The following is a 143,075-nucleotide window of genomic DNA, read 5'->3' as shown; positions in this document are numbered from 1 at the left end:
CTGAGCAGCTTTCCTAAACAACAAACCCACATACTCAGTCCAGGCTGCCTGGAATGATGTCCCCTTTCTACAAGGGACACTGTGAGCAGGAATGATCTCTGAGAGCAGAATTCTCGCAGTCTTTCCACTGAATTCTCTGTCCCTGTTCTTTGCCTGGCTCTCTGTTGCAGATGGAAGCTGCTGCTGCCTTTCTCAGCTTGAAGCCCTCTTTTGATGCAAGCAGGTGCTCCCAGGTGTGTTCAGCAGCTGTTGCTCAGTGTTGATGCAAAGCTTTTGTGTTCCTCATGGAAGCAAGGGGCCATTGTGACGCTGCAGGGGCTCATGGTGTCAAGGAGACAATTGTGACACTACAGAACCTCCTAGAAACAAGGCTCCATGGTGACACCGTGGGGAATCATGGAATCAAGGAGCCCCTTGTGACACAGAGAGGCCGCCTGGAAGCAATGGTCCATTGTTACACTGCGGATTCAAGAAGACCATGGGGACAGCACGGAACCTCATGGAACCATCCCTCCATTGGGACACAGCGGGGCCTCATGGACACAAGGGGAGCATTGTGGCAAAGCAGGGCCTCATGGAAGCATGGAGAGCATTGTGACATTGTGGGCAATCATGGAAGCATGGAGAGCATTGTGCCACTAAGGAAACTGATGGAACCAAGGCGATCACTGGGACACAATGGAAGCACATGGAATCAAGGCTCCATGATGACTTTGGAGGGCCTCATGGAGCACAGGATCCATTGTGACACAGCAAGACCTCGTGGAACCAAGGAGCCTTTGTGATACTCCAGATGTGCATGGAAGCCAGGGTGCACTGAGACACAGCGGGGCCTTGTTGGAACCAAAGACACCTCTGCAAAAAGCAGGGTAGCTCACAGAACCAAGGAGTCCATTGTTACATTGTAGAAAATTATACATTACATTCTAGAAAACCTATGGAACCAAGGGGCTATTGTGACACAGTGGGGCCACATGGAAGCAATTGTCCATTATGACAATGTGGATCAAAGGTGAGCATGGTGACACTGCGGAACCTCATGGAAGCAAGGAGCCATTGTGACACAGTGGGGCCTCATGGAATCAAGGAGACCATGGTGACACAGGTGATGCACATGAAGCCAAGGAGCCATTGTGACCCAGTGGGGCCTCATGGAATCAAGGAGACCATGGTGACACAGGTGATGCACATGAAGCCAAGGAGCCATTGTGACCCAGTGGGGCCTCATGGAATCAAGGAGACCATGGTGACACAGGTGATGCACATGAAGCCAAGGAGCCATTGTGACACAGTGGGGCCTCATGGAATCAAGGAGACCATGGTGACACAGGTGATGCACATGAAGCCAAGGAGCCATTGTGACAAAGTGAGGCCTCATGGAATCAAGGAGACCATGGTGACACAGGTGATGCACATGAAGCCAAGGAGCCATTGTGACACAGCGGGGCTTCTTCCCTTCAGCTCTGCAGCTGGCTGTCCCAGCCCACGGCACCATGTGCCATCTGCTCTCCTCAGGGCTCTGCCTGCACACAGGCCCAGGGAAGTTTTCCTGATGTAAGGAAAGAATGGAAAAGCCTGAGCAGCTTTCCTAAACAACAAACCCACATACTCAGTCCAGGCTGCCTGGAATGATGTCCCCTTTCTACAAGGGACACTGTGAGCAGGAATGATCTCTGAGAGCAGAATTCTCGCAGTCTTTCCACTGAATTCTCTGTCCCTGTCCTTTGCCTGGCTCTCTGTTGCAGATGGAAGCTGCTGCTGCCTTTCTCAGCTTGAAGCCCTCTTTTGATGCAAGCAGATGCTCCCAGGTGTGTTCAGCAGCTGTTGCTCAGTGTTGATGCAAAGCTTTTGTGTTCCTCATGGAAGCAAGGGGCCATTGTGACGCTGCAGGGGCTCATGGTGTCAAGGAGACAATTGTGACACTACAGAACCTCCTAGAAACAAGGCTCCATGGTGACACCGTGGGGAATCATGGAATCAAGGAGCCCCTTGTGACACAGAGAGGCCGCCTGGAAGCAATGGTCCATTGTTACACTGCGGATTCAAGAAGACCATGGGGACAGCACGGAACCTCATGGAACCATCCCTCCATTGGGACACAGCGGGGCCTCATGGACACAAGGGGACCATTGTGGCAAAGCAGGGCCTCATGGAAGCATGGAGAGCATTGTGACATTGTGGGCAATCATGGAAGCATGGAGAGCATTGTGCCACTAAGGAAACTGATGGAACCAAGGCGATCCCTGGGACACAATGGAAGCACATGGAATCAAGGCTCCATGATGACTTTGGAGGGCCTCATGGAGCACAGGATCCATTGTGACACAGCAAGACCTCGTGGAACCAAGGAGCCTTTGTGATACTCCAGATGCGCATGGAAGCCAGGGTGCACTGAGACACAGAGGGGCCTTGTTGGAACCAAGGACACCTCTGCAAAAAGCAGGGTAGCTCACAGAACCAAGGAGTCCATTGTTACATTGTAGAAAATTATACATTACATTCTAGAAAACCTATGGAACCAAGGGGCTATTGTGACACAGTGGGGCCACATGGAAGCAATTGTCCATTATGACAATGTGGATCAAAGGTGAGCATGGTGACACTGCGGAACCTCATGGAAGCCAAGGAGCCATTGTGACCCAGTGGGGCCTCATGGAATCAAGGAGACCATGGTGACACAGGTGATGCACATGAAGCCAAGGAGCCATTGTGACACAGTGGGGCCTCTTGGAATCAAGGAGACCATGGTGACACAGGTGATGCACATGAAGCCAAGGAGCCATTGTGACACAGCGGGGCTTCTTCCCTTCAGCTCTGCAGCTGGCGGTCCCAGCCCACGGCACCATGTGCCAAGTGCTCTCCTCAGGGCTCTGCCTGCACACAGGCCCAGAGAAGTTTTCCTGTTTGTAAGGAAAGAATGGAAAAGCCTGAGCAGCTTTCCTAAACAACAGACCCTACATGCTCATTCCAGGCTGCCTGCAATGATGTCCCCTTTCTACAAGGGACACTGTGAGCAGGAATGATCTCTGAGAGCAGAATTCTCGCAGTCTTTCCACTGAATTCTCTGTCCCTGTCCTTTGCCTGGCTCTCTGTTGCAGATGGAAGCTGCTGCTGCCATTCTCAGCTTGAAGCCCTCTTTTGATGCAAGCAGGTGCTCCCAGGTGTGTTCAGCAGCTGTTGCTCAGTGTTGATGCAAAGCTTTTGTGTTCCTCATGGAAGCAAGGAGCCATTGTGACGCTGCAGGGGCTCATGGCATCAAGGAGACAATTGTGACACTACAGAACCTCCTAGAAACAAGGCTCCATGGTGACACCGTGGGGAATCATGGAATCAAGGAGCCCCTTGTGACACAGAGAGGCCGCCTGGAAGCAATGGTCCATTGTTACACTGCGGATTCAAGAAGACCATGGGGACAGCACGGAACCTCATGGAACCATCCGTCCATTGGGACACAGCAAGGCCTCATGGACACAAGGGGAGCATTGTGGCAAAGCAGGGCCTCATGGAAGCATGGAGAGCATTGTGACATTGTGGGCAATCATGGAAGCATGGAGAGCATTGTGCCACTAAGGAAACTGATGGAACCAAGGCGATCACTGGGACACAATGGAAGCACATGGAATCAAGGCTCCATGATGACTTTGGAGGGCCTCATGGAGCACAGGATCCATTGTGACACAGCAAGACCTCGTGGAACCAAGGAGCCTTTGTGATACTCCAGATGTGCATGGAAGCCAGGGTGCACTGAGACACAGCGGGGCCTTGTTGGAACCAAGGACACCTCTGCAAAAAGCAGGGTAGCTCACAGAACCAAGGAGTCCATTGTTACATTGTAGAAAATTATACATTACATTCTAGAAAACCTATGGAACCAAGGGGCTATTGTGACACAGTGGGGCCACATGGAAGCAATTGTCCATTATGACAATGTGGATCAAAGGTGAGCATGGTGACACTGCGGAACCTCATGGAAGCAAGGAGCCATTGTGACACAGTGGGGCCTCATGGAATCAAGGAGACCATGGTGACACAGGTGATGCACATGAAGCCAAGGAGCCATTGTGACCCAGTGGGGCCTCATGGAATCAAGGAGACCATGGTGACACAGGTGATGCACATGAAGCCAAGGAGCCATTGTGACCCAGTGGGGCCTCATGGAATCAAGGAGACCATGGTGACACAGGTGATGCACATGAAGCCAAGGAGCCATTGTGACACAGTGGGGCCTCATGGAATCAAGGAGACCATGGTGACACAGGTGATGCAGATGAAGCCAAGGAGCCATTGTGACAAAGTGGGGCCTCATGGAATCAAGGAGACCATGGTGACACAGGTGATGCACATGAAGCCAAGGAGCCATTGTGACAAAGTGAGGCCACATGGAATCAAGGAGACCATGGTGACACAGGTGATGCACATGAAGCCAAGGAGCCATTGTGACACAGCGGGGCTTCTTCCCTTCAGCTCTGCAGCTGGCTGTCCCAGCCCACGGCACCGTGTGCCATCTGCTCTCCTCAGGGCTCTGCCTGCACACAGGCCCAGGGAAGTTTTCCTGATGTAAGGAAAGAATGGAAAAGCCTGAGCAGCTTTCCTAAACAACAAACCCACATACTCAGTCCAGGCTGCCTGGAATGATGTCCCCTTTCTACAAGGGACACTGTGAGCAGGAATGATCTCTGAGAGCAGAATTCTCGCAGTCTTTCCACTGAATTCTCTGTCCCTGTTCTTTGCCTGGCTCTCTGTTGCAGATGGAAGCTGCTGCTGCCTTTCTCAGCTTGAAGCCCTCTTTTGATGCAAGCAGATGCTCCCAGGTGTGTTCAGCAGCTGTTGCTCAGTGTTGATGCAAAGCTTTTGTGTTCCTCATGGAAGCAAGGGGCCATTGTGACGCTGCAGGGGCTCATGGTGTCAAGGAGACAATTGTGACACTACAGAACCTCCTAGAAACAAGGCTCCATGGTGACACCGTGGGGAATCATGGAATCAAGGAGCCCCTTGTGACACAGAGAGGCCGCCTGGAAGCAATGGTCCATTGTTACACTGCGGATTCAAGAAGACCATGGGGACAGCACGGAACCTCATGGAACCATCCCTCCATTGGGACACAGCGGGGCCTCATGGACACAAGGGGAGCATTGTGGCAAAGCAGGGCCTCATGGAAGCATGGAGAGCATTGTGACATTGTGGGCAATCATGGAAGCATGGAGAGCATTGTGCCACTAAGGAAACTGATGGAACCAAGGCGATCCCTGGGACACAATGGAAGCACATGGAATCAAGGCTCCATGATGACTTTGGAGGGCCTCATGGAGCACAGGATCCATTGTGACACAGCAAGACCTCGTGGAACCAAGGAGCCTTTGTGATACTCCAGATGCGCATGGAAGCCAGGGTGCACTGAGACACAGAGGGGCCTTGTTGGAACCAAGGACACCTCTGCAAAAAGCAGGGTAGCTCACAGAACCAAGGAGTCCATTGTTACATTGTAGAAAATTATACATTACATTCTAGAAAACCTATGGAACCAAGGGGCTATTGTGACACAGTGGGGCCACATGGAAGCAATTGTCCATTATGACAATGTGGATCAAAGGTGAGCATGGTGACACTGCGGAACCTCATGGAAGCCAAGGAGCCATTGTGACCCAGTGGGGCCTCATGGAATCAAGGAGACCATGGTGACACAGGTGATGCACATGAAGCCAAGGAGCCATTGTGACACAGTGGGGCCTCTTGGAATCAAGGAGACCATGGTGACACAGGTGATGCACATGAAGCCAAGGAGCCATTGTGACACAGCGGGGCTTCTTCCCTTCAGCTCTGCAGCTGGCTGTCCCACACCGAGGCACCATGTGCCAAGTGCTCTCCTCAGGGCTCTGCCTGCACACAGGCCCAGAGAAGTTTTCCTGTTTGTAAGGAAAGAATGAAAAAGCCTGAGCAGCTTTCCTAAACAACAAACCCCACATGCTGAGTCCAGGCTGCCTGCAATGATGTCCCCTTTCTACAAGGGACACTGTGAGCAGGAATGATCTCTGGGAGCAGAATTTTCGCAGTCTTTCCACTGAATTCTCTGTCCCTGTCCTTTGCCTGGCTCTCTGTTGCAGATGGAAGCTGCTGCTGCCATTCTCAGCTTGAAGCCCTCGTTTGATGCAAGCAGATGCTCCCAGGTGTGTTCAGCAGCTGTTGCTCAGTGTTGATGCAAAGCTTTTGTGTTCCTCATGGAAGCAAGGAGCCATTGTGACGCTGCAGGGGCTCATGGCATCAAGGAGACAATTGTGACAGTACAGAACCTCCTAGAAACAAGGCTCCATGGTGACACCATGGCGAATCTTGGAATCAAGGAGCCCCTTGTGACACAGAGAGGCCGCCTGGAAGCAATGGTCCATTGTTACACTGCGGATTCAAGAAGACCATGGGGACAGCACGGAACCTCATGGAACCATCCCTCCATTGGGACACAGCGGGGCCTCATGGACACAAGGGGAGCATTGTGGCAAAGCAGGGCCTCATGGAAGCATGGAGAGCATTGTGACATTGTGGGCAATCATGGAAGCATGGAGAGCATTGTGCCACTAAGGAAACTGATGGAACCAAGGCGATCCCTGGGACACAATGGAAGCACATGGAATCAAGGCTCCATGATGACTTTGGAGGGCCTCATGGAGCACAGGATCCATTGTGACACAGCAAGACCTCGTGGAACCAAGGAGCCTTTGTGATACTCCAGATGCGCATGGAAGCCAGGGTGCACTGAGACACAGCGGGGCCTTGTTGGAACCAAGGACACCTCTGCAAAAAGCAGGGTAGCTCACAGAACCAAGGAGTCCATTGTTACATTGTAGAAAATTATACATTACATTCTAGAAAACCTATGGAACCAAGGGGCTATTGTGACACAGTGGGGCCACATGGAAGCAGTTGTCCATTATGACAATGTGGATCAAAGGTGAGCATGGTGACACTGCGGAACCTCATGGAAGCAAGGAGCCATTGTGACACAGTGGGGCCTCATGGAATCAAGGAGACCATGGTGACACAGGTGATGCACATGAAGCTAAGGAGCCATTGTGACACAGTGGGGCCTCATGGAATCAAGGAGACCATGGTGACACAGGTGATGCACATGAAGCCAAGGAGCCATTGTGACAAAGTGGGGCCTCATGGAATCAAGGAGACCATGGTGACACAGGTGATGCACATGAAGCCAAGGAGCCATTGTGACAAAGTGAGGCCTCATGGAATCAAGGAGACCATGGTGACACAGGTGATGCACATGAAGCCAAGGAGCCATTGTGACACAGCGGGGCTTCTTCCCTTCAGCTCTGCAGCTGGCTGTCCCAGCCCACGGCACCATGTGCCATCTGCTCTCCTCAGGGCTCTGCCTGCACACAGGCCCAGGGAAGTTTTCCTGATGTAAGGAAAGAATGGAAAAGCCTAAGCAGCTTTCCTAAACAACAAACCCACATACTCAGTCCAGGCTGCCTGCAATGATGTCCCCTTTCTACAAGGGACACTGTGAGCAGGAATGATCTCTGAGAGCAGAATTCTCGCAGTCTTTCCACTGAATTCTCTGTCCCTGTCCTTTGCCTGGCTCTCTGTTGCAGATGGAAGCTGCTGCTGCCTTTCTCAGCTTGAAGCCCTCTTTTGATGCAAGCAGATGCTCCCAGGTGTGTTCAGCAGCTGTTGCTCAGTGTTGATGCAAAGCTTTTGTGTTCCTCATGGAAGCAAGGGGCCATTGTGACGCTGCAGGGGCTCATGGTGTCAAGGAGACAATTGTGACACTACAGAACCTCCTAGAAACAAGGCTCCATGGTGACACCGTGGGGAATCATGGAATCAAGGAGCCCCTTGTGACACAGAGAGGCCGCCTGGAAGCAATGGTCCATTGTTACACTGCGGATTCAAGAAGACCATGGGGACAGCACGGAACCTCATGGAACCATCCCTCCATTGGGACACAGCGGGGCCTCATGGACACAAGAGGACCATTGTGGCAAAGCAGGGCCTCATGGAAGCATGGAGAGCATTGTGACATTGTGGGCAATCATGGAAGCATGGAGAGCATTGTGCCACTAAGAAAACTGATGGAACCAAGGCGATCACTGGGACACAATGGAAGCACATGGAATCAAGGCTCCATGATGACTTTGGAGGGCCTCATGGAGCACAGGATCCATTGTGACACAGCAAGACCTCGTGGAACCAAGGAGCCTTTGTGATACTCCAGATGCGCATGGAAGCCAGGGTGCACTGAGACACAGAGGGGCCTTGTTGGAACCAAAGACACCTCTGCAAAAAGCAGGGTAGCTCACAGAACCAAGGAGTCCATTGTCACATTGTAGAAAATTATACATTACATTCTAGAAAACCTATGGAACCAAGGGGCTATTGTGACACAGTGGGGCCACATGGAAGCAATTGTCCATTATGACAATGTGGATCAAAGGTGAGCATGGTGACACTGCGGAACCTCATGGAAGCAAGGAGCCATTGTGACACAGTGGGGCCTCATGGAATCAAGGAGACCATGGTGACACAGGTGATGCACATGAAGCTAAGGAGGCATTGTGACACAGTGGGGCCTCATGGAATCAAGGAGACCATTGTGACACAGCGGGGCTTCTTCCCTTCAGCTCTGCAGCTGGCGGTCCCAGCCCACGGCACCATGTGCCAAGTGCTCTCCTCAGGGCTCTGCCTGCACACAGGCCCAGAGAAGTTTTCCTGTTTGTAAGGAAAGAATGGAAAAGCCTGAGCAGCTTTCCTAAACAACAGACCCTACATGCTCATTCCAGGCTGCCTGCAATGATGTCCCCTTTCTACAAGGGACACTGTGAGCAGGAATGATCTCTGAGAGCAGAATTCTCGCAGTCTTTCCACTGAATTCTCTGTCCCTGTCCTTTGCCTGGCTCTCTGTTGCAGATGGAAGCTGCTGCTGCCATTCTCAGCTTGAAGCCCTCTTTTGATGCAAGCAGGTGCTCCCAGGTGTGTTCAGCAGCTGTTGCTCAGTGTTGATGCAAAGCTTTTGTGTTCCTCATGGAAGCAAGGAGCCATTGTGACACTGCAGGGGCTCATGGCATCAAGGAGACAATTGTGACACTACAGAACCTCCTAGAAACAAGGCTCCATGGTGACACCGTGGGGAATCATGGAATCAAGGAGCCCCTTGTGACACAGAGAGGCCGCCTGGAAGCAATGGTCCATTGTTACACTGCGGATTCAAGAAGACCATGGGGACAGCACGGAACCTCATGGAACCATCCCTCCATTGGGACACAGCGGGGCCTCATGGACACAAGGGGAGCATTGTGGCAAAGCAGGGCCTCATGGAAGCATGGAGAGCATTGTGACATTGTGGGCAATCATGGAAGCATGGAGAGCATTGTGCCACTAAGGAAACTGATGGAACCAAGGCGATCCCTGGGACACAATGGAAGCACATGGAATCAAGGCTCCATGATGACTTTGGAGGGCCTCATGGAGCACAGGATCCATTGTGACACAGCAAGACCTCGTGGAACCAAGGAGCCTTTGTGATACTCCAGATGTGCATGGAAGCCAGGGTGCACTGAGACACAGCGGGGCCTTGTTGGAACCAAGGACACCTCTGCAAAAAGCAGGGTAGCTCACAGAACCAAGGAGTCCATTGTTACATTGTAGAAAATTATACATTACATTCTAGAAAACCTATGGAACCAAGGGGCTATTGTGACACAGTGGGGCCACATGGAAGCAATTGTCCATTATGACAATGTGGATCAAAGGTGAGCATGGTGACACTGCGGAACCTCATGGAAGCAAGGAGCCATTGTGACACAGTGGGGCCTCATGGAATCAAGGAGACCATGGTGACACAGGTGATGCACATGAAGCCAAGGAGCCATTGTGACCCAGTGGGGCCTCATGGAATCAAGGAGACCATGGTGACACAGGTGATGCACATGAAGCCAAGGAGCCATTGTGACCCAGTGGGGCCTCATGGAATCAAGGAGACCATGGTGACACAGGTGATGCACATGAAGCCAAGGAGCCATTGTGACACAGTGGGGCCTCATGGAATCAAGGAGACCATGGTGACACAGGTGATGCAGATGAAGCCAAGGAGCCATTGTGACAAAGTGGGGCCTCATGGAATCAAGGAGACCATGGTGACACAGGTGATGCACATGAAGCCAAGGAGCCATTGTGACAAAGTGAGGCCACATGGAATCAAGGAGACCATGGTGACACAGGTGATGCACATGAAGCCAAGGAGCCATTGTGACACAGCGGGGCTTCTTCCCTTCAGCTCTGCAGCTGGCTGTCCCAGCCCACGGCACCGTGTGCCATCTGCTCTCCTCAGGGCTCTGCCTGCACACAGGCCCAGGGAAGTTTTCCTGATGTAAGGAAAGAATGGAAAAGCCTGAGCAGCTTTCCTAAACAACAAACCCACATACTCAGTCCAGGCTGCCTGGAATGATGTCCCCTTTCTACAAGGGACACTGTGAGCAGGAATGATCTCTGAGAGCAGAATTCTCGCAGTCTTTCCACTGAATTCTCTGTCCCTGTTCTTTGCCTGGCTCTCTGTTGCAGATGGAAGCTGCTGCTGCCTTTCTCAGCTTGAAGCCCTCTTTTGATGCAAGCAGGTGCTCCCAGGTGTGTTCAGCAGCTGTTGCTCAGTGTTGATGCAAAGCTTTTGTGTTCCTCATGGAAGCAAGGGGCCATTGTGACGCTGCAGGGGCTCATGGTGTCAAGGAGACAATTGTGACACTACAGAACCTCCTAGAAACAAGGCTCCATGGTGACACCGTGGGGAATCATGGAATCAAGGAGCCCCTTGTGACACAGAGAGGCCGCCTGGAAGCAATGGTCCATTGTTACACTGCGGATTCAAGAAGACCATGGGGACAGCACGGAACCTCATGGAACCATCCCTCCATTGGGACACAGCGGGGCCTCATGGACACAAGGGGAGCATTGTGGCAAAGCAGGGCCTCATGGAAGCATGGAGAGCATTGTGACATTGTGGGCAATCATGGAAGCATGGAGAGCATTGTGCCACTAAGGAAACTGATGGAACCAAGGCGATCACTGGGACACAATGGAAGCACATGGAATCAAGGCTCCATGATGACTTTGGAGGGCCTCATGGAGCACAGGATCCATTGTGACACAGCAAGACCTCGTGGAACCAAGGAGCCTTTGTGATACTCCAGATGTGCATGGAAGCCAGGGTGCACTGAGACACAGCGGGGCCTTGTTGGAACCAAAGACACCTCTGCAAAAAGCAGGGTAGCTCACAGAACCAAGGAGTCCATTGTTACATTGTAGAAAATTATACATTACATTCTAGAAAACCTATGGAACCAAGGGGCTATTGTGACACAGTGGGGCCACATGGAAGCAATTGTCCATTATGACAATGTGGATCAAAGGTGAGCATGGTGACACTGCGGAACCTCATGGAAGCAAGGAGCCATTGTGACACAGTGGGGCCTCATGGAATCAAGGAGACCATGGTGACACAGGTGATGCACATGAAGCCAAGGAGCCATTGTGACCCAGTGGGGCCTCATGGAATCAAGGAGACCATGGTGACACAGGTGATGCACATGAAGCCAAGGAGCCATTGTGACCCAGTGGGGCCTCATGGAATCAAGGAGACCATGGTGACACAGGTGATGCACATGAAGCCAAGGAGCCATTGTGACACAGTGGGGCCTCATGGAATCAAGGAGACCATGGTGACACAGGTGATGCACATGAAGCCAAGGAGCCATTGTGACAAAGTGAGGCCTCATGGAATCAAGGAGACCATGGTGACACAGGTGATGCACATGAAGCCAAGGAGCCATTGTGACACAGCGGGGCTTCTTCCCTTCAGCTCTGCAGCTGGCTGTCCCAGCCCACGGCACCATGTGCCATCTGCTCTCCTCAGGGCTCTGCCTGCACACAGGCCCAGGGAAGTTTTCCTGATGTAAGGAAAGAATGGAAAAGCCTGAGCAGCTTTCCTAAACAACAAACCCACATACTCAGTCCAGGCTGCCTGGAATGATGTCCCCTTTCTACAAGGGACACTGTGAGCAGGAATGATCTCTGAGAGCAGAATTCTCGCAGTCTTTCCACTGAATTCTCTGTCCCTGTCCTTTGCCTGGCTCTCTGTTGCAGATGGAAGCTGCTGCTGCCTTTCTCAGCTTGAAGCCCTCTTTTGATGCAAGCAGATGCTCCCAGGTGTGTTCAGCAGCTGTTGCTCAGTGTTGATGCAAAGCTTTTGTGTTCCTCATGGAAGCAAGGGGCCATTGTGACGCTGCAGGGGCTCATGGTGTCAAGGAGACAATTGTGACACTACAGAACCTCCTAGAAACAAGGCTCCATGGTGACACCGTGGGGAATCATGGAATCAAGGAGCCCCTTGTGACACAGAGAGGCCGCCTGGAAGCAATGGTCCATTGTTACACTGCGGATTCAAGAAGACCATGGGGACAGCACGGAACCTCATGGAACCATCCCTCCATTGGGACACAGCGGGGCCTCATGGACACAAGGGGACCATTGTGGCAAAGCAGGGCCTCATGGAAGCATGGAGAGCATTGTGACATTGTGGGCAATCATGGAAGCATGGAGAGCATTGTGCCACTAAGGAAACTGATGGAACCAAGGCGATCCCTGGGACACAATGGAAGCACATGGAATCAAGGCTCCATGATGACTTTGGAGGGCCTCATGGAGCACAGGATCCATTGTGACACAGCAAGACCTCGTGGAACCAAGGAGCCTTTGTGATACTCCAGATGCGCATGGAAGCCAGGGTGCACTGAGACACAGAGGGGCCTTGTTGGAACCAAGGACACCTCTGCAAAAAGCAGGGTAGCTCACAGAACCAAGGAGTCCATTGTTACATTGTAGAAAATTATACATTACATTCTAGAAAACCTATGGAACCAAGGGGCTATTGTGACACAGTGGGGCCACATGGAAGCAATTGTCCATTATGACAATGTGGATCAAAGGTGAGCATGGTGACACTGCGGAACCTCATGGAAGCCAAGGAGCCATTGTGACCCAGTGGGGCCTCATGGAATCAAGGAGACCATGGTGACACAGGTGATGCACATGAAGCCAAGGAGCCATTGTGACACAGTGGGGCCTCTTGGAATCAAGGAGACCATGGTGACACAGGTGATGCACATGAAGCCAAGGAGCCATTGTGACACAGCGGGGCTTCTTCCCTTCAGCTCTGCAGCTGGCGGTCCCAGCCCACGGCACCATGTGCCAAGTGCTCTCCTCAGGGCTCTGCCTGCACACAGGCCCAGAGAAGTTTTCCTGTTTGTAAGGAAAGAATGGAAAAGCCTGAGCAGCTTTCCTAAACAACAGACCCTACATGCTCATTCCAGGCTGCCTGCAATGATGTCCCCTTTCTACAAGGGACACTGTGAGCAGGAATGATCTCTGAGAGCAGAATTCTCGCAGTCTTTCCACTGAATTCTCTGTCCCTGTCCTTTGCCTGGCTCTCTGTTGCAGATGGAAGCTGCTGCTGCCATTCTCAGCTTGAAGCCCTCTTTTGATGCAAGCAGGTGCTCCCAGGTGTGTTCAGCAGCTGTTGCTCAGTGTTGATGCAAAGCTTTTGTGTTCCTCATGGAAGCAAGGAGCCATTGTGACGCTGCAGGGGCTCATGGCATCAAGGAGACAATTGTGACACTACAGAACCTCCTAGAAACAAGGCTCCATGGTGACACCGTGGGGAATCATGGAATCAAGGAGCCCCTTGTGACACAGAGAGGCCGCCTGGAAGCAATGGTCCATTGTTACACTGCGGATTCAAGAAGACCATGGGGACAGCACGGAACCTCATGGAACCATCCGTCCATTGGGACACAGCAAGGCCTCATGGACACAAGGGGAGCATTGTGGCAAAGCAGGGCCTCATGGAAGCATGGAGAGCATTGTGACATTGTGGGCAATCATGGAAGCATGGAGAGCATTGTGCCACTAAGGAAACTGATGGAACCAAGGCGATCACTGGGACACAATGGAAGCACATGGAATCAAGGCTCCATGATGACTTTGGAGGGCCTCATGGAGCACAGGATCCATTGTGACACAGCAAGACCTCGTGGAACCAAGGAGCCTTTGTGATACTCCAGATGTGCATGGAAGCCAGGGTGCACTGAGACACAGCGGGGCCTTGTTGGAACCAAGGACACCTCTGCAAAAAGCAGGGTAGCTCACAGAACCAAGGAGTCCATTGTTACATTGTAGAAAATTATACATTACATTCTAGAAAACCTATGGAACCAAGGGGCTATTGTGACACAGTGGGGCCACATGGAAGCAATTGTCCATTATGACAATGTGGATCAAAGGTGAGCATGGTGACACTGCGGAACCTCATGGAAGCAAGGAGCCATTGTGACACAGTGGGGCCTCATGGAATCAAGGAGACCATGGTGACACAGGTGATGCACATGAAGCCAAGGAGCCATTGTGACCCAGTGGGGCCTCATGGAATCAAGGAGACCATGGTGACACAGGTGATGCACATGAAGCCAAGGAGCCATTGTGACCCAGTGGGGCCTCATGGAATCAAGGAGACCATGGTGACACAGGTGATGCACATGAAGCCAAGGAGCCATTGTGACACAGTGGGGCCTCATGGAATCAAGGAGACCATGGTGACACAGGTGATGCAGATGAAGCCAAGGAGCCATTGTGACAAAGTGGGGCCTCATGGAATCAAGGAGACCATGGTGACACAGGTGATGCACATGAAGCCAAGGAGCCATTGTGACAAAGTGAGGCCACATGGAATCAAGGAGACCATGGTGACACAGGTGATGCACATGAAGCCAAGGAGCCATTGTGACACAGCGGGGCTTCTTCCCTTCAGCTCTGCAGCTGGCTGTCCCAGCCCACGGCACCGTGTGCCATCTGCTCTCCTCAGGGCTCTGCCTGCACACAGGCCCAGGGAAGTTTTCCTGATGTAAGGAAAGAATGGAAAAGCCTGAGCAGCTTTCCTAAACAACAAACCCACATACTCAGTCCAGGCTGCCTGGAATGATGTCCCCTTTCTACAAGGGACACTGTGAGCAGGAATGATCTCTGAGAGCAGAATTCTCGCAGTCTTTCCACTGAATTCTCTGTCCCTGTTCTTTGCCTGGCTCTCTGTTGCAGATGGAAGCTGCTGCTGCCTTTCTCAGCTTGAAGCCCTCTTTTGATGCAAGCAGGTGCTCCCAGGTGTGTTCAGCAGCTGTTGCTCAGTGTTGATGCAAAGCTTTTGTGTTCCTCATGGAAGCAAGGGGCCATTGTGACGCTGCAGGGGCTCATGGTGTCAAGGAGACAATTGTGACACTACAGAACCTCCTAGAAACAAGGCTCCATGGTGACACCGTGGGGAATCATGGAATCAAGGAGCCCCTTGTGACACAGAGAGGCCGCCTGGAAGCAATGGTCCATTGTTACACTGCGGATTCAAGAAGACCATGGGGACAGCACGGAACCTCATGGAACCATCCCTCCATTGGGACACAGCGGGGCCTCATGGACACAAGGGGACCATTGTGGCAAAGCAGGGCCTCATGGAAGCATGGAGAGCATTGTGACATTGTGGGCAATCATGGAAGCATGGAGAGCATTGTGCCACTAAGGAAACTGATGGAACCAAGGCGATCACTGGGACACAATGGAAGCACATGGAATCAAGGCTCCATGATGACTTTGGAGGGCCTCATGGAGCACAGCATCCATTGTGACACAGCAAGACCTCGTGGAACCAAGGAGCCTTTGTGATACTCCAGATGCGCATGGAAGCCAGGGTGCACTGAGACACAGCGGGGCCTTGTTGGAACCAAAGACACCTCTGCAAAAAGCAGGGTAGCTCACAGAACCAAGGAGTCCATTGTCACATTGTAGAAAATTATACATTACATTCTAGAAAACCTATGGAACCAAGGGGCTATTGTGACACAGTGGGGCCACATGGAAGCAATTGTCCATTATGACAATGTGGATCAAAGGTGAGCATGGTGACACTGCGGAACCTCATGGAAGCAAGGAGCCATTGTGACAAAGTGGGGCCTCATGGAATCAAGGAGACCATGGTGACACAGGTGATGCACATGAAGCTAAGGAGCCATTGTGACCCAGTGGGGCCTCATGGAATCAAGGAGACCATGGTGACACAGGTGATGCACATGAAGCCAAGGAGCCATTGTGACACAGTGGGGCCTCATAGAATCAAGGAGACCATGGTGACACAGGTGATGCACATGAAGCCAAGGAGCCATTGTGACCCAGTGGGGCCTCATGGAATCAAGGAGACCATGGTGACACAGGTGATGCACATGAAGCCAAGGAGCCATTGTGACACAGCGGGGCTTCTTCCCTTCAGCTCTGCAGCTGGCGGTCCCAGCCCACGGCACCATGTGCCAACTGCTCTCCTTAGGGCTCTGCCTGCACACAGGCCCAGAGAAGTTTTCCTGTTTGTAAGGAAAGAATGGAAAAGCCTGAGCAGCTTTCCTAAACAACAAACCCCACATGCTCAGTCCAGGCTGCCTGCAATGATGTCCCCTTTCTACAAGAGACACTGTGAGCAGGAATGATCTCTGAGAGCAGAATTCTCGCAGTCTTTCCACTGAATTCTCTGTCCCTGTCCTTTGCCTGGCTCTCTGTTGCAGATGGAAGCTGCTGCTGCCATTCTCAGCTTGAAGCCCTCTTTTGATGCAAGCAGGTGCTCCCAGGTGTGTTCAGCAGCTGTTGCTCAGTGTTGATGCAAAGCTTTTGTGTTCCTCATGGAAGCAAGGAGCCATTGTGACACTGCAGGGGCTCATGGCATCAAGGAGACAATTGTGACACTACAGAACCTCCTAGAAACAAGGCTCCATGGTGACACCGTGGGGAATCATGGAATCAAGGAGCCCCTTGTGACACAGAGAGGCCGCCTGGAAGCAATGGTCCATTGTTACACTGCGGATTCAAGAAGACCATGGGGACAGCACGGAACCTCATGGAACCATCCCTCCATTGGGACACAGCGGGGCCTCATGGACACAAGGGGAGCATTGTGGCAAAGCAGGGCCTCATGGAAGCATGGAGAGCATTGTGACATTGTGGGCAATCATGGAAGCATGGAGAGCATTGTGCCACTAAGGAAACTGATGGAACCAAGGCGATCACTGGGACACAATGGAAGCACATGGAATCAAGGCTCCATGATGACTTTGGAGGGCCTCATGGAGCACAGGATCCATTGTGACACAGCAAGACCTCGTGGAACCAAGGAGCCTTTGTGATACTCCAGATGTGCATGGAAGCCAGGGTGCACTGAGACACAGAGGGGCCTTGTTGGAACCAAAGACACCTCTGCAAAAAGCAGGGTAGCTCACAGAACCAAGGAGTCCATTGTTACATTGTAGAAAATTATACATTACATTCTAGAAAACCTATGGAACCAAGGGGCTATTGTGACACAGTGGGGCCACATGGAAGCAATTGTCCATTATGACAATGTGGATCAAAGGTGAGCATGGTGACACTGCGGAACCTCATGGAAGCAAGGAGCCATTGTGACACAGTGGGGCCTCATGGAATCAAGGAGACCATGGTGACACAGGTGATGCACATGAAGCCAAGGAGCCATTGTGACACAGTGGGGCCTCATGGAATCAAGGAGACCATTGTGACACAGGTGATGCACATGAAGCTAAGGAGCCATTGTGACACAGCGGGGCTTCTTCCCTTCAGCTCTGCAGCTGGCTGTCCCACACCGAGGCACCATGTGCCAAGTGCTCTCCTCAGGGCTCTGCCTGCACACAGGCCCAGAGAAGTTTTCCTGTTTGTAAGGAAAGAATGGAAAAGCCTGAGCAGCTTTCCTAAACAACAGACCCTACATGCTCATTCCAGGCTGCCTGCAATGATGTCCCCTTTCTACAAGGGACACTGTGAGCAGGAATGATCTCTGAGAGCAGAATTCTCGCAGTCTTTCCACTGAATTCTCTGTCCCTGTCCTTTGCCTGGCTCTCTGTTGCAGATGGAAGCTGCTGCTGCCTTTCTCAGCTTGAAGCCCTCTTTTGATGCAAGCAGATGCTCCCAGGTGTGTTCAGCAGCTGTTGCTCAGTGTTGATGCAAAGCTTTTGTGTTCCTCATGGAAGCAAGGAGCCATTGTGACACTGCAGGGGCTCATGGCATCAAGGAGACAATTGTGACACTACAGAACCTCCTAGAAACAAGACTCCATGGTGACACCGTGGCGAATCATGGAATCAAGGAGCCTGTTGTGACACAGAGAGGCCACCTGGAAGCAATGGTCCATTGTTACACTGCGGATTCAAGAAGACCATGGGGACAGCACGGAACCTCATGGAACCATCCCTCCATTGGGACACAGCGGGGCCTCATGGACACAAGGGGAGCATTGTGGCAAAGCAGGGCCTCATGGAAGCATGGAGAGCATTGTGACATTGTGGGCAATCATGGAAGCATGGAGAGCATTGTGCCACTAAGGAAACTGATGGAACCAAGGCGATCACTGGGACACAATGGAAGCACATGGAATCAAGGCTCCATGATGACTTTGGAGGGCCTCATGGAGCACAGGATCCATTGTGACACAGCAAGACCTCGTGGAACCAAGGAGCCTTTGTGATACTCCAGATGCGCATGGAAGCCAGGGTGCACTGAGACACAGAGGGGCCTTGTTGGAACCAAAGACACCTCTGCAAAAAGCAGGGTAGCTCACAGAACCAAGGAGTCCATTGTTACATTGTAGAAAATTATACATTACATTCTAGAAAACCTATGGAACCAAGGGGCTATTGTGACACAGTGGGGCCACATGGAAGCAATTGTCCATTATGACAATGTGGATCAAAGGTGAGCATGGTGACACTGCGGAACCTCATGGAAGCAAGGAGCCATTGTGACAAAGTGGGGCCTCATGGAATCAAGGAGACCATGGTGACACAGGTGATGCACATGAAGCCAAGGAGCCATTGTGACCCAGTGGGGCCTCATGGAATCAAGGAGACCATGGTGACACAGGTGATGCACATGAAGCCAAGGAGCCATTGTGACACAGTGGGGCCTCATGGAATCAAGGAGACTATTGTGACACAGGTGATGCCTGTTGGGGAAGAATGAAGTGGCCATGTGTTGGGGAGGATGAAAGTTTGGTAAGAAAGTTTCACAGGTATGTCGGCTTGGCAGAAAGGTCTGTGAATGTAGAAGCTGGGGATGAGGTAGAAATGGAAGCAAGTTTTGATATAGAATAAAAGATGTTTTGCTGAAACAGTGATCGCTGAATAACTGAGAAGGCAAAGGTTGGAGATGAGTTGGAAGGAGATTTTTAGGAGCAGGACAAAGGTATGTGATTACAAACAAAGACATGTTTTTCTCCAAGTAAGTAAGTCTCAAGAAGAGCATAAGTCAATAGAAAACGTGTCTTTACCAAAAAGAAAGATATGGCAGGCAAACAAGAAATGTTGATGTAGCAAGAAGAAGAAAGGTCTAAGAATTCTCCACTGTAAGCTTAAATTGTAACTTACTTACTCTTGTGATTGGATAATAATGACTAGAATATGGTGATGGTAGTAGCTATGATAGGCTATAGGCAAATGTAAAGGTATTGGGTATGGTGCTTATTGGTTGTTATGTGTTAAGATACTCTGCAAAGAAAAGTCTAGAATGCTTTGTAACTTGACCAGAAAGCGGCTTCAGGTATGCCTACAGCTGGAGCTGGCAGCTGTAGGGCTGGCTCTGTATACCCGCTCCCTGAACTGCTGTAACTTCGCCTATGCAAGAAACAGCTTTCAAGAGAGCCACCTGAAGTCCAGACATCCTTCGTGAAACCTTCTCCTATAGCCATGGACTTCCTTCTTTGGCCCTTTGGTCCTAGTATGGACCTCATGTCGGGTGTTGAGCCACCATTTAGGTTCAGCTGGGCTAGCCAACCATAGGCACTCTTCAGATCCTCCTGGCCCTCCACAGAGCCAGCAATTGCTAAGGTTCAAAACTTTTGCTACTTCTTCTCCTAAGGCTGCCCATTGATTCTCCCACTCCTGGCCTAAACTTAGCTGACCATATAAAAGTAGAATTATTAAGGAAAATGTTTTAATAGTGTGATCTAATTAGCTAGTCTAATTTTCCCGTTGTCTTCTGCAGCACCTGTGGCAATTGAAGACACAGAAACTACTTAACGTGAAACAATGGCTGCAAGTATTAGCGCCCCAGTGAGTGGAGATTCTAGAGGAGGGATGCCCATAGAGACTATTTCAGCAGATGGTCTGTGGGTAGGCACGCAGGGCTTCCTCTGATGTCGAAGCACTGGCTACTGCTCCGGCCCACTCCTGCAGAGTGTCAGTCACGGCCTCCCGGCCTTCTCCTCCAGCTGAGATGTGCAAATCTCTGAGGCTTCAGAGACCTTGACCCGAGAGTGACGGGTCCACCTGTGTTCAGCTGTCTTGATGGCTGTTTCTGTCGTCAGTGACACTTGGAATGGGCCACGCCATTTCACCGCCACTGGCACTTCTTTCTACTCCTTAACTAGGACTCAATCTCCTGGTTGGAGGTTACAAGCAGCAAAGTCCAAAGGTGGGGCTTGTGCCAGCTGAGCTTCCTGTTGAAGGGGTTTCACAAGAAGCAGTATCCTGGCCACAGATGGTTTTAAATATACATCACTTACCTCTACTCCCCCACTAGGTTGAGACTTACCCGGGTAATTCATAACAACGACGGAAAGGGGGATAACGGAATCTCTCTTCTGGCTCGGGCTCTCATTCTCGCCAAAGCCAATGTCCAAAGCCCTAGCCATGGCATCTTGGTTTCTATTACCAGCTTCAAAAGGTGTTTCTTTCTCTATTCATTGTTTTCTACCCAAGCCGAGCTCTGGGGGTGCCAGGGCCTATGGAGGTTCCATTGTGTTCCTAAAGAAGCCAAAACCCCTTGAAGGATCTTTCCCGTAAAATGAGTTCCCCTATCTGAGTCTATTGCTTCTACAATGCTGTATCTTGGAATGATTTGTTCCAAAGATGCCTTAATAACTGATCCTGTCGTTGCTGAAGCAGTTGGAAATGCTTCTGGCCACCTTGCTAGCTGACATACCATTAGCAGAAGATATGAAGCCTTCCCACTTGGGGCATCTCAGGAAAATCCACCTGGCATCTTTCGAAGGGACATGCAGCCCAAGGCCTCCCTCCCCTGGCAAGTTACTTTGTAACTTGGCTGTTTGCTTTAGCACAGATCAAGCAACCTTCAACAGCTCGTTTTGCCAGTCTAAAAAGACCCCCAGCAACATACAGCATGAGGAAGGCTTCTGCCAATCCTCAGGAAGTGCAAGGACTCTCTTCACGGAGTTCTTTTAATATTGGTAGGGCCAAAGCTTCTAGTATCTCGTTTGCCATCCCTTGTAAACCAATTCTTGTCTTTTTTCTCTGCCACACGACTTTTAACTGTATCTCGAACTCCTCTGGTAGAAAAGACAGCTTCCCGGGCAGTGATGGAGTTGCTGGGAGCAAAGGGGGCATCTTGGAGAGTTCTGGCAGAAGTGTTGCTTTCTGAATTTCTTCATCCACCAAAAAGGAGACAGAGGAGTCCTGGAACATTCTTCAACTACAGGGAGAGGCCATGGGGCTTTTGCCATGGAGTCTCTCAACTGATTGCAGGACGCAGCCCCCTTTTTATGCTAAGTTCCTGGCAACAGCACCCTCTGAGATACTCGGGAATTACAGACTTCCGGAACTGCCTACTCTATGCTCCCCTCTAATAGGCACCCCCCTCTTGGTATGGAAAAGGAAGAAAACGAAACTATTCCTAATGCTATTAAGTCTTTGTTGCCTTGCTCTAGGTTCAGGAATTTAACACGGCCTTGGCTGAGCAACAGTCTCTGTCGATTAGTAACAGTTTCTAGAACTAACACTTTCTTCTGTTACTCCCCTACCAGTAAATTCCTAGCCTTGTCTAAGGACGGATTCACACGGTCTCTTTGTAAAGACACATCCATGTTACTCCTTTCACTCCCACACCTTCTTGGAGGTGGGACGGCTCCCCCTGGCACAGCACCTGGCACAAAACCCCCCTATGCGCACACGCACACCTGCACTTACCCTGCACTCCGCTGCACACACACACACACACACCTCCCGCACACTAACACCCCCCTCCACATCCCCACCATGCTACTTGCAGTGGCCCCGCCCCTGCCACCCCAGCCGGCTGGCAGCACCCACTCCTCACATGCTTCCCCATGCCTTGCGTTTCCTTGCTGCCCCCTCTGTAGCCTTCCCTCAACCTGCCTTTTCTCCCCTGCCTTGCATTGGCTTGCTCACCCATCCCCCACCTGACTTCCTTTCACATTCGTCTAGGTCTGGCCTCACTTTTCATTTTCCTTCTAGGACCCTCATTGCCCTGCCTCGCCTCGCCAAGCAAGGCCACACAGAGCAGTTGGTCCTGGCCACTTTTGTGTACCAGCAGTCCTTGAATGTACTTCTCACCTGCCTTGCCTATCCTTGCCTTGCCTTGGCAACACAACAGTTTCCTTGCCTTGCCCTGCTAGCTCTCTGGAGCCTTGCATTCCTTTGCACGGCCATGCCCCGCCCTTGACCTGCCTACTGCTTTCCTCCAGGGCCTTGGCTTGCCGAGCCCTTCTTGTTTCTGCCTGGCCTACCCATCAGTGGACTTTCCTTCCTACGGCCAGCCTTGCCTCTAACGTCTGGGCCTTCTCTTGCCTACCACTCCGTTTGCTTTCCCCTCACTGCTCTGGCCTTGCTTACCTCTCCCTTGACTTGCCCACAATTGCCTGCACTTGCTTTGCAGTGCCTTGCCTGCATGGAAGGCAAGGGCAAGAGTGGTAAGCAGGGCAAAGCAAAGCCAGCAAGTTGTAGGTAGTGCGAGGCAAGGCAGACGTAGGCAAAGGAAGCAGAGCAAGGGTAGCTTAAGAAGAACTCGACAAGGTACTGAAGGCAAGGCAAGGCCAAGAGACTCGGAGTGCCAGTGTTGCTGGAGCAGATGTTAAGGTAGCATGGGGAGGAATAGTCCAGCAAGACATTTCTCTTCTGGCCCCTGGGCGTGTAGGGGCAATTGTTGGATCTATTCAATCCTGGAGGTGGATCAGTGGCTGGATGTGTTGTATTTTGGAGGAGGGGATGCCGTTTCTTTGGAGATGGGCTTGTAGTTGCTCTCTTTGGCAAGGAAAGCAGGTTTGGATGTGCACATCAGGTAGGTGCTCTTAGGGATTTTAAGGGCTTTTCCCAAGAGGCAGAGCTCTCTCTGGGTTAGAGCTGTTGAGCTGTCCATGGGAATGCAAAGGCCAAGCTTGTGAGCCTTTTGTCCTGATGCCTTTAGTGTGTGAGCAGTCCGTGGTGCCGTTGTCTTTGGATCCTGACTCTAGGAGAGGGAAGGCTTAGGATGGTACCTAGAGCTGAGAAGGAAAGTGCTGAGAACAGCGTGTGTGCTGCTAGTTTGAGGGGTGCAGTTGAAGTTGCAGGCAGTAAGATCTTCGTCAGCCGGCACTGTTTTGAGCTCTGTTTTTGCCAGATGGTTTCAAGATGGTAGGCAGAATCTGCGAGAGGGAAAAGATTTGTTTGGGCCAAAGGGGTTTGTCTGGCTCTTGGAGTGTGGTGTAAAGAAGAGTCTGCTCTTGGAAGGGGAAGATGAGGGAAATCTTTTTGTCCTGATGTGCTGTTGATTGGAGTGCAGGGACGTTTGCAACTTGCCTCTGCCCTTGGGGTGGTTTCGAGCAGCGCCAGGTGCTTGGCCTTCTTTTGCAAGTCGTCAGCGCCATCGTGTGGTTGTTTCGATGAGCGCTGACAGTGCCGGGGAAAAAGCCAAGCGCTTCGCTGGCGCGGCCGCAGTCGTGTGCGAGCAGTTGGTGGAAGAGCTCCGCTGTGCATCCTGCCTCTTGGAGACACAAAAGAATGTGATCCTGCGCGTCGCGGGGAAGCAAGAGGAATCTTTTCATTGTTGGCTGTGCAGTTTTGAAGCGGCAAAAGTCAAGGCAGTTCCAGCACGGCCTCTTTCTTTCAGAACCTTTTCTGTGCCATCTTGAACATGCTCAACATGGAACTCGCACCCACTGAACTGCATCAAAGGTCCTGGAGAGAGGCACTTTCCTTCAAGCTCTAGCTACCATCCTACCCTCCACCTCTCACGGATCCCAAAGCCCTTCCAATCATCCAGCTGCTGCACGCAGAGAACAAGTGCTAGAACAAGGCGTTGGCCTTCATAGTCCCTCTAAAGTCTGTAAACTAGGCGAAACATTGCAGTGACCAGCACTTTCCTTCGCAACTATCTATAGAGCATCATCACATTCTCTCAGAGTGGCTAAGTCCACCCTTGCAGCGCAGCGTTTCCAGCCACAGTTGGGACTGAGAGATGGGCCAGGTGAGAAAGCATTTGTTGACTATCCCTCGTCTCTGGAAGACTTGATACTCGCAGCGCAATCACGTCCACACACCTTCAGTGTGGCCAAGTTCAAGCAGCTAGAGCTCACAGAGATGGGAGAGTCAGGAGAGAAGCCGTTCCAAAAGTACCGTGTACTTACAGCAGCATTAAAACTGTGCACAGCAGTCTACAGCACTGTAGACCGTGGCTTCTCTGACAGACGTGCCATCCCATTGTTGGCTCTCGCAGCTCGGTTGCTAGCTGCTCTCCTGAAGAAAAGAACTAGAAGGAAAAGCCAATGCTGGGCTGCACCTTCCCCTTGCCTCACGTAAAAGCCACTTCAACTCCCCGCTGCACTCTCTACTTCCCCTCTGCTTGGCATCGACCACTGTGTTTTCAGCATCTCGGAGCCGAAAGGTAAGCGCCAGTGTTCCCAGGGATGGTTGGAAGAAGGATAAGTAGTAGCACAAGTAGCTGTCGTTGAACATCCTCCTTCTCAATGCTAACGTGAATTCGGCAGGCAGGCGAGCACCAGCCACCCTCCTTTCTCAGTTTGTACGCTGCGGACACGAGCCCGGTGCTCGGCGCCTTCGTTCGGCCTCTTTAGTACCCATGTGGCGCTTTCGTTCTGCCGGAGTCGAAGCGTCGTCTACTTCTCGCCCAGAGAGCACGGTGCCGGCAGCGAAATGCTCCAGCCCACTGCTTGTGCCGACACACGCCTGGGCTATGCACTTTGCCTCTCAGCGACATACAGCAGCACATTCGGTCTAAATGTAAAGGGAAAGATTCTCGGCTACGTCTGGCACAGAGAACAGCTTTAGTTCAACGGGCTTACCCAGAGCATGCCCCCGACGCGTGGGAACTTGTATTTGCACCACATTCCAGTGGCAGTCCTCTTTCCTTTACAGGCTGCACAGCGCCATCAGATCGCGGTGCTCTCTGCACGTGCTTTCTCACTTCCAAGTAGCATCGCGCACATTAGAGCCTTGCAGGGAGCAAAGACGCGGATAGTCGTCTCGGCACAGAAGAACGTGGCAGGGCGAAAAGGTGTTCTTCTTTTGTCCTCCTCGTCGCCCAGAGTGTAGTGCTGTGTTGAAAGTCTTGGCCAGCGAAAAGCTAATCCAGCCAGTGTTTCTCTCCTGATGCATTTCGCTGAGCGAGAGCTGAGGAAAATCCTTGCACAGCACACTGTGGCCGCGTGCAGTGTTGGCGCTGAAGAGCGGCAAAGCTCAAAGGCATCGCTGGGCTTCAGTTCTGTCCAGACCGCAGAAGGCGAAGAACGAAGCAGCTGAGCACCGGCTGCATGTACTCAGTGGAGCGAATTTCAAATGTCCAGTCAAAAGCCTCTTCACTAGCAGATTCAGCTGAGAATGCTCTGGCTGCTTCACAAAAGAAGGCGCAGCCGTTGCACTCCTGGACACTACCTGGTCAGAAGCAGGTTCTTACACCTTCAATGCTGCAGAGTCCATGCAGCTGGAGCACAGCCAGAAGGACGCGTCCAGAAAGAAGGCGTTCTTCAAGTACCCCCCTCTTCCAAGTAGCCTTGAAACTGAGCACAACACACTGCGGCTCAGGAGGTTCCTTCTCAGATAGACGTGCCGTCACATTCTTCACTCTCGCAGCTCTGTTGCCCACTTGCAGCAGCTGCTCCCAAAGAAAAAGGCTCCAGAAGTAAAAGTCACTGCTGGACTGCCCTTTCCCCTTGCCTCACGTCAAGCACCAGAAACTGTCCGCTGCACTCTCTATTTCCCTTCTCCGCCGCATGGCGAAGCATAAACGTAATCGCAATTGTTTCCAGGGGAAAGCTGGAAGAGAAATAGGTGGCAGCACAACTAGCTGCAAGTTGGACTTTAAGTTTCCGACTGCTAATGTGAATCCGAAAACAAGCGAGTGGCAGCCACGCTTCCTCTTGCAGCCTGTGCGATGCACACACCAACTCGGTGCTCTGCCTTCATTCTTATGCTCTTCGTAGCAGGTGGCACTTTCGTTTTGCTGGAGACGAACCGTCGTCTACTTGTCGCCCAGAGAGCACGGTGCCGGCAGCCAAATGCTCCAGGCTGCTGCTTCTGCCGAAACACGCCTGGGCTATGCAATTTCTCTCTAGCGCTGAAGTAGCGCCACATTCTGTTTGCTTTGTAGCCAGCATCTTTACGGAAAGCTTCTCGGCTACGTCTGGCACAGAGAACGGCTGTAGTTCAACGGGCTTAGCCGGAGCTTACCCCCGACGCGTGGAACTTGTATTTGCACCACATTCCAGTGGCAGTCCTCTTTCCTTTACAGGCAGCACAGCGCCGTCAGATCGCGGTGCTCTCTGCACGTGCCTTCTCACTTCCAAGTAGCACCGCGCACATTAGAGCCTTGCAGGGAGAGAAGACGCGGATAGTCGTCTCGCAGAGAAGAACGTGCCAGGATGAAAAGATGTTCTTCCTTTCTCCTGTTTCTTGCCCGAATTGTGTTGCAGTGTTGAAAGTCTTGGCCAGCGAAAAGCTAATCCAGCCAGTGTTTCTCTCCTGATGCATTTCGCTGAGCGAGAGCTACGCGGACAGTTTGGACTCTGTGAAGCAGCAAGAAAATGATTGTACGTCGAGCTGAGGAAAATCCGTGCACAGCGCACTGTGGCCGCATGCAGTGTTGGCGCTGAAGAGCGGCAAAGCTCAAAGGCATCGCTGGGCTTCAGTTCTGTCCAGACCGCAGAAGGCGAAGAACGAAGCAGCTGAGCACCGGCTGCATGTACTCAGTGGAGCGAATTTCAAATGTCCAGCCAAGAACTGCTTCACAAGCACATTCAGCTGAGAATGCTCTGGCTGCTTCACAAAAGAAGGCGCAGCCGTGGCACTCCTGGACACTACCTGGTCAGAAGCAGTTTCTTACACCTTCAATGCTGCAGAGTGCATGCAGCTGGAGCACAGCCAGAAGGATGCGTTCAGAAAGAAGGCGTTCTTCAAGTACCCCCTCTTCCAAGTAGCCTTGAAACTGAGCACAACACACTGCGGCTCAGGAGGTTCCTTCTCAGATAGACGTGCCGTCACATTATGCAGCTCGCATACTGTGGGCTCGCAGAGCTCGCAGCTCTGTTGCCCACTTGCAGCAGCTGCTGCCAAAGAAAAAGGCTCCAGAAGTAAAAGCCACTGCTGGACTGCCCTTTCCCCTTGCCTCACGTCAAGCACCAGAAACTGTCCGCTGCACTCTCTATTTCCATTCTCCGTCGCATCTACCACTGTAATCTCTGCATCTCGAAGAATAAACCCCGGCCCAATTCTTTCCGTCGTCATCTTGGCGCACAGAGGGCACGCCGGCAGAGAAACGCTCCAGGTTGCTGATTCTTCCGAAACACACCTGGGCTGTGCATTTTCCTTCGCTGCCCTTGGTAGCACCACATTCTGTTTGCTTTGTAGCCTGAATATCAAGGGAAAGATTCTCGGCTACGTCTGGCACAGAGAACAGCTTTAGTTCAACGGGCTTACCCGGTGCTTACCCCGACGCGTGGGAACTTGTATTTGCACCACATTCCAGGGGTAGTCTTCTTTCCTTTACAGGCTGCACAGCGCCGTCAGATCGCAGTGCTCCTCTGCACGTGCCTTCTCACTTCCAAGTAGCACCGCGCACATTAGAGCCTTGCAGGGAGCAAAGACGTGGATAGATGTGTGGCAGAGAAAATCGTGCAAAGACGAAAAGGTGTTCTTCTTTTGTCCTCCTCGTCGCCCAGATTGTGGTGCTGTGCTGAAAGCGTGGGTATTATTACCCCTTCTCGCAGTGAGACTATGTGCTGCGTTGGAACTGTTGGCCAGTGAAAGGCTAATCCAGCAAGTGCTTCCCTCCTGATGCATTTTGCTGAGCGAGAGCTGAGGAAAATCCGTGCACTGCACACTGTGGATGCGTGCAGTATACACGCAGAAGAGCGGCAAAGCTCATAGTCATCGCACACACCAGCCCAGTGGCCTGGGGCTGCGTTCTTCTCCCTTACCGGCGCTGGACAGAACTGAAGCTTTCAGCTGTGGCTCTCTTCAGTGTGTGTACTGCACGCATCCACAGTGCTCTTTGCACGGATTTTCCTCAGCGCTACGTGACACTACAGCCGTTCTGCTTCGCAGAGCCCAACTGTCCGCACAAGGTCTCGCTCAGAGAAATGTGTCAGGAGAGAAGAAGCACTTGCTGGATTAGCCTTTCACAGGCCAACAGTTCCAACGCAGCACCACAGTCTTATTGCGAGAAGGGGTAATAAAACACATGTATTGTCCCGGAACACTTCTCTGTGCGAGCCGTAGCCGAGAATCTTTCCCTTAAGATAAGGACCACCAGGCAGACAGAAGGTTGTGCTACCTAGCGCTAGAGAGAAATTGCATAGCCCGGGCATGTTTCGGCAGAAGCAGCAGCCTGCAGCATTTCGCTGCCGGCACCGTGCTCTCTGGGCGACAAGTAGACGACGGTTCGTCTCCAGCAAAACGAAAGTGCCACCTGCTACGAAGAGCATAAGAATGAAGGCAGAGCACCGAGCTGGTGTGTGCACCGCACAGGCTGCAAGAGGAAGCGTGGCTGCCACTCGCTTGTTTTCGGATTCACATTAGCAGTCGGAAACTTGCAGCTACTTGTGCTGCTACCTCTCTTCCAGCTTTCCCAGGAAAGAATTGTGCCGGGGTTTATGCTTTGAGATGCAGAGATTACAGTGGTAGATGCGGCGGAGAATGGAAATAGAGTGCAGCGGACAGTTTCTGGTGCTTGACGTGAGGCAAGGGGAAAGGGCAGTCCAGCAGTGACTTTTACTTCTGGAGCCTTTTTCTTTGGGAGCAGCTGCTGCAAGTGGGCAACGGCGCTGCGAGAGTGCATAATGTGACGGCACGTCTATCTGAGAAGGAACCTCCTGAGCCGCAGTGTGTTGTGCTCAGTTTCAAGGCTGCTTGGAAGAGGGGGTACTTGAAGAACGCCTTCTAGCTGGACGCGTCCTTCTGGCTGTGCTCCAGCTGCATGGACTCTGCAGCATTGAAGGTGTAAGAACCTGCTTCTGACCAGGTAGTGTCCAGGAGTGCAACACAGCGCCTTCCTTTGTGAAGCAGCCAGAGCATTCTCAGCTGAATCTGCTAGTGAAGAGGCTTTTGACTGGACATTTGAAATTCGCTCCACTGAGTACATGCAGCCGGTGCTCAGCTGCTTCGTTCTTCGCCTTCTGCGGTCTGGACAGAACTGAAGCCCAGCGATGACTTTTAGCAGTGCCGCTCTTCTGCGTGTGTATTGCACGCATCCACAGTGTGCTGTGCAAGGATTTTCCTCAGCTCTCGCTCAGCGAAATGCATCAGGAGAGAAACACTGGCTGGATTAGCTTTTCGCTGGCCAAGACTTTCAACACTGCAACACAATTCGGGCAAGAAACAGGAGAAAGGAAGAACATCTTTTCATCCTGGCACGTTCTTCTGTGTGAGACGACTATCCGCGTCTTCTCTCCCTGCAAGGCTCTAATGTGCGCGGTGCTACTTGGAAGTGAGAAGGCACGTGCAGAGAGCACCGCGATCTGACGGCGCTGTGCTGCCTGTAAAGGAAAGAGGACTGCCACTGGAATGTGGTGCAAATACAAGTTCCCACGCGTCGGGGGCAAGCTCCGTGTAAGCCGGTTAAAATAAAGCTGTTCTCTGTGCCAGACGTAGCCGAGAAGCTTTTCGTAAAGATGCTGGCTACAAAGCAAACAGAATGTGGCGCTACTTCAGCGCTAGAGAGAAATTGCATAGCCCAGGCGTGTTTCGGCAGAAGCAGCAGCCTGGAGCATTTGGCTGCCGGCACCGTGCTCTCTGGGCGACAAGTAGACGACGGTTCGTCTCCAGCAAAACGAAGGCGCGACCTGCTACGAAGAGCATAAGAACGAAGGCAGAGCACCGAGCTGGTGTGTGCATCGCACAGGCTGCAAGAGGAAGCGTGGCTGCCACTCGCTTGTTTTCGGATTCACATTAGCAGCTCGAAACTTAAAGTCCAACTTGCAGCTACTTGTGCTGCTACCTATTTCTCTTCCAGCTTTCCCCTGGAAACAATTGCGATTACGTTTATGCTTCGCCATGCGGCGGAGAAGGGAAATAGAGAGTGCAGCGGACAGTTTCTGGTGCTTGACATGAGGCAAGGGGAAAGGGCAGTCCAGCAGTGACTTTTACTTCTGGAGCCTTTTTCTTTGGCAGCAGCTGCTGCAAGTGGGCAACAGAGCTGCAAGAGTGAAGAATGTGACGGCACGTCTATCTGAGAAGGAACCTCCTGAGCCGCAGTGTGTTGTGCTCAGTTTCAAGGCTACTTGGAAGAGGGGGGTACTTGAAGAACGCCTTCTTTCTGGACGCGTCCTTCTGGCTGTGCTCCAGCTGCATGGACTCTGCAGCATTGAAGGTGTAAGAACCTGCTTCTGACCAGGTTGTGTCCAGGAGTGCAACACAGCGCCTTCCTTTGTGAAGCAGCCAGAGCATTCTCAGCTGAATCTGCTTGTGAAGAGGCTTTTGACTGGACATTTGAAATTCGCTCCACTGAGTCCATGCAGCCGGTGCTCAGCCGCTTCGTTCTTCGCCTTCTGCGGTCTGGACAGAACTGAAGCCCAGCGATGCCTTTGAGCTTTGCCGCTCTTCAGCGCCAACACTGCACGCGGCCACAGTGCGCTGTGCACGGATTTTCCTCAGCTCGACGTACAATCATTTTCTTGCTGCTTCACAGAGTCCAAACTGTCCGCGTAGCTCTCGCTCAGCGAAATGCATCAGGAGAGAAACGCTGGCTGGATTAACTTTTCGCTGGCCAAGACTTTCAACACAGCACCACACTCTGGGCAACGAGGAGGACAAAAGAAGAACACCTTTTCGCCCTGCCACGTTCTTCTCTGCGAGACGACTATCCGCGTCTTCTCTCCCTGCAAGGCTCTAATGTGCGCGGTGCTACTTGGAAGTGAGAAGGCACGTGCAGAGAGCACCGCGATCTGACGGCGCTGTGCAGCCTGTAAAGGAAAGAGGACTGCCACTGGAATGTGGTGCAAATACAAGTTCCCACGCGTCGGGGCAAGCTCCGGCTAAGCCCGTTGAACTAAAGCTGTTCTCTGGGCCAGACGTAGCCGAGAATCTTTCCCTTTTCATTTAGACCGAATGTGCTGCTGTATGTCGCTGAGAGGCAAAGTGCATAGCCCAGGCGTGTGTCGGCACAAGCAGTGGGCTGGAGCATTTCGCTGCCGGCACCGTGCTCTCTGGGCGAGAAGTAGACGACGCTTCGACTCCGGCAGAACGAAAGCGCCACATGGGTACTAAAGAGGCCGAACGAAGGCGCCGAGCACCGGGCTCGCGTCCGCAGCGTACAAACTGAGAAAGGAGCGTGGCTGGCGCTCGCCTGCCTGCCGACTTCACGTTAGCATTGAGAAGGAGGAAGTTCAACGACAGCTACTTGTGCTACTACTTATCCCTCTTCCAACCATCCCTGGGAACACTGGCGCTTACCTTTCGGCTCCGAGATGCTGAAAACACAGTGGTCGATGCCAAGCAGAGGGGAAGTAGAGAGTGCAGCGGGGAGTTGAAGTGGCTTTTACGTGAGGCAAGGGGAAGGTGCAGCCCAGCATTGGCTTTTCCTTCTAGTTCTTTTCTTCAGGAGAGCAGCTAGCAACCGAGCTGCGAGAGCCAACAATGGGATGGCAAGTCTTGTCAGAGAAGCCACGGTCTACAGTGCTGTAGACTACTGTGCACAGGTTTAATGCTGCTGTAAGTACACGGTACTTTTGGAACGGCTTCTCTCCTGACTCTCCCATCTCTGTGAGCTCTAGCTGCTTGAACTTGGCCACACTGAAGGTGTGTGGACGTGATTGCGCTGCGAGTATCAAGTCTTCCAGAGACGAGGGATAGTCAACAAATGCTTTCTCACCTGGCCCATCTCTCAGTCCCAACTGTGGCTGGAAATGCTGCGCTGCAAGGGTGGACTTAGCCACTCTGAGAGAATGTGATGACGCTCTATAGATAGTTGCGAAGGAAAGTGCTGGTCACTGCAATGTTTCGCCTAGTTTACAGACTTTAGAGGGACTAGGAAGGCCAACGCCTTGTTCTAGCACTTGTTCTCTGCGTGCAGCTGCTGGATGTTGGAAGGGCTTTGGGATCCGCGAGAGGTGGAGGGTAGGATGGTACCTAGAGCTTGAAGGAAAGTGCGTCTCTCCAGGACCTTTGATGCAGTTCAGTGGGTGCGAGTTCCATGTTGAGCATGTTCAAGATGGCACAGAAAAGGTTCTGAAAGAAAGAGGCCGTGCTGGAACTGCCTTGACTTTTGCCGCTTCGAAACTGCACAGCCAACAATGAAAAGATTCCTCTTGCTTCCCCGCGACGCGCAGGATCACATTCTTTTGTGTCTCCAAGAGGCAGGATGCAGAGCGGAGCTCTTCCACCAACTGCTCGCACGCGACTGCGGCCGCGCCAGCGAAGCGCTTGGCTTTTTCCCCGGCACTGTCAGCGCTCATCGAAACAACCACACGATGGCGCTGACGACTTGCAAAAGAAGGCCAAGCACCTGGCGCTGCTCGAAACCGCCCCAAGGCCAGAGGCAAGTTGCAAACGTCCCTGCACTCCAATCAACAGCACATCAGGACAAAAAGATTTCCCTCATCTTCCCCTTCCAAGAGCAGACTCTTCTTTACACCACACTCCAAGAGCCAGACAAACCTCTTTGGCCCAAACAAATCTTTTCCCTCTCGCAGATTCTGCCCACCAACTTGAAACCATCTGGCAAAAACAGAGCTCAAAACAGTGCCAGCTGAGGAAGATCTTGCTGCCTACAACTTCAACTGCACCCCTCAAACTAGCAGCACACACGCTGTTCTCAGCACTTTCTATTCCTCCCCATGCCACCTTAACATCTGCTCCAGCAACACTGGCACTATGTCCTTGCCTTCCCACGGAAAGGCACTCCGAGTCTCTTGGCCTTGCCTTGCCTTCAGTACCTTGTCGAGTTCTTCTTAAGCTACCCTTGCTCTGCTTCCTTTGCTTACGTCTGCCTTGCCTCGCACTACCTACAACTTGCTGGCTTTGCTTTGCCCTGCCTACCACTCTTGGCCTTGCCTTCTATGCAGGCAAGGCGCTGCAAAGCAAGTGCAGGCAATTGTGGGCAAGTCAAGGGAGAGCTAAGCAAGACCAGAGCAGTGAGGGGAAAACAAATGGAGTGGTAGGCAAGAGAAGGCCCAGACGTTAGAGGCAAGGCTGGCCGTAGGAAGGAAAGTCCACTGATGGGAAGGCCAGGCAGAAACAGGAAGTGCTTGGCAAGTCAAGGCCCTGGAGGAAAGCAGTAGGCAGGTCAAGGGCGGGGCATGGCCATGCAAAGGAATGCAAGGCTCCAGCGGGCTCCAGAGGGCTAGCAGGGCAAGACAAGGAAACTGTTGTGTTGCCAAGGCAAGGCCAGGCAAGGCAGGTGAGAAGTACATTCAAGGACTGCTGGTACACAAAAGTGGCCAGGACCAAGTGCTTTGTGTGGCCTTGATCCCGCGTGGGTCATCTCTCCTCTGCAGCTAAAAGACTTGAGCTACCTGCTTTCCTTTGTATGCAAAAGAACTCTCATTCTGGTCCCCGAGCTCAAGGGCAAAATGTGAATTGCCCTTCCAAGATTCAAGACGTGCAAGGATTGCTCCCAGACAAAGGCTGCCCATGGAGATGAGTGTGGCAACATGCGTCCTCCCCTGGTCTTCCTCTCCTGTGATCCTGAAACACCGGAGATGCTTGAGAGCTTTGAGATTCCTAGGAGGAGCAGAAGGGGCAGGGCAAGGCCATGAAATGTCATTGAAAAGGGGTCTTGAATTCCAGGTGGGGGAGGGGTGAGCAAGGTCATGCAAGGCAAGGGAGGGCTTCAAGGCCAGGGCAAGGCAAGTGGTGGCTTTGCGAGGCGAGGCGAGGCAAGGCAATGAGGGTCCTAGAAGGAAAAGGAAAGGTGAGGCCAGACCTAGACGAATGTGAAAGGAAGTCAGGTGGGGGATGGGTGAGCAAGCCAATGCAAGGCAGGGGAGAAAAGGCAGGTTGAGGGAAGGCTACAGAGGGGGCAGCAAGGAAACGCAAGGCATGGGGAAGCATGTGAGGAGTGGGTGCTGCCAGCCGGCCGGGATGGCAGGGGCGGGGCCACTGCAAGTAGCATGGTGGGGATGTGGAGGGGGGTGTTAGTGTGCGGGAGGTGTGTGTGTGTGTGTGCAGCGGAGTGCAGGGTAAGTGCAGGTGTGCGTGTGCGCATAGGGGGGTTTTGTGCCAGGTGCTGTGCCAGGGGGAGCCGTCCCACCTCCAAGAAGGTGTGGGAGTGAAAGGAGTAACATGGATGTGTCTTTACAAAGAGACCGTGTGAATCGGTCCTTAGACAAGGCTAGGAATTTACTGGTAGGGGAGTAACAGAAGAAAGTGTTAGTTCTAGAAACTGTTACTAATCGACAGAGACTGTTGCTCAGCCAAGGCCGTGTTAAATTCCTGAACCTAGAGCAAGGCAACAAAGACTTAATAGCATTAGGAATAGTTTCATTTTCTTCCTTTTCCATACCAAGAGGGGGGTGCCTATTAGAGGGGAGCATAGAGTAGGCAGTTCCGGAAGTCTGTAATTCCCGAGTACCTCAGAGGGTGCTGTTGCCAGGAACTTAGCATAAAAAGGGGGCTGCGTCCCACAATCAGTTGAGAGACTCCATGGCAAAAGCCCCATGGCCTCTCCCTGTAGTTGAAGAATGTTCCAGGACTCCTCTGTCTCCTTTTTGGTGGATGAAGAAATTCAGAAAGCAACACTTCTGCCAGAACTCTCCAAGATGCCTCCTTTGCTCCCAGCGACTCCATCACTGCCCGGGAAGCTGTCTTTTCTACCAGAGGAGTTCGAGATACAGTAAAAAGCCGTGTGGCAGAGAAAAAAGACAAGAATTGGTTTACAAGGGATGGCAAACAAGAGATACCAGAAGCTTTGGCCCTACCAATATTAAAAGAACTCCGTGAAGAGAGTCCTTGCACTTCCTGAGGATTGGCAGAAGCCTTCCTCATGCTGTATGTTGCTGGGGGTCTTTTTAGACTGGCAAAACGAGCTGTTGAAGGTTGCTTGATCTGTGCTAAAGCAAACAGCCAAGTTACAAAGTAACTTGCCAGGGGAGGGAGGCCTTGGGCTGCATGTCCCTTCCAAAGATGCCAGGTGGATTTTCCTGAGATGCCCCAAGTGGGAAGGCTTCATATCTTCTGCTAATGGTATGTCAGCTAGCAAGGTGGCCAGAGGCATTTCCAACTGCTTCAGCAATGACAGGATCAGTTATTAAGGCATCTTTGGAACAAATCATTCCAAGATACAGCATTGTAGAAGCAATAGACTCAGATAGGGGAACTCATTTTACAGGAAAGATCCTTCAAGGGGTTTTGGCTTCTTTAGGAACACAATGGAACCTCCATAGGCCCTGGCACCCCCAGAGCTCAGCTCGGGTAGAAAACAATGAATAGAGAAAGAAACACCTTTTGAAGCTGGTAATAGAAACCAAGATGCCATGGCTAAGGCTTTGGACATTGGCTTTGGCGAGAATGAGAGCCCGAGCCAGAAGAGAGATTCCGTTATCCCCCTTTCCGTCGTTGTTACGAATTACCCGGGTAAGTCTCAACCTAGTGGGGGAGTAGAGGTAAGTGATGTATATTTAAAACCATCTGTGGCCAGGATACTGCTTCTTGTGAAACCCCTTCAACAGGAAGCTCAGCTGGCACAAGCCCCACCTTTGGACTTTGCTGCTTGTAACCTCCAACCAGGAGATTGAGTCCTAGTTAAGGAGTAGAAAGAAGCGCCAGTGGCGGTGAAATGGCGTGGCCCATTCCAAGTGTCACTGATGACAGAAACAGCCATCAAGACAGCTGAACACAGGTGGACCCATCACTCTCGGGTCAAGGTCTCTGAAGCCTCAGAGATTTGCACATCTCAGCTGGAGGAGAAGGCCGGGAGGCCGTGACTGACACTCTGCAGGAGTGGGCCGGAGCAGTAGCCAGTGCTTTGACATCAGAGGAAGCCCTGAGTGCCGACCCACAGACCATCTGCTGAAATAGTCTCTATGGGTATCCCTCCTCTAGAATCTCCACTCACTGGGGCGCTAATACTTGCAGCCATTGTTTCACGTTAAGTAGTTTCTGTGTCGTCAATTGCCACAGGTGGTGCTGAAGACAATGGGAAAATTAGACTAGCTAATTAGATCACACTATTAAAACATTTTCCTTAATAATTCTACTTTTATATGGTCAGCTAAGTTTAGGCCAGGAGTGGGAGAATCAATTTGCAGCCTTAGGAGAAGAAGTAGCAAAAGCTTTTAACCTTAGCAATTGCTGGCTCTGTGGAGGGCCAGGAGGATCTGAAGAGTGGCCATGGTTGGCTAGCCCAGCTGAACCTAAATGGTGGGTCAATGGGACGGCCACAATGGCATGGGATTTGGGGCCAAAGAAGGAAGTCCATGGCCACTTCATTCTTCTCCAACAGGCACTTATTGCCTAAACAGGACAGGGCGGGTCTGTTGGGGTCCCTCCCCCGCCGTGTAGCCCTGGGAGAGGGGCCCTGAGGGCACAGACACGGGGCTTCCCTGTCCCTGCTCAGCCTCGTTCCCATTGGTTGGTTTGTGTTCCCTGCGCGGGCAGAAGGACCCTCGGGTCCCGTGACTGGAACAGTTCCTCAGCAGAGCTCCGGCCATGCGGCTGGAGAAATAAACATCTCTGAAACAGCTAGCAAGAATCTGTCTGTCCATATATATTTCCTTTCCACGGGACTCCTGGTTTGATATATGCGTGTTGCAGGATCCCCACTGCAACAAATGGTGGAGAATTGTGAGCAGAACGATCCCCGATCCCTAAGCGACTGATTTGTGTGAGTAAACCCTGGAAACTTTGGATTCCTCTTCTTGGTTTTGCTTTGCTATTCCGTATCTAAACTATGGAGGAACCGTGGGAAGACTCTTGGCTCTCAGAGCCGCATATGGACATTTATCTTAAACTTAAAATGATTCTTGAACAACGATTTGTAAATTTTAGCTTGATTCAAGCTCAAAAAGAACTGAAACACTTCCTGGCATGGTTGTTTAAGAACTTTTTCTATGTTTCTTGGGATTTAATTCTTACCAAGGGCTTTTGGAAAACCGTTTGGACACAGTTAATACTGGAGTCAAAATATATGCCGATGGAAGAATATTTTCGTGAATATTATTTAGTTACCGAGACTGTTGAGCAATGTCAGCTGTGTCCTGGCGAAGGGAAGCCTGGCACAGGGACCGTGCGGCCCAGGCCACGTGCACCGAGTGCTCTGCGAGCAGCAGCGAGGCAGTTCCCGCGCGCGGGCGGAGCCACGCGAGCCGCAGTGTCGGTGGCGGAGCGAGGCGCGGCGGGAGCGGCGGGACCCGGCAGTGCCCGCCCGGTCCTGTGCAGCGCGTGGTGGAGCGAGCCCCGTGAACGCCCGACCGAGAGGGGCGGCGCGCGGGCGGCGGCTGGCGGCGGTGGCGGTGGAGCGGAGCTGTGCCCAGCCGAGACGCGCGCTGGAGCAGGGCGCGGGGTGGTCATCGCTCGGGGGCCCGGCCGAGATGTGGGTGCAGCGCCCGGCAGCGGCAGCGAAGCTGCGACCAGAGGAGGCGACGCACGGAGAACTGAGCGGCGCGGCCCGGCCCGGCCCGCACAGCCCCGAACGCGACCCCGGGAAGAGCGCGCGGGCACCAGCAGCCCCGACAATTCCAACACGGGAGCGACCAAAGGAGAGAGCAAAGACGCAGCGAGACAGAAAACAGCAGCCACTCGGAAAAATGAAAAGATCATAGTAACTAAGACCTTAGGGATAGTAAAATGGTATAACGTTAAGCAAAATTATGGTTTTATAACAAGGTGTGACAACCAGCAAGACATATTCGTGCATAGAACTGCTATTAAAAAGAATAACCCTGAAAAATGCATCCCAAGCTTGGGAGATGGAGAGGTGGTGGAATTTAATATTGTACTAGGGAGAAAAGGGTTACAAGCATCGCAGGTCACTGGGCCTGATGGTGTTCCTGTAAAAGGCAGTATATATGCAAAAAATCGTAGTCATGTTAGACAGTATCTCCATTGTAAGTCCCCCCTACAGTCTCCCTCTCCTAATCCCACCTTTCCCTTTTACCCTATGTCCTATTACCCCCAGTGTATTCCAAATCCGTTTTTTCACCCATGGTTTCCCTCACAAAACCATGCTTTTGCCAATTGTGTCCCCAAAAATCCCTTTCCAATGCCGAGTGGGGGATGGAAAGGGGGAGGGAAGAAGTTAAACCCTCTCCTGCCTCAGTTTCCCCACAAAGCATGCTCAGAGTTCTGTCTCCCTTCTGTCAGCCCTAAGATGTTCCACAGAATCTGTTTGGACATTTAAAGACTCAGGAGGGTGGCTTGTTTTGTCTTGAAACTGTTCTTGTTATGTTTATCCAGTTGTTTTCATTCTCCTTTTATTAAAATAAAACGGGTGAGGTGTTGGGGTCCCTCCCCCGCCGTGTAGCCCTGGGAGAGGGGCCCTGAGGGCACAGACACGGGGCTTCCCTGTCCCTGCTCAGCCTCGTTCCCATTGGTTGGTTTGTGTTCCCTGCGCGGGCAGAAGGACCCTCGGGTCCCGTGACTGGAACAGTTCCTCAGCAGAGCTCCGGCCATGCGGCTGGAGAAATAAACATCTCTGAAACAGCTAGCAAGAATCTGTCTGTCCATATATATTTCCTTTCCGCGGGACTCCTGGTTTGATATATGCGTGTTGCAGGATCCCCACTGCAACACGGGTCTATGTAGGAAAAGGCGTTTGTCAATTGACTTTCTCTCTGGCTTTAAGCAATTGGGTTTGGCCCTCCAATTGCCCTCCTTACAATTGTTCCAAATATCAAAACAATTGCAATCAAATACCTGTTCAGCTCACTAATGGTAGCTGCGTAAGGTGTTCTTACGAAAAATATTTGGAAGCCTGTAAAGCAATGGGGAGGGACAAGGGGTTTTTTTGACCATCTATTTTTAAGCTGTCCCCACAAAAATTCCACAAGTAGAAGACATGTTGTTTGTGATTATCAGTGGGAATGGCAACACCGGATTGGAACTCAAAGCCTTTTAGTGAGTTCTGCTCCAAATCCAACCAAGCAACTTGCAGATGTAAATGTAGATGGGAACCCTGTGTGGGAGCTTGGAAATGCAAATACTGTGACCCTTATGGTGGGGCAGCTATTGTTGGAGGACCGTTAGGCCCGGGAATCCTGCTGTATTTTGACCCGCCAATTGATGACCAAGGGTAGGAAGGCCCCTTTGCTAATGGAACACGGGCTTTGAAAGGACATTATTGGATTTGTGGCCAACATGCTTAGCTCAGGTTACCTCCAAACTGGTCAGGGATATGGTATATCCCTGGGGTATATTAGACCATTGTTCTTTTTGCTACTACAAATTCAGGGAAATCGCTTAGGAATCAAAATCTGTGAGGATTTAATTAGAGAAAAGCAGTCAGCTGAGGCAGCCTTGGCTGCAGGGAGCACCCCAAAACGGGGAAAAGATGAATGGCCACCAGAACAAGTTACGCAACACGATGGACCAGCCCCTTGGAAACCTAAGGAATTAATCCCAGATGCCTGGGAACCCATTTATCATTTCAATGAGATAATTAGGTTACAAGCTGTCTCAGAAATAATTACCAACCAGCCAGCCACAGCTCTTGACCGTCTTGCTGAGCAACCCACTTCAATGAGGAAAGCGGTATTTTCAACATTGGATGGTATTAGATTATCTGTTAGCAGAAGAAGGAGGAGTTTGTGGGAAATTCAATGACTCGAGCTGCTGTTTGCAAGCAGAGGACAGCGGAAATGTGGTCAAACAAATAACAAAGGAAATAACCTCAGCTCATGGACCTGTCCAAGTGTTGAAAGGATGGTAATGGGACATGTTTTCATGGTTAACTGGCCAGCTATGGGCTAAATGAATACCATTTCTCCTCTTATATGCTATAGCAACTCTAATCTTTTGAGCATGCGTGACACCATGCTGGGTGCAGCTCTTTCAGCAGGTGGTCAAGGGGATGCCGCTAGCAGCCATGCCTACCTGATCCAGAAAGGACTACAAAAGGACAGAAAAGGATGTCACTGCAAATAATAGCAAAAGCCAAGAAGACTCAAGAAGAAAAAATTAAATCAATGGTAATTAAGGTTTGTAAAGACAAATACAGATCAAATAAAAAGAGGAGGGATTAAAAGGAAGGAGCTGGATGAGTCTTTACAAACAGACCGTGTGAATTGGCCTGTAGACAAGGCTACGAACTTATGGGGAGTGAAGTAACAGAAGAAACTATTAGTTCTCTAGAACTGTTACTAATCATCAGAGACTGTTGATTAATCCAGGGCGTGTTAAATTCCTGAACCTAGAGCAAGGCAACAAAGACTTAATAGAATTAGAAATGGGGTTTTTTTCTTCCTTTTCGATGCCAAAAGGGGGGGTGCATATTAGAGGGGGACTTAGAGTAGGCAGTTCTGGAAATCTGTATCTCCCGAATACCTCAGCCAGTGGGGAAAAGGAAGAGGGTGCTGTGGCCAGGAACTTGACAGCAAAAGGGGGCTGCATCCCGCAACCGTTTGACAGACCCCAGGGGAAAAGCCCCATGGACTCTCCCTGTAGTCGAAGAATGTTGCAGGACTCCTCTGTCTCCTTTTCGGACATAAACCTCAGGCATCGTGGATTAATTTTCCCTAACGGCAGCGACCTGCTGCGTGCTCTCCGTGCTCCTCCCCAGCCCCCCGGCAGGTGTAAAATAGTTCCCGGCGGCTCCCACCACGCGTTACAGACGGCTGCATGGTCCCGGGGCTGCCCGCAGTGCTCCCCTGCCCCGCCAGGGCTGCCCGCGGGCTGCGGAGCCTCCTCGCCACCGGCGCGGCCAGGGCCGGGGCCCTTCTCGACAGCAGCCGAGGGGCTGCGGAGCGGGCGGCTGCGGGACGATCAGCCATTTTATGCCGCGCGGTGCTGCCGCCTCCATCTAGTGCTCCATCGCGCCGCCGGCCGACCCCGCCTGGCGCGCTCCCGCTCGGCCGCGCTCGCCGCCCGCCCAGCCTCGCCGGAAGCTCTCCGGCCCGGGCCGTGCCCCGGCTCCGCCTGCGGTTCGGCAGGGCCCGGCCGCACGCGTGCTGCGTGGCTCGGAGCACCCGCGTTGCGCCGCAGGCCACGGGGAAGGCGGGGCGGGGCGGGCCGGCGCCATCGTGGTAGCGCGAGGAGAGGAGCGCCCGGGCGGGGCGGCGAGTGGCGCGGCGGTGAGCGCTTCTGCTTCCTGTCGCTCGGCGGCCGCCCTCGGCAGGTGCCGTGTGACCCCGCGGAGCGGCGGGGCCGGCCGGGCGGTGCGCGGCGAGGCTTTCGGCCAGCGGCGGCCGCAGCGAGAGTCTGCTGGCACTGCCCGTGCCGGTGGAGAGAGCGGGGATCCGAGGCCGGCCTTCCCAGAGCGACGAGGGGTGGCCGCCTTTGCCGCGCTGCCTAAGACGCAGGGCCCCGATCCAAGCAAACACGACGCTTTTTATTTCCACATATTAGGAATATCCAAAATACAAATGCATATTCGTAACATTAACACCTCCCATTCTCCGCTTCATATGGAAATGAGCTTAAATGTCATTAAGCATGCATAGTGTGTGTCCTGAATGGAGTCAGTGGTCTTGAATTGGGTCAGTGGTCCCAAGAAAGATGAAGTAACTCATCTTCCTCATTTTGGCCTTTTTGCCTTTTTGAACTTTAACAATCCGAATTACTTTAGTGACCTCTTAAGTTTCCTCTTGCGTGACTTTTGAACGGGTTCCCACCAAGGGAGGAAATTGGTAATTGTCCTTGTTCCCTACACCAACTTATCAAAGTTTCTATTCCTCCTTCTAAGCACAGCTAAGCAAACATGCAAATGACAGATCATCAGTTATTTGGTAATCACATCTTAAAACCCCTTTCAGGTCCAGCTCTCTTAACTATTTTCATTAACTCTCACTGGGCCCAAATTCCTTCCTACTCTAACTAATCTCAACACAGCTAGCCTATAACTAAAATCTTTATAGTTCTTCTAAATCTATCTTTCACTCTGAAGAGGAAAGGCTGCAAGGAAAAGGCAAGGCAAGGTCAGTGAAAGCTTTCTGTCCTGGCACATTTAGCAGTGTGAAGCGGAACCGCTGTTTGCTTTCCCTAAGGACTCTACGACACTGAGAGCATGTGCTTTTACATGGAGCTGAGAAGTGTGGAGATACAGCTAGAAAGCAGAAGTGAGAGCACTGCTAAACTCATGTCAGAAGTGGACGCGCTAACGCTGCTAGGCCGCAAACCATGGCAGGCAGTACGGCCTACCAGGAAATAGCTAGTATAAGGGAACGGCATGCTTGCTGTTGGTTAATGCTAGCTTGTAGTTTTGCAATGTTATTGAGAAACATAGATATGGTTGTTATAGTGATTGCTGCTTATATAAGAATCTATTTTTAGTTACTGCTGAAAAGGTATACTCAGCTCTGTATCAATAAAATCGTCTTCTTGCATCCGAGCAATCTGCCCCGTCTCTTCCATCGCCGACCACCACAGGACAGAGAAGGAAAGTGAGAATCACCCGTATGTTGGGGTTTTAGTAGTTCTCCTTTTATTTTTTGGGGGTTTTTTTTCTCTTAAGGAGCTTTCCCCCATACGCTAGGAGACAATAACGACTGGACACTTAAGAGAGACAAAAGAAGTTGTCACCGCTCAGGGGAGGGATGCAGCTGGCTACTCCCTTTCGCTGAGGTGTCTTGTGAGGGCAGAGATACAGTGAACTTTGGACTGGCAAAACGGGGTTGCATGCAGCCCCCAGCTCTTGTTCTCTCAAGCATTCGGAGGGGAGAGAGGCTGCGGTGGCTGCGGGGAGAATTGGTCACCACTGCAGGATTCCGTCTCCTGCTGCCTTTCTTCTACCGTGAGTGCAGCTCTGTTCCTAAGAGCGGCCGTTGCATTGGAACCTTCTTAACAGTCTACCTTCACTAAAAGAGGGACTCTTCACCATCTGCTCGGGTGCCTCAGGTGAGAAACCCCGGCATCCCGAGCCTGCCTTTCCCTGCCCCGCTCAGAGCAGGGCCGCTGCTGCCCCACCCCCACCCCCCCCCCCCCTTCTTTGCCACTGCTCCGAGTTTTCTATTCTATAGGAATAAAATCCCATATAAACACATGAATAGATTGAAGAGATTGACTGATAATATGGGTTTATTTACAAGCCTGATTGGCGCATTTAAGGCCTGATTGCCATACTACTCACAAACTACTATTAAATGTAACTCACTTTCAAATTTCTAAGAGTAAAATACGTATTTGCACTGTATTCAAAACTGCATGGCAAATTATTTCAGATATTATGGACAAAACGATGCGATAATCATCACATAATAAGAATTTGAAAAGTCAAGTAGGCAAGAGAAAACTGCTGGGATTTTGTCTGCCCGCATTCTGGACCACGGCTGTGTGAAAATGGTCTGTGAGCCAGGCGCAAAGGTGCACAGCAGGAACAGCACTGTCACCTAATAAACACCCCAGGTTTCTTTATTAATGACTCCCAGGAGTAGAAGAATGTGTCAAGTTTCCTACAGAGATCCATTTGGAGAGGAGAAATGTTTGGAGAGGAGCAAAATCACAGGAGTTCCCACTGTAGGCTATATCCCCGTTTCCTTGTATCCTTTCACTGCAGAAACCCATCTGATCCTGACTACTTGAATTCCAAGGACACACCAAACCACTTGCACGCACATCTGCTCACTGAGCCTGAGAAATGTGTTCTAGAGAAAAGGAAATGAGAAGGACCAGTGTAGATACAAAAATGCTGCTAGCGAGGATTTTCTTGCTATTTTCTAAGTCCGTGAGAGACTTTTCTCTCTCACAGAAGAGGGAGCAGAGTATGGAAACGACCAAGCCACCTGCAACCTTGAAAAGTCTTGTTTATGGTATAGTAGAAAAATATTTTGACAATGGATCTTTTAGGATTTTAGCCAATCACCCCAAGGGGTGGCTGATCCTTTGTCCAAATAGATTATGAAGAAGAAAGTCTGTAAAAGAGTTTGTAAAATAATTAAATGAATAAATCTTGCTGCACAATTCCTGCCTGCTGGATCTTCTCTCCTCCTCCTCCCTATGGCTGCGCGACATGGTGATATAGCCTAGGGCCCAGGCCTGCGGTAATAGACCAGGATTACAAGTGAACTGCAACACGAGCAGCTAACACATTCCTCCTGTGATAAATGAGTGAACGATAAATCTTGTCTTTCCCATATATGATTTTAACATTTAGAAGTGATCATGTACTATGTAGAAACAGGTAAAATATAGTTAAGTAAAAACAAGACTAGAGTAAATTGTAACTTCGAAAGAGTGGTAACATGTTGGGAAACGTGGTAATAAACACGTGATAATAAATGGCCTTTAAGTTGAGAAATGACAGAGGTAGAAACCAAGACATCTTAAAGAAACAAAGAAGATGAACCGCATGCATCCCAGGAAGTCTGTTATCTCATCAAAACTCACACCTCCCAAAGAATCTGTCAACTACAAATTAGGTTGGAGACTGAGGAGGCACCGGAGCGGGGTGCCTGCCTTCAATTCTGGAGCTATCCAGAGGACCGAGGCGGCAGCGTGCTGGCGTGCGCTGGCACAAGGGGGCAGAGACAGGAGGGGGGGGAAAAGTTGAGTGAAGTGTAAATTACTTTCTGGGCTTAAGGACTATGTTTAAAAAGTACTTAAGTTCACAGTAACATGAATGGAGCCACGCCTCTAGCAATATTGCTAAGTGCTCCCGCGCTGTGATATGCCTTTGTTCTACTAACAAATGTTCAATATTATGCTGCTGAAAATTCCGCTTGTGAATTCATCTTTCTCACATCTTCCCTTAAAATCAGTTCTAAGAATTTAGTGTGAAATACATTTAGGCTTGGTCCACAGGAATTTTAGTTCAAATAAACACATCTCAATGTTTTCCATCTTTCCCATTAAAGGATATTGGTTTTGGCTCATTCTTTTGGCATTTTGCCAGCCATATGCTCAATGCTATTTCCTTAGGAATGAAAGCTGCAGCATGATATTACAAAGTGTTTGGTGAAACCTTTACCATGACTCTCAAGTCGCAACATGCCAGATCATCACTGGTTTGCAAAGCTGCTTGAAGATAGAAGGAAAGCATCAAAGGTTTATGCATGAATCAGCATCCCCTTGTCACAACGTCATGCTGTAGTGATCCCTGCAGAGCTCTAAGACTGGATTTAAAAGAGAAAAGCTCAACACTGGCTCTTGAGTCAGCAGGTTGAAACATCCAAGATTGTACATCTATTACTTCTGTGCTAAAACGACTGTATGAAAACGTGTTACCATGATGGCAGTTTTATAGTACTCCATAGGAGACGCCTCTTTAAATGACTCTGATATCCTTTCAGTGCTAAAATTGAGAAGGGGGTTGATCCATAGTTTACTCATGTAAACACGAGGGAACTACTAAGAGACAGCAAATGTTAATCACAAAACCTAAGCAGCAGCACTTGCCTTAATCTTGTCAAGATAAGAGGAACAGGATCTTTTGAAAACCAGCACAGAGATCGCTGAATCATCCAGTGAAGAACTGTGCATGCTCCAGAAAGAAAGGTAAAAAGTGCATTGTGACGGAGACTACTGATCTTTATCAGAAAGACCCCCGAGGAAGAAGAGGAGCCTTCCTCAGTGCGACCACCTGGCTACACAGCGCATGCGTGGCACGTCTGCTAATGATATCAATGACTTCCGAGAAGTAATTTCTAGAACTACTCCTATCCCAAGGAATGGGATGAATATTCAAAAATTTTACACATAATGCTGGACTGTATGGAGTGCTCTGCGTGGGTGTGTTAGGAGGAGCGATCCCCCACGCACCCAGCGCCAAATAAAGCAAATACCCGCTTCTCTGACTCTGTCTCTGAAGCATCTCTAGGCCTGGTTTTGGGCAATTCAAAATAGGTGAATACACATTACAACTACCCCTGAAGTTGCTCTGTAGGCAGATTTAAGAGGAAAGGATTTCATCTTCATCACTCTCCTTCTTTCTTGTTTTGACAGAATTAAGAACTTGTAAAAAATCTGATATCACTGATGCTCACCACTCCTCCAATTAGACTACGCTCACTTACACTGTGCTGAGGACAACAAAGTCCAGAGCTTTGGATATCTCCCGCTTCTGCCCTAGGAATTGCTTCCAGTGCTGTACCTTTGCTCCAGCTGTGAAACCAAACCAGCAGAACCAAGGAAGTTCTCTCTGAATGAACCAAGATTTCTCTAGAAGGCGACAACGGCAGTCATGGCAGTGAACACTGCTCTTCACTGGGCCATTCCTCTGAAAAAAAACATGCACCACCTCTCAACCTAAACCGTTAAGCCTCCTGGTGATGCTGACTGACAAAGTGTCCAAATGCAGTTAGATTCCAACAGCTACTTCCAATGACCTGGCAACAGAGCTTTGCAGACTTGCAACAGTGCAATAAACTAAAGGGGCTATGTTTCATGGCTGTTTTTCAAACATCATTGATTTATGTCCCTATGCTGGGTTAAGTGAAGGTGGCCCGTCCACCTTGATCAAAGTCAGCAGAATTTTGGCCCAATTTGCTGTTATGCAACACATCATGGAACGATCTCTTGGTGTTGATGCAAAATTCCCACTGAAGTGCCAGTCGCTGCATGACTTAAGGCTACCTACTCGCAGAGTGTCCACTCCACTGCCACACCCATTTTCTGGCCACCTTTAAATGACTGAGCACTCTTACTTTTTCAAACATTCCTCAGGGGTATGTGACCACCATCTTCTCCTTTCTGAAGTTCAGGAGCCTAATTTAAAAGTAGTACTAGCAATACCAGTTTATCCAAAATCCATTTGCGCCATCAACAAACTCCGAGCAAGCGCTGAGAATTAGTTTCAAGACTTCTACATATTTTTACAGTGGGCTTTTTGTTTGCTTCTTTGTTTTTAAAGTAGATGGAGTAGTCCGCTGTTTCCCTGAGGCTGCCGGGGGTGCAAGCAAGCAGGCAGAGCCCTGGCGTGGGCGGCACAGGGGACCCCAGGCACTGACGGCTGCCACCGGCGTGCGCCAGGTCGGGACCGGCAGGCAAGGCTGCGCCCCGCGTCTGCCACAACACCTGCAGCTTCTGCAGCCTGAAACACAGCTGGCTCAGGGGTTTAAATCAAGAGCCAAAATATCTTGCTGGTCAATTTGGGGCAGAGAAAGGTCATCACTTCTAGCATGGCATAAGCCTGCCACTACATTTCTGTGAAGGACAATCACCTTGTTGGAGTGAAACTCCTGGGTAAAATACTGAAGCGCTTTCAGATTCATATTAGCCGACATTTCGGTGACCTTCTTTTATACCTGCCTTGCTTCATACTGCTGGTTTTGGGCACAAGTTCTTTGTACACTATCCTGGAAATTAAAAAAATCAGAAACAACACCCACCCCTCCCCCACCACCACCCCTTCCCCAGCCACAACCCTAACAAAACCAACCTCCAGAATGTTCAGGATTTCAAATGAGAACAAGCATAGATGGGACAAAAAAAGAAGGATCCTCCTTAGACATTTGTGCATGCAGTGCCCTGCAAGCAACTAAGTTCTACTTCTCGTACACCAAATACCTGTCTTCGGAACTCCTTGTTCTCCATTCAAACCCTTCTGGGAGGGTAATCGAGGAGATACTCTACATATTTTTAGCACATGTTGCACTAGGCAATTAAATCCAGTGCACAGCATTACTTGACTAACTGAGGCGGTGACAAGGTCAATTAAGACCTGTTCATATCTTAATTTGGAGCTCTTCCAACTGCTTGAAAAGTGAAGCCTTGGACATTGAAGGTTCAGACTAAGGAGAATCCAAAACGTGGACAGCATCTCCCTTCTGCTGGAAGCCTTGAAGTTCACCACTGCACTCTGCAGCCTACACAGATCATCTGAGTACTGTAAAAGTTCTCCAGGGAAGAACAAGAACAAGGCTAATGCTTGCACACAAACGCTGACCAAAAGCACTTGATGCTCTTGGACAAAAAGATGTAACCTTCACTTTTGGAAAGACAAGGTGACTATGGTTGTCTCTACAGTACTCGTAGGAAAAAATCCCTCAAGTTTTGTAAAACCTCTTTTCAGGGCTTTGTTAACTTCATTTTTGTTAAGAATTGGGGAACGCAGAGAGACCTGTCACTTTTTTGCAAAATGCCATAGAAACTGCTACACTCACCTCAACAACAGTCCAAATAACCTTCTCTGCAAATACTGACCATATGCAGTTCTGGTTGATACAAACCCCCATTACCTAAGAAAAGGAACAACTCGGCAAGCTGTTTGCAAAGATGAACAACTTAGCACGATTGCGGCTGATGACATGCCCTGACCTTTTCTGCCTTCAGCTGTGGGTGCCGTACCCTCCTACCCTCACACATGCCACTCAAAGCTCCTTGCGTGGAGCTCTTGCACCACCTATGCCAGCAACTGTGCCAAGCCGCCACCCTTCTTCAGCACCATCGCACCTACTACAAGGTAGCTGAATCAGAGGGAAAAGGACGTCGCCAATGGAGGCAAGTTGCTCCCCCTGACAGCTAAGCTCCAACTTTGGTGTCCCTTGTGTCCTCCCCAGGACGGGCGGGAAAACGCCTCGGCGGAGCGCAGCGCTGGGCGGGAGCGGCCGGCAGAGCACCGAGCGCGCTCCCCACTCCCTCCCGCCCGCGCCGCTGCGGAGACCTCGGGTTCACCGGAATCGGCCACGTGCTGCACGGAGGGCAGCGCGGCAAAGGCGGTCGCCCCTCGTCGCTCTGGGAAGGCCGGCCTCGGATCCCCGCTCTCTCCACCGGCACGGGCAGTGCCAGCAGACTCTCGCTGCGGCCGCCGCTGGCCGAAAGCCTCGCCGCGCACCGCCCGGCCGGCCCCGCCGCTCCGCGGGGTCACACGGCACCTGCCGAGGGCGGCCGCCGAGCGACAGGAAGCAGAAGCGCTCACCGCCGCGCCACGCGCCGCCCCGCCCGGGCGCTCCTCTCCTCGCGCTACCACGATGGCGCCGGCCCGCCCCGCCCCGCCTTCCCCGTGGCCTGCGGCGCAACGCGGGTGCTCCGAGCCACGCAGCACGCGTGCGGCCGGGCCCTGCCGAACCGCAGGCGGAGCCGGGGCACGGCCCGGGCCGGAGAGCTTCCGGCGAGGCTGGGCGGGCGGCGAGCGCGGCCGAGCGTGAACGCGCCAGGCGGGGTCGGCCGGCGGCGCGATGGAGCACTAGATGGAGGCGGCAGCACCGCGCGGCATAAAATGGCTGATCGTCCCGCAGCCGCCCGCTCCGCAGCCCCTCGGCTGCTGTCGAGAAGGGCCCCGGCCCTGGCCGCGCCGGTGGCGAGGTGGCTCCGCAGCCCGCGGGCAGCCCTTGCGGAGCAGGGGAGCACTGCGAGCAGCCCCGGGGCCGCGCAGCCGTCTGTAACGCGCGGTGGGAGCCGCCGGGAACTATTTTACACCTGCCGGGGGGCTGGGGAGGAGCACGGAGAGCACGCAGCAGGTCGCTGCCGTTAGGGAAAATTAATCCACGATGCCTGAGGTTTATGTCCGAAAAGGAGACAGAGGAGTCCTGCAACATTCTTCGACGACAGGGAGAGTCCATGGGGCTTTTCCCCTGGGGTCTGTCAAACGGTTGCGGGATGCAGCCCCTTTTTTATGCCAAGTTCCTGGCCACAAGGCCCTCTTCCTTTTCCCCACTGGCTGAGGTATTCGGCAGATACAGACTTCCGGAACTGCCTACTCGATGCCCTCCTCTAATATGCACCCCCCCTTTTGGCATCGAAAAGGAAGAAAAAGAAACCATTCCTAATTCTATTAAGTCTTTGTTGCCTTGCTCTAGGTTCAGGAATTTAACACGCCCTGGATTAATCAACAGTCTCTGATGATTAGTAACAGTTCTAGAGAACTAATAGTTTCTTCTGTTACTTCACTCCCCATAAGTTCGTAGCCTTGTCTACAGGCCAATTCACACGGTCTGTTTGTAAAGACTCATCCAGCTCCTTCCTTTTAATCCCTCCTCTTTTTATTTGATCTGTATTTGTCTTTACAAACCTTAATTACCATTGATTTAATTTTTTCTTCTTGAGTCTTCTTGGCTTTTGCTATTATTTGCAGTGACATCCTTTTCTGTCCTTTTGTAGTCCTTTCTGGATCAGGTAGGCATGGCTGCTAGCGGCATCCCCTTGACCACCTGCTGAAAGAGCTGCACCCAGCATGGTGTCACGCATGGTCAAAAGATTAGAGTTGCTATAGCATATAAGAGGAGAAACGGTATTCATTTAGTGTTGGGGTCTCCCCCCCTGCCATGGAGCCCTGGGAGATGGGCCCTGGGCGAGAGACACGGGGTTTCCCTGCCCCTGGTCAGCTTCATTCCCCATTGGTTGGTTTGTGTTCCCCGGTGTGGCCAAGGACCCTCGGGTCCCGTGACTGGGGGAGTTCCTGAGCAGAGCCCCGGCCATGCGGCTGGAGAAATAAAGACCTCTGAAACATCTACCACCAATCTGTCCATATATACTTCTTTTCCACGGGATTCCTGGTTTGATATAGGCGTGTTACAGTAATCCTTGCTGTAACAATTTAGCCCATAGCTGGCCAGTTAGCCAGGAAAACATGTCCCATTACCATCCTTTTAACACTTGGACAGGTCCATGAGCTGAGGTTATTTCCTTTGTTATTTGTTTGACCACATTTCCGCTGTCCTGTGCTTGCAAACAGCAGCTCGAGTCATTGAATTTCCCACAAACTCCTCCTTCTTCTGCTAACAGATAATCTAATACCATCCAATGTTGAAAATACCGCTTTCCTCATTGAAGTGGGTTGCTCAGCAAGACGGTCAAGAGCTGTGGCTGGCTGGTTGGTAATTATTTCTGAGACAGCTTGTAACCTAATTATCTCATTGAAATGATAAATGGGTTCCCAGGCATCTGGGATTAATTCCTTAGGTTTCCAAGGGGCTGGTCCATCGTGTTGCGTAACTTGTTCTGGTGGCCATTCATCTTTTCCCCGTTTTGGGGTGCTCCCTGCAGCCAAGGCTGCATCAGCTGACTGCTTTTCTCTAATTAAATCCTCACAGATTTTGATTCCTAAGCGATTTCCCTGAATTTGTAGTAGCAAAAAGAACAATGGTCTAAGATATACACTATATCCCTGACCAGTTTGGAGGTAACCTGAGCTAAGCATGTTGGCCACAAATCCAATAATGTCCTTTCAAAGCCCGTGTTCCATTAGCAAAGGGGCCTTCCTACCCTTGGTCATCAATTGGCGGGTCAAAATACAGCAGGATTCCCGGGCCTAACGGTCCTCCAACAATAGCTGCCCCACCATAAGGGTCACAGTATTTGCATTTCCAAGCTCCCACACAGGGTTCCCATCTACATTTACATCTGCAAGCTGTTTGGTTGGATTTGGAGCAGAACTCACTAAAAGGCTTTGAGTTCCAATCCGGTGTTGCCATTCCCACTGATAATCACAAACAACATGTCTTCTACTTGTGGAATTTTTGTGGGGACAGCTTAAAAATAGGTGGTCAAAAAAACCCCTTGTCCCTCCCCATTGCTTTACAGGCTTCCAAATGTTTTTGGTAAGTGTGGTAAGAACACCTTACGCAGCTACCATTAGTGAGCTGAACAGCTATTTGATTGCATTTGTCTTGATATTTGGAACAATTGTAAGGAGGGCAATTGTGGGTCCAAAGCCAATTGTTTAAAGCCAGAGGGAAAGTCAATTGACAAACGCCTTTTCCTACATAGACCCGCCCTGTCCTGTTTAGGCAATAAGTGCCTGTTGGAGAAGAATGAAGTGGCCATGTGTTGGGGAGGATGAAAGTTTGGTAAGAAAGTTTCACAGGTATGTCGGCTTGGCAGAAAGGTCTGTGAATGTAGAAGCTGGGGATGAGGTAGAAATGGAAGCAAGTTTTGATATAGAATAAAAGATGTTTTGCTGAAACAGTGATCGCTGAGTAACTGAGAAGGCAAAGGTTGGAGATGAGTTGGAAGGAGATTTTTAGGAGCAGGACAAAGGTATGTGATTACAAACAAAGACATGTTTTTCACCAAGTAAGTAAGTCTCAAGAAGAGCATAAGTAAATAGAAAACGTGTCTTTACCAAAAAGAAAGATATGGCAGGCAAACAAGAAATGTTGATGTAGCAAGAAGAAGAAAGGTCTCAGAATTCTCCACTGTAAGCTTAAATTGTAACTTACTTACTCTTGTGATTGGATAATAATGACTAGAATATGGTGATGGTAGTAGCTATGATAGGCTATAGGCAAATGTAAAGGTATTGGGTATGGTGCTTATTGGTTGTTATGTGTTAAGATACTCTGCAAAGAAAAGTCTAGAATGCTTTGTAACTTGAACAGAAAGCGGCTTTAGGTATGCCTACAGCTGGAGCTGGCAGCTGTAGGGCTGGCTCTGGATACCCGCTCCCTGAACTGCTGTAACTTCGCCTATGCAAGAAACAGCTTTCAAGAGAGCCACCTGAAGTCCAGACATCCTTCGTGAAACCTTCTCCTATAGCCATGGACTTCCTTCTTTGGCCCTTTGGTCCTAGTATGGACCTCATGTCGGGTGTTGAGCCACCACTTAGGTTCAGCTGGGCTAGCCAACTATAGGCACTCTTCAGATCCTCCTGGCCCTCCACAGAGCCAGCAATTGCTAAGGTTAAAAACTTTTGCTACTTCTTCTCCTAAGGCTGCAAATTGATTCTCCCACTCCTGGCCTAAACTTAGCTGACCATATAAAAGTAGAATTATTAAGGAAAATGTTTTAATAGTGTGATCTAATTAGCTAGTCTAATTTTCCCGTTGTCTTCTGCAGCACCTGTGGCAATTGAAGACACAGAAACCACTAAACATAAAATAATCCAGCAAGTATTAGCGCCCCAGTGAGTGGAGATTCTAGAGGAGGGATGCCCATAGAGACTATTTCAGCAGATGGTCTGTGGGTAGGCACGCAGGGCTTCCTCTGATGTCGAAGCACTGGCTACTGCTCCAGCCCACTCCTGCAGAGTGTCAGTCACGGCCTCCCGGCCTTCTCCTCCAGCTGAGATGTGCAAATCTCTGAGGCTTCAGAGACCTTGACCCGAGAGTGACGGGTCCACCTGTGTTCAGCTGTCTTGATGGCTATTTCTGTCGTCAGTGACACTTGGAATGGGCCACGCCATTTCACCGCCACTGGCGCTTCTTTCTACTCCTTAACTAGGACTCAATCTCCTGGTTGGATGTTACAAGCAGCAAAGTCCAAAGGTGGGGCTTGTGCCAGCTGAGCTTCCTGTTGAAGGGGTTTCACAAGAAGCAGTATCCTGGCCACAGATGGTTTTAAATATACATCACTTACCTCTACTCCCCCACTAGGTTGAGACTTACCCGGGTAATTCATAACAACGACGGAAAGGGGGATAACGGAATCTCTCTTCTGGGTCGGGCTCTCATTCTCGCCAAAGCCAATGTCCAAAGCCCTAGCCATGGCATCTTGGTTTCTATTAGCAGCTTCAAACGGTGTTTCTTTCTCTATTCATTGTTTTCTACCCGAGCTGAGCTCTGGGGGTGCCAGGGCCTATGGAGGTTCCATTGTGTTCCTAAAGAAGCCAAAACCCCTTGAAGGATCTTTCCTGTAAAATGAGTTCCCCTATCTGAGTCTATTGCTTCTACAATGCTGTATCTTGGAATGATTTGTTCCTAAGATGCCTTCATAACTGATCCTGTTGTTGCTGAAGCAGTTGGAAATGCCTCTGGCCACCTTGCTAGCTGACATACCATTAGCAGAAGATATGAAGCCTTCCCACTTGGGGCATCTCAGGAAAATCCACCTGGCATCTTTGGAAGGGACATGCAGCCCAAGGCTTCCCTCCCCTGGCAAGTTACTTTGTAACTTGGCTGTTTGCTTTAGCACAGATCAAGCAACCTTCAACAGCTCGTTTTGCCAGTCTAAAAAGACCCCCAGCAACATACAGCATGAGGAAGGCTTCTGCCAATCCTCAGGAAGTACAAGGACTCTCTTCACGGAGTTCTTTTAATATTGGTAGGGCCAAAGCTTCTGGTATCTCTTGTTTGCCATCCCTTATAAACCAATTATTGTCTTTTTTCTCTGCCACACGGCTTTTAACTGTATCTCGAACTCCTCTGGTAGAAAAGACAGCTTCCCGGGCAGTGATGGAGTCGCTGGGAGCAAAGGAGGCATCTTGGAGAGTTCTGGCAGAAGTGTTGCTTTCTGAATTTCTTCATCCACCAAAAAGGAGACAGAGGAGTCCTGGAACATTCTTCAACTACAGGGAGAGGCCATGGGGCTTTTGCCATGGAGTCTCTCAACTGATTGTGGGACGCAGCCCCCTTTTTATGCTAAGTTCCTGGCAACAGCACCCTCTGAGGTACTCGGGAATTACAGACTTCCGGAACTGCCTACTCTATGCTCCCCTCTAATATGCACCCCCCTCTTGGTATGGAAAAGGAAGAAAACGAAACTATTCCTAATGCTATTAAGTCTTTGTTGCCTTGCTCTAGGTTCAGGAATTTAACACGGCCTTGGCTGAGCAACAGTCTCTGTCGATTAGTAACAGTTTCTAGAACTAACACTTTCTTCTGTTACTCCCCTACCAGTAAATTCCTAGCCTTGTCTAAGGACGGATTCACACGGTCTCTTTGTAAAGACACATCCATGTTACTCCTTTCACTCCCACACCTTCTTGGAGGTGGGACGGCTCCCCCTGGCACAGCACCTGGCACAAAACCCCCCTATGTGCACACGCACACCTGCACTTACCCTGCACTCCGCTGCACACACACACACACACCTCCCGCACACTAACACCCCCCTCCACATCCCCACCATGCTACTTGCAGTGGCCCCGCCCCTGCCATCCCGGCCGGCTGGCAGCACCCACTCCTCACATGCTTCCCCATGCCTTGCGTTTCCTTGCTGCCCCCTCTGTAGCCTTCCCTCAACCTGCCTTTTCTCCCCTGCCTTGCATTGGCTTGCTCACCCATCCCCCACCTGACTTCCTTTCACATTCGTCTAGGTCTGGCCTCACCTTTCCTTTTCCTTCTAGGACCCTCATTGCCCTGCCTCGCCTCGCCAAGCAAGGCAGTTGGTCCTGGCCACTTTTGTGTACCAGCAGTCCTCGAATGTACTTCTCACCTGCCTTGCCTATCCTTGCCTTGCCTTGGCAACACAACAGTTTCCTTGCCTTGCCCTGCTAGCTCTCTGGAGCCTTGCATTCCTTTGCACGTCCATGCCCCGCCCTTGACCTGCCTACTGCTTTCCTCCAGGGCCTTGGCTTGCCGAGCCCTTCTTGTTTCTGCCTGGCCTACCCATCAGTGGACTTTCCTTCCTACGGCCAGCCTTGCCTCTAACTTCTGGGCCTTCTCTTGCCTACCACTCCATTTGCTTTCCCCTCACTGCTCTGGCCTTGCTTACCTCTCCCTTGACTTGCCCACAATTTCCTGCACTTGCTTTGCAGTGCCTTGCCTGCATGGAAGGCAAGGCCAAGAGTGGTAAGCAGGGCAAAGCAAAGCCAGCAAGTTGTAGGTAGTGCGAGGCAAGGCAGACGTAGGCAAAGGAAGCAGAGCAAGGGTAGCTTAAGAAGAACTCGACAAGGTACTGAAGGCAAGGCAAGGCCAAGAGACTCGGAGTGCCAGTGTTGCTGGAGCAGATGTTAAGGTAGCATGGGGAGGAATAGTCCAGCAAGACATTTCTCTTCTGGCCCCTGGGCGTGTAGGGGCAATTGTTGGATACATTCACTACTGGAGGTGGATCAGTGGCTGGATGTGTTGTATTTTGGAGGAGGGGATGCCGTTTCTTTGGAGATGGGCTTGTAGTTGCTCTCTTTGGCAAGGAAAGCAGGTTTGGATGTGCACATCAGGTAGGTGCTCTTAGGGATTTTAAGGGCTTTTCCCAAGAGGCAGAGCTCTCTCTGGGTTAGAGCTGTTGAGCTGTCCGTGGGAATGCAAAGGCCAAGCTTGTGAGCCTTTTGTCCTGATGCCTTTAGTGTGTGAGCAGTCCGTGGTGCCGTTGTCTTTGGATCCTGACTCTAGGAGAGGGAAGGCTTAGGATGGTAGCTAGAGCTGAGAAGGAAAGTGCTGAGAACAGCGTGTGTGCTGCTAGTTTGAGGGGTGCAGCTGAAGTTGCAGGCAGTAAGATCTTCCTCAGCCGGCACTGTTTTGAGCTCTGTTTTTGCCAGATGGTTTCAAGATGGTAGGCAGAATCTGCGAGAGGGAAAAGATTTGTTTGGGCCAAAGAGGTTTGTCTGGGTCTTGGAGCGTGGTGTAAAGAAGAGTCTGCTCTTGGAAGGGGAAGATGAGGGAAATCTTTTTGTCCTGATGTGCTGTTGATTGGAGTGCAGGGACGTTTGCAACTTGCCTCTGGCCTTGGGGCGGTTTCGAGCAGCGCCAGGTGCTTGGCCTTCTTTTGCAAGTCGTCAGCGCCATCGTGTGGTTGTTTCGATGAGCGCTGACAGTGCCGGGGAAAAAGCCAAGCGCTTCGCTGGCGCGGCCCCAGTCGTGTGCGAGCAGTTGGTGGAAGAGCTCCGCTGTGCAGCCTGCCTCTTGGAGACACAAAAGAATGTGATCCTGCGCGTCGCGGGGAAGCAAGAGGAATCTTTTCATTGTTGGCTGTGCAGTTTCGAAGCGGCAAAAGTCAAGGCAGTTCCAGCACGGCCTCTTTCTTTCAGAACCTTTTCTGTGCCATCATGAACATGCTCAACATGGAACTCGCACCCACTGAACTGCATCAAAGGTCCTGGAGAGACGCACTTTCCTTCAAGCTCTAGGTACCATCCTACCCTCCACCTCTCGCGGATCCCAAAGCCCTTCCAAACATCCAGCAGCTGCACGCAGAGAACAAGTGCTAGAACAAGGCGTTGGCCTTCATAGTCCCTCTAAAGTCTGTAAACTAGGCGAAACATTGCAGTGACCAGCACTTTCCTTCGCAACTATCTATAGAGCGTCATCACATTCTCTCAGAGTGGCTAAGTCCACCCTTGCAGCGCAGCATTTCCAGCCACAGTTGGGACTGAGAGATGGGCCAGGTGAGAAAGCATTTGTTGACTATCCCTCGTCTCTGGAAGACTTGATACTCGCAGCGCAATCACGTCCACACACCTTCAGTGTGGCCAAGTTCAAGCAGCTAGAGCTCACAGAGATGGGAGAGTCAGGAGAGAAGCCGTTCCAAAAGTACCGTGTACTTACAGCAGCATTAAACCTGTGCACAGTAGTCTACAGCACTGTAGACCGTGGCTTCTCTGACAAGACGTGCCATCCCATTGTTGGCTCTCGCAGCTCGGTTGCTAGCTGCTCTCCTGAAGAAAAGAACTAGAAGGAAAAGCCAATGCTGGGCTGCACCTTCCCCTTGCCTCACGTAAAGCCACTTCAACTCCCCGCTGCACTCTCTACTTCCCCTCTCCTTGGCATCGACCACTGTGTTTTCAGCATCTCGGAGCCGAAAGGTAAGCGCCAGTGTTCCCAGGGATGGTTGGAAGAGGGATAAGTAGTAGCACAAGTAGCTGTCGTTGAACTTCCTCCTTCTCAATGCTAACGTGAAGTCGGCAGGCAGGCGAGCGCCAGCCACGCTCCTTTCTCAGTTTGTACGCTGCGGACGCGAGCCCGGTGCTCGGCGCCTTCGTTCGGCCTCTTTAGTACCCATGCGGCGCTTTCGTTCTGCCGGAGTCGAAGCATCGTCTACTTCTCGCCCAGAGAGCACGGTGCCGGCAGCGAAATGCTCCAGCCCACTGCTTGTGCCGACACACGCCTGGGCTATGCACTTTGCCTCTCAGCGACATACAGCAGCACATTCGGTCTAAATGAAAAGGGAAAGATTCTCGGCTACGTCTGGCACAGAGAACAGCTTTAGTTCAACGGGCTTACCCAGAGCATGCCCCCGACGCGTGGGAACTTGTATTTGCACCACATTCCAGTGGCAGTCTTCTTTCCTTTACAGGCTGCACAGCGCCATCAGATCGCGGTGCTCTCTGCACGTGCTTTCTCACTTCCAAGTAGCATCGCGCACATTAGAGCCTTGCAGGGAGCAAAGACGCGGATAGTCGTCTCACACAGAAGAACGTGGCAGGGCGAAAAGGTGTTCTTCTTTTGTCCTCCTCGTCGCCCAGAGTGTAGTGCTGTGTTGAAAGTCTTGGCCAGCGAAAAGCTAATCCAGCCAGTGTTTCTCTCCTGATGCATTTCGTTGAGCGAGAGCTGAGGAAAATCCTTGCTCAGCACACTGTGGCCGCGTGCAGTGTTGGCGCTGAAGAGCGGCAAAGCTCAAAGGCATCGCTGGGCTTCAGTTCTGTCCAGACTGCAGAAGGCGAAGAATGAAGCAGCTGAGCACCGGCTGCATGTACTCAGTGGAGCGAATTTCAAATGTCCAGTCAAAAGCCTCTTCACTAGCAGATTCAGCTGAGAATGCTCTGGCTGCTTCACAAAAGAAGGCGCAGCCGTTGCACTCCTGGACACTACCTGGTCAGAAGCAGGTTCTTACACCTTCAATGCTGCAGAGTCCATGCAGCTGGAGCACAGCCAGAAGGACGCGTCCAGAAAGAAGGCGTTCTTCAAGTACCCCCCTCTTCCAAGTAGCCTTGAAACTGAGCACAACACACTGCGGCTCAGGAGGTTCCTTCTCAGATAGACGTGCCGTCACATTCTTCACTCTCGCAGCTCTGTTGCCCACTTGCAGCAGCTGCTGCCAAAGAAAAAGGCTCCAGAAGTAAAAGTCACTGCTGGACTGCCCTTTCCCCTTGCCTCACGTCAAGCACCAGAAACTGTCCGCTGCACTCTCTATTTCCCTTCTCCGCCGCATGGCGAAGCATAAACGTAATCGCAATTGTTTCCAGGGGAAAGCTGGAAGAGAAATAGGTGGCAGCACAACTAGCTGCAAGTTGGACTTTAAGTTTCCGACTGCTAATGTGAATCCGAAAACAAGCGAGTGGCAGCCACGCTTCCTCTTGCAGCCTGTGCGATGCACACACCAACTCGGTGCTCTGCCTTCATTCTTATGCTCTTCGTAGCAGGTGGCACTTTCGTTTTGCTGGAGACGAACCGTCGTCTACTTGTCGCCCAGAGAGCACGGTGCCGGCAGCCAAATGCTGCAGGCTGCTGCTTCTGCCGAAACACGCCTGGGCTATGCAATTTCTCTCTAGCGCTGAAGTAGCGCCACATTCTGTTTGCTTTGTAGCCAGCATCTTTACGGAAAGCTTCTCGGCTACGTCTGGCACAGAGAACAGCTTTAGTTCAACGGGCTTAGCCGGAGCTTACCCCCGACGCGTGGAACTTGTATTTGCACCACATTCCAGTGGCAGTCCTCTTTCCTTTACAGGCAGCACAGCGCCGTCAGATCGCGGTGCTCTCTGCACGTGCCTTCTCACTTCCAAGTAGCACCGCGCACATTAGAGCCTTGCAGGGAGAGAAGACGCGGATAGTCGTCTCACACAGAAGAACGTGCCAGGATGAAAAGATGTTCTTCCTTTCTCCTGTTTCTTGCCCGAATTGTGTTGCAGTGTTGAAAGTCTTGGCCAGCGAAAAGCTAATCCAGCCAGTGTTTCTCTCCTGATGCATTTCGCTGAGCGAGAGCTACGCGGACAGTTTGGACTCTGTGAAGCAGCAAGAAAATGATTGTACGTCGAGCTGAGGAAAATCCGTGCACAGCGCACTGTGGCCGCGTGCAGTGTTGGCGCTGAAGAGCGGCAAAGCTCAAAGGCATCGCTGGGCTTCAGTTCTGTCCAGACCGCAGAAGGCGAAGAACGAAGCAGCTGAGCACCGGCTGCATGTACTCAGTGGAGCGAATTTCAAATGTCCAGCCAAGAGCTTCTTCACAAGCACATTCAGCTGAGAATGCTCTGGCTGCTTCACAAAAGAAGGCGCAGCCGTGGCACTCCTGGACACAACCTGGTCAGAAGCAGTTTCTTACACCTTCAATGCTGCAGAGTGCATGCAGCTGGAGCACAGCCAGAAGGATGCGTTCAGAAAGAAGGCGTTCTTCAAGTACCCCCCTCTTCCAAGTAGCCTTGAAACTGAGCACAACACACTGCGGCTCAGGAGGTTCCTTCTCAGATAGACGTGCCGTCACATTATGCAGCTCGCATACTGTGGGCTCGCAGAGCTCGCAGCTCTGTTGCCCACTTGCAGCAGCTGCTGCCAAAGAAAAAGGCTCCAGAAGTAAAAGCCACTGCTGGACTGCCCTTTCCCCTTGCCTCACGTCAAGCACCAGAAACTGTCCGCTGCACTCTCTATTTCCATTCTCCGTCGCATCTACCACTGTAATCTCTGCATCTCGAAGAATAAACCCCGGCCCAATTCTTTCCGTCGTCATCTTGGCGCACAGAGGGCACGCCGGCAGAGAAACGCTCCAGGTTGCTGATTCTTCCGAAACACACCTGGGCTGTGCATTTTCCTTCGCTGCCCTTGGTAGCACCACATTCTGTTTGCTTTGTAGCCTGAATATCAAGGGAAAGATTCTCAGCTACGTCTGGCACAGAGAACAGCTTTAGTTCAACGGGCTTACCCGGTGCTTACCCCGACGCGTGGGAACTTGTATTTGCACCACATTCCAGGGGTAGTCTTCTTTCCTTTACAGGCTGCACAGCGCCGTCAGATCGCAGTGCTCCTCTGCACGTGCCTTCTCACTTCCAAGTAGCACCGCGCACATTAGAGCCTTGCAGGGAGCAAAGACGTGGATAGATGTGTGGCAGAGAAAATCGTGCAAAGACGAAAAGGTGTTCTTCTTTTGTCCTCCTCGTCGCCCAGATTGTGGTGCTGTGCTGAAAGCGTGGGTATTATTACCCCTTCTCGCAGTGAGACTATGTGCTGCGTTGGAACTGTTGGCCAGTGAAAGGCTAATCCAGCAAGTGCTTCCCTCCTGATGCATTTTGCTGAGCGAGAGCTGAGGAAAATCCGTGCACTGCACACTGTGGATGCGTGCAGTATACACGCAGAAGAGCGGCAAAGCTCATAGTCATCGCACACACCAGCCCAGTGGCCTGGGGCTGCGTTCTTCTCCCTTACCGGCGCTGGACAGAACTGAAGCATTCAGCTGTGGCTCTCTTCAGTGTGTGTACTGCACGCATGCACAGTGCTCTTTGCACATATTTTCCTCAGCGCTACGTGACACTACAGCCGTTCTGCTTCGCAGAGCCCAACTGTCCGCACAAGATCTCGCTCAGAGAAATGTGTCAGGAGAGAAGAAGCACTTGCTGGATTAGCCTTTCACAGGCCAACAGTTCCAACGCAGCACCACAGTCTTATTGCGAGAAGGGGTAATAAAACACATGTATTGTCCCGGAACACTTCTCTGTGCGAGCCGTAGCCGAGAATCTTTCCCTTAAGATAAGGACCACCAGGCAGACAGAAGGTTGTGCTACCTAGCGCTAGAGAGAAATTGCATAGCCCGGGCATGTTTCGGCAGAAGCAGCAGCCTGCAGCATTTCGCTGCCGGCACCGTGCTCTCTGGGCGACAAGTAGACGACGGTTCGTCTCCAGCAAAACGAAAGTGCCACCTGCTACGAAGAGCATAAGAATGAAGGCAGAGCACCGAGCTGGTGTGTGCACCGCACAGGCTGCAAGAGGAAGCGTGGCTGCCACTCGCTTGTTTTCGGATTCACATTAGCAGTCGGAAACTTGCAGCTACTTGTGCTGCTACCTCTCTTCCAGCTTTCCCAGGAAAGAATTGTGCCGGGGTTTATGCTTTGAGATGCAGAGATTACAGTGGTAGATGCGGCGGAGAATGGAAATAGAGTGCAGCGGACAGTTTCTGGTGCTTGACGTGAGGCAAGAGGAAAGGGCAGTCCAGCAGTGACTTTTACTTCTGGAGCCTTTTTCTTTGGCAGCAGCTGCTGCAAGTGGGCAACAGAGCTGCGAGAGTGAAGAATGTGACGGCACGTCTATCTGAGAAGGAACCTCCTGAGCCGCAGTGTGTTGTGCTCAGTTTCAAGGCTGCTTGGAAGAGGGGGTACTTGAAGAACGCCTTCTAGCTGGACGCGTCCTTCTGGCTGTGCTCCAGCTGCATGGACTCTGCAGCATTGAAGGGGTAAGAACCTGCTTCTGACCAGGTAGTGTCCAGGAGTGCAACACAGCGCCTTCCTTTGTGAAGCAGCCAGAGCATTCTCAGCTGAATCTGCTAGTGAAGAGGCTTTTGACTGGACATTTGAAATTCGCTCCACTGAGTACATGCAGCGGGTGCTCAGCTGCTTCGTTCTTCGCCTTCTGCGGTCTGGACAGAACTGAAGCCCAGCGATGACTTTTAGCAGTGCCGCTCTTCTGCGTGTGTACTGCACGCATCCACAGTGTGCTGTGCAAGGATTTTCCTCAGCTCTCGCTCAGCGAAATGCATCAGGAGAGAAACACTGGCTGGATTAGCTTTTCGCTGGCCAAGACTTTCAACACAGCACCACACTCTGGGCGACGAGGAGGACAAAAGAAGAACACCTTTTCGCCCTGCCACGTTCTTCTGTGCCGAGAAGACTATCCGCGTCTTCTCTCCCTGCAAGGCTCTAATGTGTGCGGTGCTACTTGGAAGTGAGAAGGCACGTGCAGAGAGCACCGCGATCTGACGGCGCTGTGCTGCCTGTAAAGGAAAGAGGACTGCCACTGGAATGTGGTGCAAATACAAGTTCCCACGCGTCGGGGGCAAGCTCCGTGTAAGCCGGTTAAAATAAAGCTGTTCTCTGTGCCAGACGTAGCCGAGAAGCTTTCCGTAAAGATGCTGGCTACAAAGCAAACAGAATGTGGCGCTACTTCAGCGCTAGAGAGAAATTGCATAGCCCAGGCGTGTTTCGGCAGAAGCAGCAGCCTGCAGCATTTGGCTGCCGGCACCGTGCTCTCTGGGCGACAAGTAGACGACGGTTCGTCTCCAGCAAAACGAAAGCGCCACCTGCTACGAAGAGCATAAGAACGAAGGCAGAGCACCGAGCTGGTGTGTGCATCGCACAGGCTGCAAGAGGAAGCGTGGCTGCCACTCGCTTGTTTTCGGATTCACATTAGCAGCTCGAAACTTAAAGTCCAACTTGCAGCTACTTGTGCTGCTTCCTAATTCTCTTCCAGCTTTCCCCTGGAAACAATTGCGATTACGTTTATGCTTCGCCATGCGGCGGAGAAGGGAAATAGAGAGTGCAGCGGACAGTTTCTGGTGCTTGACATGAGGCAAGGGGAAAGGGCAGTCCAGCAGTGACTTTTACTTCTGGAGCCTTTTTCTTTGGCAGCAGCTGCTGCAAGTGGGCAACAGAGCTGCGAGAGTGAAGAATGTGACGGCACGTCTATCTGAGAAGGAACCTCCTGAGCCGCAGTGTGTTGTGCTCAGTTTCAAGGCTACTTGGAAGAGGGGGGTACTTGAAGAACGCCTTCTTTCTGGACGCGTCCTTCTGGCTGTGCTCCAGCTGCATGGACTCTGCAGCATTGAAGGTGTAAGAACCTGCTTCTGACCAGGTTGTGTCCAGGAGTGCAACACAGCGCCTTCCTTTGTGAAGCAGCCAGAGCATTCTCAGCTGAATGTGCTTGTGAAGAGGCTTTTGACTGGACATTTGAAATTCGCTCCACTGAGTCCATGCAGCCGGTGCTCAGCCGCTTCGTTCTTCGCCTTCTGCGGTCTGGACAGAACTGAAGCCCAGCGATGCCTTTGAGCTTTGCCGCTCTTCAGCGCCAACACTGCACGCGGCCACAGTGCGCTGTGCACGGATTTTCCTCAGCTCGACGTACAATCATTTTCTTGCTGCTTCACAGAGTCCAAACTGTCCGCGTAGCTCTCGCTCAGCGAAATGCATCAGGAGAGAAACGCTGGCTGGATTAACTTTTCGCTGGCCAAGACTTTCAACACAGCACCACACTCTGGGCGACGAGGAGGACAAAAGAAGAACACCTTTTCGCCCTGCCACGTTCTTCTCTGCGAGACGACTATCCGCGTCTTCTCTCCCTGCAAGGCTCTAATGTGCGCGGTGCTACTTGGAAGTGAGAAGGCACGTGCAGAGAGCACCGCGATCTGACGGCGCTGTGCAGCCTGTAAAGGAAAGAGGACTGCCACTGGAATGTGGTGCAAATACAAGTTCCCACGCGTCGGGGCAAGCTCTGGGTAAGCCCGTTGAACTACAGCTGTTCTCTGGGCCAGACGTAGCCGAGAATCTTTCCCTTTTCATTTAGACCGAATGTGCTGCTGTATGTCGCTGAGAGGCAAAGTGCATAGCCTAGGCGTGTGTCGGCACAAGCAGTGGGCTGGAGCATTTCGCTGCCGGCACCGTGCTCTCTGGGCGAGAAGTAGACGACGCTTCGACTCCGGCAGAACGAAAGCGCCACATGGGTACTAAAGAGGCCGAACGAAGGCGCCGAGCACCGGGCTCGCGTCCGCAGCGTACAAACTGAGAAAGGAGCGTGGCTGGCGCTCGCCTGCCTGCCGACTTCACGTTAGCATTGAGAAGGAGGAAGTTCAACGACAGCTACTTGTGCTACTACTTATCCCTCTTCCAACCATCCCTGGGAACACTGGCGCTTACCTTTCGGCTCCGAGATGCTGAAAACACAGTGGTCGATGCCAAGCAGAGGGGAAGTAGAGAGTGCAGCGGGGAGTTGAAGTGGCTTTTACGTGAGGCAAGGGGAAGGTGCAGCCCAGCATTGGCTTTTCCTTCTAGTTCTTTTCTTCAGGAGAGCAGCTAGCAACCGAGCTGCGAGAGCCAACAATGGGATTGCACGTCTGTCAGAGAAGCCACGGTCTACAGTGCTGTAGACTGCTGTGCACAGTTTTAATGCTGCTGTCACTACACGCTACTTTTGGAACGGCTTCTCTCCTGACTCTCCCATCTCTGTGAGCTCTAGTTGCTTGAACTTGGCCACACTGAAGGTGTGTGGACGTGATTGCGCTGCGAGTATCAAGTCTTCCAGAGACGAGGGATAGTCGACAAATGCTTTCTCACCTGGCCCATCTCTCAGTCCCAACTGTGGCTGGAAACGCTGCATTGCAAGGGTGGACTTAGCCACTCTGAGAGAATGTGATGACGCTCTATAGATAGTTGCCAAGGAAAGTGCGGGTCACTGCAATGTTTCGCCTAGTTTACAGACTTTAGAGGGACTAGGAAGGCCAACGCCTTGTTCTAGCACTTGTTCTCTGCATGCAGCTGCTGGATGTGTGGAAGGGCTTTGGGATCCGCGAGAGGTGGAGGGTAGGATGGTAGCTAGAGCTTGAAGGAAAGTGCCTCTCTCCAGGACCTTTGATGCAGTTCAGTGGGTGCGAGTTCCATGTTGAGCATGTTCAAGATGGCACAGAAAAGGTTCTGAAAGAAAGAGGCCGTGCTGGAACTGCCTTGACTTTTGCCGCTTCGAAACTGCACAGCCAACAATGAAAAGATTCCTCTTGCTTCCCCGCGACGCGCAGGATCACATTCTTTTGTGTCTCCAAGAGGCAGGATGCACAGCGGAGCTCTTCCACCAACTGCTCGCACACGACTGGGGCCGCGCCAGCGAAGTGCTTGGCTTTTTCCCCGGCACTGTCAGCGCTCATCGAAACAACCACACGATGGCGCTGACGACTTGCAAAAGAAGGCCAAGCACCTGGCGCTGCTCGAAACCACCCCAAGGGCAGAGGCAACTTGGAAAGGTCCTTGCACTCAAATCAACAGCACATCAGGACAAAAAGATTTCCCTCATCTTCCCCTTCCAAGAGCAGACTCTTCTTTACACCACACTCCAAGAGCCAGACAAACCTCTTTGGCCCAAACAAATCTTTTCCCTCTCGCAGATTCTGCCTACCATCTCGAAACCATCTGGCAAAAACAGAGCTCAAAACAGTGCCAGCTGAGGAAGATCTTACTGCCTGCAACTTCAACTGCACCCCTCAAACTAGCAGCACACACGCTGTTCTCAGCACTTTCCTTCTCAGCTCTAGCTACCATCCTAAGCCTTCCCTCTCCTAGAGTCAGGATCCAAAGACAACGGCACCACGGACTGCTCACACACTAAAGGCATCAGGACAAAAGGCTCACAAGCTTGGCCTTTGCATTCCCACAGACAGCTCAACAGCTCTAACCCAGAGAGAGCTCTGCCTCTTGGGAAAAGCCCTTAAAATCCCTAAGAGCACCTGATGTGCACATCCAAACCTGCTTTCCTTGCCAAAGAGAGCAACTACAAGCCCATCTCCAAAGAAACGGCATCCCCTCCTCCAAAATACAACACATCCAGCCACTGATCCACCTCCAGGATTGAATAGATCCAACAATTGCCCCTACACGCCCAGGGGCCAGAAGAGAAATGCCTTGCTGGACTATTCCTCCCCATGCTACCTTAACATCTGCTCCAGCAACACTGGCACTCCGAGTCTCTTGGCCTTGCCTTGCCTTCAGTACCTTGTCGAGTTCTTCTTAAGCTACCCTTGCTCTGCTTCCTTTGCCTACGTCTGCCTTGCCTCGCACTACCTACAACTTGCTGGCTTTGCTTTGCCCTGCTTACCACTCTTGGCCTTGCCTTCCATGCAGGCAAGGCACTGCAAAGCAAGTGCAGGCAATTGTGGGCAAGTCAAGGGAGAGGTAAGCAAGGCCAGAGCAGTGAGGGGAAAGCAAATGGAGTGGTAGGCAAGAGAAGGCCCAGAAGTTAGAGGCAAGGCTGGCCGTAGGAAGGAAAGTCCACTGATGGGTAGGCCAGGCAGAAACAAGAAGGGCTCGGTAAGCCAAGGCCCTGGAGGAAAGCAGTAGGCAGGTCAAGGGCGGGGCATGGACGTGCAAAGGAATGCAAGGCTCCAGAGAGCTAGCAGGGCAAGGCAAGGAAACTGTTGTGTTGCCAAGGCAAGGCAAGGATAGGCAAGGCAGGTGAGAAGTACATTCGAGGACTGCTGGTACACAAAAGTGGCCAGGACCAACTGCTCTGTGTGGCCTTGCTTGGCGAGGCGAGGCAGGGCAATGAGGGTCCTAGAAGGAAAAGGAAAGGTGAGGCCAGACCTAGACGAATGTGAAAGGAAGTCAGGTGGGGGATGGGTGAGCAAGCCAATGCAAGGCAGGGGAGAAAAGGCAGGTTGAGGGAAGGCTACAGAGGGGGCAGCAAGGAAACGCAAGGCATGGGGAAGCATGTGAGGAGTGGGTGCTGCCAGCCGGCCGGGATGGCAGGGGCGGGGCCGCTGCAAGTAGCATGGTGGGGATGTGGAGGGGGGTGTTAGTGTGCGGGAGGTGTGTGTGTGTGTGTGCAGCGGAGTGCAGGGTAAGTGCAGGTGTGCGTGTGCGCATAGGGGGGTTTTGTGCCAGGTGCTGTGCCAGGGGGAGCCGTCCCACCTCCAAGAAGGTGTGGGAGTGAAAGGAGTAACATGGATGTGTCTTTACAAAGAGACCGCGTGAATCCGTCCTTAGACAAGGCTAGGAATTTACTGGTAGGGGAGTAACAGAAGAAAGTGTTAGTTCTAGAAACTGTTACTAATCGACAGAGACTGTTGCTCAGCCAAGGCCGTGTTAAATTCCTGAACCTAGAGCAAGGCAACAAAGACTTAATAGCATTAGGAATAGTTTCGTTTTCTTCCTTTTCCATAGCAAGAGGGGGGTGCCTATTAGAGGGGAGCATAGAGTAGGCGGTTCCGGAAGTCTGTAATTCCCGAGTACCTCAGAGGGTGCTGTTGCCAGGAACTTAGCATAAAAAGGGGGCTGCGTCCCGCAATCAGTTGAGAGACTCCATGGCAAAAGCCCCATGGCCTCTCCCTGTAGTTGAAGAATGTTCCAGGACTCCTCTGTCTCCTTTTTGGTGGATGAAGAAATTCAGAAAGCAACACTTCTGCCAGAACTCTCCAAGATGCCCCCTTTGCTCCCAGCGACTCCATCACTGCCCGGGAAGCTGTCTTTTCTACCAGAGGAGTTCGAGATACAGTAAAAAGCCGTGTGGCAGAGAAAAAAGACAAGAATTGGTTTACAAGGGATGGCAAACAAGAGATACCAGAAGCTTTGGCCCTACCAATATTAAAAGAACTCCGTGAAGAGAGTCCTTGCACTTCCTGAGGATTGGCAGAAGCCTTCCTCATGCTGTATGTTGCTGGGGGTCTTTTTAGACTGGCAAAACGAGCTGTTGAAGGTTGCTTGATCTGTGCTAAAGCAAACAGCCAAGTTACAAAGTAACTTGCCAGAGGAGGGAGGCCTTGGGCTGCATGTCCCTTCCAAAGATGCCAGGTGGATTTTCCTGAGATGCCCCAAGTGGGAAGGCTTCATATCTTCTGCTAATGGTATGTCAGCTAGCAAGGTGGCCAGAGGCATTTCCAACTGCTTCAGCAACGACAGGATCAGTTATGAAGGCATCTTTGGAACAAATCATTCCAAGATACAGCTCCCCACTCCCTCCCGCCCGCGCCGCTGCGGAGACCTCGGGTTCACCGGAATCGGCCACGTGCTGCACGGAGGGCAGCGCGGCAAAGGCGGTCGCCCCTCGTCGCTCTGGGAAGGCCGGCCTCGGATCCCCGCTCTCTCCACCGGCACGGGCAGTGCCAGCAGCCTCTCGCTGCGGCCGCCGCTGGCCGAAAGCCTCGCCGCGCACCGCCCGGCCGGCCCCGCCGCTCCGCGGGGTCACACGGCACCTGCCGAGGGCGGCCGCCGAGCGACAGGAAGCAGAAGCGCTCACCGCCGCGCCACGCGCCGCCCCGCCCGGGCGCTCCTCCCCTCGCGCTACCACGATGGCGCCGGCCCGCCCCGCCCCGCCTTCCCCGTGGCCTGCGGCGCAACGCGGGTGCTCCGAGCCACGCAGCACGCGTGCGGCCGGGCCCTGCCGAACCGCAGGCGGAGCCGGGGCACGGCCCGGGCCGGAGAGCTTCCGGCGAGGCTGGGCGGGCGGCGAGCGCGGCCGAGCGTGAACGCGCCAGGCGGGGTCGGCCGGCGGCGCGATGGAGCACTAGATGGAGGCGGCAGCACCGCGCGGCATAAAATGGCTGATCGTCCCGCAGCCGCCCGCTCCGCAGCCCCTCGGCTGCTGTCGAGAAGGGCCCCGGCCCTGGCCGCGCCGGTGGCGAGGTGGCTCCGCAGCCCGCGGGCAGCCCTTGCGGAGCAGGGGAGCACTGCGAGCAGCCCCGGGGCCGCGCAGCCGTCTGTAACGCGTGGTGGGAGCCGCCGGGAACTATTTTACACCTGCCGGGGGGCTGGGGAGGAGCACGGAGAGCACGCAGCAGGTCGCTGCCGTTAGGGAAAATTAATCCACGATGCCTGAGGTTTATGTCCGAAAAGGAGACAGAGGAGTCCTGCAACATTCTTCGACTACAGGGAGAGTCCATGGGGCTTTTCCCCTGGGGTCTGTCAAACGGTTGCAGGATGCAGCCCCCTTTTGCTGTCAAGTTCCTGGCCAGAGCACCCTCTTCCTTTTCCCCACTGGCTGAGGTATTCGGGAGATAAAGACTTCCAGAACTGCCTACTCTAAGTCCCCCTCTAATATGCACTCCCCCTTTTGGCATCGAAAAGGAAGAAAAAAAACCCATTTCTAATTCTATTAAGTCTTTGTTGCCTTGCTCTAGGTTCAGGAATTTAACACGCCCTGGATTAATCAACAGTCTCTGATGATTAGTAACAGTTCTAGAGAACTAATAGTTTCTTCTGTTACTTCACTCCCCATAAGTTCCTAGCCTTGTCTACAGGCCAATTCACACGGTCTGTTTGTAAAGACTCATCCATCTCATTCCTTTTAATCCCTCCTCTTTTTATTTGATCTGTATTTGTCTTTACAAACCTTAATTACCATTGATTTAATTTTTTCTTCTTGAGTCTTCTTGGCTTTTGCTATTATTTGCAGTGACATCCTTTTCTGTCCTTTTGTAGTCCTTTCTGGATCAGGTAGGCATGGCTGCTAGCGGCATCCCCTTGACCACCTGCTGAAAGAGCTGCACCCAGCATGGTGTCACGCATGCTCAAAAGATTAGAGTTGCTATAGCATATAAGAGGAGAAATGGTATTCATTTAGCCCATAGCTGGCCAGTTAACCATGAAAACATGTCCCATTACCATCCTTTCAACACTTGGACAGGTCCATGAGCTGAGGTTATTTCCTTTGTTATTTGTTTGACCACATTTCCGCTGTCCTGTGCTTGCAAACAGCAGCTCGAGTCATTGAATTTCCCACAAACTCCTCCTTCTTCTGCTAACAGATAATCTAATACCATCCAATGTTGAAAATTCCACTTTCCTCATTGAAGTGGGTTGCTCAGCAAGACGGTCAAGAGCTGTGGCTGGCTGGTTGGTAATTATTTCTGAGACAGCTTGTAACCTAATTATCTCATTGAAATGATAAATGGGTTCCCAGGCATCTGGGATTAATTCCTTAGGTTTCCAAGGGGCTGGTCCATCGTGTTGCGTAACTTGTTCTGGTGGCCATTCATCTTTTCCCCGTTTTGGGGTGCTCCCTGCAGCCAAGGCTGCCTCAGCTGACTGCTTTTCTCTAATTAAATCCTCACAGATTTTGATTCCTAAGCGATTTCCCTGAATTTGTAGTAGCAAAAAGAACAATGGTCTAATATACCCCAGGGATATACCATATCCCTGACCAGTTTGGAGGTAACCTGAGCTAAGCATGTTGGCCACAAATCCAATAATGTCCTTTCAAAGCCCATGTTCCATTAGCAAAGGGGCCTTCCTACCCTTGGTCATCAATTGGTGGGTCAAAATACAGCAGGATTCCCGGGCCTAACGGTCCTCCAACAATAGCTGCCCCACCATAAGGGTCACAGTATTTGCATTTCCAAGCTCCCACACAGGGTTCCCATCTACATTTACATCTGCAAGTTGCTTGGTTGGATTTGGAGCAGAACTCACTAAAAGGCTTTGAGTTCCAATCCGGTGTTGCCATTCCCACTGATAATCACAAACAACATGTCTTCTACTTGTGGAATTTTTGTGGGGACAGCTTAAAAATAGATGGTCAAAAAAACCCCTTGTCCCTCCCCATTGCTTTACAGGCTTCCAAATATTTTTCGTAAGAACACCTTACGCAGCTACCATTAGTGAGCTGAACAGGTATTTGATTGCAATTGTTTTGATATTTGGAACAATTGTAAGGAGGGCAATTGTGGGTCCAAAGCCAATTGTTTAAAGCCAGAGGGAAAGTCAATTGACAAACGCCTTTTCCTACATAGACCCGCCCTGTCCTGTTTAGGCAATAAGTGCCTGTTGGAGAAGAATGAAGTGGCCATGGACTTCCTTCTTTGGCCCCAAATCCCATGCCATTGTGGCCCTCCCATTGACCCACCATTTAGGTTCAGCTGGGCTAGCCAACCATGGCCACTCTTCAGATCCTCCTGGCCCTCCACAGAGCCAGCAATTGCTAAGGTTAAAAGCTTTTGCTACTTCTTCTTCTAAGGCTGCCAATTGATTCTCCCACTCCTGGCCTAAACTTAGCTGACCATATAAAAGTAGAATTATTAAGGAAAATGTTTTAATAGTGTGATCTAATTAGCTAGTCTAATTTTCCCGTTGTCTTCTGCACCACCTGTGGCAATTGACGACACAGAAACTACTTAACGTGAAACAATGGCTGCAAGTATTAGCGCCCCAGTGAGTGGAGATTCTAGAGGAGGGATACCCATAGAGACTATTTCAGCAGATGGTCTGTGGGTCGGCACGCAGGGCTTCCTCTGATGTCGAAGCACTGGCTACTGCTCCGGCCCACTCCTGCAGAGTGTCAGTCACGGCCTCCCGGCCTTCTCCTCCAGCTGAGATGTGCAAATCTCTGAGGCTTCAGAGACCTTGACCCGAGAGTGACGGGTCCACCTGTGTTCAGCTGTCTTGATGGCTGTTTCTGTCGTCAGTGACACTTGGAATGGGCCACGCCATTTCACCGCCACTGGCGCTTCTTTCTACTCCTTAACTAGGACTCAATCTCCTGGTTGGAGGTTACAAGCAGCAAAGTCCAAAGGTGGGGCTTGTGCCAGCTGAGCTTCCTGTTGAAGGGGTTTCACAAGAAGCAGTATCCTGGCCACAGATGGTTTTAAATATACATCACTTACCTCTACTCCCCCACTAGGTTGAGACTTAGCCGGGTAATTCGTAACAACGACGGAAAGGGGGATAACGGAATCTCTCTTCTGGGTCGGGCTCTCATTCTCGCCAAAGCCAATGTCCAAAGCCTTAGCCATGGCATCTTGGTTTCTATTAGCAGCTTCAAAAGGTGTTTCTTTCTCTATTCATTGTTTTCTACCCGAGCTGAGCTCTGGGGGTGCCAGGGCCTATGGAGGTTCCATTGTGTTCCTAAAGAAGCCAAAACCCCTTGAAGGATCTTTCCTGTAAAATGAGTTCCCCTATCTGAGTCTATTGCTTCTACAATGCTGTATCTTGGAATGATTTGTTCCAAAGATGCCTTAATAACTGATCCTGTCGTTGCTGAAGCAGTTGGAAATGCCTCTGGCCACCTTGCTAGCTGACATACCATTAGCAGAAGATATGAAGCCTTCCCACTTGGGGCATCTCAGGAAAATCCACCCGGCATCTTTGGAAGGGACATGCAGCCCAAGGCCTCCCTCCCCTGGCAAGTTACTTTGTAACTTGGCTGTTTGCTTTAGCACAGATCAAGCAACCTTCAACAGCTCGTTTTGCCAGTCTAAAAAGACCCCCAGCAACATACAGCATGAGGAAGGCTTCTGCCAATCCTCAGGAAGTGCAAGGACTCTCTTCACGGAGTTCTTTTAATATTGGTAGGGCCAAAGCTTCTAGTATCTCTTGTTTGCCATCCCTTGTAAACCAATTCTTGTCTTTTTTCTCTGCCACACGGCTTTTTACTGTATCTCGAACTCCTCTGGTAGAAAAGACAGCTTCCCGGGCAGTGATGGAGTCGCTGGGAGCAAAGGGGGCATCTTGGAGAGTTCTGGCAGAAGTGTTGCTTTCTGAATTTCTTCATCCACCAAAAAGGAGACAGAGGAGTCCTGGAACATTCTTCAACTACAGGGAGAGGCCATGGGGCTTTTGCCATGGAGTCTCTCAACTGATTGCGGGACGCAGCCCCCTTTTTATGCTAAGTTCCTGGCAACAGCACCCTCTGAGGTACTCGGGAATTACAGACTTCCGGAACCGCCTACTCTATGCTCCCCTCTAATAGGCACCCCCCTCTTGCTATGGAAAAGGAAGAAAACGAAACTATTCCTAATGCTATTAAGTCTTTGTTGCCTTGCTCTAGGTTCAGGAATTTAACACGGCCTTGGCTGAGCAACAGTCTCTGTCGATTAGTAACAGTTTCTAGAACTAACACTTTCTTCTGTTACTCCCCTACCAGTAAATTCCTAGCCTTGTCTAAGGACGGATTCACACGGTCTCTTTGTAAAGACACATCCATGTTACTCCTTTCACTCCCACACCTTCTTGGAGGTGGGATGGCTCCCCCTGGCACAGCACCTGGCACAAAACCCCCCTATGCGCACACGCACACCTGCACTTACCCTGCACTCCGCTGCACACACACACACACACCTCCCGCACACTAACACCCCCCTCCACATCCCCACCATGCTACTTGCAGTGGCCCCGCCCCTGCCATCCCGGCCGGCTGGCAGCACCCACTCCTCACATGCTTCCCCATGCCTTGCGTTTCCTTGCTGCCCCCTCTGTAGCCTTCCCTCAACCTGCCTTTTCTCCCCTGCCTTGCATTGGCTTGCTCACCCATCCCCCACCTGACTTCCTTTCACATTCGTCTAGGTCTGGCCTCACCTTTCCTTTTCCTTCTAGGACCCTCATTGCCTTGCCTCGCCTCGCCTCGCAAAGCCACCACTTGCCTTGCCCTGGCCTTGAAGCCCTCCCTTGCCTTGCATGACCTTGCTCACCCCTCCCCCACCTGGAATTCAAGACCCCTTTTCAATGACATTTCATGGCCTTGCCCTGCCCCTTCTGCTCCTCCTAGGAATCTCAAAGCTCTCAAGCATCTCCAGTGTTTCAGGATCACAGGAGAGGAAGACCAGGGGAGGACGCATGTTGCCACACTCATCCCCATGGGCAGCCTTTGTCTGGGAGCAATCCTTGCATGTCTTGAATCTTGGAAGGGCAATTCACATTTTGCCCTTGAGCTCGGGGACCAGAATGAGAGTTCTTTTGCATACAAAGGAAAGCAGGTAGCTCAAGTCTTTTAGCTGCAGAGGAGAGATGACCCACGCGGGATCAAGGCCACACAAAGCACTTGGTCCTGGCCACTTTTGTGTACCAGCAGTCCTTGAATGTACTTCTCACCTGCCTTGCCTGGCCTTGCCTTGGCAACACAACAGTTTCCTTGTCTTGCCCTGCTAGCCCTCTGGAGCCCGCTGGAGCCTTGCATTCCTTTGCATGGCCATGCCCCGCCCTTGACCTGCCTACTGCTTTCCTCCAGGGCCTTGACTTGCCAAGCACTTCCTGTTTCTGCCTGGCCTACCCATCAGTGGACTTTCCTTCCTACGGCCAGCCTTGCCTCTAACGTCTGGGCCTTCTCTTGCCTACCACTCCATTTGCTTTCCCCTCACTGCTCTGGTCTTGCTTAGCTCTCCCTTGACTTGCCCACAATTGCCTGCACTTGCTTTGCAGCGCCTTGCCTGCATGGTAGGCAAGGGCAAGAGTGGTAGGCAGGGCAAAGCAAAGCCAGCAAGTTGTAGGTAGTGCGAGGCAAGGCAGACGTAGGCAAAGGAAGCAGAGCAAGGGTAGCTTAAGAAGAACTCGACAAGGTACTGAAGGCAAGGCAAGGCCAAGAGACTCGGAGTGCCTTTCCTTGGGAAGGCAAGGACATAGTGCCAGTGTTGCTGGAGCAGATGTTAAGGTGGCATGGGGAGGAATAGAAAGTGCTGAGGACAGCGTGTGTGCTGCTAGTTTGAGGGGTGCAGTTGAAGTTGTAGGCAGCAAGATCTTCCTCAGCTGGCACTGTTTTGAGCTCTGTTTTTGCCAGATGGTTTCAAGTTGGTGGGCAGAATCTGCGAGAGGGAAAAGATTTGTTTGGGCCAAAGAGGTTTGTCTGGCTCTTGGAGTGTGGTGTAAAGAAGAGTCTGCTCTTGGAAGGGGAAGATGAGGGAAATCTTTTTGTCCTGATGTGCTGTTGATTGGAGTGCAGGGACGTTTGCAACTTGCCTCTGGCCTTGGGGCGGTTTCGAGCAGCGCCAGGTGCTTGGCCTTCTTTTGCAAGTCGTCAGCGCCATCGTGTGGTTGTTTCGATGAGCGCTGACAGTGCCGAGGAAAAAGCCAAGCGCTTCGCTGGCGCGGCCGCAGTCGTGTGCGAGCAGTTGGTGGAAGAGCTCCGCTGTGCATCCTGCCTCTTGGAGACACAAAAGAATGTGATCCTGCGCGTCGCGGGGAAGCAAGAGGAATCTTTTCATTGTTGGCTGTGCAGTTTCGAAGCGGCAAAAGTCAAGGCAGTTCCAGCACGGCCTCTTCCTTTCAGAACCTTTTCTGTGCCATCTTGAACATGCTCAACATAGAACTCGCACCCACTGAACTGCATCAAAGGTCCTGGAGAGACGCACTTTCCTTCAAGCTCTAGGTACCATCCTACCCTCCACCTCTCGCGGATCCCAAAGCCCTTCCAATCATCCAGCAGCTGCACGCAGAGAACAAGTGCTAGAACAAGGCGTTGGCCTTCATAGTCCCTCTAAAGTCTGTAAACTAGGCGAAACATTGCAGTGACCAGCACTTTCCTTCGCAACTATCTATAGAGCGTCATCACATTCCCTCAGAGTGGCTAAGTCCACCCTTGCAGCACAGCGTTTCCAGCCACAGTTGGGACTGAGAGATGGGCCAGGTGAGAAAGCATTTGTTGACTATCCCTCGTCTCTGGAAGACTTGATACTCGCAGCGCAATCACGTCCACACACCTTCAGTGTGGCCAAGTTCAAGCAGCTAGAGCTCACAGAGATGGGAGAGTCAGGAGAGAAGCCGTTCCAAAAGTACCGTGTACTTACAGCAGCATTAAACCTGTGCACAGTAGTCTACAGCACTGTAGACCGTGGCTTCTCTGACAAGACGTGCCATCCCATTGTTGGCTCTCGCAGCTCGGTTGCTAGCTGCTCTCCTGAAGAAAAGAACTAGAAGGAAAAGCCAATGCTGGGCTGCACCTTCCCCTTGCCTCACGTAAAAGCCACTTCAACTCCCCGCTGCACTCTCTACTTCCCCTCTCCTTGGCATCGACCACTGTGTTTTCAGCATCTCGGAGCCGAAAGGTAAGCGCCAGTGTTCCCAGGGATGGTTGGAAGAGGGATAAGTAGTAGCACAAGTAGCGGTCGTTGAACTTCCTCCTTCTCAATGCTAACGTGAACTCGGCAGGCAGGCGAGCGCCAGCCACCCTCCTTTCTCAGTTTGTACGCTGCGGACGCGAGCCCGGTGCTCGGCGCCTTCGTTCGGCCTCTTTAGTAGCCATGCGGCGCTTTCGTTCTGCCGGAGTCGAAGCGTCGTCTACTTCTCGCCCAGAGAGCACGGTGCCGGCAGCGAAATGCTCCAGCCCACTGCTTGTGCCGACACACGCCTGGGCTATGCACTTTGCCTCTCAGCGACATACAGCAGCACATTCGGCCTAAATGAAAAGGGAAAGATTCTCGGCTACGTCTGGCCCAGAGAACAGCTTTAGTTCAACGGGCTTACCCAGAGCATGCCCCCGACGCGTGGGAACTTGTATTTGCACCACATTCCAGTGGCAGTCCTCTTTCCTTTACAGGCAGCACAGCGCCGTCAGATCGCGGTGCTCTCTGCACGTGCCTTCTCACTTCCAAGTAGCATCGCGCACATTAGAGCCTTGCAGGGAGCAAAGACGCGGATAGTCGTCTCGCACAGAAGAACGTGGCAGGGCGAAAAGGTGTTCTTCTTTTGTCCTCCTCGTCGCCCAGAGTGTAGTGCTGTGTTGAAAGTCTTGGCCAGCGAAAAGCTAATCCAGCCAGTGTTTCTCTCCTGATGCATTTCGCTGAGCGAGAGCTGAGGAAAATCCTTGCACAGCACACTGTGGCCGCGTGCAGTGTTGGCGCTGAAGAGCGGCAAAGCTCAAAGGCATCGCTGGGCTTCAGTTCTGTCCAGACTGCAGAAGGCGAAGAACGAAGCAGCTGAGCACCGGCTGCATGTACTCAGTGGAGCGAATTTCAAATGTCCAGTCAAAAGCCTCTTCACTAGCAGATTCAGCTGAGAATGCTCTGGCTGCTTCACAAAAGAAGGCGCAGCCGTTGCACTCCTGGACACTACCTGGTCAGAAGCAGGTTCTTACACCTTCAATGCTGCAGAGTCCATGCAGCTGGAGCACACCCAGAAGGACGCGTCCAGAAAGAAGGCGTTCTTGAAGTACCCCCCTCTTCCAAGTAGCCTTGAAACTGAGCACAACACACTGCGGCTCAGGAGGTTCCTTCTCAGATAGACGTGCCGTCACATTCTTCACTCTCGCAGCTCTGTTGCCCACTTGCAGCAGCTGCTGCCAAAGAAAAAGGCTCCAGAAGTAAAAGTCACTGCTGGACTGCCCTTTCCCCTTGCCTCACGTCAAGCACCAGAAACTGTCCGCTGCACTCTCTATTTCCCTTCTCCGCCGCATGGCGAAGCATAAACGTAATCGCAATTGTTTCCAGGGGAAAGCTGGAAGAGAATTAGGAGGCAGCACAAGTAGCTGCAAGTTGGACTTTAAGTTTCGAGCTGCTAATGTGAATCCGAAAACAAGCGAGTGGCAGCCACGCTTCCTCTTGCAGCCTGTGCGGTGCACACACCAGCTCGGTGCTCTGCCTTCGTTCTTATGCTCTTCGTAGCAGGTGGCGCCTTCGTTTTGCTGGAGACGAACCGTCGTCTACTTGTCGCCCAGAGAGCACGGTGCCGGCAGCCAAATGCTCCAGGCTGCTGCTTCTGCCGAAACACGCCTGGGCTATGCAATTTCTCTCTAGCGCTGAAGTAGCGCCACATTCTGTTTGCTTTGTAGCCAGCATCTTTACGGAAAGCTTCTCGGCTACGTCTGGCACAGAGAACAGCTGTAGTTCAACGGGCTTAGCCGGAGCTTACCCCCGACGCGTGGAACTTGTATTTGCACCACATTCCAGTGGCAGTCCTCTTTCCTTTACAGGCTGCACAGCGCCGTCAGATCGCGGTGCTCTCTGCACGTGCCTTCTCACTTCCAAGTAGCACCGCGCACATTAGAGCCTTGCAGGGAGAGAAGACGCGGATAGTCGTCTCACACAGAAGAACGTGCCAGGATGAAAAGATGTTCTTCCTTTCTCCTGTTTCTTGCCCGAATTGTGTTGCAGTGTTGAAAGTCTTGGCCAGCGAAAAGCTAATCCAGCCAGTGTTTCTCTCCTGATGCATTTCGCTGAGCGAGAGCTACGCGGACAGTTTGGACTCTGTGAAGCAGCAAGAAAATGATTGTACGTCGAGCTGAGGATAATCCGTGCACAGCGCACTGTGGCCGCGTGCAGTGTTGGCGCTGAAGAGCGGCAAAGCTCAAAGGCATCGCTGGGCTTCAGTTCTGTCCAGACCGCAGAAGGCGAAGAACGAAGCAGCTGAGCACCGGCTGCATGTACTCAGTGGAGCGAATTTCAAATGTCCAGCCAAGAACTGCTTCACAAGCACATTCAGCTGAGAATGCTCTGGCTGCTTCACAAAAGAAGGCGCAGCCGTGGCACTCCTGGACACTACCTGGTCAGAAGCAGTTTCTTACACCTTCAATGCTGCAGAGTGCATGCAGCTGGAGCACAGCCAGAAGGATGCGTTCAGAAAGAAGGCGTTCTTCAAGTACCCCCTCTTCCAAGTAGCCTTGAAACTGAGCACAACACACTGCGGCTCAGGAGGTTCCTTCTCAGATAGACGTGCCGTCACATTATGCAGCTCGCATACTGTGGGCTCGCAGAGCTCGCAGCTCTGTTGCCCACTTGCAGCAGCTGCTGCCAAAGAAAAAGGCTCCAGAAGTAAAAGCCACTGCTGGACTGCCCTTTCCCCTTGCCTCACGTCAAGCACCAGAAACTGTCCGCTGCACTCTCTATTTCCATTCTCCGTCGCATCTACCACTGTAATCTCTGCATCTCGAAGAATAAACCCCGGCCCAATTCTTTCCGTCGTCATCTTGTCGCACAGAGGGCACGCCGGCAGAGAAACGCTCCAGGTTGCTGATTCTTCCGAAACACACCTGGGCTGTGCATTTTCCTTCGCTGCCCTTGGTAGCACCACATTCTGTTTACTTTGTAGCCTGAATATCAAGGGAAAGATTCTCAGCTACGTCTGGCACAGAGAACAGCTTTAATTCAACGGGCTTACCCGGTGCTTACCCCGACGCGTGGGAACTTGTATTTGCACCACATTCCAGGGGTAGTCTTCTTTCCTTTACAGGCTGCACAGCGCCGTCAGATCGCAGTGCTCCTCTGCACGTGCCTTCTCACTTCCAAGTAGCACCGCGCACATTAGAGCCTTGCAGGGAGCAAAGACGTGGATAGATGTGTGGCAGAGAAAATCGTGCAAAGACGAAAAGGTGTTCTTCTTTTGTCCTCCTCGTCGCCCAGATTGTGGTGCTGTGCTGAAAGCGTGGATACGTATTATTACCCCTTCTCGCAGTGAGACTATGTGCTGCGTTGGAACTGTTGGCCAGTGAAAGGCTAATCCAGCAAGTGCTTCCCTCCTGATGCATTTTGCTGAGCGAGAGCTGAGGAAAATCCGTGCACTGCACACTGTGGATGCGTGCAGTATACACGCAGAAGAGCGGCAAAGCTCATAGTCATCGCACACACCAGCCCAGTGGCCTGGGGCTGCGTTCTTCTCCCTTACCGGCGCTGGACAGAACTGAAGCTTTCAGCTGTGGCTCTCTTCAGTGTGTGTACTGCACGCATGCACAGTGCTCTTTGCACGGATTTTCCTCAGCGCTACGTGACACTACAGCCGTTCTGCTTCGCAGAGCCCAACTGTCCGCACAAGGTCTCGCTCAGAGAAATGTGTCAGGAGAGAAGAAGCACTTGCTGGATTAGCTTTTCACTGGCCAACAGCTCCAACGCAGCACCACAGTCTTATTGCGAGAAGGGGTAATAAAACACATGTATTGTCCCGGAACACTTCTCTGTGCGAGCCGTAGCCGAGAATCTTTCCCTTAAGATAAGGACCACCAGGCAGACAGAAGGTTGTGCTACCTAGCGCTAGAGAGAAATTGCATAGCCCGGGCATGTTTCGGCAGAAGCAGCAGCCTGGAGCATTTCGCTGCCGGCACCGTGCTCTCTGGGCGACAAGTAGACGACGGTTCGTCTCCAGCAAAACGAAGGCGCCACCTGCTACGAAGAGCATAAGAACGAAGGCAGAGCACCGAGCTGGTGTGTGCATCGCACAGGCTGCAAGAGGAAGCGTGGCTGCCACTCGCTTGTTTTCGGATTCACATTAGCAGCTCGAAACTTAAAGTCCAACTTGCAGCTACTTGTGCTGCTACCTATTTCTCTTCCAGCTTTCCCCTGGAAACAATTGCGATTACGTTTATGCTTCGCCATGCGGCGGAGAAGGGAAATAGAGAGTGCAGCGGACAGTTTCTGGTGCTTGACGTGAGGCAAGGGGAAAGGGCAGTCCAGCAGTGACTTTTACTTCTGGAGCCTTTTTCTTTGGCAGCAGCTGCTGCAAGTGGGCAACAGAGCTGCGAGAGTGAAGAATGTGACGGCACGTCTATCTGAGAAGGAACCTCCTGAGCCGCAGTGTGTTGTGCTCAGTTTCAAGGCTACTTGGAAGAGGGGGGTACTTGAAGAACGCCTTCTTTCTGGACGCGTCCTTCTGGCTGTGCTCCAGCTGCATGGACTCTGCAGCATTGAAGGTGTAAGAACCTGCTTCTGACCAGGTAGTGTCCAGGAGTGCAACACAGCGCCTTCCTTTGTGAAGCAGCCAGAGCATTCTAAGCTGAATCTGCTAGTGAAGAGGCTTTTGACTGGACATTTGAAATTCGCTCCACTGAGTCCATGCAGTCGGTGCTCAGCCGCTTCGTTCTTCGCCTTCTACGGTCTGGACAGAACTGAAGCCCAGCCATGCCTTTGAGCTTTGCCGCTCTTCAGCGCCAACACTGCACGCGGCCACAGTGTGCTGTGCACGGATTTTCCTCAGCTCGACGGACAATCATTTTCTTGCTGCTTCACAGAGTCCAAACTGTCCGCGTAGCTCTCGCTCAGCGAAATGCATCAGGAGAGAAACACTGGCTGGATTAGCTTTTCGCTGGCCAAGACTTTCAACACAGCACCACACTCTGGGCGACGAGGAGGACAAAAGAAGAACACCTTTTCGCCCTGCCACGTTCTTCTGTGCCGAGAAGACTATCCGCGTCTTCTCTCCCTGCAAGGCTCTAATGTGCGCGGTGCTACTTGGAAGTGAGAAGGCACGTGCAGAGAGCACCGCGATCTGACGGCGCTGTGCTGCCTGTAAAGGAAAGAGGACTGCCACTGGAATGTGGTGCAAATACAAGTTCCACGCGTCGGGGGCAAGCTCCGGCTAAGCCCGTTGAACTACAGCTGTTCTCTGTGCCAGACGTAGCCGAGAAGCTTTCCGTAAAGATGCTGGCTACAAAGCAAACAGAATGTGGCGCTACTTCAGCGCTAGAGAGAAATTGCATAGCCCAGGCGTGTTTCGGCAGAAGCAGCAGCCTGCAGCATTTCTCTGCCGGCACCGTGCTCTCTGGGCGACAAGTAGACGACGGTTCGTCTCCAGCAAAACGAAAGCGCCACCTGCTACGAAGAGCATAAGAATGAAGGCAGAGCACCGAGCTGGTGTGTGCACCGCACAGGCTGCAAGAGGAAGCGTGGCTGCCACTCGCTTGTTTTCGGATTCACATTAGCAGCTCGAAACTTAAAGTCCAACTTGCAGCTACTTGTGCTGCTTCCTAATTCTCTTCCAGCTTTCCCCTGGAAACAATTGCGATTACGTTTATGCTTCGCCATGCGGCGGAGAAGGGAAATAGAGAGTGCAGCGGACAGTTTCTGGTGCTTGACATGAGGCAAGGGGAAAGGGCAGTCCAGCAGTGACTTTTACTTCTGGAGCCTTTTTCTTTGGGAGCAGCTGCTGCAAGTGGGCAACGGAGCTGCGAGAGTGCATAATGTGACGGCGCGTCTATCTGAGAAGGAACCTCCTGAGCCGCAGTGTGTTGTGCTCAGTTTCAAGGCTACTTGGAAGAGGGGGTACTTGAAGAACGCCTTCTTGCTGGACGCATCCTTCTGGCTGTGCTCCAGCTGCATGGACTCTGCAGCATTGAAGGTGTAAGAACCTGCTTCTGACCAGGTAGTGTCCAGGAGTGCAACACAGCGCCTTCCTTTGTGAAGCAGCCAGAGCATTCTCAGCTGAATCTGCTAGTGAAGAGGCTTTTGACTGGACATTTGAAATTCGCTCCACTGAGTACATGCAGCCGGTGCTCAGCTGCTTCGTTCTTCGCCTTCTGCGGTCTGGACAGAACTGAAGCCCAGCGATGACTTTTAGCCGTGCCGCTCTTCTGCGTGTGTACTGCACGCATCCACAGTGTGCTGTGCAAGGATTTTCCTCAGCTCTCGCTCAGCGAAATGCATCAGGAGAGAAACACTGGCTGGATTAGCTTTTCGCTGGCCAAGACTTTCAACACAGCACCACACTCTGGGCGACGAGGAGGACAAAAGAAGAACACCTTTTCGCCCTGCCACGTTCTTCTGTGCCGAGAAGACTATCCGCGTCTTCTCTCCCTGCAAGGCTCTAATGTGCGCGGTGCTACTTGGAAGTGAGAAGGCACGTGCAGAGAGCACCGCGATCTGACGGCGCTGTGCTGCCTGTAAAGGAAAGAGGACTGCCACTGGAATGTGGTGCAAATACAAGTTCCCACGCGTCGGGGGCAAGCTCCGGGTAAGCCGGTTAAAATAAAGCTGTTCTCTGTGCCAGACGTAGCCGAGAAGCTTTCCGTAAAGATGCTGGCTACAAAGCAAACAGAATGTGGCGCTACTTCAGCGCTAGAGAGAAATTGCATAGCCCGGGCGTGTTTCGGCAGAAGCAGCAGCCTGGAGCATTTCGCTGCCGGCACCGTGCTCTCTGGGCGACAAGTAGACGACGGTTCGTCTCCAGCAAAACGAAGGCGCCACCTGCTACGAAGAGCATAAGAACGAAGGCAGAGCACCGAGCTGGTGTGTGCATCGCACAGGCTGCAAGAGGAAGCGTGGCTGCCACTCGCTTGTTTTCGGATTCACATTAGCAGCTCGAAACTTAAAGTCCAACTTGCAGCTACTTGTGCTGCTACCTATTTCTCTTCCAGCTTTCCCCTGGAAACAATTGCGATTACGTTTATGCTTCGCCATGCGGCGGAGAAGGGAAATAGAGAGTGCAGCGGACAGTTTCTGGTGCTTGACGTGAGGCAAGGGGAAAGGGCAGTCCAGCAGTGACTTTTACTTCTGGAGCCTTTTTCTTTGGCAGCAGCTGCTGCAAGTGGGCAACAGAGCTGCGAGAGTGAAGAATGTGACGGCACGTCTATCTGAGAAGGAACCTCCTGAGCCGCAGTGTGTTGTGCTCAGTTTCAAGGCTACTTGGAAGAGGGGGTACTTGAAGAACGCCTTCTTTCTGGACGCGTCCTTCTGGCTGTGCTCCAGCTGCATGGACTCTGCAGCATTGAAGGTGTAAGAACCTGCTTCTGACCAGGTAGTGTCCAGGAGTGCAACACAGCGCCTTCCTTTGTGAAGCAGCCAGAGCATTCTCAGCTGAATCTGCTTGTGAAGAGGCTTTTGACTGGACATTTGAAATTCGCTCCACTGAGTCCATGCAGCCGGTGCTCAGCTGCTTCGTTCTTCGCCTTCTGCGGTCTGGACAGAACTGAAGCCCAGCCATGCCTTTGAGCTTTGCCGCTCTTCAGCGCCAACACTGCACGCGGCCACAGTGTGCTGTGCACGGATTTTCCTCAGCTCGACGTACAATCATTTTCTTGCTGCTTCACAGAGTCCAAACTGTCCGCGTAGCTCTCGCTCAGCGAAATGCATCAGGAGAGAAACACTGGCTGGATTAGCTTTTCGCTGGCCAAGACTTTCAACACTGCAACACAATTCGGGCAAGAAACAGGAGAAAGGAAGAACATCTTTTCATCCTGGCACGTTCTTCTGTGTGAGACGACTATCCGCGTCTTCTCTCCCTGCAAGGCTCTAATGTGCGCGGTGCTACTTGGAAGTGAGAAGGCACGTGCAGAGAGCACCGCGATCTGACGGCGCTGTGCTGCCTGTAAAGGAAAGAGGACTGCCACTGGAATGTGGTGCAAATACAAGTTCCCACGCGTTGGGGGCAAGCTCCGTGTAAGCCGGTTAAAATAAAGCTGTTCTCTGTGCCAGACGTAGCCGAGAAGCTTTCCGTAAAGATGCTGGCTACAAAGCAAACAGAATGTGGCGCTACTTCAGCGCTAGAGAGAAATTGCATAGCCCGGGCGTGTTTCGGCAGAAGCAGCAGCCTGGAGCATTTCGCTGCCGGCACCGTGCTCTCTGGGCGACAAGTAGACGACGGTTCGTCTCCAGCAAAACGAAGGCGCCACCTGCTACGAAGAGCATAAGAACGAAGGCAGAGCACCGAGCTGGTGTGTGCATCGCACAGGCTGCAAGAGGAAGCGTGGCTGCCACTCGCTTGTTTTCGGATTCACATTAGCAGCTCGAAACTTAAAGTCCAACTTGCAGCTACTTGTGCTGCTACCTATTTCTCTTCCAGCTTTCCCCTGGAAACAATTGCGATTACGTTTATGCTTCGCCATGCGGCGGAGAAGGGAAATAGAGAGTGCAGCGGACAGTTTCTGGTGCTTGACGTGAGGCAAGGGGAAAGGGCAGTCCAGCAGTGACTTTTACTTCTGGAGCCTTTTTCTTTGGCAGCAGCTGCTGCAAGTGGGCAACAGAGCTGCGAGAGTGAAGAATGTGACGGCACGTCTATCTGAGAAGGAACCTCCTGAGCCGCAGTGTGTTGTGCTCAGTTTCAAGGCTACTTGGAAGAGGGGGGTACTTGAAGAACGCCTTCTTTCTGGACGCGTCCTTCTGGCTGTGCTCCAGCTGCATGGACTCTGCAGCATTGAAGGTGTAAGAACCTGCTTCTGACCAGGTAGTGTCCAGGAGTGCAACACAGCGCCTTCCTTTGTGAAGCAGCCAGAGCATTCTAAGCTGAATCTGCTAGTGAAGAGGCTTTTGACTGGACATTTGAAATTCGCTCCACTGAGTCCATGCAGTCGGTGCTCAGCCGCTTCGTTCTTCGCCTTCTACGGTCTGGACAGAACTGAAGCCCAGCCATGCCTTTGAGCTTTGCCGCTCTTCAGCGCCAACACTGCACGCGGCCACAGTGTGCTGTGCACGGATTTTCCTCAGCTCGACGGACAATCATTTTCTTGCTGCTTCACAGAGTCCAAACTGTCCGCGTAGCTCTCGCTCAGCGAAATGCATCAGGAGAGAAACACTGGCTGGATTAGCTTTTCGCTGGCCAAGACTTTCAACACAGCACCACACTCTGGGCGACGAGGAGGACAAAAGAAGAACACCTTTTCGCCCTGCCACGTTCTTCTGTGCCGAGAAGACTATCCGCGTCTTCTCTCCCTGCAAGGCTCTAATGTGCGCGGTGCTACTTGGAAGTGAGAAGGCACGTGCAGAGAGCACCGCGATCTGACGGCGCTGTGCTGCCTGTAAAGGAAAGAGGACTGCCACTGGAATGTGGTGCAAATACAAGTTCCACGCGTCGGGGGCAAGCTCCGGCTAAGCCCGTTGAACTACAGCTGTTCTCTGTGCCAGACGTAGCCGAGAAGCTTTCCGTAAAGATGCTGGCTACAAAGCAAACAGAATGTGGCGCTACTTCAGCGCTAGAGAGAAATTGCATAGCCCAGGCGTGTTTCGGCAGAAGCAGCAGCCTGCAGCATTTCTCTGCCGGCACCGTGCTCTCTGGGCGACAAGTAGACGACGGTTCGTCTCCAGCAAAACGAAAGCGCCACCTGCTACGAAGAGCATAAGAATGAAGGCAGAGCACCGAGCTGGTGTGTGCACCGCACAGGCTGCAAGAGGAAGCGTGGCTGCCACTCGCTTGTTTTCGGATTCACATTAGCAGCTCGAAACTTAAAGTCCAACTTGCAGCTACTTGTGCTGCTTCCTAATTCTCTTCCAGCTTTCCCCTGGAAACAATTGCGATTACGTTTATGCTTCGCCATGCGGCGGAGAAGGGAAATAGAGAGTGCAGCGGACAGTTTCTGGTGCTTGACATGAGGCAAGGGGAAAGGGCAGTCCAGCAGTGACTTTTACTTCTGGAGCCTTTTTCTTTGGGAGCAGCTGCTGCAAGTGGGCAACGGAGCTGCGAGAGTGCATAATGTGACGGCACGTCTATCTGAGAAGGAACCTCCTGAGCCGCAGTGTGTTGTGCTCAGTTTCAAGGCTACTTGGAAGAGGGGGTACTTGAAGAACGCCTTCTTGCTGGACGCATCCTTCTGGCTGTGCTCCAGCTGCATGGACTCTGCAGCATTGAAGGTGTAAGAACCTGCTTCTGACCAGGTAGTGTCCAGGAGTGCAACACAGCGCCTTCCTTTGTGAAGCAGCCAGAGCATTCTCAGCTGAATCTGCTAGTGAAGAGGCTTTTGACTGGACATTTGAAATTCGCTCCACTGAGTACATGCAGCCGGTGCTCAGCTGCTTCGTTCTTCGCCTTCTGCGGTCTGGACAGAACTGAAGCCCAGCGATGACTTTTAGCCGTGCCGCTCTTCTGCGTGTGTACTGCACGCATCCACAGTGTGCTGTGCAAGGATTTTCCTCAGCTCTCGCTCAGCGAAATGCATCAGGAGAGAAACACTTGCTGGATTAGCTTTTCGCTGGCCAAGACTTTCAACACAGCACCACACTCTGGGCGACGAGGAGGACAAAAGAAGAACACCTTTTCGCCCTGCCACGTTCTTCTGTGCCGAGAAGACTATCCGCGTCTTCTCTCCCTGCAAGGCTCTAATGTGCGCGGTGCTACTTGGAAGTGAGAAGGCACGTGCAGAGAGCACCGCGATCTGACGGCGCTGTGCTGCCTGTAAAGGAAAGAGGACTGCCACTGGAATGTGGTGCAAATACAAGTTCCCACGCGTCGGGGGCAAGCTCCGGGTAAGCCGGTTAAAATAAAGCTGTTCTCTGTGCCAGACGTAGCCGAGAAGCTTTCCGTAAAGATGCTGGCTACAAAGCAAACAGAATGTGGCGCTACTTCAGCGCTAGAGAGAAATTGCATAGCCCGGGCGTGTTTCGGCAGAAGCAGCAGCCTGGAGCATTTCGCTGCCGGCACCGTGCTCTCTGGGCGACAAGTAGACGACGGTTCGTCTCCAGCAAAACGAAGGCGCCACCTGCTACGAAGAGCATAAGAACGAAGGCAGAGCACCGAGCTGGTGTGTGCATCGCACAGGCTGCAAGAGGAAGCGTGGCTGCCACTCGCTTGTTTTCGGATTCACATTAGCAGCTCGAAACTTAAAGTCCAACTTGCAGCTACTTGTGCTGCTTCCTAATTCTCTTCCAGCTTTCCCCTGGAAACAATTGCGATTACGTTTATGCTTCGCCATGCGGCGGAGAAGGGAAATAGAGAGTGCAGCGGACAGTTTCTGGTGCTTGACGTGAGGCAAGGGGAAAGGGCAGTCCAGCAGTGACTTTTACTTCTGGAGCCTTTTTCTTTGGCAGCAGCTGCTGCAAGTGGGCAACAGAGCTGCGAGAGTGAAGAATGTGACGGCACGTCTATCTGAGAAGGAACCTCCTGAGCCGCAGTGTGTTGTGCTCAGTTTCAAGGCTACTTGGAAGAGGGGGTACTTGAAGAACGCCTTCTTTCTGGACGCGTCCTTCTGGCTGTGCTCCAGCTGCATGGACTCTGCAGCATTGAAGGTGTAAGAACCTGCTTCTGACCAGGTAGTGTCCAGGAGTGCAACACAGCGCCTTCCTTTGTGAAGCAGCCAGAGCATTCTCAGCTGAATCTGCTTGTGAAGAGGCTTTTGACTGGACATTTGAAATTCGCTCCACTGAGTCCATGCAGCCGGTGCTCAGCTGCTTCGTTCTTCGCCTTCTGCGGTCTGGACAGAACTGAAGCCCAGCCATGCCTTTGAGCTTTGCCGCTCTTCAGCGCCAACACTGCACGCGGCCACAGTGTGCTGTGCACGGATTTTCCTCAGCTCGACGTACAATCATTTTCTTGCTGCTTCACAGAGTCCAAACTGTCCGCGTAGCTCTCGCTCAGCGAAATGCATCAGGAGAGAAACACTGGCTGGATTAGCTTTTCGCTGGCCAAGACTTTCAACACAGCACCACACTCTGGGCGTCGAGGAGGACAAAAGAAGAACACCTTTTCGCCCTGCCACGTTCTTCTCTGCGAGACGACTATCCGCGTCTTCTCTCCCTGCAAGGCTCTAATGTGCGCGGTGCTACTTGGAAGTGAGAAGGCACGTGCAGAGAGCACCGCGATCTGACGGCGCTGTGCTGCCTGTAAAGGAAAGAGGACTGCCACTGGAATGTGGTGCAAATACAAGTTCCCACGCGTTGGGGGCAAGCTCCGTGTAAGCCGGTTAAAATAAAGCTGTTCTCTGTGCCAGACGTAGCCGAGAAGCTTTCCGTAAAGATGCTGGCTACAAAGCAAACAGAATGTGGCGCTACTTCAGCGCTAGAGAGAAATTGCATAGCCCGGGCGTGTTTCGGCAGAAGCAGCAGCCTGGAGCATTTCGCTGCCGGCACCGTGCTCTCTGGGCGACAAGTAGACGACGGTTCGTCTCCAGCAAAACGAAGGCGCCACCTGCTACGAAGAGCATAAGAACGAAGGCAGAGCACCGAGCTGGTGTGTGCATCGCACAGGCTGCAAGAGGAAGCGTGGCTGCCACTCGCTTGTTTTCGGATTCACATTAGCAGCTCGAAACTTAAAGTCCAACTTGCAGCTACTTGTGCTGCTACCTATTTCTCTTCCAGCTTTCCCCTGGAAACAATTGCGATTACGTTTATGCTTCGCCATGCGGCGGAGAAGGGAAATAGAGAGTGCAGCGGACAGTTTCTGGTGCTTGACGTGAGGCAAGGGGAAAGGGCAGTCCAGCAGTGACTTTTACTTCTGGAGCCTTTTTCTTTGGCAGCAGCTGCTGCAAGTGGGCAACAGAGCTGCGAGAGTGCATAATGTGACGGCACGTCTATCTGAGAAGGAACCTCCTGAGCCGCAGTGTGTTGTGCTCAGTTTCAAGGCTACTTGGAAGAGGGGGTACTTGAAGAACGCCTTCTAGCTGGACGCGTCCTTCTGAGTGTGCTCCAGCTGCATGGACTCTGCAGCATTGAAGGTGTAAGAACCTGCTTCTGACCAGGTAGTGTCCAGGAGTGCAACACAGCGCCTTCCTTTGTGAAGCAGCCAGAGCATTCTCAGCTGAATCTGCTAGTGAAGAGGCTTTTGACTGGACATTTGAAATTCGCTCCACTGAGTACATGCAGCCGGTGCTCAGCTGCTTCGTTCTTCGCCTTCTGCGGTCTGGACAGAACTGAAGCCCAGCGATGCCTTTTAGCCGTGCCGCTCTTCTGCGTGTGTACTGCACGCATCCACAGTGTGCTGTGCAAGGATTTTCCTCAGCTCTCGCTCAGCGAAATGCATCAGGAGAGAAACACTGGCTGGATTAGCTTTTCACTGGCCAAGACTTTCAACACAGCACCACACTCTGGGCGACGAGGAGGACAAAAGAAGAACACCTTTTCGCCCTGCCACGTTCTTCTCTGCGAGACGACTATCCGCGTCTTCTCTCCCTGCAAGGCTCTAATGTGCGCGGTGCTACTTGGAAGTGAGAAGGCACGTGCAGAGAGCACCGCGATCTGACGGCGCTGTGCTGCCTGTAAAGGAAAGAGGACTGCCACTGGAATGTGGTGCAAATACAAGTTCCCACGCATCGGGGCAAGCTCTGGGTAAGCCCGTTGAACTACAGCTGTTCTCTGTGCCAGACGTAGCCGAGAATCTTTCCCTTTACATTTAGACCGAATGTGCTGCTGTATGTCGCTGAGAGGCAAAGTGCATAGCCCAGGCGTGTGTCGGCACAAGCAGTGGGCTGGAGCATTTCGCTGCCGGCACCGTGCTCTCTGGGCGAGAAGTAGACGACGCTTCGACTCCGGCAGAACGAAAGCGCCACATGGGTACTAAAGAGGCCGAACGAAGGCGCCGAGCACCGGGCTCGCGTCCGCAGCGTACAAACTGAGAAAGGAGCGTGGCTGGCGCTCGCCTGCCTGCCGACTTCACGTTAGCATTGAGAAGGAGGAAGTTCAACGACAGCTACTTGTGCTACTACTTATCCCTCTTCCAACCATCCCTGGGAACACTGGCGCTTACCTTTCGGCTCCGAGATGCTGAAAACACAGTGGTCGATGCCAAGCAGAGGGGAAGTAGAGAGTGCAGCGGGGAGTTGAAGTGGCTTTTACGTGAGGCAAGGGGAAGGTGCAGCCCAGCATTGGCTTTTCCTTCTAGTTCTTTTCTTCAGGAGAGCAGCTAGCAACCGAGCTGCGAGAGCCAACAATGGGATTGCACGTCTTGTCAGAGAAGCCACGGTCTACAGTGCTGTAGACTGCTGTGCACAGTTTTAATGCTGCTGTCACTACACGCTACTTTTGGAACGGCTTCTCTCCTGACTCTCCCATCTCTGTGAGCTCTAGTTGCTTGAACTTGGCCACACTGAAGGTGTGTGGACGTGATTGCGCTGCGAGTATCAAGTCTTCCAGAGACGAGGGATAGTCAACAAATGCTTTCTCACCTGGCCCATCTCTCAGTCCCAACTGTGGCTGGAAACGCTGCGCTGCAAGGGTGGACTTAGCCACTCTGAGAGAATGTGATGACGCTCTATAGATAGTTGCGAAGGAAAGTGCTGGTCACTGCAATGTTTCGCCTAGTTTACAGACTTTAGAGGGACAAGGAAGGCCAATGCCTTGTTCTAGCACTTGTTCTCTGCGTGCAGCTGCTGGATATTTGGAAGGGCTTTGGGATCCGCGAGAGGTGGAGGGTAGGATGGTACCTAGAGCTTGAAGGAAAGTGCAGTCCAGTGGGTGCGAGTTCCATGTTGAGCATGTTCAAGATGGCACAGAAAAGGTTCTGAAAGAAAGAGGCCGTGCTGGAACTGCCTTGACTTTTGCCGCTTCAAAACTGCACAGCCAACAATGAAAAGATTCCTCTTGCTTCCCCGCGACGCGCAGGATCACATTCTTTTGTGTCTCCAAGAAGCAGGATGCACAGCGGAGCTCTTCCACCAACTGCTCGCACACGACTGGGGCCGCGCCAGCGAAGTGCTTGGCTTTTTCCCCGGCACTGTCAGCGCTCATCGAAACAACCACACGATGGCGCTGACGACTTGCAAAAGAAGGCCAAGCACCTGGCGCTGCTCGAAACCGCCCCAAGGGCAGAGGCAAGTTGCAAACGTCCCTGCACTCCAATCAACAGCACATCAGGACAAAAAGATTTCCCTCATCTTCCCCTTCCAAGAGCAGACTCTTCTTTACACCACACTCCAAGAGCCAGACAAACCTCTTTGGCCCAAACAAATCTTTTCCCTCTCGCAGATTCTGCCCACCAACTTGAAACCATCTGGCAAAAACAGAGCTCAAAACAGTGCCGGCTGAGGAAGATCTTGCTGCCTACAACTTCAACTGCACCCCTCAAACTAGCAGCACGCTGTTCTCAGCACTTTCTATTCCTCCCCATGCCACCTTAACATCTGCTCCAGCAACACTGGCACTATGTCCTTGCCTTCCCAAGGAAAGGCACTCCGAGTCTCTTGGCCTTGCCTTGCCTTCAGTACCTTGTCGAGTTCTTCTTAAGCTACCCTTGCTCTGCTTCCTTTGCCTACGTCTGCCTTGCCTCGCACTACCTACAACTTGCTGGCTTTGCTTTGCCCTGCCTACCACTCTTGCCCTTGCCTTCCATGCAGGCAAGGCGCTGCAAAGCAAGTGCAGGCAATTGTGGGCAAGTCAAGGGAGAGCTAAGCAAGGCCAGAGCAGTGAGGGGAAAGCAAATGGAGTGGTAGGCAAGAGAAGGCCCAGACGTTAGAGGCAAGGCTGGCCGTAGGAAGGAAAGTCCACTGATGGGCAGGCCAGGCAGAAACAGGAAGTGCTTGGCAAGTCAAGGCCCTGGAGGAAAGCAGTAGGCAGGTCAAGGGCGGGGCATGGCCATGCAAAGGAATGCAAGGCTCCAGCGGGCTCCAGAGGGCTAGCAGGGCAAGACAAGGAAACTGTTGTGTTGCCAAGGCAAGGCCAAGGCAAGGCAGGTGAGAAGTACATTCAAGGACTGCTGGTACACAAAAGTGGCCAGGACCAAGTGCTTTGTGTGGCCTTGATCCCGCGTGGGTCATGTCTCCTCTGCACCTAAAAGACTTGAGCTACCTGCTTTCCTTCGTATGCAAAAGAACTCTCATTCTGGTCCCCGAGCTCAAGGGCAAAATGTGAATTGCCCTTCCAAGATTCAAGACATGCAAGGATTGCTCCCAGACAAAGGCTGCCCATGGAGATGAGTGTGGCAACATGTGTCCTCCCCTGGTCTTCCTCTCCTGCGATCCTGAAACACCGGAGATGCTTGAGAGCTTTGAGATTCCTAGGAGGAGCAGAAGGGGCAGGGCAAGGCCATGAAATGTCATTGAAAAGGGGTCTTGAATTCCAGGTGGGGGAGGGGTGAGCAAGGTCATGCAAGGCAAGGGAGGGCTTCAAGGGCAGGGCAAGGCAAGTGGTGGCTTTGCGAGGCGAGGCGAGGCAAGGCAATGAGGGTCCTAGAAGGAAAAGGAAAGGTGAGGCCAGACCTAGACGAATGTGAAAGGAAGTCAGGTGGGGGATGGGTGAGCAAGCCAATGCAAGGCAGGGGAGAAAAGGCAGGTTGCGGGAAGGCTACAGAGGGGGCAGCAAGGAAACGCAAGGCATGGGGAAGCATGTGAGGAGTGGGTGCTGCCAGCCGGCCGGGATGGCAGGGGCGGGGCCACTGCAAGTAGCATGGTGGGGATGTGGAGGGAGGTGTTAGTGTGCGGGAGGTGTGTGTGTGTGTGTGCAGCGGAGTGCAGGGTAAGTGCAGGTGTGCGTGTGCGCATAGGGGGGTTTTGTGCCAGGTGCTGTGCCAGGGGGAGCCGTCCCACCTCCAAGAAGGTGTGGGAGTGAAAGGAGTAACATGGATGTGTCTTTACAAAGAGACCGCGTGAATCCGTCCTTAGACAAGGCTAGGAATTTACTGGTAGGGGAGTAACAGAAGAAAGTGTTAGTTCTAGAAACTGTTACTAATCGACAGAGACTGTTGCTCAGCCAAGGCCGTGTTAAATTCCTGAACCTAGAGCAAGGCAACAAAGACTTAATAGCATTAGGAATAGTTTCGTTTTCTTCCTTTTCCATACCAAGAGGGGGGTGCCTATTAGAGGGGAGCATAGAGTAGGCACTTCCGGAAGTCTGTCATTCCCGAGTACCTCAGAGGGTGCTGTTGCCAGGAACTTAGCATAAAAAGGGGGCTGCGTCCCGCAATCAGTTGAGAGACTCCATGGCAAAAGCCCCATGGCCTCTCCCTGTAGTTGAAGAATGTTCCAGGACTCCCCTGTCTCCTTTTTGGTGGATGAAGAAATTAAGAAAGCAACACTTCTGCCAGAACTCTCCAAGATGCCCCCTTTGCTCCCAGCGACTCCATCACTGCCCGGGAAGCTGTCTTTTCTACCAGAGGAGTTCGAGATACAGTTAAAAGTCGTGTGGCAGAGAAAAAAGACAAGAATTGGTTTACAAGGGATGGCAAACAAGAGATACTAGAAGCTTTGGCCCTACCAATATTAAAAGAACTCCGTGAAGAGAGTCCTTGCACTTCCTGAGGATTGGCAGAAGCCTTCCTCATGCTGTATGTTGCTGGGGGTCTTTTTAGACTGGCAAAACGAGCTGTTGAAGGTTGCTTGATCTGTGCTAAAGCAAACAGCCAAGTTACAAAGTAACTTGCCAGGGGAGGGAGGCCTTGGGCTGCATGTCCCTTCCAAAGATGCCAGGTGGATTTTCCTGAGATGCCCCAAGTGGGAAGGCTTCATATCTTCTGCTAATGGTATGTCAGCTAGCAAGGTGGCCAGAGGCATTTCCAACTGCTTCAGCAACGACAGGATCAGTTATTAAGGCATCTTTGGAACAAATCATTCCAAGATACAGCACTGTAGAAGCAATAGACTCAGATAGGGGAACTCATTTTACAGGAAAGATCCTTCAAGGGGTTTTGGCTTCTTTAGGAACACAATGGAACCTCCATAGGCCCTGGCACCCGCAGAGCTCGGCTCGGGTAGAAAACCATGAATAGAGAAAGAAACACCTTTTGAAGCTGCTAATAGAAACCAAGATGCCATGGCTAGGGCTTTGGACATTGGCTTTGGCGAGAATGAGAGCCCGACCCAGAAGAGAGATTCCGTTATCCCCCTTTCCGTCGTTGTTACGAATTACCCGGCTAAGTCTCAACCTAGTGGGGGAGTAGAGGTAAGTGATGTATATTTAAAACCATCTGTGGCCAGGATACTGCTTCTTGTGAAACCCCTTCAACAGGAAGCTCAGCTGGCACAAGCCCCACCTTTGGACTTTGCTGCTTGTAACATCCAACCAGGAGATTGAGTCCTAGTTAAGGAGTAGAAAGAAGCGCCAGTGGCGGTGAAATGGCGTGGCCCATTCCAAGTGTCACTGACGACAGAAACAGCCATCAAGACAGCTGAACACAGGTGGACCCGTCACTCTCGGGTCAAGGTCTCTGAAGCCTCAGAGATTTGCACATCTCAGCTGGAGGAGAAGGCCGGGAGGCCGTGACTGCAGGAGTGGGCCGGAGCAGTAGCCAGTGCTTCGACATCAGAGGAAGCCCTGAGTGCCGACCCACAGACCATCTGCTGAAATAGTCTCTATGGGCATCCCTCCTCTAGAATCTCCACTCACTGGGGCGCTAATACTTGCAGCCATTGTTTCACGTTAAGTAGTTTCTGTGTCGTCAATTGCCACAGGTGCTGCAGAAGACAACAGGAAAATTAGACTAGCTAATTAGATCACACTATTAAAACATTTTCCTTACTAATTCTACTTTTATATGGTCAGCTAAGTTTAGGCCAGGAGTGGGAGAATCAATTGGCAGCCTTAGAAGAAGAAGTAGCAAAAGCTTTTAACCTTAGCAATTGCTGGCTCTGTGGAGGGCCAGGAGGATCTGAAGAGTGGCCATGGTTGGCTAGCCCAGCTGAACCTAAATGGTGGGTCAATGGGAGGGCCACAATGGCATGGGATTTGGGGCCAAAGAAGGAAGTCCATGGCCACTTCATTCTTCTCCAACAGGCACTTATTGCCTAAACAGGACAGGGCGGGTCTATGTAGGAAAAGGCGTTTGTCAATTGACTTTCTCTCTGGCTTTAAGCAATTGGCTTTGGCCCTCCAATTGCCCTCCTTACAATTGTTCCAAATATCAAAACAATTGCAATCAAATACCTGTTCAGCTCACTAATGGTAGCTGCGTAAGGTGTTCTTACGAAAAATATTTGGAAGCCTGTAAAGCAATGGGGAGGGACAAGGGGTTTTTTTGACCATCTATTTTTAAGCTGTCCCCACAAAAATTCCACAAGTAGAAGACATGTTGTTTGTGATTATCAGTGGGAATGGCAACACCGGATTGGAACTCAAAGCCTTTAGTGAGTTCTGCTCCAAATCCAACCAAGCAACTTGCAGATGTAAATGTAGATGGGAAGCCTGTGTGGGAGCTTGGAAATGCAAATACTGTGACCCTTATGGTGGGGCAGCTATTGTTGGAGGACCGTTAGGCCCAGGAATCCTGCTGTATTTTGACCCACCAATTGATGACCAAGGGTAGGAAGGCCCCTTTGCTAATGGAACACGGGCTTTGAAAGGACATTATTGGATTTGTGGCCAACATGCTTAGCTCAGGTTACCTCCAAACTGGTCAGGGATATGGTATATCCCTGGGGTATATTAGACCGTTGTTCTTTTTGCTACTACAAATTCAGGGAAATTGCTTAGGAATCAAAATCTGTGAGGATTTAATTAGAGAAAAGCAGTCAGCTGAGGCAGCCTTGGCTGCAGGGAGCACCCCAAAACGGGGAAAAGATGAATGGCCACCAGAACAAGTTACGCAACACGATGGACCAGCCCCTTGGAAACCTAAGGAATTAATCCCAGATGCCTGGGAACCCATTTATCATTTCAATGAGATAATTAGGTTACAAGCTGTCTCAGAAATAATTACCAACCAGCCAGCCACAGCTCTTGACCGTCTTGCTGAGCAACCCACTTCAATGAGGAAAGCAGTATTTTCAACATTGGATGGTATTAGATTATCTGTTAGCAGAAGAAGGAGGAGTTTGTGGGAAATTCAATGACTCGAGCTGCTGTTTGCAAGCACAGGACAGCGGAAATGTGGTCAAACAAATAACAAAGGAAATAACCTCAGCTCATGGACCTGTCCAAGTGTTGAAAGGATGGTAATGGGACATGTTTTCATGGTTAACTGGCCAGCTATGGGCTAAATGAATACCATTTCTCCTCTTATATGCTATAGCAACTCTAATCTTTTGAGCATGCGTGACACCATGCTGGGTGCAGCTCTTTCAGCAGGTGGTCAAGGGGATGCCGCTAGCAGCCATGCCTACCTGATCCAGAAAGGACTACAAAAGGACAGAAAAGGATGTCACTGCAAATAATAGCAAAAGCCAAGAAGACTCAAGAAGAAAAAATTAAATCAATGGTAATTAAGGTTTGTAAAGACAAATACAGATCAAATAAAAAGAGGAGGGATTAAAAGGAATGAGATGGATGAGTCTTTACAAACAGACCGTGTGAATTGGCCTGTAGACAAGGCTAGGAACTTATGGGGAGTGAAGTAACAGAAGAAACTATTAGTTCTCTAGAACTGTTACTAATCATCAGAGACTGTTGATTAATCCAGGGCGTGTTAAATTCCTGAACCTAAAGGCAACAAAGACTTAATAGAATTAGAAATGGTTTCTTTTTCTTCCTTTTCGATGCCAAAAGGGGGGGTGCATATTAGAGGGGGACTTAGAGTAGGCAGTTCCGGAAGTCTGTATCTGCCGAATACCTCAGCCAGTGGGGAAAAGGGTGCTGTGGCAGGGAACTTGACATCAAAAGGGGGCTGCATCCCGCAACCGTTTGACAGACCCCAGGGGAAAAGCCCCATGGACTCTCCCTGTAGTCGAAGAATGTTGCAGGACTCCTCTGTCTCCTTTTCGGACATAAACCTCAGGCATCGTGGATTAATTTTCCCTAACGGCAGCGACCTGCCGCGTGCTCTCCGTGCCCCTCCCCAGCCCCCCGGCAGGTGTAAAATAGTTCCCGGCGGCTCCCACCGCGCGTTACAGACGGCTGCATGGTCCCGGGGCTGCCCGCAGTGCTCCCCTGCTCCGCAAGGGCTGCCTGCGGGCTGCGGAGCCACCTCGCCACCGGCGCGGCCAGGGCCGGGGCCCTTCTCGACAGCAGCCGAGGGGCTGCGGAGCGGGCGGCTGCGGGACGATCAGCCATTTTATGCCGCGCGGTGCTGCCGCCTCCATCCAGTGCTCCATCGCGCCGCTGGCCGACCCCGCCTGGCGCGTTCACGCTCGGCCGCGCTCGCCGCCCGCCCAGCCTCGCCGGAAGCTCTCCGGCCCGGGCCGTGCCCCGGCTCCGCCTGCGGTTCGGCAGGGCCCGGCCGCACGCGTGCTGCGTGGCTCGGAGCACCCGCGTTGCGCCGCAGGCCACGGGGAAGGCGGGGCGGGGCGGGCCGGCGCCATCGTGGTAGCGCGAGGAGAGGAGCGCCCGGGCGGGGCGGCGAGTGGCGCGGCGGTGAGCGCTTCTGCTTCCTGTCGCTCGGCGGCCGCCCTCGGCAGGTGCCGTGTGACCCCGCGGAGCGGCGGGGCCGGCCGGGCGGTGCGCGGCGAGGCTTTCGGCCAGCGGCGGCCGCAGCGAGAGGCTGCTGGCACTGCCCGTGCCGGTGGAGAGAGCGGGGATCCGAGGCCGGCCTTCCCAGAGCGACGAGGGGTGGCCGCCTTTGCCGCGCTGCCTAAGACGCAGGGCCCCGATCCAAGCAAACACGACGCTTTTTATTTCCACATATTAGGAATATCCAAAATACAAATGCATATTCGTAACATTAACACCTCCCATTCTCCGCTTCATATGGAAATGAGCTTAAATGTCATTAAGCATGCATAGTGTGTGTCCTGAATGGAGTCAGTGGTCTTGAATTGGGTCAGTGGTCCCAAGAAAGATGAAGTAACTCATCTTCCTCATTTTGGCCTTTTTGCCTTTTTGAACTTTAACAATCCGAATTACTTTAGTGACCTCTTAAGTTTCCTCTTGCGTGACTTTTGAACGGGTTCCCACCAAGGGAGGAAATTGGTAATTGTCCTTGTTCCCTACACCAACTTATCAAAGTTTCTATTCCTCCTTCTAAGCACAGCTAAGCAAACATGCAAATGACAGATCATCAGTTATTTGGTAATCACATCTTAAAACCCCTTTCAGGTCCAGCTCTCTTAACTATTTTCATTAACTCTCACTGGGCCCAAATTCCTTCCTACTCTAACTAATCTCAACACAGCTAGCCTATAACTAAAATCTTTATAGTTCTTCTAAATCTATGTTTCACTCTGAAGAGGAAAGGCTGCAAAGAAAAGGCAAGGCAAGGTCAGTGAAAGCTTTCTGTCTTGGCACATTTAGCAGTGTGAAGCGGAACCGCTGTTTGCTTTCCCTAAGGACTCTACGACACTGAGAGCATGTGCTTTTACATGGAGCTGAGAAGTGTGGAGATACAGCTAGAAAGCAGAAGTGAGAGCACTACTAAACTCATGTCAGAAGTGGACGCGCTAACGCTGCTAGGCCGCAAACCATGGCAGGCAGTACGGCCTACCAGGAAATAGCTAGTATAAGGGAACGGCATGCTTGCTGTCGGTTAATGCTAGCTTGTAGTTTTGCAATGTTATTGAGAAACATAGATATGGTTGTTATAGTGATTGCTGCTTATATAAGAATCTATTTTTAGTTACTGCTGAAAAGGTATACTCAGCTCTGTATCAATAAAATCGGCTTCTTGCATCCGAGCAATCTGCCCCGTCTCTTCCATCGCCGACCACCACAGGACAGAGAAGGAAAGTGAGAATCACCCGTATGTTGGGGTTTTAGTAGTTCTCCTTTTATTTTTTGGGGGTTTTTTTCTCTTAAGGAGCTTTCCCCCATACGCTAGGAGACAATAACGACTGGACACTTAAGAGAGACAAAAGAAGTTGTCACCGCTCAGGGGAGGGATGCAGCTGGCTACTCCCTTTGGCTGAGGTGTCTTGTGAGGGCAGAGATACAGTGAACTTTGGACTGGCAAAACGGGGTTGCATGCAGCCCCCAGCTCTTGTTCTCTCAAGCATTCGGAGGGGAGAGAGGCTGCGGTGGCTGTGGGGAGAATTGGTCACCACTGCAGGATTCCGTCTCCTGCTGCCTTTCTTCTACCGTGAGTGCAGCTCTGTTCCTAAGAGCGGCCGTTGCATTGGAACCTTCTTAACAGTCTACCTTCACTAAAAGAGGGACTCTTCACCATCTGCTCGGGTGCCTCAGGTGAGAAACCCCGGCATCCCGAGCCTGCCTTTCCCTGCCCCGCTCAGAGCAGGGCCGCTGCTGCCCCACCCCACCCCCCCCCCCCCTTCTTTGCCACTGCTCCGAGTTTTCTATTCTATAGGAATAAAATCCCATATAAACACATGAATAGATTGAAGAGATTGACTGATAATATGGGTTTATTTACAAGCCTGATTGGCGCATTTAAGGCCTGATTGCCATACTACTCACAAACTACTATTAAATGTAACTCACTTTCAAATTTCTAAGAGTAAAATACGTATTTGCACTGAATTCAAAACTGCATGGCAAATTATTTCAGATATTATGGACAAAACGATGCGATAATCATCACATAATAAGAATTTGAAAAGTCAAGTAGGCAAGAGAAAACTGCTGGGATTTTGTCTGCCCGCATTCTGGACCACGGCTGTGTGAAAATGGTCTGTGAGCCAGGTGCAAAGGTGCACAGCAGGAACAGCACTGTCACCTAATAAACACCCCAGGTTTCTTTATTAATGACTCCCAGGAGTAGAAGAATGTGTCAAGTTTCCTACAGAGATCCATTTGGAGAGGAGAAATGTTTGGAGAGGAGCAAAATCACAGGAGTTCCCACTGTAGGCTATATCCCCGTTTCCTTGTATCCTTTCACTGCAGAAACCCATCTGATCCTGACTAGTTGAATTCCAAGGACACACCAAACCACTTGCACGCACATCTGCTCACTGAGCCTGAGAAATGTGTTCTAGAGAAAAGGAAATGAGAAGGACCAGTGTAGATACAAAAATGCTGCTAGCGAGGATTTTCTTGCTATTTTCTAAGTCCGTGAGAGACTTTTCTCTCTCACAGAAGAGGGAGCAGAGTATGGAAACGACCAAGCCACCTGCAACCTTGAAAAGTCTTGTTTATGGTATAGTAGAAAAATATTTTGACAATGGATCTTTTAGGATTTTAGCCAATCACCCCAAGGGGTGGCTGATCCTTTGTCCAAATAGATTATGAAGAAGAAAGTCTGTAAAAGAGTTTGTAAAATAATTAAATGAATAAATCTTGCTGCACAATTCCTGCCTGCTGGATCTTCTCTCCTCCTCCTCCCTATGGCTGCGCGACATGGTGATATAGCCTAGGGCCCAGGCCTGCGGTAATAGACCAGGATTACAAGTGAACTGCACCACGAGCAGCTAACACATTCCTCCTGTGATAAATGAGTGAACGATAAATCTTGTCTTTCCCATATATGATTTTAACATTTAGAAGTGATCATGTACTATGTAGAAACAGGTAAAATATAGTTAAGTAAAAACAAGACTAGAGTAAATTGTAACTTCGAAAGAGTGGTAACATGTTGGGAAACGTGGTAATAAACACGTGATAATAAATGGCCTTTAAGTTGAGAAATGACAGAGGTAGAAACCCAGACATCTTAAAGAAACAAAGAAGATGAACCGCATGCATCCCAGGAAGTCTGTTATCTCATCAAAACTCACACCTCCCAAAGAATCTGTCAACTACAAATTAGGTTGGAGACTGAGGAGGCACCGGAGCGGGGTGCCTGCCTTCAATTCTGGAGCTATCCAGAGGACCGAGGCGGCAGCGTGCTGGCGTGCGCTGGCACAAGGGGGCACAGACAGGAGGGGGGGAAAAGTTGAGTGAAGTGTAAATTACTTTCTGGGCTTAAGGACTATGTTTAAAAAGTACTTAAGTTCACAGTAACATGAATGGAGCCACGCCTCTAGCAATATTGCTAAGTGCTCCCGCGCTGTGATATGCCTTTGTTCTACTAACAAATGTTCAATATTACGCTGCTGAAAATTCCGCTTGTGAATTCATCTTTCTCACATCTTCCCTTAAAATCAGTTCTAAGAATTTAGTGTGAAATACATTTAGGCTTGGTCCACAGGAATTTTAGTTCAAATAAACACATCTAAATGTTTTCCATCTTTCCCATTAAAGGATATTGGTTTTGGCTCATTCTTTTGGCATTTTGCCAGCCATATGCTCAATGCTATTTCCTTAGGAATGAAAGCTGCAGCATGATATTACAAAGTGTTTGGTGAAACCTTTACCATGACTCTCAAGTCGCAACATGCCAGATCATCACTGGTTTGCAAAGCTGCTTGAAGATAGAAGGAAAGCATCAAAGGTTTATGCATGAATCAGCATCCCCTTGCCACAACGTCATGCTGTAGTGATCCCTGCAGAGCTCTAAGACTGGATTTAAAAGAGAAAAGCTCAACACTGGCTCTTGAGTCAGCAGGTTGAAACATCCAAGATTGTACATCTATTACTTCTGTGCTAAAACGACTGTATGAAAACGTGTTACCATGATGGCAGTTTTATAGTACTCCATAGGAGACACCTCTTTAAATGACTCTGATATCCTTTCAGTGCTACAATTGAGAAGGGGGTTGATCCATAGTTTACTCATGTAAACACAAGTGAACTACTAAGAGACAGCAAATGTTAATCACAAAACCTAAGCAGCAGGACTTGCCTTAATCTTGTCAAGATAAGAGGAACAGGATCTTTTGAAAACCAGCACAGAGATCGCTGAATCATCCAGTGAAGAACTGTGCATGCTCCAGAAAGAAAGGTAAAAAGTGCATTGTGACGGAGACTACTGATCTTTATCAGAAAGACCCCCGAGGAAGAAGAGGAGCCTTCCTCAGTGCGACCACCTGGCTACACAGCGCATGCGTGGCACGTCTGCTAATGATATCAATGACTTCCGAGAAGCAATTTCTAGAACTACTCCTATCCCAAGGAATGTGATGAATATTCAAAAATTTTACACATAATGCTGGACTGTATGGAGTGCTCTGCGTGGGTGTGTTAGGAGGAGCGATCCCCCACGCACCCAGCGCCAAATAAAGCAAATACCCGCTTCTCTGACTCTGTCTCTGAAGCATCTCTAGGCCTGGTTTTGGGCAATTCAAAATAGGTGAATACACATTACAACTACCCCTGAAGTTGCTCTGTAGGCAGATTTAAGAGGAAAGGATTTCATCTTCATCACTCTCCTTCTTTCTTGTTTTGACAGAATTAAGAACTTGTAAAAAATCTGGTATCACTGATGCTCACCACTCCTCCAATTAGACTACGCTCACTTACACTGTGCTGAGGACAACAAAGTCCAGAGCTTTGGCTATCTCCCGCTTCTGCCCTAGGAATTGCTTCCAGTGCCGTACCTTTGCTCCAGCTGCGAAACCAAACCAGCAGAACCAAGGAAGTTCTCTCTGAATGAACCAAGATTTCTCTAGAAGGCGACAACGGCAGTCATGGCAGTGAACACTGCTCTTCACTGGGCCATTCCTCTGAAAAAAAACATGCACCACCTCTCAACCTAAACTGTTAAGCCTCCTGGTGATGCTGACTGACAAAGTGTCCAAATGCAGTTAGATTCCAACAGCTACTTCCAATGACCTGGCAACAGAGCTTTGCAGACTTGCAACAGTGCAATAAACTAAAGGGGCTATGTTTCATGGCTGTTTTTCAAACATCATTGATTTATGTCCCTATGCTGGGTTAAGTGAAGGTGGCCCGTCCACCTTGATCAAAGTCAGCAGAATTTTGGCCCAATTTGCTGTTATGCAACACATCATGGAACGATCTCTTGGTGTTGATGCAAAATTCCCACTGAAGTGCCAGTCGCTGCATGACTTAAGGCTACCTACTCGCAGAGTGTCCACTCCACTGCCACACCCATTTTCTGGCCACCTTTAAATGACTGAGCACTCTTACTTTTTCAAACATTCCTCAGGGGTATGTGACCACCATCTTCTCCTTTCTGAAGTTCAGGAACCTAATTTAAAAGTAGTACTAGCAATACCAGTTTATCCAAAATCCATTTGCGCCATCAACAAACTCCGAGCAAGCGCTGAGAATTAGTTTCAAGACTTTTACATATTTTTACAGTGGGCTTTTTGTTTGCTTCTTTGTTTTTAAAGTAGATGGAGTAGTCCGCTGTTTCCCTGAGGCTACCGGGGGTGCAAGCAGGCAGGCAGAGCCCTGGCGTGGGCGGCACAGGGGACCCCAGGCGCTGACGGCTGCCACCGGCGTGCGCCAGGTCGGGACCGGCAGGCAAGGCTGCGCCCCGCGTCTGCCACAACACCTGCAGCTTCTGCAGCCTGAAACACAGCTGGCTCAGGGGTTTAAATCAAGAGCCAAAATATCTTGCTGGTCAATTTGGGGCAGAGAAAGGTCATCACTTCTAGCATGGCATAAGCCTGCCACTACATTTCTGTGAAGGACAATCACCTTGTTGGAGTGAAACTCCTGGGTAAAATACTGAAGCGCTTTCAGATTCATATTAGCCGACATTTCGGTGACCTTCTTTTATACCTGCCTTGCTTCATACTGCTGGTTTTGGGCACAAGTTCTTTGTACACTATCCTGGAAATTAAAAAAATCAGAAACAACACCCACCCCTCCCCCACCACCACCCCTTCCCCAGCCACAACCCTAACAAAACCAACCTCCAGAATGTTCAAGATTTCAAATGAGAACAAGCATAGATGGGACAAAAAAAGAAGGATCCTCCTTAGACATTTGTGCATGCAGTGCCCTGCAAGCAACTAAGTTCTACTTCTCGTACACCAAATACCTGTCTTCGGAACTCCTTGTTCTCCATTCAAACCCTTCTGGGAGGGTAATCGAGGAGATACTCTACATATTTTTAGCACATGTTGCACTAGGCAATTAAATCCAGTGCACAGCATTACTTGACTAACTGAGGCGGTGACAAGGTCAATTAAGACCTGTTCATATCTTAATTTGGAGCTCTTCCAACTGCTTGAAAAGTGAAGCCTTGGACATTGAAGGTTCAGACTAAGGAAAATCCGAAACGTGGACAGCATCTCCCTTCCGCTGGAAGCCTTGAAGTTCACCACTGCACTCTGCAGCCTACACAGATCATCTGAGTACTGTAAAAGTTCTCCAGGGAAGAACAAGAACAAGGCTAATGCTTGCACACAAACGCTGACCAAAAGCACTTGATGCTCTTGGACAAAAAGATGTAACCTTCACTTTTGGAAAGACAAGGTGACTATGGTTGTCTCTACAGTACTCGTAGGAAAAAATCCCTCAAGTTTTGTAAAACCTCTTTTCAGGGCTTTGTTAACTTCATTTTTGTTAAGAATTGGGGAACGCAGAGAGACCTGTCACTTTTTTGCAAAATGCCATAGAAACTGCTACACTCACCTCAACAACAGTCCAAATAACCTTCTCTGCAAATACTGACCATATGCAGTTCTGGTTGATACTAACCCCCATTACCTAAGAAAAGGAACAACTCGGCAAGCTGTTTGCAAAGATGAACAACTTAGCACGATTGCGGCTGATGACATGCCCTGACCTTTTTTGCCTTCAGCTGTGGGTGCCGTACCCTCCTACCCTCACACATGCCACTCAAAGCTCCTTGCGTGGAGCTCTTGCACCACCTATGACAGCAACTGTGCCAAGCCGCCACCCTTCTTCAGCACCATCGCACCTACTACAAGGTAGCTGAATCAGAGGGAAAAGGACGTCGCCAATGGAGGCAAGTTGCTCCCCCTGACAGCTAAGCTCCAACTTTGGTGTCCCTTGTGTCCTCCCCAGGACGGGCGGGAAAACGCCTCGGCGGAGCGCAGCGCTGGGCGGGAGCGGCCGGCAGAGCACCGAGCGCGCTCCCCACTCCCTCCCGCCCGCGCCGCTGCGGAGACCTCGGGTTCACCGGAATCGGCCACGTGCTGCACGGAGGGCAGCGCGGCAAAGGCGGTCGCCCCTCGTCGCTCTGGGAAGGCCGGCCTCGGATCCCCGCTCTCTCCACCGGCACGGGCAGTGCCAGCAGACTCTCGCTGCGGCCGCCGCTGGCCGAAAGCCTCGCCGCGCACCGCCCGGCCGGCCCCGCCGCTCCGCGGGGTCACACGGCACCTGCCGAGGGCGGCCGCCGAGCGACAGGAAGCAGAAGCGCTCACCGCCGCGCCACGCGCCGCCCCGCCCGGGCGCTCCTCTCCTCGCGCTACCACGATGGCGCCGGCCCGCCCCGCCCCGCCTTCCCCGTGGCCTGCGGCGCAACGCGGGTGCTCCGAGCCACGCAGCACGCGTGCGGCCGGGCCCTGCCGAACCGCAGGCGGAGCCGGGGCACGGCCCGGGCCGGAGAGCTTCCGGCGAGGCTGGGCGGGCGGCGAGCGCGGCCGAGCGTGAACGCGCCAGGCGGGGTCGGCCGGCGGCGCGATGGAGCACTAGATGGAGGCGGCAGCACCGCGCGGCATAAAATGGCTGATCGTCCCGCAGCCGCCCGCTCCGCAGCCCCTCGGCTGCTGTCGAGAAGGGCCCCGGCCCTGGCCGCGCCGGTGGCGAGGTGGCTCCGCAGCCCGCGGGCAGCCCTTGCGGAGCAGGGGAGCACTGCGAGCAGCCCCGGGGCCGCGCAGCCGTCTGTAACGCGCGGTGGGAGCCGCCGGGAACTATTTTACACCTGCCGGGGGGCTGGGGAGGAGCACGGAGAGCACGCAGCAGGTCGCTGCCGTTAGGGAAAATTAATCCACGATGCCTGAGGTTGATGTCCGAAAAGGAGACAGAGGAGTCCTGCAACATTCTTCGACTACAGGGAGAGTCCATGGGGCTTTTCCCCTGGGGTCTGTCAAACGGTTGCGGGATGCAGCCCCCTTTTGATGTCAAGTTCCCAGCCACAGCACCCTCTTCCTTTTCCCCACTGGCTGAGGTATTCGGCAGATACAGACTTCTGGAACTGCCTACTCTATGCCCTCCTCTAATATGCACCCCCCCTTTTGGCATCGAAAAGGAAGAAAAAGAAACCATTCCTAATTCTATTAAGTCTTTGTTGCCTTGCTCTAGGTTCAGGAATTTAACACGCCCTGGATTAATCAACAGTCTCTGATGATTCGTAACAGTTCTAGAGAACTAATAGTTTCTTCTGTTACTTCACTCCCCATAAGTTCCTAGCCTTGTCTACAGGCCAATTCACACGGTCTGTTTGTAAAGACTCATCCAGCTCCTTCCTTTTAATCCCTCCTCTTTTTATTTGATCTGTATTTGTCTTTACAAACCTTAATTACCATTGATTTAATTTTTTCTTCTTGAGTCTTCTTGGCTTTTGCTATTATTTGCAGTGACATCCTTTTCTGTCCTTTTGTAGTCCTTTCTGGATCAGGTAGGCATGGCTGCTAGCGGCATCCCCTTGACCACCTGCTGAAAGAGCTGCACCCAGCATGGTGTCACGCATGCTCAAAAGATTAGAGTTGCTATAGCATATAAGAGGAGAAATGGTATTCATTTAGTGTTGGGGTCTCCCCCCCTGCCATGGAGCCCTGGGAGATGGGCCCTGGGCGAGAGACACGGGGTTTCCCTGCCCCTGGTCAGCTTCATTCCCCATTGGTTGGTTTGTGTTCCCCGGTGTGGCCAAGGACCCTTGGGTCCCGTGACTGGGGGAGTTCCTGAGCAGAGCCCCGGCCATGCGGCTGGAGAAATAAAGACCTCTGAAACATCTACCACCAATCTGTCCATATATACTTCTTTTCCACAGGATTCCTGGTTTGATATAGGTGTGTTACAGTAATCCCTGCTGTAACAATTTAGCCCATAGCTGGCCAGTTAGCCAGGAAAACATGTCCCATTACCATCCTTTTAACACTTGGACAGGTCCATGAGCTGAGGTTATTTCCTTTGTTATTTGTTTGACCACATTTCCGCTGTCCTCTGCTTGCAAACAGCAGCTCGAGTCATTGAATTTCCCACAAACTCCTCCTTCTTCTGCTAACAGATAATCTAATACCATCCAATGTTGAAAATACCGCTTTCCTCATTGAAGTGGGTTGCTCAGCAAGACGGTCAAGAGCTGTGGCTGGCTGGTTGGTAATTATTTCTGAGACAGCTTGTAACCTAATTATCTCATTGAAATGATTTGTAATGGGTTCCCAGGCATCTGGGATTAATTCCTTAGGTTTCCAAGGGGCTGGTCCATCGTGTTGCGTAACTTGTTCTGGTGGCCATTCATCTTTTCCCCGTTTTGGGGTGCTCCCTGCAGCCAAGGCTGCCTCAGCTGACTGCTTTTCTCTAATTAAATCCTCACAGATTTTGATTCCTAAGCAATTTCCCTGAATTTGTAGTAGCAAAAAGAACAATGGTCTAAGATATACACTATATCCCTGACCAGTTTGGAGGTAACCTGAGCTAAGCATGTTGGCCACAAATCCAATAATGTCCTTTCAAAGCCCGTGTTCCCTTAGCAAAGGGGCCTTCCTACCCTTGGTCATCAATTGGTGGGTCAAAATACAGCAGGATTCCCGGGCCTAATGGTCCTCCAACAATAGCTGCCCCACCATAAGGGTCACAGCATTTGCATTTCCAAGCTCCCACACAGGGTTCCCATCTACATTTACATCTGCAAGCTGTTTGGTTGGATTTGGAGCAGAACTCACTAAAAGGCTTTGAGTTCCAATCCGGTGTTGCCATTCCCACTGATAATCACGAACAACACGTCTTCTACTTGTGGAATTTTTGTGGGGACAGCTTAAAAATAGATGGTCAAAAAAACCCCTTGTCCCTCCCCATTGCTTTACAGGCTTCCAAATGTTTTTGGTAAGTGTGGTAAGAACACCTTACGCAGCTACCATTAGTGAGCTGAACAGCTATTTGATTGCATTTGTCTTGATATTTGGAACAATTGTAAGGAGGGCAATTGTGGGTCCAAAGCCAATTGTTTAAAGCCAGAGGGAAAGTCAATTGACAAACGCCTTTTCCTACATAGACCCGCCCTGTCCTGTTTAGGCAATAAGTGCCTGTTGGAGAAGAATGAAGTGGCCATGTGTTGGGGAGGATGAAAGTTTGGTAAGAAAGTTTCACAGGTATGTAGGCTTGGCAGAAAGGTCTGTGAATGTAGAAGCTGGGGATGAGGTAGAAATGGAAGCAAGTTTTGATATAGAATAAAAGATGTTTTGCTGAAACAGTGATCGCTGAGTAACTGAGAAGGCAAAGGTTGGAGATGAGTTGGAAGGAGATTTTTAGGAGCAGGACAAAGGTATGTGATTACAAACAAAGACATGTTTTTCACCAAGTAAGTAAGTCTCAAGAAGAGCATAAGTAAATAGAAAACGTGTCTTTACCAAAAAGAAAGATATGGCAGGCAAACAAGAAATGTTGATGTAGCAAGAAGAAGAAAGGTCTAAGAATTCTCCACTGTAAGCTGAAATTGTAACTTACTTACTCTTGTGATTGGATAATAATGACTAGAATATGGTGATGGTAGTAGCTATGATAGGCTATAGGCAAATGTAAAGGTATTGGGTATGGTGCTTATTGGTTGTTATGTGTTAAGATACTCTGCAAAGAAAAGTCTAGAATGCTTTGTAACTTGAACAGAAAGCGGCTTCAGGTATGCCTACAGCTGGAGCTGGCAGCTGTAGGGCTGGCTCTGGATACCCGCTCCCTGAAATGCTGTAACTTCGCCTATGCAAGAAACAGCTTTCAAGAGAGCCACCTGAAGTCCAGCCATCCTTCGTGAAACCTTCTCCTATAGCCATGGACTTCCTTCTTTGGCCCTTTGGTCCTAGTATGGACCTCATGTCGGGTGTTGAGCCACCACTTAGGTTCAGCTGGGCTAGCCAACCATAGGCACTCTTCAGATCCTCCTGGCCCTCCACAGAGCCAGCAATTGCTAAGGTTCAAAACTTTTGCTACTTCTTCTCCTAAGGCTGCCAATTGATTCTCCCACTCCTGGCCTAAACTTAGCTGACCATATAAAAGTAGAATTATTAAGGAAAATGTTTTAATGGTGTGATCTAATTAGCTAGTCTAATTTTCCCGTTGTCTTCTGCAGCACCTGTGGCAATTGAAGACACAGAAACCACTAAACATAAAATAATCCAGCAAGTATTAGCGCCCCAGTGAGTGGAGATTCTAGAGGAGGGATGCCCATAGAGACTATTTCAGCAGATGGTCTGTGGGTAGGCACGCAGGGCTTCCTCTGATGTCGAAGCACTGGCTACTGCTCTGGCCCACTCCTGCAGAGTGTCAGTCACGGCCTCCCGGCCTTCTCCTCCAGCTGAGATGTGCAAATCTCTGAGGCTTCAGAGACCTTGACCCGAGAGTGACGGGTCCACCTGTGTTCAGCTGTCTTGATGGCTGTTTCTGTCATCAGTGACACTTGGAATAGGCCACGCCATTTCACCGCCACTGGCGCTTCTTTCTACTCCTTAACTAGGACTCAATCTCCTGGTTGGATGTTACAAGCAGCAAAGTCCAAAGGTGGGGCTTGTGCCAGCTGAGCTTCCTGTTGAAGGGGTTTCACAAGAAGCAGTATCCTGGCCACAGATGGTTTTAAATATACATCACTTACCTCTACTCCCCCATGTCTCGGTTTTGAAAGACAGGTGTCTGCTAAGGAAGGCAGAGGCCCCCCTTGAAGTGGCAGATATAACCCCTTTTCCCTCCAAGTTATTATATTTTGAAATCAAGAGCCTTTAGGCGAAGATGTGGGAAATAGGAATAACAGTTCTTTACTATATATATATATGTATATAACCAGTCAAACAAAACAACAACAACTCTGGCAGTAACAGCAATCACAAACCCAGTGCCAGCCTTCTCGGCTGTCAGGCCCTTTCCCCTCGGGTGCAGTTCCGCTCGCAGCCGGCAGGGGCGCTGGCGGCTCCCGGTGAGCAGGGCAGGTGCGATGGTTCCCCCGCGGCTGCAGGGGGCGCTCCGGAGCGAGCTCGGGAAACCCGCGGCTCTGGTGCCCTGGGATCCCGGGAAGGGATGGGACAAAGGCTTCACAAACCGCTGGGCAGTTGATCCCGGGCTCTCAGGAACAGCAGGCTGAAACGGCAGGGACGAACGGCAAATCCCGGGTGGCAGACGAGATGTATCCAGATGGGAAAAAAAAACCACGGAGGCCCAGGCAGGCAGGGTGAGCAGGGCTACAGCGTAGCGAAAACTCGAAGCAGCAGCGGAGCAGGGCAGCCACAGCTCGGTCTCCAGCAGGGCAGGGAAAGCGGCTTTTGGGGTCCCGGCGTTGCTTCCAGCAGGAAGAAAGAACGGCCAAAAAGAAAGAAGCAGCAGCTCCTTTCTCTGCAGCTTCTCTCTCCGGACGCTCAGAGCGAACTGCCCCCACACCCAAGTGTAGACAAAGGAGTAGCCAGGCCCGCCCCACTCCCCTTTTTGTCTTTCTTAAGTACAGCTATTTGTCCCCTAGCAACATGCATATGGGAGAAAATTCCTTTAACAGGAAAACCTAAGACTAAACTAAAACCCCAACATTATCCACCCCGAATTTTTTCCCATACTAACATGTTACATGAAACTTAACTTTTTTTTTTTAACCATATAAATCTATGCATTACCCAAATTATATACAAATATACATGCTGATACTGATACAAATACAGAGCCATGGGTAGTTCACCCTAAAACAAGGTCCTCTTGAGGTAAGCATCGGGTCTCTCCATCCTTTTGCATCACCCACCAGGTGCAGCCTGGTCCCTGAGCAAAAACAACCCCACGGATGGGTTTGTCTTTGCTCAAGGCAGACTTTACCCAAACAGTTTTTCCAAGCATACCTCTCATGTGCACCACTGGAACCTTATCCCCGTCTGTTGTTTGTAGGGGTTCGGATTGGGCAGGGCCTGCTCGGCTGGTGGAACCTCGAGTGTTAACTAACCAGGTGGCTCTTGCTAAATGCATCTCCCAGTTTTTGAAAGTCCCCCCACCCAGTGCCTTCAAGGTGGTTTTAAGCAGTCCATTACACCGCTCAACCTTCCCAGCTGCTGGTGCATGGTAAGGGATGTGGTACACCCACTCAATGCCATGTTCTCTAGCCCAGGTGTTTATAAGGCTGTTCTTGAAATGAGTCCCATTGTCAGACTCGATTCTCTCAGGGGTGCCATGCCTCCAAAGGACTTGCTTTTCCAGGCCCAGGATGGTGTTCCGGGCAGTAGCATGAGGCACAGGGTAGGTCTCCAGCCACCCAGTGGTGGCTTCTACCATTGTGAGCACATAGCGCTTGCCTTGGCGGGTTTGAGGCAGTGTGATGTAATCAATCTGCCAGGCCTCCCCATACTTGTATTTGGACCATCGCCCGCCATACCACAGAGGCTTCACCCGCTTGGCCTGCTTGATCGCAGCGCATGTCTCACAGTCATGGATAACCTGGGAGATACTGTCCATGGTTAGATCCACCCCTCGGTCTCGTGCCCACTTATAGGTGGCATCTCTGCCCTGATGGCCTGAGGCATCATGGGCCCATCGAGCTAGGAACAGTTCTCCTTTATGTTGCCAATCCAAGTCTATCTGGGACACCTCTATTTTCGCAGCCTGATCTACCTGTTTGTTGTTACGATGTTCTTCATTAGCCCGGCTCTTGGGGATGTGAGCATCTACATGACGGACTTTCACGGATAGCTTCTCTACCCGAGTGGCAATGTCTTTCCACTCTTCAGCAGCCCAGATTGGTTTTCCTCTGCGCTGCCAGTTTGCCTTATTCCACCTTTCCAGCCAACCCCACAGAGCATTGGCTACCATCCATGAATCAGTGTAGAGGTAGAGCTTTGGCCACTTCTCTCTTTCAGCTATGTCCAGAGCTAATTGGACAGCTTTGAGCTCAGCAAATTGGCTCGATCCACCTTCTCCTTCAGTGGCCTGTGCAACTTGTCGTGTGGGGCTCCATACAGCGGCTTTCCATTTCCGGCTAGCGCCTACAATTCGGCAGGAACCATCAGTGAAGAGGGCGTATTGTCTTTCACTCTCTGGTAGCTCGTTATATGGTGGGGCTTCTTCGGCACGTGTCACCTGCTCCTCTTCTTCTTCAGAAGATAACCCAAAAGTCTCACCTTCCGGCCAGTTTGTAATTATTTCCAAGATCCCAGGGCGACTTGGGTTTCCAATTCGGGCGCGCTGCGTGATGAGGGCAATCCATTTGCTCCAAGTAGCGTCGGTGGCGTGATGCGTGGAGGGAACCTTTCCTTTGAACATCCACCCCAGCACCGGTAGTCGGGGTGCCAGGAGGAGTTGTGCCTCTGTGCCGATTACTTCTGAGGCAGCCTGGACTCCTTCATAAGCTGCCAGGATTTCCTTCTCTGTGGGAGTGTAGTTGGCTTCAGACCCTCTGTAGCTTCGGCTCCAGAATCCTAGTGGTCGGCCCCGAGTCTCACCAGGCACCTTCTGCCAGAGGCTCCAGGACAGACCATTGTTCCCGGCTGCAGAGTAGAGCACGTTCTTCACCTCTGGTCCTGTCCTGACTGGGCCAAGGGCTACGGCGTGAGCAATTTCCTGTTTGATCTGAGTGAAGGCTTGCTGCTGTTCAGGGCCCCAGTGGAAATCATTCTTCTTGCGGGTAACCAGGTAGAGAGGACTCACGATCTGGCTGTACTCGGGAATGTGCATCCTCCAGAAACCTATAGCGCCTAGGAAAGCTTGTGTTTCCTTCTTGTTGGTCGGTGGAGACATTGCTGTGATCTTATTGATGACCTCAGTGGGAATCTGACGTCGTCCATCTTGCCACTTTACTCCCAGGAACTGGATCTCTCGGGCAGGTCCCTTGACCTTGCTCTTCTTGATGGCAAAACCAGCTTGCAGGAGAATTTGAATTATTCTCTCTCCTTTCTCAAACACTTCGGTTGCGGTGTTCCCCCACACAATGATGTCATCAATGTACTGCAGATGTTCTGGAGCCTCACTCTTTTCTAGTGCAGTCTGGATCAGTCCATGACAGATGGTGGGACTGTGCTTCCACCCCTGGGGCAGTCGGTTCCAGGTGTACTGCACGCCCCTCCAGGTGAAGGCAAACTGGGGCCTGCACTCTGCTGCCAGAGGAATGGAGAAGAAGGCATTGGCAATGTCAATAGTGGCGTACCACTTCGCTGCTTTGGACTCCAGCTCGTACTGGAGCTCCAACATGTCTGGCACGGCAGCGCTCAGCGGTGGAGTCACTTCATTCAGGGCACGATAGTCCACAGTCAATCTCCATTCCCCGTCAGACTTGCGCACAGGCCAGATGGGGCTGTTGAAGGGTGAGTGGGTCTTGCTGACTACCCCTTGACTCTCCAGCTCGCGGATCATCTTGTGGATGGGGATCACAGCATCTCGATTTGTCCGATACTGCCGGCGGTGCACTGTCGAGGTGGCAATTGGCACTCGTTGCTCTTCCACTTTCAGGAGCCCAACTGCAGAAGGATTCTCAGATAGTCCAGGCAGGGTGTTCAATTGCCTAATGCCCTCTGCCTCCACAGCAGCAATCCCAAATGCCCACCTGAGTCCTTTTGGGTCTTTGTAGTAGCCATTCCGGAGGAAGTCTATGCCCAGAATACACGGGGCCTCTGGGCCGGTCACAATCGGATGCTTTTGCCACTCCTTCCCAGTCAGGCTCACCTCAGCTTCCAAAAGGGTCAACTGCTGTGATCCCCCGGTCACCCCAGCGATGGATACAGGTTCTGCCCCCACATGTCCCGATGGCATTAAAGTACACTGTGCCCCAGTATCAACCAACGCATCATATTTTTGTGGCTCTGATGTGCCAGGCCATCGGATCCACACCGTCCAGAAAACTCGGTTCTCCCGTGCCTCTTCCTGGCTAGAGGCAGGGCCCCTCTAGCCCTGGTTATCATTCTTTCCCTGGGCGTACATGCTCGAGGTACCTTCAAGGGGATCCGACATATCATCCTCCCTTCTGTAATGCCTGGCAGCTCGGTCACGGGAGGCTGAGGCTACCTTCACCTTAGCGGAACCCCCTCGGTTAGTGCCTCCCTCCTTGAGTTCACGCACCCGCGCTGCCAGGGCAGAGGTGGGTTTCCCATCCCACCTTCTCATGTCTTCCCCATGCTCACACAGGAAAAACCACAGCTCAGCTCGTGGGGTGTACCCTCTCTCTCTAGCAGGGGGACGACGGGCTCTGACTTGGGGGCCTGTGACTCGCACTGGTGCCACACTGACCCTCCTCATCTCCTCCCTCATCTCCTCCCTCATCTCTTCCCTCATCTCCTTCCTCATCTCCTTCATCTCCTCTTTGAGGTCCTGGACCACAGCAGAGACATGAGCTTTCAGCGGGCCATTGATCATGCTGTCATAATGCCTGAGCCTGTTGGCAACAGAGCCCACTGTTTCTCGGGTATTATCAGCATCAATCGTTGCAATGAAGGTGGTGTATTGCGATGGCCCTAGCCTTGCCAGGTTCCACATCATCTGTCCTGTGCACCTGACCTTATCGGGGTCATTATCATGCTGTCCATCCTTCCCAAAGAGTACCTCTAATATTGCCACCTCTCTTAGCTGTTGGATCCCTTGCTCGAGTGTCTTCCACTGCATTCTATGATGATACTCCTGCATTCTTTCTTTGTGAATGAACCTTTCTCTCACACTCATTAAGAGCCGCTCCCAAAGAGAGAGAGGCCCTGGCTCCCTCACAAATATCTGGTCCACACCTGGGTCCTGGGTCAACGATCCCAGATACCTTGCCTCACCACTATCCAGTTGCACACTTGTGCCCATAAGGTCCCAAACCCGAAGCAGCCAGGTGGTATAAGGCTCACGCCCCCTTCGCACAATGTCGTTTCGCATAGCACGGAGACTGTCGTGCGACAGGGACTCAGTGATGACTTCTGGCTCTGGCTCTCCTGCTGGTTGTGAGGGCCCTGGTTGCCCATCATCATTAACTGGTCGTACTGATTTGGTCTTATACTTCCTCCTTTGCACAGGGGCGACTGCTGCTGGCTGTGGTTGTCCTTGTGGTTCAGCTGAAGCCTGGACGGTTGTAATATCCGTGGGTTCCACTGCTGCACCATCGGACTCACCCTCTTTGGGGCAGGGAGAGGGTTTTTCACTAGCTGAGGAGGTGTATTCCCTTAGCAATTGGCATATCTCCTGGCGCACCTGGCCCATCTCCTGGCACATCTCCTTGCGCACCTGGCCCATCTCCTGGCATATCTCCTGGCGCACCTGACCCATCTCTTGGCACATCTCCTGCATCCCTTTTGCCAGTACCCCCACCCAGTTTGGGTAGTCCATTTCTGAGGTGGACTGTTGGGCAGTATCAGTCTGTGGGGCGGGATCTCTAGTGTCTGGGGCTGTGGCAGGCTCTGGCTCTGGGGTAGGATCTCTAGTGTCTGGGGCCGTGTCAGGTTCTGGGGTAGGATCTCTAGTGTCTGGGGCCGTGTCAGGCTCTGGGGCAGGATCAGGCTCTGGGGTAGGAACTCTACTCTCTGGGGCCATGTCAGGTTCTGGGGCAGGATCTCTAGTCTCTGGGGCTGGTGTCCGAGTAGATATCCAAGCCAATCTCAACTTATCCTTGAATGCTAAATAGAGTAGGCCTATCAGCAGCAGATGGTTAGTATTCAGAGGGAATTTAAACCCTTCAAAAATTGATGGGGTGGGCCCAAAGAACTGGTTGAGGGGTTGGGAGAAAACTTCCCCTGGTGTCATTTCCTCACAGAAGGTACCATTGTTAACATAACCCCAAAAACATGTGCTCAGTGTGTGATAGCTGTTTATCCATGAGCCCACATTCCGGAGGAAGTTAAAAACCCATGAATTCCTCACCTTCTCGACCCATAACGCAAGCTGGATAACAGCAATGGTAGCCTTAGTCAGAGGACCCATATTCAAATAAGGAGCTGCAAAGGGGAAGAATATAGCCACGGCTACATGCCACCCAAACCAGGGTAAACTAGACCACATAGTGCTGCCTAACAAGGTTCCAATATCCAGCACACAAAATAAAGTTATCGAGGAACTGTTATTCCTTTTTCACCTCTATCTCTTAATGCCCTCAGGCCCCACGTTGGGCGCCAAGATCTGTCTCGGTTTTGAAAGACAGGTGTCTGCTAAGGAAGGCAGAGGCCCCCCTTGAAGTGGCAGATATAACCCCTTTTCCCTCCAAGTTATTATATTTTGAAATCAAGAGCCTTTAGGCGAAGATGTGGGAAATAGGAATAACAGTTCTTTACTATATATATATATGTATATAACCAGTCAAACAAAACAACAACAACTCTGGCAGTAACAGCAATCACAAACCCAGTGCCAGCCTTCTCGGCTGTCAGGCCCTTTCCCCTCGGGTGCAGTTCCGCTCGCAGCCGGCAGGGGCGCTGGCGGCTCCCGGTGAGCAGGGCAGGTGCGATGGTTCCCCCGCGGCTGCAGGGGGCGCTCCGGAGCGAGCTCGGGAAACCCGCGGCTCTGGTGCCCTGGGATCCCGGGAAGGGATGGGACAAAGGCTTCACAAACCGCTGGGCAGTTGATCCCGGGCTCTCAGGAACAGCAGGCTGAAACGGCAGGGACGAACGGCAAATCCCGGGTGGCAGACGAGATGTATCCAGATGGGAAAAAAAAACCACGGAGGCCCAGGCAGGCAGGGCGAGCAGGGCTACAGCGTAGCGAAAACTCGAAGCAGCAGTGGAGCAGGGCAGCCACAGCTCGGTCTCCAGCAGGGCAGGGAAAGCGGCTTTTGGGGTCCCGGCGTTGCTTCCAGCAGGAAGAAAGAACGGCCAAAAAGAAAGAAGCAGCAGCTCCTTTCTCTGCAGCTTCTCTCTCCGGACGCTCAGAGCGAACTGCCCCCACACCCAAGTGTAGACAAAGGAGTAGCCAGGCCCGCCCCACTCCCCTTTTTGTCTTTCTTAAGTACAGCTATTTGTCCCCTAGCAACATGCATATGGGAGAAAATTCCTTTAACAGGAAAACCTAAGACTAAACTAAAACCCCAACACCCCACTAGGTTGAGACTTAGCCGGGTAATTCATAACAACGACGGAAAGGGGGATAACGGAATCTCTCTTCTGGGTCAGGCTCTCATTCTCGCCAAAGCCAATGTCCAAAGCCCTAGCCATGGCATCTTGGTTTCTATTACCAGCTTCAAAAGGTGTTTCTTTCTCTATTCATGGTTTTCTACCCGAGCCGAGCTCTGCGGGTGCCAGGGCCTATGGAGGTTCCATTGTGTTCCTAAAGAAGCCAAAACCCCTTGAAGGATCTTTCCCGTAAAATGAGTTCCCCTATCTGAGTCTATTGCTTCTACAATGCTGTATCTTGGAATGATTTGTTCCAAAGATGCCTTAATAACTGATCTTGTCGTTGCTGAAGCAGTTGGAAATGCCTCTGGCCACCTTGCTAGCTGACATACCATTAGCAGAAGATATGAAGCCTTCCCACTTGGGGCATCTCAGGAAAATCCACCCGGCATCTTTGGAAGGGACATGCAGCCCAAGGCCTCCCTCCCCTGGCAAGTTACTTTGTAACTTGGCTGTTTGCTTTAGCACAGATCAAGCAACCTTCAACAGCTCGTTTTGCCAGTCTAAAAAGACCCCCAGCAACATACAGCATGAGGAAGGCTTCTGCCAATCCTCAGGAAGTGCAAGGACTCTCTTCACGGAGTTCTTTTAATATTGGTAGGGCCAAAGCTTCTAGTATCTCTTGTTTGCCATCCCTTGTAAACCAATTCTTGTCTTTTTTCTCTGCCACACGGCTTTTTACTGTATCTCGAACTCCTCTGGTAGAAAAGACAGCTTCCCGGGCAGTGATGGAGTCGCTGGGAGCAAAGGGGGCATCTTGGAGAGTTCTGGCAGAAGTGTTGCTTTCTGAATTTCTTCATCCACCAAAAAGGAGACAGAGGAGTCCTGGAACATTCTTCAACTACAGGGAGAGGCCATGGGGCTTTTGCCATGGAGTCTCTCAACTGATTGCGGGACGCAGCCCCCTTTTTATGCTAAGTTCCTGGCAACAGCACCCTCTGAGGTACTCGGGAATGACAGACTTCCGTAAGTGCCTACTCTATGCTCCCCTCTAATAGGCACCCCCCTCTTGCTATGGAAAAGGAAGAAAACGAAACTATTCCTAATGCTATTAAGTCTTTGTTGCCTTGCTCTAGGTTCAGGAATTTAACACGGCCTTGGCTGAGCAACAGTCTCTGTCGATTAGTAACAGTTTCTAGAACTAACACTTTCTTCTGTTACTCCCCTACCAGTAAATTCCTAGCCTTGTCTAAGGACGGATTCACACGGTCTCTTTGTAAAGACACATCCATGTTACTCCTTTCACTCCCACACCTTCTTGGAGGTGGGACGGCTCCCCCTGGCACAGCACCTGGCACAAAACCTCCCTATGCGCACACGCACACCTGCACTTACCCTGCACTCCGCTGCACACACACACACACACCTCCCGCACACTAACACCCCCCTCCACATCCCCACCATGCTACTTGCAGTGGCCCCGCCCCTGCCATCCCGGCCGGCTGGCAGCACCCACTCCTCACATGCTTCCCCATGCCTTGCGTTTCCTTGCTGCCCCCTCTGTAGCCTTCCCTCAACCTGCCTTTTCTCCCCTGCCTTGCATTGGCTTGCTCACCCATCCCCCACCTGACTTCCTTTCACATTCGTCTAGGTCTGGCCTCACCTTTCCTTTTCCTTCTAGGACCCTCGTTGCCCTGCCTCGCCTCGCCAAGCAAGGCCACACAGAGCACTTGGTCCTGGCCACTTTTGTGTACCAGCAGTCCTCGAATGTACTTCTCACCTGCCTTGCCTATCCTTGCCTTGCCTTGGCAACACAACAGTTTCCTTGCCTTGCCCTGCTAGCTCTCTGGAGCCTTGCATTCCTTTGCACGTCCATGCCCCGCCCTTGACCTGCCTACTGCTTTCCTCCAGGGCCTTGACTTGCCGAGCCCTTCTTGTTTCTGCCTGGCCTACCCATCAGTGGACTTTCCTTCCTACGGCCAGCCTTGCCTCTAACTTCTGGGCCTTCTCTTGCCTACCACTCCATTTGCCTTCCCGTCACTGCTCTGGCCTTGCTTACCTCTCCCTTGACTTGCCCACAATTGCCTGCACTTGCTTTGCAGCGCCTTGCCTGCATGGAAGGCAAGGCCAAGAGTGGTAAGCAGGGCAAAGCAAAGCCAGCAAGTTGTAGGTAGTGCGAGGCAAGGCAGACGTAGGCAAAGGAAGCAGAGCAAGGGTAGCTTAAGAAGAACTCGACAAGGTACTGAAGGCAAGGCAAGGCCAAGAGACTCGGAGTGCCAGTGTTGCTGGAGCAGATGTTAAGGTAGCATGGGGAGGAATAGTCCAGCAAGACATTTCTCTTCTGGCCCCTGGGCGTGTAGGGGCAATTGTTGGATCTATTCAATCCTGGAGGTGGATCAGTGGCTGGATGTGTTGTATTTTGGAGGAGGGGATGCCGTTTCTTTGGAGATGGGCTTGTAGTTGCTCTCTTTGGCAAGGAAAGCAGGTTTGGATGTGCACATCAGGTAGGTGCTCTTAGGGATTTTAAGGGCTTTTCCCAAGAGGCAGAGCTCTCTCTGGGTTAGAGCTGTTGAGCTGTCCGTGGGAATGCAAAGGCCAAGCTTGTGAGCCTTTTGTCCTGATGCCTTTAGTGTGTGAGCAGTCCGTGGTGCCGTTGTCTTTGGATCCTGACTCTAGGAGAGAGAAGGCTTAGGATGGTAGCTAGAGCTGAGAAGGAAAGTGCTGAGAACAGCGTGTGTGCTGCTAGTTTGAGGGGTGCAGTTGAAGTTGCAGGCAGTAAGATCTTCGTCAGCCGGCACTGTTTTGAGCTCTGTTTTTGCCAGATGGTTTCAAGATGGTAGGCAGAATCTGCGAGAGGGAAAAGATTTGTTTGGGCCAAAGGGGTTTGTCTGGCTCTTGGAGTGTGGTGTAAAGAAGAGTCTGCTCTTGGAAGGGGAAGATGAGGGAAATCTTTTTGTCCTGATGTGCTGTTGATTGGAGTGCAGGGACGTTTGCAACTTGCCTCTGCCCTTGGGGTGGTTTCGAGCAGCGCCAGGTGCTTGGCCTTCTTTTGCTAGTCGTCAGCGCCATCGTGTGGTTGTTTCGATGAGCGCTGACAGTGCCGGAGAAAAATCCAAGCGCTTCGCTGGCGCGGCCCCAGTCGTGTGCGAGCAGTTGGTGGAAGAGCTCCGCTGTGCATCCTGCTTCTTGGAGACACAAAAGAATGTGATCCTGCGCGTCGCGGGGAAGCAAGAGGAATCTTTTCATTGTTGGCTGTGCAGTTTCGAAGCGGCAAAAGTCAAGGCAGTTCCAGCACGGCCTCTTTCTTTCAGAACCTTTTCTGTGCCATCTTGAACATGCTCAACATGGAACTCGCACCCACTGGACTGCATCAAAGGTCCTGGAGAGACGCACTTTCCTTCAAGCTCTAGCTACCATCCTACCCTCCACCTCTCGCGGATCCCAAAGCCCTTCCAATCATCCAGCAGCTGCACGCAGAGAACAAGTGCTAGAACAAGGCGTTGGCCTTCATAGTCCCTCTAAAGTCTGTAAACTAGGCGAAACATTGCAGTGACCAGCACTTTCCTTCGCAACTGTCTATAGAGCGTCATCACATTCTCTCAGAGTGGCTAAGTCCACCCTTGCAGCGCAGCGTTTCCAGCCACAGTTGGGACTGAGAGATGGGCCAGGTGAGAAAGCATTTGTTGACTATCCCTCGTCTCTGGAAGACTTGATACTCGCAGCGCAATCACGTCCACACACCTTCAGTGTGGCCAAGTTCAAGCAGCTAGAGCTCACAGAGATGGGAGAGTCAGGAGAGAAGCCGTTCCAAAAGTACCGTGTAGTGACAGCAGCATTAAAACTGTGCACAGCAGTCTACAGCACTGTAGACCGTGGCTTCTCTGACAAGACGTGCCATCCCATTGCTGGCTCTCGCAGCTCGGTTGCTAGCTGCTCTCCTGAAGAAAAGAACTAGAAGGAAAAGCCAATGCTGGGCTGTACCTTCCCCTTCCCTCACGTAAAAGCCACTTCAACTCCCTGCTGCACTCTCTACTTCCCCTCTCCTTGGCATCGACCACTGTGTTTTCTGCATCTCGGAGCCGAAAGGTAAGTGGCAGTGTTCCCAGGGATGGTTGGAAGAGGGATAAGTAGTAGCACAAGTAGCTGTCGTTGAACTTCCTCCTTCTCAATGCTAACGTGAATTCGGCAGGCAGGCGAGCGCCAGCCACGCTCCTTTCTCAGTTTGTACGCTGCGGACGCGAGCCCGGTGCTCGGCGCCTTCGTTCGGCCTCTTTAGTAGCCATGTCGCGCTTTCGTTCTGCCGGAGTCGAAGCATCGTCTACTTCTCGCCCAGAGAGCACGGTGCCGGCAGCGAAATGCTCCAGCCCACTGCTTGTGCCGACACACGCCTGGGCTATGCACTTTGCCTCTCAGCGACATACAGCAGCACATTCGGTCTAAATGTAAAGGGAAAGATTCTCGGCTACGTCTGGCCCAGAGAACAGCTGTAGTTCAACGGGCTTACCCAGAGCTTGCCCCGACGCGTGGGAACTTGTATTTGCACCACATTCCAGTGGCAGTCCTCTTTCCTTTACAGGCTGCACAGCGCCAGCAGATCGCGGTGCTCTCTGCACGTGCCTTCTCACTTCCAAGTAGCACCGCGCACATTAGAGCCTTGCAGGGAGAGAAGACGCGGATAGTCGTCTCGCAGAGAAGAACGTGGCAGGGCGAAAAGGTGTTCTTCTTTTGTCCTCCTCGTCGCCCAGAGTGTGGTGCTGTGTTGAAAGTCTTGGCCAGCGAAAAGCTAATCCAGCCAGTGTTTCTCTCCTGATGCATTTCGCTGAGCGAGAGCTACGCGGACAGTTTGGACTCTGTGAAGCAGCAAGAAAATGCTTGTCCGTCGAGCTGAGGATAATCCATGCACAGCGCACTGTGGCCGCGTGCAGTGTTGGCGCTGAAGAGCGGCAAAGCTCAAAGGCATCGCTGGGCTTCAGTTCTGTCCAGACCGCAGAAGGCGAAGAACGAAGCAGCTGAGCACCGGCTGCATGTACTCAGTGGAGCGAATTTCAAATGTCCAGCCAAGAGCTTCTTCACAAGCAGATTCAGCTGAGAATGCTCTGGCTGCTTCACAAAAGAAGGCGCTGTGTTGCACTCCTGGACACTACCTGGTCAGAAGCAGGTTCTTACACCTTCAATGCTGCAGAGTCCATGCAGCTGGAGCACACCCAGAAGGACGCGTCCAGCTAGAAGGCGTTCTTCAAGTACCCCCCCTCTTCCAAGCAGCCTTGAAACTGAGCACAACACACTGCGGCTCAGGAGGTTCCTTCTCAGATAGACGTGCCGTCACATTCTTCACTCTCGCAGCTCCCTTGCCCACTTGCAGCAGCTGCTCCCAAAGAAAAAGGCTCCAGAAGTAAAAGCCACTGCTGGACTGCCCTTTCCCCTTGCCTCACGTCAAGCACCAGAAACTGTCCGCTGCACTCTCTATTTCCATTCTCCGCCGCATCTACCACTGTAATCTCTGCATCTCGAAGCATAAATCCCGGCCCAATTCTTTCCTGGGAAAGCTGGAAGAGAAATAGGTAGCAGCACAAGTAGCTGCAAGTTTCCGACTGCTAATGTGAATCCGAAAACAAGCGAGTGTCAGCCACGCTTCCTCTTGCAGCCTGTGCGATGCACACACCAGCTCGGTGCTCTGCCTTCGTTCTTATGCTCTTCGTAGCAGGTCGCGCCTTCGTTTTGCTGGAGACGAACCGTCGTCTACTTGTCGCCCAGAGAGCACGGTGCCGGCAGCCAAATGCTCCAGGCTGCTGCTTCTGCCGAAACACGCCTGGGCTCTGCAATTTCTCTCTAGCGCTGAAGTAGCGCCACATTCTGTTTGCTTTGTAGCCAGCATCTTTACGGAAAGCTTCTCGGCTACATCTGGCACAGAGAACAGCTTTATTTTAACCGGCTTACACGGAACTTGCCCCCGACGCGTGGGAACTTGTATTTGCACCACATTCCAGTGGCAGCCCTCTTTCCTTTACAGGCTGCACAGCGCCGTCAGATCGCGGTGCTCTCTGCACGTGCCTTCTCACTTCCAAGTAGCACCGCGCACATTAGAGCCTTGCAGGGAGAGAAGACGCGGATAGTCGTGTCGCAGAGAAGAACGTGGCAGGGCGAAAAGGTGTTCTTCTTTTGTCCTCCTCGTCGCCCAGAGTGTGGTGCTGTGTTGAAAGTCTTGGCCAGCGAAAAGCTAATCCAGCCAGTGTTTCTCTCCTGATGCATTTCGCTGAGCGAGAGCTACGCGGACAGTTTGGACTCTGTGAAGCAGCAAGAAAATGATTGTACGTCGAGCTGAGGATAATCCGTGCACAGCGCACTGTGGCCGCGTGCAGTGTTGGCGCTGAAGAGCGGCAAAGCTCAAAGGCATCGCTGGGCTTCAGTTCTGTCCAGACCGCAGAAGGCGAAGAACGAAGCAGCTGAGCACCGGCTGCATGTACTCAGTGGAGCGAATTTCAAATGTCCAGCCAAGAGCTGCTTCACAAGCACATTCAGCTGACAATGCTCTGGCTGCTTCACAAAGGAAGGCGCTGTGTTGCACTCCTGGACACTACCTGGTCAGAAGCAGGTTCTTACACCTTCAATGCTGCAGAGTCCATGCAGCTGGAGTGTCGGGTGGAGTCGCGGGAGACAAGCCTCACGGCATTGTGGTCAGCAAGTCTCGTTTATTGTAATAATCTACACATACTTATAGTACTACTAATTAGCTCATACATATTGCAAAAGCTGAGCTCCTTATTGATGGGGGCTATTCTATGAGATCTGCGAACGTAGCGGTCTTATTTTCTCTTCCATATGGTTTCTTTCAACTTACTTATCTGGACTCACATCCTGTTGTTTATACAACTCCTTGCACAAGGATTTAGTATCCTTGCCAAGTCTGCATCTTTATTAAGCCCGCTATGTCATCATGACCTTTGCTTTTTAGCTATTCTTCAGAAAGACTCTCAACACTTCCCCCGTTTTCTTTTTGCATGATCATAGTCATATTGACTGACTTCAAAATTAAATTTTTTACACATGACATTATACAGCTAAGCATAAGTAAACCAAGCAAAACAATGATTAGCAATAGCATTAAAGATTTGATCACACTTTTCATCCATCCTTCTAAGCCCATCCACTCTGTAAGTCCTTCTAATCCGAAAAATCCGGAGTCCTTTTTTATCTTTTGGGAGTGTTCGATCAAATTCTTAATTTCGGTGTGGATGGACTTAGAATGATCCTCAAGATCCATGCAGCACATTCCTTCAAAGTCTTCACAGCCATGGCCGTGGGCTAAGAGTAAAAAATCTATAGCTGCTCTATTCTGAAGCAGGGCGTGCTGGACTGAACTCAGGTCTTCTGCAAGTTCAGACAACACTCGGCTGGTACGGTTTGCTTGTTTAACTACCCAACATGTCAGTTTTTCTAAGTGACGATGAGCTCGTGCCGCAGCTGCACCAGGAACAAAAAGGGAGGTAAAAAGCACTTCTAATTTGCTCCATAACGTGAGGTCATCTTCACAGTCAGATGTTATAGTTTCTGCTAAAGACCTCTTCCACCGTATTCGGTGTGTAGCATTAGGATGGTGCTGTGGAAGTGCAAGACTCAGTTGGCCAAAGGTACAGGGCCCGCCTACAGGCTTGGATGGGATACCTGACCAGGCACAATTTCCACAAATTAGGAAAAACCCTCTGGGTAACTTTCGAGGGAAAAATGTTCCAGGGGCTGCAAAAGATCGATTTCTCACGGTAACGTTGCACCATTCTAAGTCCCACTGTGAAGCATTGCCAACAGGATTAATCCAGGTGGGGTTGGATGTATTCATTTGACAGCCACCAAGGCTGCCCTCTTGGCATAAATTGCGTGAACTATTAATATAGATACAGGCTGTAGCATTAAGGGAATCAACTAGTTCTATTTCTTGTGGCTCAGGGCCCACCGAGAGTTTATCATCCCAGATATCATAGTCTAGTAGGCCATGAGTAATATTTTTTGTGGAATTCAACTGCCAAATAGGTTTGAGCTGCTTCTGGGTCTCGATTACAAAGTTGTGCCATGTATTATCTGTTAAAGGTACTCCAACTAAGCATGTCAAAAACGGAGTACTGGGTGTGGCTAAGGAGGCACAGAATGTTGTGGTGTTTAATTCGCGTGCCAAGGAAACCCAGATATTATCTCTAGGGTCAAACACCTTAGGAGGGTAGGGAAGGTTGTGACCCATTACTGAGCCTGAGATTAGCAGCACGATGCTTAAACCGCCGGCAAACATGATCCCACTTTCTTGGTTCAACTTGCCACTGAATGGGGACCCCAATATTTAATTGGCAGGAGGATTGCAAAACTACAGAGTAACTATCTGCTAGGATCCTTTTTGCTAAATGCTGTACCGACCACGCAAATTCTCGTAGTCTCAGATCTTCAAGATTTTCAACTAATTGCAAACTGTCAATGATATTTTTGCCTGTGAGTTGTACCAATGCTCCTTGAGCCGTCTCACGGTGCCAGTGAAAACTGCAAGACTGACACCAAAACCCTTCTGATAGATGTCGCTGGTGGACCCACCACTGTAAATTACAACCTCCGCAAAACAATCTTACCCACGCCTTATGATTACTACAATTACATGCAAAGCAAGCAGATTGGCAAAAGCGTAAAAAATGTCTCTGCAGATGTGGAAGGAGATGATCCTCTATCTCCTGTTCAGATTCCACAAGGAAGGTAACGCGAAACCGTTGCTCAACTTCCTGCAGGATTTGTGAGATCTTCCTCTGTATTCTTCTCGCCTTCCTCTGTTGTGGGTTGCTCATCAGCGACAACAGGCTTAGTCCATTTAGCCGGAACCCATAGGGGACAGTTGGCACAAAGTAGGTGAGTTTTTCATCTCTTGCGGCAATACAGTCCATTCAAATCGCCTGGCTGGTTCTCCTTTATTCAGGGCAGGTAAGGTAAAGGCGAAGCGCTTGGTGTCATCGGGATGCAATGGAATAGTGAAAAAGCAGTCCTTGAGATCTATAATTAAAAGAGGCCAGTTTTGGGGCAACATAGCCGGGTTGGGGAGACCAGGTTGTAGCGCCCTCATAAATTCCGACGAATTTGACGAATGTGACCGGGTGTCCCACAGCGTTAACACTTCATGCAGTCACCTGGAGCTGGGCGGGGACGTGCTGCTGCCGCTTGGAGAGGAGCAAGGGTTGCCATAACCTGATTTTGAGAGCTGATAGCCTGTTCTTTAAGCCCTTCACCTAATTTTTCTAAGGCTTGTACTAAGAATAGTTGCGAGCCAGTGGGCATGGTCGCAGCTTTTTCTAAAAGTTGCTGGACTGTCCAATCCCCTGGGGTGGAAGTGATAAGGGCACGGGTGGCCTGATTGCCATTTTGTAAAAGGCATTGTTTAAGCAACGGGTCATGCATATGCTCTTGAACCCCAGCTTTTGAAATGGCTTCCATAACTTTGTCAACAAAAGAGCCTAGAGACTCCTCTCTGCCTTGTTTAATGCTCATATACATTGGGATTCCACCTGGGGCTCGGATCTTATCCATTGCTTTCTTAGCAACTGCCATAGCTTCCCGTAGCTTGGCAGGTCCTAGTGCCGCTTGAGCTTCTACTCTCATGTGATCCCCTTCACCCATGAGCTCAGCTACTGTAACACCTGTCAAGGGATCTGCCGCTGGCCTGGGGACAGCAGCAGTAATAGCGGCTTCCTCCCTCCAGCGAGCTTCAAAAAGCAGTCGCTGATGCGGGATATACATGAGCTTAGTAATGCCTTTAATGTCAGCAGGAAGAAGGGTAAAAGCGTTAAAAATATAATCAAGCATCTGTTTAACTGGTTCACTGGTTACACCGTAATTCCCCACCGTTGCTCAGAGCTGCGCTAACAGCTTCCAATCAAGGTTAGTCACCTGCGCGATATTGCCGCCCCCTTGTGGATTCGGGACAAATAGAACAGGGAACGCCAAGCTGTCTTGTGCAGCCGCTAACATATCAGAATCACCCTTTTGTAAGCCATCACGAGCAACCGCAGCCCAGAGTTCTCTATGGCCCCCTAGCCATGGCCTCCGCGAGGTCAGACTCTGCCCCAGGGACAGGCTCAGGGCTAACAAAGGGGTTTCGCGAACGAGAACAGTCCGGCGGAGACGGGTGAGGCAAGGGCGGGGGAGGAGCAGGCTGCGGCCGCTCCCGGGCCAGCTCAAGCGGCGGGGGGGGGCTGCGGGGGAGCAGGCTGCGGCAAGGAAGGCGTAAGAGGAGTAGGAGGTGGGGGGAGGGGAGGCGCGGGAGGCGACTCAGAGGCAAGAGCCTCAGGGGGTACTTGAACCGCAGCAAAGGTGGGGGGATTAGGTGGGCCAGAGAAAACAGAGGCACTGTGATCGCCGTAATGACGGTTCCGATCCTGAGCAATCTTAATTTTTTCTGCCGCTTTTTTCTCTGCCTGTACCATTAAAAGTTCATTGTGAACAACTCTCCATAGTTTAGAAATCTTTTTAGCTGGCTTATCATCATCTAAGACAAGATCCCAAAATTCATCCCCATACGCGTGCCACTGACTTAATTCATGAATGGAGTTGGGGTCAGTGAAAAAACTATAAGAGCGCGCATGCGTTAAAAGAACGGGGAGGACTTTGTCAACATCAATTCCTTTAAAGTTATGCTTAAACAAAAAAGCTTTAAAAAGCTCCTGTGCTGCTTGCCTTCCCATACTTACGGTACCGTTGCTAGCTCTCCAGGCTTCGGCAGCACGTATCGGCGAGCCCGCCTGTGCGGTCACTCGGGCGCGGAGGTGATAGGCACGACGCGGCTGGGCGCTGCGTTTTTGCCGTACGCAACCTCTTTCGCCGTCCCTCTAGCTGCAGGACCCGAACCCAACGCAACTCCCCGTCGCATAAGGGCAACTTCTCCTGTTTCGGGCGCCAGATGTCGGGTGGAGTCGCGGGAGACAAGCCTCACGGCATTGTGGTCAGCAAGTCTCGTTTATTGTAATAATCTACACATACTTATAGTACTACTAATTAGCTCATACATATTGCAAAAGCTGAGCTCCTTATTGATGGGAGCTATTCTATGAGATCTGCAAACGTAGCGGTCTTATTTTCTCTTCCATATGGTTTCTTTCAACTTACTTATCTGGACTCACATCCTGTTGTTTATACAACTCCTTGCACAAGGATTTAGTATCCTTGCCAAGTCTGCATCTTTATCAAGCCCGCTATGTCATCATGACCTTTGCTTTTTAGCCATTCTTCAGAAAGACTCTCAACACTGGAGCACACTCAGAAGGACGCGTCCAGCTAGAAGGCGTTCTTCAAGTACCCCCCCTCTTCCAAGCAGCCTTGAAACTGAGCACAACACACTGCGGCTCAGGAGGTTCCTTCTCAGATAGACGTGCCGTCACATTCTTCACTCTCGCAGCTCCCTTGCCCACTTGCAGCAGCTGCTCCCAAAGAAAAAGGCTCCAGAAGTAAAAGCCACTGCTGGACTGCCCCTTCCCCTTGCCTCACGTCAAGCACCAGAAACTGTCCGCTGCACTCTCTATTTCCCTTCTCCGCCGCATGGCGAAGCATAAACGTAATCGCAATTGTTTCCAGGGGAAAGCTGGAAGAGAAATAGGTAGCAGCACAAGTAGCTGCAAGTTGGACTTTAAGTTTCGAGCTGCTAATGTGAATCCGAAAACAAGCGAGTGGCAGCCACGCTTCCTCTTGCAGCCTGTGCGATGCACACACCAGCACGGTGCTCTGCCTTCGTTCTTATGCTCTTCGTAGCAGGTCGCGCTTTCCTTTTGCTGGAGACGAACCGTCGTCTACTTGTCGCTCAGAGAGCACGGTGCCGGCAGCCAAATGCTGCAGGCTGCTGCTTCTGCCAAAACACGCCTGGGCTCTGCAATTTCTCTCTAGCGCTGAAGTAGCGCCACATTCTGTTTGCTTTGTAGCCAGCATCTTTACGGAAAGAGTCTCGGCTACGTCTGGCACAGAGAACAGCTTTATTTTAACCGGCTTACACGGAGCTTGCCCCCGACGCGTGGGAACTTGTATTTGCAGCACATTCCAGTGGCAGTACTCTTTCCTTTACAGGCTGCACAGCGCCGTCAGATCGCGGTGCTCTCTGCACGTGCCTTCTCACTTCCAAGTAGCACCGCGCACATTAGAGCCTTGCAGGGAGAGAAGACGCGGATAGTCGTCTCACACAGAAGAACGTGGCAGGGCGAAAAGATGTTCTTCCTTTCTCCTGCTTCTTGCCCGAATTGTGTTGCAGTGTTGAAAGTCTTGGCCAGCGAAAAGCTAATCCAGCCAGTGTTTCTCTCCTGACGCATTTCGCTGAGCGAGAGCTACGCGGACAGTTTGGACTCTGTGAAGCGGCAAGAAAATGCTTGTCCGTCGAGCTGAGGAAAATCCGTGCACAGCGCACTGTGGCCGCGTGCAGTGTTGGCGCTGAAGAGCGGCAAAGCTCAAAGGCATCGCTGGGCTTCAGTTCTGTCCAGACCGCAGAAGGCGAAGAACGAAGCAGCTGAGCACCGGCTGCATGTACTCAGTGGAGCGAATTTCAAATGTCCAGCCAAGAGCTTCTTCACAAGCACATTCAGCTGACAATGCTCTGGCTGCTTCACAAAAGAAGGCGCAGCCGTTGCACTCCTGGACACAACCTGGTCAGAAGCAGGTTCTTACACCTTCAATGCTGCAGAGTCCATGCAGCTGGAGCACAGCCAGAAGGACGCGTCCAGCTAGAAGGCGTTCTTCAAGTACCCCCTCTTCCAAGTAGCCTTGAAACTGAGCACAACACACTGCGGCTCGGCAGCTTTCTTCACAGATAGACGTGCCGTCACATTCTTCACTCTCGCAGCTCCCTTGCCCACTTGCAGCAGCTGCTCCCAAAGAAAAAGGCTCCAGAAGTAAAAGCCTTTTACTGCTGGACTGCCCTTTCCCCTTGCCTCACGTCAAGCACCAGAAACTGTCCGCTGCACTATTTCCATTCTCCGTCGCATCTACCACTGTAATCTCTGCATCTCGAAGCATAAACCCCGGCCCAATTCTTTCCTGGGAAAGCTGGAAGAGAAATAGGTAGCAGCACAAGTAGCTGCAAGTTGAACTTTCTGTTTTCAACTGCTAATTCGAATCTGAAAAGAAGCGAGTGGCAGCCACGCTTCCTCTTGCAGCCTGCACACCAGCTCGGTGCTTCTGCCTTCATTCTTATGCTCTTCGTACCATTTCGTTCTTTTCATTCTGCCGGAGTCGAACCGTCGTCATCTTGTCGCACAGAGGGCACGCCGGCAGAGAAACGCTCCAGAGAAACGCTCCAGGTTGCTGATTCTTCCGAAACACACCTGGGCTCTGCACTTCCCTTCGCTGCCCTTGGTAGCACCACATTCTGTTTGCTTTGTAGCCCGAATGTAAAGGGAAAGATTCTCAGCTACGTCTGGCACAGAGAACAGCTGTAGTTCAACGGGCTTACCCGGCGCTTACCCCGACGCGTGGGAACTTGTATTTGCACCACATTCCGGGGGTAGTCTTCTTTCCTTTACAGGCTGCACAGCGCCGTCAGATCGCAGTGCTTCTCTGCACGTGCCTTCTCACTTCCAAGTAGCACCGCGCACATTAGAGCCTTGCAGGGAGCAAAGACGTGGATAGATGTGTGGCAGAGAAAATCGTGCAAAGACGAAAAGGTGTTCTTCTTTTGTCCTCCTCGTCGCCCAGATTGTGGTGCTGTGCTGAAAGCGTGGGTATTATTACCCCTTCTCGCAGTGAGACTATGTGCTGCGTTGGAACTGTTGGCCAGTGAAAGGCTAATCCAGCAAGTGCTTCTCTCCTGACACATTTCTCTGAGCGAGACCTTGTGCGGACAGTTGGGCTCTGCGAAGCAGAACGGCTGTAGTGTCACGTAGCGCTGAGGAAAATCCGCGCAAAGAGCACTGTGCATGCGTGCAGTACACACACTGAAGAGAGCCAAAGCTGAATGCTTCAGTTCTGTCCAGCGCCGGTAAGGGAGAAGAACGCAGCCCCAGGCCACTGGGCTGGTGTGTGCGATGACTATGAGCTTTGCCGCTCTTCTGCGTGTATACTGCACGCATCCACAGTGTGCAGTGCACGGATTTTCCTCAGCTCTCGCTCAGCAAAATGCATCAGGAGGGAAGCTCATGATGGATTAGCCTTTCACAGGCCAACAGTTCCAACGCAGCACCACAGTCTTATTGCGAGAAGGGGTAATAAAACACATGTATTGTCCCGGAACACTTCTCTGTGCGAGCCGTAGCCGAGAATCTTTCCCTTAAGATAAAGACCACCAGGCAGACAGAATGTTGTGCTACCTAGCGCTAGAGAGAAATTGCATAGCCCGGGCGTGTTTCGGCAGAAGCAGCAGCCTGCAGCATTTGGCTGCCGGCACCGTGCTCTCTGGGCGACAAGTAGACGACGATTCGTCTCCAGCAAAACGAAAGCGCGACCTGCTACGAAGAGCATAAGAACGAAGGCAGAGCACCGAGTTGGTGTGTGCATCGCACAGGCTGCAAGAGGAAGCGTGGCTGACACTCGCTTGTTTTCGGATTCACATTAGCAGTCGGAAACTTGCAGCTACTTGTGCTGCTACCTATTTCTCTTCCAGCTTTCCCAGGAAAGAATTGGGCCGGGGTTTATGCTTCGAGATGCAGAGATTACAGTGGTAGATGCGGCGGAGAATGGAAATAGAGAGTGCAGCGGACAGTTTCTGGTGCTTGACGTGAGGCAAGGGGAAAGGGCAGTCCAGCAGTGGCTTTTACTTCTGGAGCCTTTTTCTTTGGGAGCAGCTGCTGCAAGTGGGCAAGGGAGCTGCGAGAGTGAAGAATGTGACGGCACGTCTATCTGAGAAGGAAGCTGCCGAGCCGCAGTGTGTTGTGCTCAGTTTCAAGGCTACTTGGAAGAGGGGGGTACTTGAAGAACGCCTTCTAGCTGGACGCGTCCTTCTGGGTGTGCTCCAGCTGCATGGACTCTGCAGCATTGAAGGTGTAAGAACCTGCTTCTGACCAGGTAGTGTCCAGGAGTGCAACACAGCGCCTTCCTTTGTGAAGCAGCCAGAGCATTGTCAGCTGAATGTGCTTGTGAAGCAGCTCTTGGCTGGACATTTGAAATTCGCTCCACTGAGTACATGCAGCCGGTGCTCAGCTGCTTCGTTCTTCGCCTTCTGCGGTCTGGACAGAATTGAAGCCCAGCGATGACTTTTAGCAGTGCCGCTCTTCTGCGTGTGTACTGCACGCATCCACAGTGTGCTGTGCAAGGATTTTCCTCAGCTCTCGCTCAGCGAAATGCATCAGGAGAGAAACACTTGCTGGATTAGCTTTTCGCTGGCCAAGACTTTCAACACAGCACCACACTCTGGGCGACGAGGAGGACAAGAGAAGAACACTTTTTCGCCCTGCCACGTTCTTCTGTGCCGAGACGACTATCCGCGTCTTCTCTCCCTGCAAGGCTCTAATGTGCGCGGTGCTACTTGGAAGTGAGAAGGCACGTGCAGAGAGCACCGCGATCTGACGGCGCTGTGCAGCCTGTAAAGGAAAGAGGACTGCCACTGGAATGTGGTGCAAATACAAGTTCCCACGCGTCGGGGGCAAGCTCCGTGTAAGCCGGTTAAAATAAAGCTGTTCTCTGTGCCAGACGTAGCCGAGACTCTTTCCGTAAAGATGCTGGCTACAAAGCAAACAGAATGTGGCGCTACTTCAGCGCTAGAGAGAAATTGCATAGCCCAGGCGTGTTTCGGCAGAAGCAGCAGCCTGCAGCATTTGGCTGCCGGCACCGTGCTCTCTGGGCGACAAGTAGACGACGGTTCGTCTCCAGCAAAACGAAGGCGCGACCTGCTACGAAGAGCATAAGAATGAAGGCAGAGCACCGAGCTGGTGTGTGCATCGCACAGGCTGCAAGAGGAAGCGTGGCTGCCACTCGCTTGTTTTCGGATTCACATTAGCAGCTCGAAACTTAAAGTCCAACTTGCAGCTACTTGTGCTGCTACCTATTTCTCTTCCAGCTTTCCCCTGGAAACAATTGCGATTACGTTTATGCTTCGCCATGCGGCGGAGAAGGGAAATAGTGCAGCGGACAGTTTCTGGTGCTTGACGTGAGGCAAGGGGAAAGGGCAGTCCAGCAGTGGCTTTTCCTTCTGGAGCCTTTTTCTTTGGCAGCAGCTGCTGCAAGTGGGCAACGGCGCTGCGAGAGTGCATAATGTGACGGCACGTCTATCTGAGAAGGAACCTCCTGAGCCGCAGTGTGCTGTGCTCAGTTTCAAGGCTACTTGGAAGAGGGGGGTACTTGAAGAACGCCTTCTAGCTGGACGCGTCCTTCTGGGTGTGCTCCAGCTGCATGGACTCTGCAGCATTGAAGGTGTAAGAAACTGCTTCTGACCAGGTAGTGTCCAGGAGTGCAACACAGCGCCTTCCTTTGTGAAGCAGCCAGAGCATTCTCAGCTGAATCTGCTAGTGAAGAGGCTTTTGACTGGACATTTGAAATTCGCTCCACTGAGTACATGCAGCCGGTGCTCAGCTGCTTCGTTCTTCGCCTTCTGCGGTCTGGACAGAACTGAAGCCCAGCGATGCCTTTGAGCTTTGCCGCTCTTCAGCGCCAACACTGCACGCGGCCACAGTGCGCTGTGCACGGATTTTCCTCAGCTCGACGGACAAGCATTTTCTTGCTGCTTCACAGAGTCCAAACTGTCCGCGTAGCTCTCGCTCAGCGAAATGCATCAGGAGAGAAACACTGGCTGGATTAGCTTTTCGCTGGCCAAGACTTTCAACACAGCACCACACTCTGGGCGACGAGGAGGACAAAAGAAGAACACCTTTTCGCCCTGCCACGTTCTTCTCTGCGACACGACTATCCGCGTCTTCTCTCCCTGCAAGGCTCTAATGTGCGCGGTGCTACTTGGAAGTGAGAAGGCACGTGCAGAGAGCACCGCGATCTGACGGCGCTGTGCAGCCTGTAAAGGAAAGAGGACTGCCACTGGAATGTGCTGCAAATACAAGTTCCCACGCGTCGGGGGCATGCTCTGGGTAAGCCCGTTGAACTAAAGCTGTTCTCTGTGCCAGACGTAGCCGAGAATCTTTCCCCTTACATTTAGACCGAATGTGCTGCTGTATGTCGCTGAGAGGCAAAGTGCATAGCCCAGGCGTGTGTCGGCACAAGCAGTGGGCTGGGGCATTTCGCTGCCGGCACCGTGCTCTCTGGGCGAGAAGTAGACGACGCTTCGACTCCGGCAGAACGAAAGCGCGACATGGGTACTAAAGAGGCCGAACGAAGGCGCCGAGCACCGGGCTCGCGTCCGCAGCGTACAAACTGAGAAAGGAGGGTGGCTGGCGCTCGCCTGCCTGCCGAATTCACGTTAGCATTGAGAAGGAGGAAGTTCAACGACAGCTACTTGTGCTACTACTTATCCCTCTTCCAACCATCCCTGGGAACACTGGCGCTTACCTTTCGGCTCCGAGATGCTGAAAACACAGTGGTCGATGCCAAGGAGAGGGGAAGTAGAGAGTGCAGCGGGGAGTTGAAGTGGCTTTTACGTGAGGCAAGGGGAAGGTGCAGCCCAGCATTGGCTTTTCCTTCTAGTTCTTTTCTTCAGGAGAGCAGCTAGCAACCGAGCTGCGAGAGCCAACAATGGGATGGCACGTCTTGTCAGAGAAGCCACGGTCTACAGTGCTGTAGACTGCTGTGCACAGGTTTAATGCTGCTGTCACTACACGGTACTTTTGGAACGGCTTCTCTCCTGACTCTCCCATCTCTGTGAGCTCTAGCTGCTTGAACTTGGCCACACTGAAGGTGTGTGGACGTGATTGCGCTGCGAGTATCAAGTCTTCCAGAGACGAGGGATAGTCAACAAATGCTTTCTCACCTGGCCCATCTCTCAGTCCCAACTGTGGCTGGAAACGCTGCGCTGCAAGGGTGGACTTAGCCACTCTGAGAGAATGTGATGACGCTCTATAGACAGTTGCGAAGGAAAGTGCTGGTCACTGCAATGTTTCGCCTAGTTTACAGACTTTAGAGGGACTATGAAGGCCAACGCCTTGTTCTAGCACTTGTTCTCTGCGTGCAGCTGCTGGATGATTGGAAGGGCTTTGGGATCCGCGAGAGGTGGAGGGTAGGATGGTAGCTAGAGCTTGAAGGAAAGTGCGTCTCTCCAGGACCTCTGATGCAGTCCAGTGGGTGCGAGTTCCATGTTGAGCATGTTCAAGATGGCACAGAAAAGGTTCTGAAAGAAAGAGGCCGTGCTGGAACTGCCTTGACTTTTGCCGCTTCGAAACTGCACAGCCAACAATGAAAAGATTCCTCTTGCTTCCCCGCGACGCGCAGGATCACATTCTTTTGTGTCTCCAAGAAGCAGGATGCACAGCGGAGCTCTTCCACCAACTGCTCGCACACGACTGCGGCCGCGCCAGCGAAGCGCTTGGCTTTTTCCCCGGCACTGTCAGCGCTCATCGAAACAACCACACGATGGCGCTGACGACTTGCAAAAGAAGGCCAAGCACCTGGCGCTGCTCGAAACCACCCCAAGGGCAGAGGCAAGTTGCAAACGTCCCTGCACTCCAATCAACAGCACATCAGGACAAAAAGATTTCCCTCATCTTCCCCTTCCAAGAGCAGACTCTTCTTTACACCACACTCCAAGAGCCAGACAAACCCCTTTGGCCCAAACAAATCTTTTCCCTCTCGCAGATTCTGCCTACCATCTTGAAACCATCTGGCAAAAACAGAGCTCAAAACAGTGCCGGCTGACGAAGATCTTACTGCCTGCAACTTCAACTGCACCCCTCAAACTAGCAGCACACACGCTGTTCTCAGCACTTTCCTTCTCAGCTCTAGCTACCATCCTAAGCCTTCTCTCTCCTAGAGTCAGGATCCAAAGACAACGGCACCACGGACTGCTCACACACTAAAGGCATCAGGACAAAAGGCTCACAAGCTTGGCCTTTGCATTCCCACGGACAGCTCAACAGCTCTAACCCAGAGAGAGCTCTGCCTCTTGGGAAAAGCCCTTAAAATCCCTAAGAGCACCTACCTGATGTGCACATCCAAACCTGCTTTCCTTGCCAAAGAGAGCAACTACAAGCCCATCTCCAAAGAAACGGCATCCCCTCCTCCAAAATACAACACATCCAGCCACTGATCCACCTCCAGGATTGAATAGATCCAACAATTGCCCCTACACGCCCAGGGGCCAGAAGAGAAATGTCTTGCTGGACTATTCCTCCCCATGCTACCTTAACATCTGCTCCAGCAACACTGGCACTCCGAGTCTCTTGGCCTTGCCTTGCCTTCAGTACCTTGTCGAGTTCTTCTTAAGCTACCCTTGCTCTGCTTCCTTTGCCTACGTCTGCCTTGCCTCGCACTACCTACAACTTGCTGGCTTTGCTTTGCCCTGCTTACCACTCTTGGCCTTGCCTTCCATGCAGGCAAGGCGCTGCAAAGCAAGTGCAGGCAATTGTGGGCAAGTCAAGGGAGAGGTAAGCAAGGCCAGAGCAGTGACGGGAAGGCAAATGGAGTGGTAGGCAAGAGAAGGCCCAGAAGTTAGAGGCAAGGCTGGCCGTAGGAAGGAAAGTCCACTGATGGGTAGGCCAGGCAGAAACAAGAAGGGCTCGGCAAGTCAAGGCCCTGGAGGAAAGCAGTAGGCAGGTCAAGGGCGGGGCATGGACGTGCAAAGGAATGCAAGGCTCCAGAGAGCTAGCAGGGCAAGGCAAGGAAACTGTTGTGTTGCCAAGGCAAGGCAAGGATAGGCAAGGCAGGTGAGAAGTACATTCGAGGACTGCTGGTACACAAAAGTGGCCAGGACCAAGTGCTCTGTGTGGCCTTGCTTGGCGAGGCGAGGCAGGGCAACGAGGGTCCTAGAAGGAAAAGGAAAGGTGAGGCCAGACCTAGACGAATGTGAAAGGAAGTCAGGTGGGGGATGGGTGAGCAAGTCAATGCAAGGCAGGGGAGAAAAGGCAGGTTGAGGGAAGGCTACAGAGGGGGCAGCAAGGAAACGCAAGGCATGGGGAAGCATGTGAGGAGTGGGTGCTGCCAGCCGGCCGGGATGGCAGGGGCGGGGCCACTGCAAGTAGCATGGTGGGGATGTGGAGGGGGGTGTTAGTGTGCGGGAGGTGTGTGTGTGTGTGTGCAGCGGAGTGCAGGGTAAGTGCAGGTGTGCGTGTGCGCATAGGGGGGTTTTGTGCCAGGTGCTGTGCCAGGGGGAGCCGTCCCACCTCCAAGAAGGTGTGGGAGTGAAAGGAGTAACATGGATGTGTCTTTACAAAGAGACCGCGTGAATCCGTCCTTAGACAAGGCTAGGAATTTACTGGTAGGGGAGTAACAGAAGAAAGTGTTAGTTCTAGAAACTGTTACTAATCGACAGAGACTGTTGCTCAGCCAAGGCCGTGTTAAATTCCTGAACCTAGAGCAAGGCAACAAAGACTTAATAGCATTAGGAATAGTTTCGTTTTCTTCCTTTTCCATACCAAGAGGGGGGTGCCTATTAGAGGGGAGCATAGAGTAGGCAGTTCCGGAAGTCTGTCATTCCCGAGTACCTCAGAGGGTGCTGTTGCCAGGAACTTAGCATAAAAAGGGGGCTGCGTCCCGCAATCAGTTGAGAGACTCCATGGCAAAAGCCCCATGGCCTCTCCCTGTAGTTGAAGAATGTTCCAGGACTCCTCTGTCTCCTTTTTGGTGGATGAAGAAATTCAGAAAGCAACACTTCTGCCAGAACTCTCCAAGATGCCCCCTTTGCTCCCAGCGACTCCATCACTGCCCGGGAAGCTGTCTTTTCTACCAGAGGAGTTCGAGATACAGTAAAAAGCCGTGTGGCAGAGAAAAAAGACAAGAATTGGTTTACAAGGGATGGCAAACAAGAGATACTAGAAGCTTTGGCCCTACCAATATTAAAAGAACTCCGTGAAGAGAGTCCTTGCACTTCCTGAGGATTGGCAGAAGCCTTCCTCATGCTGTATGTTGCTGGGGGTCTTTTTAGACTGGCAAAACGAGCTGTTGAAGGTTGCTTGATCTGTGCTAAAGCAAACAGCCAAGTTACAAAGTAACTTGCCAGGGGAGGGAGGCCTTGGGCTGCATGTCCCTTCCAAAGATGCCGGGTGGATTTTCCTGAGATGCCCCAAGTGGGAAGGCTTCATATCTTCTGCTAATGGTATGTCAGCTAGCAAGGTGGCCAGAGGCATTTCCAACTGCTTCAGCAACGACAAGATCAGTTATGAAGGCGTCTTTGGAACAAATCATTCCAAGATACAGCATTGTAGAAGCAATAGACTCAGATAGGGGAACTCATTTTACAGGAAAGATCCTTCAAGGGGTTTTGGCTTCTTTAGGAACACAATGGAACCTCCCTAGGCCCTGGCACCCGCAGAGCTCGGCTCGGGTAGAAAACCATGAATAGAGAAAGAAACACCTTTTGAAGCTGGTAATAGAAACCAAGATGCCATGGCTAGGGCTTTGGACATTGGCTTTGGCGAGAATGAGAGCCTGACCCAGAAGAGAGATTCCGTTATCCCCCTTTCCGTCGTTGTTATGAATTACCCGGCTAAGTCTCAACCTAGTGGGGTGTTGGGGTTTTAGTTTAGTCTTAGGTTTTCCTGTTAAAGGAATTTTCTCCCATATGCATGTTGCTAGGGGACAAATAGCTGTACTTAAGAAAGACAAAAAGGGGAGTGGGGCGGGCCTGGCTACTCCTTTGTCTACACTTGGGTGTGGGGGCAGTTCGCTCTGAGCGTCCGGAGAGAGAAGCTGCAGAGAAAGGAGCTGCTGCTTCTTTCTTTTTGGCCGTTCTTTCTTCCTGCTGGAAGCAACGCCGGGACCCCAAAAGCCGCTTTCCCTGCCCTGCTGGAGACCGAGCTGTGGCTGCCCTGCTCCGCTGCTGCTTCGAGTTTTCGCTACGCTGTAGCCCTGCTCGCCCTGCCTGCCTGGGCCTCCGTGGTTTTTTTTTCCCATCTGGATACATCTCGTCTGCCACCCGGGATTTGCCGTTCGTCCCTGCCGTTTCAGCCTGCTGTTCCTGAGAGCCCGGGATCAACTGCCCAGCGGTTTGTGAAGCCTTTGTCCCATCCCTTCCCGGGATCCCAGGGCACCAGAGCCGCGGGTTTCCCGAGCTCGCTCCGGAGCGCCCCCTGCAGCCGCGGGGGAACCATCGCACCTGCCCTGCTCACCGGGAGCCGCCAGCGCCCCTGCCGGCTGCGAGCGGAACTGCACCCGAGGGGAAAGGGCCTGACAGCCGAGAAGGCTGGCACTGGGTTTGTGATTGCTGTTACTGCCAGAGTTGTTGTTGTTTTGTTTGACTGGTTATATACATATATATATATAGTAAAGAACTGTTATTCCTATTTCCCACATCTTCGCCTAAAGGCTCTTGATTTCAAAATATAATAACTTGGAGGGAAAAGGGGTTATATCTGCCACTTCAAGGGGGGCCTCTGCCTTCCTTAGCAGACACCTGTCTTTCAAAACCGAGACATGGGGGAGTAGAGGTAAGTGATGTATATTTAAAACCATCTGTGGCCAGGATACTGCTTCTTGTGAAACCCCTTCAACAGGAAGCTCAGCTGGCACAAGCCCCACCTTTGGACTTTGCTGCTTGTAACATCCAACCAGGAGATTGAGTCCTAGTTAAGGAGTAGAAAGAAGCGCCAGTGGCGGTGAAATGGCGTGGCCCATTCCAAGTGTCACTGATGACAGAAACAGCCATCAAGACAGCTGAACACAGGTGGACCCGTCACTCTCGGGTCAAGGTCTCTGAAGCCTCAGAGATTTGCACATCTCAGCTGGAGGAGAAGGCCGGGAGGCCGTGACTGACACTCTGCAGGAGTGGGCCAGAGCAGTAGCCAGTGCTTCGACATCAGAGGAAGCCCTGCGTGCCTACCCACAGACCATCTGCTGAAATAGTCTCTATGGGCATCCCTCCTCTAGAATCTCCACTCACTGGGGCGCTAATACTTGCTGGATTATTTTATGTTTAGTGGTTTCTGTGTCTTCAATTGCCACAGGTGCTGCAGAAGACAACGGGAAAATTAGACTAGCTAATTAGATCACACCATTAAAACATTTTCCTTAATAATTCTACTTTTATATGGTCAGCTAAGTTTAGGCCAGGAGTGGGAGAATCAATTGGCAGCCTTAGGAGAAGAAGTAGCAAAAGTTTTGAACCTTAGCAATTGCTGGCTCTGTGGAGGGCCAGGAGGATCTGAAGAGTGCCTATGGTTGGCTAGCCCAGCTGAACCTAAGTGGTGGCTCAACACCCGACATGAGGTCCATACTAGGACCAAAGGGCCAAAGAAGGAAGTCCATGGCTATAGGAGAAGGTTTCACGAAGGATGGCTGGACTTCAGGTGGCTCTCTTGAAAGCTGTTTCTTGCATAGGCGAAGTTACAGCATTTCAGGGAGCGGGTATCCAGAGCCAGCCCTACAGCTGCCAGCTCCAGCTGTAGGCATACCTGAAGCCGCTTTCTGTTCAAGTTACAAAGCATTCTAGACTTTTCTTTGCAGAGTATCTTAACACATAACAACCAATAAGCACCATACCCAATACCTTTACATTTGCCTATAGCCTATCATAGCTACTACCATCACCATATTCTAGTCATTATTATCCAATCATAAGAGTAAGTAAGTTACAATTTCAGCTTACAGTGGAGAATTCTTAGACCTTTCTTCTTCTTGCTACATCAACATTTCTTGTTTGCCTGCCATATCTTTCTTTTTGGTAAAGACACGTTTTCTATTTACTTATGCTCTTCTTGAGACTTACTTACTTGGTGAAAAACATGTCTTTGTTTGTAATCACATACCTTTGTCCTGCTCCTAAAAATCTCCTTCCAACTCATCTCCAACCTTTGCCTTCTCAGTTACTCAGCGATCACTGTTTCAGCAAAACATCTTTTATTCTATATCAAAACTTGCTTCCATTTCTACCTCATCCCCAGCTTCTACATTCACAGACCTTTCTGCCAAGCCTACATACCTGTGAAACTTTCTTACCAAACTTTCATCCTCCCCAACACATGGCCACTTCATTCTTCTCCAACAGGCACTTATTGCCTAAACAGGACAGGGCGGGTCTATGTAGGAAAAGGCGTTTGTCAATTGACTTTCCCTCTGGCTTTAAACAATTGGCTTTGGACCCACAATTGCCCTCCTTACAATTGTTCCAAATATCAAGACAAATGCAATCAAATAGCTGTTCAGCTCACTAATGGTAGCTGCGTAAGGTGTTCTTACCACACTTACCAAAAACATTTGGAAGCCTGTAAAGCAATGGGGAGGGACAAGGGGTTTTTTTGACCATCTATTTTTAAGCTGTCCCCACAAAAATTCCACAAGTAGAAGACGTGTTGTTCGTGATTATCAGTGGGAATGGCAACACCGGATTGGAACTCAAAGCCTTTTAGTGAGTTCTGCTCCAAATCCAACCAAACAGCTTGCAGATGTAAATGTAGATGGGAACCCTGTGTGGGAGCTTGGAAATGCAAATGCTGTGACCCTTATGGTGGGGCAGCTATTGTTGGAGGACCATTAGGCCCGGGAATCCTGCTGTATTTTGACCCACCAATTGATGACCAAGGGTAGGAAGGCCCCTTTGCTAAGGGAACACGGGCTTTGAAAGGACATTATTGGATTTGTGGCCAACATGCTTAGCTCAGGTTACCTCCAAACTGGTCAGGGATATAGTGTATATCTTAGACCATTGTTCTTTTTGCTACTACAAATTCAGAGAAATTGCTTAGGAATCAAAATCTGTGAGGATTTAATTAGAGAAAAGCAGTCAGCTGAGGCAGCCTTGGCTGCAGGGAGCACCCCAAAACGGGGAAAAGATGAATGGCCACCAGAACAAGTTACGCAACACGATGGACCAGCCCCTTGGAAACCTAAGGAATTAATCCCAGATGCCTGGGAACCCATTACAAATCATTTCAATGAGATAATTAGGTTACAAGCTGTCTCAGAAATAATTACCAACCAGCCAGCCACAGCTCTTGACCGTCTTGCTGAGCAACCCACTTCAATGAGGAAAGCGGTATTTTCAACATTGGATGGTATTAGATTATCTGTTAGCAGAAGAAGGAGGAGTTTGTGGGAAATTCAATGACTCGAGCTGCTGTTTGCAAGCAGAGGACAGCGGAAATGTGGTCAAACAAATAACAAAGGAAATAACCTCAGCTCATGGACCTGTCCAAGTGTTAAAAGGATGGTAATGGGACATGTTTTCCTGGCTAACTGGCCAGCTATGGGCTAAATTGTTACAGCAGGGATTACTGTAACACACCTATATCAAACCAGGAATCCTGTGGAAAAGAAGTATATATGGACAGATTGGTGGTAGATGTTTCAGAGGTCTTTATTTCTCCAGCCGCATGGCCGGGGCTCTGCTCAGGAACTCCCCCAGTCACGGGACCCAAGGGTCCTTGGCCACACCGGGGAACACAAACCAACCAATGGGGAATGAAGCTGACCAGGGGCAGGGAAACCCCGTGTCTCTCGCCCAGGGCCCATCTCCCAGGGCTCCATGGCAGGGGGGGAGACCCCAACACTAAATGAATACCATTTCTCCTCTTATATGCTATAGCAACTCTAATCTTTTGACCATGCGTGACACCATGCTGGGTGCAGCTCTTTCAGCAGGTGGTCAAGGGGATGCCGCTAGCAGCCATGCCTACCTGATCCAGAAAGGACTACAAAAGGACAGAAAAGGATGTCACTGCAAATAATAGCAGAAGCCAAGAAGGCTCAAGAAGAAAAAATTAAATCAATGGTAATTAAGGTTTGTAAAGACAAATACAGATCA

The sequence above is a fragment of the Corvus hawaiiensis genome, chromosome 10 (assembly GCF_020740725.1).
Source record: "Corvus hawaiiensis isolate bCorHaw1 chromosome 10, bCorHaw1.pri.cur, whole genome shotgun sequence".
Classification (NCBI taxonomy): Eukaryota; Metazoa; Chordata; class Aves; order Passeriformes; family Corvidae; genus Corvus; species Corvus hawaiiensis.
Note: the sequence above shows the minus strand (reverse complement) of the source record.